The sequence below is a fragment of the Salarias fasciatus genome, chromosome 19, assembly GCF_902148845.1.
Source record: "Salarias fasciatus chromosome 19, fSalaFa1.1, whole genome shotgun sequence".
In the NCBI taxonomy this organism is placed as follows: Eukaryota; Metazoa; Chordata; class Actinopteri; order Blenniiformes; family Blenniidae; genus Salarias; species Salarias fasciatus.
In genome coordinates, this window is record NC_043763.1 from 14,428,096 (window position 1) to 14,569,067 (window position 140,972).

Here is a 140,972-nt window from a genome sequence, read left to right on the forward strand (position 1 = left end):
GTCCAAAAGCATCTAAAAAAGCACCTGTCAGGTGAAAATCTAAAGCAGTCCATTAAATGAGCTTATAGTCCATCCATCCATCCATCCATTTTCTACCGCTTATCCGGGGCCGGGTCGCGGGGGCAGCAGTCTCAGCAGGGATGCCCAGACTTCCCTGTCCCCAGACACTTCCTCCAGCTCCTCTGGGAGGATCCCAAGGCGTTCCCAGGCCAGCCGAGAGACATAGTCTCTCCAGCGTGTCCTGGGTCTTCCCCGGGGTCTCCTCCCAGTGGGACATGCCCGGAACACCTCCCTAGGGAGGCGTCCAGGAGGCATCCTAAACAGATGTCCGAGCCACCTCAGCTGGTTCCTCTCGATGTGGAGGAGTAGCGGCTCTACTCCGAGCTCCTCCCTGGTGACTGAGCTCCTCACCCTATCTCTAAGGGAGCGCCCAGCCACCCTACGGAGGAAGCTCATTTCGGCCGCTTGTATCCGGGATCTTGTCCTTTCGGTCATGACCCAAAGCTCATGACCATAGGTGAGGGTGGGAACGTAGATTGACCGGTAAATCGAGAGCTTCGCCTTTCGGCTCAGCTCCTTCTTCACCACGACGGACCGATACAACGACTGCATCACTGCAGCCGCTGCACCGATCCGCCTGTCAATCTCACGCTCCATCCGTCCCCCACTCGTGAACAAGACCCCAAGATACTTGAACTCCTCCACTTGGGCTAGGGTCTCTCCACCAACCTGGAGGGGGCAAGCCACCTTCCTCCGGTCGAGGACCATGGCCTCGGATTTGGAGGTGCTGATCCTCATCCCTGCCGCTTCACACTCGGCTGCGAACCACCCCAGTGCATGCTGTAGGTCCGGGTTCGATGAAGCCAACAGGACAACATCATCTGCAAAAAGCAGAGATGAAATCCTGTGGTTCCCGAACCGGACCCCCTCCGGCCCCTGGCTGCACCTAGAAATTCTGTCCATGAAGATTATGAACAGAACCGGTGACAAAGGGCAGCCCTGCCGGAGTCCAACATGCACCGGGAACAGGTCCGACTTACTGCCGGCAATGCGGACCAGACTCCTACTCCGGTCATACAAAGACCGGACGGCCCTTAACAAGGGGCCCCGGACTCCGTATTCCCGGAGCACCCCCCACAAGACACTACGAGGGACACGGTCGAATGCCTTCTCCAAATCCACAAAACACATGTGGACTGGTTGGGCAAACTCCCACGAACCCTCGAGCACCCTATGGAGGGTATAGAGCTGGTCCACTGTTACACGACCAGGATGAAAACCGCATTGTTCCTCCTGGATCCGAGGTTCGACTATCGGTCGGATCCTCCTCTCCAGTACCCTGGAATAGACTTTCCCGGGGAGGCTGAGGAGTGTAATCCCCCTATAGTTGGAGCACACCCTCCGGTCCCCCTTTTTAAACAGGGGGACCTCCGACCTAGGGTGTCCTGGTGCCAAGTGCACTTATGGACACTCCTGTGCTCGAACATGGTGTTCGTTATGGACAAACTGTGACTAGCACAGAAGTCCAATAACAGAACACCACTCGGGTTCAGATCGGGGAGGCCGTGCGATCCAATCACCCCCTTCCAGGTCTCACTGTGCCCACGTGGGCGTTGAAGTCCCCCAGTAGAACAATGGAGTCCCCAGTCGGAGCACTGTCCAGCACCCCTCCCAGGGACTCCAAGAAGGCCGGGTACTCTGCACTGCTGTTCGGCCCATAAGCCGAGACAACAGTGAGGCACCTATCCCCGACCCGAAGGCGCAGGGATGCAACCCTCTCGTTCACTGGGGTGGACTCCAACACATGGCGGCTGAGCTGTGGGGCTATAAGCAAACCCACACCAGCCCGCCGCCTCTCACCGCGGGCAACGCCAGAAAAGTGGAGAGTCCAGCCCTTCTCGAGAGGTTGGGTTCCAGAGCCCAGGCTATGTGTGGAGGTGAGCCCGACTATATCTAGCCGGTACCTCTCAACCTCCCTCACAAGCTCAGGCTCCTTCCCCGCCAACGAGGTGACATTCCATGTCCCTAGAGCCAGTCTCTGTGTCCGGGGAGCTTATAGTTTATCAGAAAATCCAAATATTGTAGTTTTTGTAATAAATTGTCTTGTTTGTCAGGTTTCAAATGACTCCCCTAAAGGCCAGAATGATTCCCACGTTCTGAAGGACCTGCTGTGTGATGATGGAGGAGACCGGTCCACTGTGACGGGAAAAACCTATCAGCTTTATACACTGTACCGGGACCGGGAGGGAAAAGTCAAACAGGTTTCTCACTACTTTGTTCAACTATAAACATTAGTTCTTTAGAAGTATCTTGGGTCTCAAAGCAAGGATAGCTGACTGTGCTGTTGAAATAAAGACTCATCCACTGTAAAAACTACATGACAACAGTAATTTGTGACCTTTTTTAAGGCGCCAGCCAGCGGGTGCCACTGTAAGTCCGTGCTGAAGAAGCTGGAGGAGCAGGTCAAAGCCACGCAGGGAGAGATGAGGCTCCACATCCTCAATGTCCAGGAGGAGGTCAACAGTCGGCTGGGAAAAATAGACCGCCGGAACCGGCACCAGGTCTGCCTCTGCTTTTCTCTGTTAAAAAGATAAACTTATTGGCTTCAAAAATACACACTGAATGATGTGAATACTGATTCTTTTTCTCCTAACACTGGTGGGACAGATTAAAGTGCTGGACATGCTGAACCAGGAAAGAGTGGCAGAAGAGAGGAGGAACATGCTCTACAGGATGGAGCAGAAAGCTGCTCAGGTCGGGCAGGAGGCCCTGTTGAAGCAGGTATCAGTCCACTCTGACCTGACAGGAGATTGTAAGAGAGTTTATTTTAGACTGGACTCAAGGCTCAGTCCTCTGTGGGCGGAACGTCCATGAAACCGGTCCTTATATGAAGCACCTCAGATGAGAGGAATCACTATCTGAACTGCTCTTGTGCATTATTTAGCAGTAATGAGTCCCTGTAGTACCCAGATTGTCCTTTACAAAGCAAAGACTAAACTTATATCAGAGACTTTGTACCTTTAACCTGGATTCGTTCACTCTGAGGACTCCATAAGAACCAGGAAACTACCCGTTCTGAAGACCCGATCTGACTGAACTGTGTTCTCTGTCTCCAGCAGGCAGCAGTGAGACATGAACTGAAGAAGTGGTGTGTGTCTCAGGTCAACGACTTGGACGTCCACATCTCGGCCGAAGCCCAGTACTACAAGCTCCTTCCCTCGCCGTCAATGGAGCGCTCTGTGGCCGAGGCCGAGCTCGAATCCCTCCCCCTGCTGTCTGTGTTCTCTGGCGACAGCAGCGCTTCGCTGGCGACCTACGTTAACATCCTGCCGTCCAAATCCAGCCACAGTCTGAGGGGCCCGGAGCAGGAGCAGACACCCAGCGGGACGTATTTTGAAATGAAAGTGGACAGGTCTCCAGGTATGTGAAGAACAGCATGTGCGTTTGTTTTACCTGCAGTAATATGCGAGTGCTGGAACTCAAACAGCTTTACTCAGCGTGACTTGTTGTTGAAACAAACAGCAACAAGTCAAGGGAGCCAGCAAACGTCTCATAGGGACATCATTATGCTGTGAACATTTTGTGCTTTTGCATGACGTGACTTGACAGAGATCCTCTTCAGCTGTGGACAAAAGGATTATAGTCTATTTGCATAGATCAGTGCACGGTTAGGAAAGGTTAGAAAATACACAGAGAGGAGTGGCTGATGAGAGAAGACAGAGGTGTGGGCATTCAGCTGATGATCAGCACAGTCAACACAGAGAGAGGAAATCAAATGAAACCTGATGAAATCAGTGAAGTTTATAAATAAAGTACAATAATACCACTGCACGAAACAACAAATCCTTAACATGAACTGGATACATGAATGATTATAGAAGAAAAACAGAGCTGAAAGCCTCTCAGGTCGATGACCGTAAACAATGAAACAAGAAACAAATCAGTTCTTTATGGAGAGACAAATGTTACAAATCTAAAATCAGACTAGAGTCCTGACATTTGATCAATAACTATGGACATTTTTATAAGCAAACTGATGCTACAAACTTGGTCAATTTGCTTGATTTGTTAGATAATTGTGCGATTTACCAATAGAAAGGAAAGGTGTCTTTCCCGCTGGCGCTGCACAAATTGTTGACAGAGTAGTTTCTGTCCTGTTATTGTCAATAATAAGAGAAACTGTGGGCTGTTTACTGCAAAATGTGAATGAAATCACCTCAGCTTTAAAAACATTGATCAAGTTCACTGCTAATAAAACTTAAAGGTGCATTAAAGGTGCATTAAGGAGTTTGCACGTTTTATGCGAAACAGCGCCCCCTGCAGTCCTTGGGCGTAATGCAGCTTAGTGAAAAACTCGTGCCTGTGGCTCGCGTGCACGGAAGAGAGGAACTGCTTCCTCGCTCATTTAGTAGCGCTTGAGTAAAATGTAAGTTTCTTTTACCTGGTGGAGTCTGTGCTGGAGCTGTGGCAGTGCTAGAAGCCAGTCTTTTCTTACTTTCTGGAAGATCCTGCTCAGTTGTTGCTCACTAAGCATCATGCGGTGTAATGGCGGACAAAACGAAACCTAACTAAATCAGGCCAGCCAGAGCGTGCATTATGTCATTCCTTTCAAATTCTCCCCCAAAAAAATTCTGGTGCCGGACCGGCATTGCAACTTTCAAGTGACAATTTAGCGCTGTTAGCGGTACTTGTAATGAATATGTCAGGGCACATTGTACACATCATTAAAAATGTGTAACATATTTATGGTGGAAAATAAGTATTTTTAAAGTTTTAAAGTAAACCTTTAAATATCAGCAAGTCATACCAACACTAATATTCAAAATGTAGAATTTGAACATACTGGTGCAGTTCTACTGCGAAAACCAGCCATGTGGCCCCGACAGCAGTGCCGATTTACTGCAGTTGTTCAAGCACTGAAAAGCTACATGTCAGCTCCTCGCCACAAACATCAACCAAGAAGTAGATGAAGTAAAGCTCTGGAGAGCCCCCCCCCCCCCCCCCCCCCCCCCCCCCCACACACACACACACACACACACACATTTCTTATTTAGTTGTTCCTTTTTTTCTGTAGTTAACATGGAAATTGTTAAAATTGTTGCTTCACAGCTTTGCACTAGAATGAGAAGAGGGAGCGGTGTTATGTATGTCTTTGAGCAATAAGTTGAAAATAATTTTTATTATTTGTTACGACAGTCACTGCATTGTTGAATGACCTGCTTTCCAGACTTCTCCAAATTCCCCAACATAAGAATTTCCCAGTTGGACGGCTTGCAGATGCATCTTCCCAAATTTACTCATGAGTGCTCCATTAGTTTTCATGAAGTTAATTCTTGTGGCCCAGCCAGTAAAGATCACTTTCACACATATGCCTCATGAAAAGCTGATTTGTTTAAAACTGTGGATCATAATTCCCCTGTTCTCTCCCTTCTGCTCTCAGATGACTATGAGAACACAGCCTTGTTCCCAATGCCTGCCAAAGGCTCGTCAGGTCTCATGCAGGAATATACTGACCCCCCATGGCAGAGTCCAGGAGTGCAGGGCAACCCCATGGCAGCAGTGCTTCCTCTGTTCGAGGAGGGATTCTCCAGCAGCAGCAGCCAGTCCAGCATCGGGGGTCTGGGGCCCCAGATGGTCCCAGCGCAGCAGCAGAGCTGTGGCACAAAGAGCAGGAGACACTTCAGAGGGGTGAGGATGCGAAGCTGCAGGCGCTCAGGGATACGTGCTGATGATACCACGACGCTGGAGTTCTTCATCGACCGTCCCTCTGAACCCACCTTCAGCCAGGAGAGGAACAGCCTGCATGCTATGGAGGTGTGTTTGAAACCCAGCATACCAAACCTGACTTACCTTCTGATGAAAGTGCAAAACTTGAGTATAACGTGTGTTTGTCAACCCTCCCCTGTCAGGTGACGCAGTGCTTCTTTGAGACGGTGTCCACTCAGCTGGAGCGCTGGTGTCAGAGGAAGATCCTGGAAGTGGAGCAGCAGGCTGAACTCAGAGCCCAGCAGGACAGGGAGGAGCTGCTGCAGCGGATTGGCTCTCTGGAGGAGGAACTTCAACGGCTGAAGACCAGCGAGAACATGGACAGTGTTCACATCGACAACGATCAATGCAGCGAGGACTCTAAAAACTGATATCATGCAAATAATCCATGCAAATGAGAGTATTTTATTTGTGTATTGTTGTGAGATTAAGATTTAGAGTAATATGCAAGTAAATAAGTAAGTTATTGAGACTTTAAACCTCTCTGTCTCCCCATCATGACACTGTATCTCATAGTTAAACCATTATTTTTGCCAACTCCCCTTTCATTCTTCAATAAAACACCCTCTGCCCTCTGAAACAGCAGGAAAAATCAACTGCTTTGAACAAGTCTGAGATAATGCAAGAGTAAGAGTTTCAATGGTTTCAGTATATTGGTCACTACTACAGGAAGTGGAAGTCCTCTCGCCCTGTCAAGAAGGTGACAGCATGTGGGTGAGCCAAGGTCTGGCGTCAACAGACCGCCAGACCAGACAGAGTCCCACCTCTGCTGCTCGGCTTTCAGTCCGCCGGCTGGGTGGAGCTTCCCGGCGAAGCTGGTTGTGTAACCCAATGATTCTGGTGTGACATCTGGCATTTGGCCGCGGCGGCCAGAGCAGCAGCTTCTGAAGGGAAAATCAAATCAATGCTCCATTGACTCTGTCAGAGCGCGATGGAAACCTAATTAAAGGCCCTACAGGCACAGCTGGTCATTTTATGCAGCCAAGCAGCAGCGCTCTCAAATCAAGCCGGTAATATGTACTACTGCTTCGCAGTGTGTACTCTGAGGGAGGGGGTCTGTGCACACACACATGCTAAAGGAGGCATGAGGGAGAAAGCGAAGAAGAAAATATTTTCACTAAAGTAGTAAAATATGGTTTCACGGAAATTCAAAATAGTGTCATTTTCATTGAGTTTGTTTTTAAGCTGCAAAGTGATTAAGAAATATGTTTAAGCAATTATAATCGAGTCAAACAGGATGCATATTAAGCAGTGTTTGCAGCGCTTAATCAGATAAAGTACACGTGTCTATATATCAGCATTTTCACTTGGAGCAGCTTTGGAATCTAAAGGTAATTAAACTGGAAAGCACCAAACCTGCAGCGTGTAGCCCTGAGGCAAACTGCAGAGTTCACAGAGTTCCCATGTCAGACCATCATGCAATACTCAACACTCAACATGTGACCTTGCTGCTGTGGCCGTGTGTTACAGGGTGAGTTGATGGTGACTGTTTCCACCTAAATAGCCTGTGTGCTGTGTGTGTGTGTGTGTGTGTGTGTGTGTGTGTGTGTGTGTGTGTGAGCAGAAATGCTCTGTGGAGGGATATGTAACTTTAACTGTATGATCCTTAATAAACTGAAATGTCATTTAATCATTGGTCTGCCATCCTCACCACCTGCTGCAGGTCCTTCCTGTACAACTGTGAAACCACACAATACATTAATAAAACCAGTACATCATTTATATATTATGTTATTGTTTTTTCAGTTTACGGAGAGGTCAACACCGTGGCACATAGCAACACTTTTTTTTTTTTTTTTGCGATGTGCATGGAACGAGTTCACACAGCAGGGGAGGTACATCAGGCATGCATTGACAGCAGACATCACACACACACACACACACACACACACACACACACACACACACACACACACACACAAACACCTCTCAGACCAGTCGTGTGCGGTATTACAGGGTGGCGCTCTGTGTGCCGCAGTGTCCACGCTGAATAAAGTTTACAGAATTGACCTTATCTCACAGTCACATCTTAATGCTGCGGGTAGCAAATTCATGGTGTCCGTTAAACACCAACTATCAACACATATCACGGCTCTCTGTGACACTGGGTGATATTGACGGCGCTGGTTGGAGTTGGCACTGCCGGCGTTGGGGAGAAGCGAGCGGGGAGGGGGGGGTGCTTTTGTCCCGTCGGGAGGCAATCGATGATCACATCCTGTGAACCCTGCATGTAACACGGGAGAGCACTCCCAGCACACAGACAGCCACAGAGTACACAACCACCCAGGGAGACAAAGACACACGGCGAGCAGGGGGGGATGTGGACCGGAGTCCGGGATCAGGATAAAAGAACCTCCGGAGCACCTCAATGGGGTAGCCACACACACACCGTCAACCCGCGAAGGATGATCCTGTGAACATGATAGTGTACCGAGAAGCCAAGGGGGAACTCTCACCAGTGATATGTAAGTGCTGCTGAAGTGGTGGATGTATTGAGTGGAGTCCTGTTGTTATGTCATGCTCTCAGGAACGTGCGGCGTTTAGCTTCTGGAATAGGTTTCTTCCTTGTTAAAAGGGAGTTTTTCCTTTCCTCAGTCACTTATGCTTGCTCATGTGGATCTGTTGGGTTTTCTCTGTAAAAGTGTCGAGAGACGACTATGTTGTAATTGGCACTTTATAAATAAAGCTGAATTGAATTGAACTGAATTGAACTGAATAACAGCTAAAGGCCTATTTCATGCAATTACTGCCAAATTCATATTTTATTTTTTTTCATAGATCTTATGAAGTGACTAGCTGAACGTTGTGATGAATTTTCTTATGGAAAACTACACCAAGCATTTCATTTTAAGAACAATGATTCATAAAGCAAAATTTGCCTGTGCTTCATGTTTGAAACAGAACCATTGTGGCTTCACGTAGAGACAATCAACCAGTATTTTTAGACTTCAGTTACAATTCTGTCAGACCTGTCTTACAAAGCGCTCCTTTGAAAGACGTCAGTTGCCTGCTTACAGCTGTTTGTATTTATTGTGATTTATATGAAAACTGCAAGAGGCAAAACAATTTTATTGGCGTTGTGTGTTTTTTCTCTTTGGTCTGACCAGGCCTGTGCTGGAACTGAGGCTGCTTTTAGATATGTGGGACTGACAGTTCCCTCCAGCAATCAGAGAGCCAGATCAACTCTGAAACATCTGATTGGACAGCCACCGTGTTTATAGGGTTGTTGGGGGGTTTCCAGGCAAATATGCTGAACAGTTCAGAGACAAAGCTGCTTGTGGTGTTTCTATGGATGTTCCATCCATTTTTTCAACACTCAATTTCTAATCTGCTGATGTGCTCTGTGTCTCTCGATATGTGAATTGTTTCGATTGCACTGAAAATTATCTAATGCATTCATCCATCCTCTGGAACAGTTTATCCAAGTCAGGATTCCGTATTACATTTTATGCCTGCTGGCTATAGTTGAAAGGCGGTTTCACAAGGCGAGCACAGAAATGCAGACACCTGCAGATATATTGACGCCGACAGGCAGTTTTGAATCACCCATAAAGCCAACATGAATCTGTTTGGATTGTGAGATGGAGCAAGGCTACTCAGAAAATCAATCACATGCAAGCATTGGAAGAACCTCCAAACCCCATACCGTGAGGCTGGGAGCAGAGGATATGCTAACAGCAGCACCACCATGCATTCAGCTCAGCGGTCATCCTGTTAATCCAATCAGTTTGAACTGGTGCGGTTCATTTTTGACAACAATTTGAATCAATGAAAAACTAAACTGTGACTATTTTTTTACTTTGAAATGCTTTAAAACATAAAAGCACTTTAATTGATCTTTCACACATTGTTACATACATAAAAATACCTAAAAAAACACTCTGAGAAGGCACTGCTATTTCACTAATGTCAATTTTTTTTCAAACTTTAGGTGACAAAGCGATCAAACTGAATAACAACTTTATATTGAATGGGATAACTCGGTTTATTAATAATAATTCATATATTTGGAAGATTCTACCAATATTTTGCTGAACCAGGTGTTATTGTGATTTATAGTTGTCATAAGTTTGGCCCCTCATTTGCTTATTTCACTGTCACTCAGTGATTCTTTACTGATGTACTTCTAGTATATATTCTACCTTCAGGGTTGAATGGAAAAGGCATTATTTCTCCCTGATGGTTTACTGAAGTTTGGTTGAAAAGTTGAGATTTGATTAAAACCGAAAAGTGGTCCGATGAAGCACAATGTGATCACACTATACTGACAATAAACAACAATATCTAAGATCAATTTAATTTGAATTACAATGGTATGTTTAAATGCATCCAGTCTTAAATTCTGCACAGAATTGCATCAAATCCATTACAGATGACACTGAGCAATATGAGGTTTTTTTTTTTTTTTTTTTTTTTTTTAAATAATCTTCTTTCACAGGTAAGGTGGTGTCTGCTTTATGCAGATGATGTTGTCCTTTTGGTTCAGTTGCATGAGGACCTTCAGCAACGCACTACAGCAATTTGTTAGAATAGTGATTTACTAAGATCCTTTATAAAGTAAGCTAAATTGCAGGCTCACATTTGTGCATTTTTCAATTGATCAACTAAAAATAATTCTGTGATTGACATCGCCTGCAAATAAGTGTTTTCAAATGAGGATTTAATTTGGAGAACGCCATGTTCACTTTAGATCTTCTGGGAACAGCCTTGTTTCTGTGCTTGCTTGCTTGCGTTTCCAAGCAAACAAATTAGAAGTGCTTGGGCCTTAAAAGCACAAAATGAAATGACAGTAGTTGGATTTGTTGGTGAAATCAAAAATATTTGAGCATTTTAGCAAAATAAATTTGAACTTAGGGGAAAAAAGCTGAGCATAAAATGAGAGATGATCTGTCAAAGTCGAAGCTCTGGTGAAGAAAGAAGCATTGTATTTTTGTACGAATGAAAGTCTTAGGGGTACCTCTTGATGCAACAATAAACAAAGAAAATGTTCTCAGACCTTCTCAGTCACATTGTATATTCTACTTTAAACAGTTAGGATAATCTCATCCCAGTGATTTTCATGATCTGTGTCACATGTTCGATATTCCACAGTCATGGAAGCAAGCGTGTAAATGGGAGTGAGCTCTTCACCAGCTGAAGAAGTTCAACTATCTCTGAGTCTTATTCAAAATCTATTGAAGGAGGCATCTTAAGCTTGGGGACAGATTAGGATGAGACACAGTAGTAATGCTATGCAGCAGGTGCTGTACTGGCAGAGTAAAAACCTGTTAACTGATTGATCTACACCTCCAGTTTCACATTACACACACTCTTCATGATAAAGTTAGAAGATACCTTATCTGAAAGAAGTCCATCGTTGAGTTCTAGACGGCTCAGTCACGTCACATGATCACGATGCTCCACGAGGAAACTGGGATGGGACTTCACAGTTGGCGCAGGAACTGCTGGATGATCATCTTGTTGGATCTGGAAGTTGACAAAGTTCCTGCAGAGGGGGGTGAAAGAATTGTTCAGTACAGAAGTGTCTGTATATCTCTATCCTCTGTATTGGTAACTTTATGATTCACCTTTCAATGGGTAGAAGCTCTACTAACTGTGATGACTTTACCAGCAAACCTCACCTGATCTTTTGCCTTGTGGTACAAATAACGTGCGTTCTCTGGCTTTGTCTCCCCAGTCTGAGTATGTGGCAGTGAAGCTTACCATGGGTGACTGGAACCTGCTGGGCAGCATCCTAGAAGAGGTCCACATTCATTCCACCATCGTGGGCAAGATCTGGCTCACCATCCTCTTCATTTTTCGCATGCTGATCCTGGGAGCCGCCGCCGAGGATGTATGGGACGACGAGCAGTCCGAGTTCGTCTGCAACACCGACCAGCCGGGCTGCAAGGCGGTCTGCTATGACCGCGCATTCCCCATCTCCCTCATCCGCTTCTGGGTCCTGCAGGTCATCTTCGTGTCTGCGCCCTCGCTGGTCTACATGGGCCACGCGCTCTACTGCATCCGGGCGCTGGAGAAGGAGCGCCACAGACGACGCGCCCAGCTGAAGGAGGAGATGGACGACGCCGAGCTGGCGCTGGACGAACACAAGCGCATGGAGAGGGAGCTGAGGAGACTGGACGAGCAGAGGAAGGTGAAGAAGGCCCCGCTTCGAGGCTCTCTGTTGAGAACCTACATCATTCATATCCTGACACGCTCTGTGGTGGAGGTCTGCTTCATCCTGGGCCAGTATATACTCTATGGAGTCCAACTGGAGCCCCTCTTCAGGTGTGAGAGGCTGCCTTGCCCAAACAGTGTCGACTGTTACATTTCCAGACCCACGGAGAAGACCATCTTCATGGTCTTTATGATTGTCATAGCTGGAGTGTCCCTTTTCCTAAACATTCTGGAAATATCTCACTTAGGCGTCAGGAAAATCAAACAGACGCTGTTTGGAGAGAGGTACACGGAGGACGACAGTCTAATTTACAAGACCAAAAAGAAGACATCTTTACCACATCTATGTGTGACGAGCAATGCGTCGCCGCACAATGGGCCTTTGACTCAGACCTTCAAAGTGATTCCAGAGGCAGACATGAAGCCTCCGCATTACAACTGTGGGCTGAAAGCCAACCAGGAGGCAACGAGACACAACAGCTTGGCCCATCTGGGACTCAGCCAGACCAGCTATATTGTCCCTCAGCCCAGGATGCCACCGCGGTGTGGCCAGAGCGATTCAATCCAAACCCTCCACACCCCAGAGGTCCACACAGCCATACTGGACCATCATCAGGCCTGGACGTCTACGGAGGGCAAAGCGACAGGCCTCGAGAACACTGACGAGGTCAAACACCCGCCCCCTCACCAGTTGGAAGCCCTGTTGACCAGCAGCGCCTTAAGGCCCAGTGCGATCCGAGACCGCAGCGAAGACGAGAGAAGGGAGTCGATGGGGAGCGAGCACCTGATCCCGAACCCCAGGAAGACCAGCTTCATGATCAGGCCTCCATCGGAGAGCCTGTCCTCCATGAGCCGCTCCACCAGTCAGTCCTTACACTCGTCCGAGGAGTCGGATGAACTGGGCTCGTTGCAAGGAGACATGCCCATGATGCCGCCTCCCGGAGGCCGGAGGATGTCAATGGCAAGTAAAGAGCAGAGATACATCCCACAACACACCAGTCCACGATATTCACTCTTTAGAATTATTAACTTAATATAGCATGCCATGAAGCCAAGAAGTCTATGAGACTTCATGGCTTATTTATGGATAAATTGGCTTATATGATGGTGTCAGTTAAAACAACGTTTGAATCAGAGAAAAGTCAGGAGAGAATTGGATTTTTTTTTTTTTTTGAATGTTTGTTATAAATAAGATGAAAGATAAATATTGGTGAAATCAGAGATGTATAAGGATATAAATAGTGGTGAACTGGTGGAAAAGTATTGAAAAACGTGTTGTTTAAAATACTCAAGTAAAAATCAATTGGAAATGTGGCAAAACTCAGTAGTGACTTAGGTATCAGTGAAATTACATTACATACTTGGAAAAAAACAAAACAAAACACAATAAAACGGTTACCAAAATGGTACATAATTACAGTAATATAACAAGTTTTAGTCTGTTGCATCATAATTCAGAAAACGCTCTAAAAATCATTTGTGCAAAGTAAGTCATATTTTAGGATTCAAACATCCCTGTGAGCGGATTTTTAAAGAAAATTTGTTTAATTCCAGACTTTTGGTGAATTTGAAAGATAAACACACCTTTACAGCTGCAATTGTGGGTATTTTTGCATTTTAATTGCTTACTGTCAGTTGTGAGGAAGATGACATGGTCCAATAGAATTAATCTATCAAAGAGTGAATATTCTAGTCAACAGTGCAGACCTGTGGAAGCTATTTAGACCTTTTTTCTTTTATAAATTCACTTTCACGAACCTCAATCCAACTAAAACGCATAATCTGATCATTCTGCATGTTCTTCTCTCCTTCCAGAGCATGTTCCTGGATATCTCCTCTATCATGAAGAAGTGAAGCTAGCGGGCCGTCGGGAGTTGTGCTCCGCGGTCACAAACAGGGGATGAACTGTATCAGTGATCCAGCCATCAGCATTGATCCAGCACTCCGGTCACGTGGGGCTGGCGAAGCCAGAGAGTCGGCCATGATGAGGCCAAAGCCTGCCGCGTTCAGGAAGCGAAGCACCTTACGCTGTATGTGGCGGTACGACCAAGAGAAAGGTTTTAAAAACTGTGGACGTTTTTTTCAGTGTGTTTTCAGACTTTTCCAGGTTGTGAAGAAAGAGCGAATACTCCTAAGAGGAGAGGTTTCTGGACTTTTAATGCTCTGTTTTTAAAAAGAAATCAAAGGCTCGATTAGAATCTGCCTGTATGTATATAGTCATTTATATGCAGTCATTTCATTAGAAATGTGACACTTTATATTGTATTCACAATAAATGCTTCTTAAAAAAAAAAAAGGAAAAAAAAGTAAAGTTTTCCAATGGATATTTCATGAAAACAAATGCACGCATCACAAAATGTTACTTTGTGGAATTCTCATGCTTTTTACTTTTATTTCTCAAGAAAAGAAAAAAAAAATGCTTCGACAAAATGCTGTATTTTTTTTTCTTCCAAACTTTTTTTTTCATATCAAATAAGCAAGACATGACATGTTGCACAATATTTACAAAAGTCTTTACAAAACACAGGTTATTGAACATTCAAAAAGTTAAAAAAAAAAAAAAAAAAAGCAAATCAAAACTGCTGCATCTGCATTTAACAGTCATGTTGCAGGAAAAAAAAAAAGAGAGAATAAAAGATGTAAAAAAATGGCTCACCAAAAAATCTACAAATACAATGATGTAACCACCGTATAAAGTTAGAAACAATGCCACGGAAACGGTCTAAATGTCTATCATACAGTCCTTACCCTAAAGATGAGGTATGCTGAATCAGCCAGGTAGATAAGTGTGAGTCTGTGGAACTGAGGCGCACAAAACACTCCAATCTGATTGAAGTGGCCCCGAACGCTGCCTTCAGGCCCGCCGCGTTAAAAGAGATACTTCCTGTAGTCTGGAGCCATTCTGCGCCACTGTTGGAAAGTGAAAAAAATTACCCAAACAATTTTTTTTTTATATAGTGCTCAAAGTCTGCAGAATAACTGCAGAAAAACAAAAAAAAAAACAATTAAAAGTGTTGAAGTTGATGCTTTTATCTTGGAATATTTAATGTGAATCACTGCTTCTGAATCACCTGCCTCACTGACAGATATGCAGGTTGGAGTTTTCTTTTTCTTTTAATTGCTCTCTTCTAGAATTTGCATTGAAAATGGCACATGTGCAACTCAATGTTGTAGCATATAAAGGTGCATCTCAAACATTTAGAATATTATTTAAAAGATTTCAACAAATTATCTACAGGTTTATGCAGGGTTTTGGAATCGAGAAGTTAAAAAACTTTTGAAAAGTACTTTTAATTGTTTTATTTATATCTTCTGGTTCTAAAACAGATAAACATATAATCTTATAAAAAATTGTAAAAATTTGAAATGATGTAGTTATAATTATCATGGCTTTAATGCAAAAACTCAAACACAAAAGAGCCACAGCGTTTTAATTTATGTATCATAATACAACTACACGACCATTTCACAGTAAAATGAACTGTGAAAAATATACTTTTCAAGCTGAGATGCACCTCTATATGTCAGAAAATCAAGTTTATGAAGGGCAAAAATGAAGATTGTTTTAATTTTTCCCCCCTGGGAACTAAAAACTTTTTCTGCCCTTTTATCATGTTTCAGACATGGATTAAAAACTTAGAATTTCTTTTACCAGCACTGTGCAGTTTTGTAACTAAAAAGAAAAAGAAGGAATAGTGAGTTTCCCTCTTTCTGTGGAACTAATGGATCGTTGTTGTTTGCAGTTCGAGCGTGAATGTCGTGGGTCAGATATACTGACGTTTTTGTGCACAATGAGCTCAACGCTAGAAAAGGATTCTGTCAGCTTTTCGAGGGGATTTTCTTGAGCTCAATTTGAGATACTCATTTCAACAGATCCAAGAGCACACTTAGATTTGGCATTATGGTAAAGTCTCCTTAAAGATTTCATAGAATTATGATCTCTGATCCTGAATCTGTTCCGTAATCAAACAAATCTTGATGCATTTCAGATGTTTTTTGCTAATATCTTTGTTTTCACATTTTCATTGTTAACTCCATATGTAATATACCCATTACAATATTTTGTCACCTTGTAGAGAGGGTGCTTTTAAGCAAAAACTTTAGGTCAAATAAAGTGATATTTTTTGCATTTCTCTCTGAGGAACAATCTCGTATAAATACAGTGGCCGTCAGAAGGATTACATGTTTCAAACCTCAGTTCTCTTACTGGATATTTTGGCCTCTGGAACCTCTAAGGCAAGAAATTGTAGCTGCTCCTGTTAGATTCCTATTCTTCCTCATAAAACCACAAACTTATATAAAGAAAGTAAACTTTATCAGTCTTATTTATCGTTACAAAAAAACCAAAGGAACAGGTAGTACAGAACATTGTAAACATACTCACACACTAAGGTAAACAATATTACAACTTAAGTACATGAGAGACTTGTACACGAAGGAATTTCCCCCCGTCGGCCTGTCAACTATAAACAAATTGCAACTATTAGGAAATGGAATAATGAAAAAAAGATAGCGATCTACACCGATCTGCAGCCCAACCCACGAGAAATAAATAAAAGAAAAACTTCATATTATCGACCGAGAATGAGCTGAGGTGAGGTGGGTTCACGTCTCATGCCGACTTCCTTCAGTGTCCTGTGGAAATACTGGAGCGTCCCGCTCTGATCTCTGTCATTTCCAGCATTTCAAACCAAGATCTGAGAAATATAAATTCAATTATTCCTGTCAAATCTAATCTGACGAGTTATCCTTTTCTGCGCTGACTCCGTCCTGACTTTTTGATCCGACCGTCACACACACACTCTCACACCGTGTGTGTGTGTGTGTGTGTGTGTGTGGCGGAGTGACAGCAGACAGCAGCAGACAGCAGCAGCAGCACTCACCCCTGCCACGTGCCTCAGCATCGACGTTTCAGCAGATGAATTTGGCATCTCTCTAAATCAATACCGGGCCACTGTGTTTGTTTTGCGCCCTGAACTTCACACCGGACGCTGTTGAGGATGCGTTTTGAAGGGAGAAACTGATCATTTGCGTACAGCGTTCCTACAGATCTCCACACTGTGTCTTGAGATTTAAGCAGTTTAACACAAATACGCGTGTATTTCTTTTAAAAGGAACAGTGCAGTTCAATACGCACATTGAGAAACAACATGAACGAGGTGGAAAGAGCACTTGTGTTCCAGGCAGGGGTCACCGGTGGGTCAGAACCAGCTCGTGTAAGAATTACTCAACACTGGGACTTTGTTCAAATCTAAAATGTTTTCTTTAAATTTTGAAATTATAGTCAATTAAATATGCTGACATTTAAATAAAACATTGAGAACTGTTGGTATTTATAGATGATGTCTTTTTCTTCTTTCCTAATTTGTTCAGTCAATTCCAGATCAAATCTGGCTTCATGCGGCTCCTGAGCTAAAATGAATTTGACACTATTGTTGAGTGGAAATGAAGTTTGAAATGTAATTTCTGATCTGATCACCCCCGATCACTGCTTCATCTCAAAGGCTCTGCTGCTGACGAGGCCGCCGGGATTCGTGTCATGTTGACTTTTTAACAAAATACCTGGAATACTTTCAACATAAAACTAATCAAATGATTTTGGAGAGAAAAAGCTGATGTTTGCTGGCGAGAACAGTGTCATGTAGTGTAAATAATTTAGGAAGTTGCGTGTTGTCATTTCACTGAAATCAGTCGGAGCTCCAGTATTCTCTGTCGTCACTGTTCTCCCAGGACACTGAAGGTAACTAACCTCACACCCGGTTCCCTCACTGAACAGATCCGACTTTTTCAGGTTCCTTTTCCTTTCAGTCGGCGTCAGATTGAGTTTAAGTGCCTCAGGTCTCGATGCGTCCAACACAACAAACACCAGGCGCGGCCTCTTGGAGGTCTCAGGCAGTGCTATACGTTTCACTGGAGCTTTGTCTTTTTGCACAAAGTGGAAAAAGGCAGAAGAGATGTGTAGAAAAAAAAACATCCATATTAGTGCACAAAAAGGAAAAAAAAAACAAAAAGTCTGACCCCCGAAGAAAGAAAACAAAATAAAAGCAAACTGCTTTGCATAATGACTGTTCATCTGACCGTTTCATCGAATGCAAACTTTTACAAATACATACCTTTGGTAACATTTTACTTTAAAGTCCTGGGTCAATCAACAATTACGGGATCGTTTGAAATATTGATCCACATCTTTAAGCTGCTTGGACGTCGAACAACAATCTTCCACGAGATCAGTTCGACATTATAAAGACAGCTGAGCGTTCAGCAGGCAGAACGATCCAGTGTGTGTGGAGGAGCTGTGTGAAGCGTCAGAGTACGTCAGCAGAGTTTAGCGTAAGCAACAGCTCAACCTTTACTTTGAAACTGAACTCTAATGTGGAAAATACCGACAGTAACAACAGTTGTGCTCATTCTTCTTAAGTGATCTGGAAATCTGCAGGACAGGAGACAAAAAGTCTGTCCAGTCGCCACAGCTGATGTTTGAGCCTTCAGCCAAAAGATACAAAGTAAGTGCAATTTAACTGAAACGGGAATAAGTGGAGTTTAAAACTTACATTTATATGCTATAATCTTCCTGCCTCAGTGCACGATACATTAATCTGACGCCTCATCGCACCTGTTGCATAAAACAAGAACACTATTTTATTAATGGATCTTAGGTAAACTGTGCAGAATTTGGACAAAACACAGCATACAGTGTGCGCTACTTGAAGGGGAATGTTTTGACGGTTATACTTTCTGAATTATATCATAATGATATAGAGTAGCAGTGAAAGTTTGGACACAGAATCTTGATTAATTGACTCTTTTTTTCATCATATAATTTGACAACGTGAAGCAGCTCCTTCACCGAACGGACTGAATCAACAACGAGCGGCGACTCGCTCTTCTGTAATTGTCGAGATTGGGCAGGACTGAAAAGTAAAGTGCATGTACGTGTTCACAAGAATATTACTGTACATTCTGTAGATTTCCTGAGTTTAGCCTCCCATGATGCACGAGAGAGGGAGCGGAGCAGGCAGGAAGAGAAAGTCCAATGAGACAAAAAGAACAAGAGCGAGAGAGAAAGAGAGAGAGAGGGAGAGAGGGAGAGAGAGAGAAAAGCTGCCAGTGCTTCAGTTTCATACCAGTCCAGAAAATTCCTGTTGAACAGTATTGCTGATAAGACAACATTAGTGTCATCCATTAAAAAAAAAAAAAAAAAAGAAAGACAAAAACATCTTCAAATATGAAAGTGAACCCCAGCGGGAGGGGGTCGTGTGTTTGCCGGCAGTTCCTCTCTAAGCGCAGTCCGGCCCGTCCTGCTCCCCCGTTGTGCATTTCGCAGTCATTTCCTGACAGAAATCCACCGTGACAGTGGGGCTACATACTTCCTCAGCGGATCTGAGCACGGGGGAACACTTCTGGTTCTTCTGGCCCGAACCCGACTGCCCGTCCTGCGGCGGCCCCTGACCGGCACCCACCTCGCCCTGCTGCGCCGCGGGCGGCGTGCGCCGGAAGGATCCGTCCTCGGACGAGGGCGACGGCGGGCTGGAGGTCAGGTCGATGCTGGTGGAGACTGGCGGCGGCGGCTGCTGGCCGCCCTGCACCTCCCGGCACACTTGCTGGGAGAGGAAGGAGAGGTTCTGCCACAGCTCGGACATGCAGAGCTTCAGCTGGTTGCGCTCGCTCAGCAGCTTGTCCTTCTCACACACCTGGATAAAAAAAAAAAAGATGCATTTCACAAACTCTGCTGCTATAAAAGAGAGTGTGTGTCAATTGTCGCTGTGTGTGTGTGTGTGTGTGAGTCCTACCAGTTTGCGGATCTCGCTCTCCAGGTTCTGGATGCAGTCCAGTTTTCGCTTGCGGCAGCGCTGGGCGGCGATGCGATTCTTGCTGCGGCGCCGGATGTCATGGATGAACTCCAGCTGCTCCGACGTCAGTTTGTGCATCTTGATGAGGATCTGGAAGTCGTTGCGCGGCAGATTGGTGATTTGGTCCACATGGAAGGGCAGTTTGACCTGAAAGATACACGAGCGTTTGATGTAAAAATCACATTTTTGACCAGAATCCATTGCTTCCTTCAACTTAATTGAGTTTAGAGTGATAATGAAAGCACATTTAGTATTCTCTTGCACTTTTACTCATGTTATTGTGTTTTTATGTAGTATTTCAATGAAGAACTTCCCTTTTTTACTGAAAATTTACAGACAAGTAGTAGATAAAGAACACACATTTTTAAAATTAAGAGTACATAAAATTACTACTGCTAAAGAAATGGAATTTTACTTTACAAGTACTGTTTTAAAAATACTGAAGTAAATATAAATATGACTCTTCTATAAAACTACGAGAGTATTAAAACTAGTACTGCATTGTTAAAAACTCGAATTTCATTCTGTGAACCTATGCAAAGTGTCTTTCGAAGCACATAGACACAAAGTACGTAGAGTGACACGAAAGGGAGAATTTTTAAGTTTTAAGTTTACATTTTAATTAAAAGTGTATGTACTCAGTCAAACTTTTTGACTTCAATGGTGCATTAGAAATTATACTTAAGGATGAGTAAAGTTATATACTTGGGATTTTTTTAATTGGCAGTAATATTGGCAGTATTCCATATATTCCAGTTTATTATTAATTTTCTTCTTATTATTTAGAAGTAGTAGTAGTATAAAAATAAGTGCAATTTCAAATAAAGCCCACTAGGTGTCAGCATTAGACAACACGACAAGACATGCAGCTCAAACAAAGAAAACAGTGTGAGCTCTCAGTGCTAACAAAACATCTCCATTTAACCTGACCTCTCCATAAAATCAGTTTCAGTCCCCACATACATGATTTGATTAATTATACATACTTTTGGTGAAGTAAATTTTTAAGAAAGGACCACTTCAGATTTTTTTTTAATTATTTCTGTCAAATACTCCATAAATAACCATAAAACTATCTGATTTCTATAACAATAAATAAATAAAAACTAAAAATAATGGTATACCTACTCACTGAAATGCTGTGATAAATGATATTTTCAGCACTAAATGCTTCTACTGTGTTTCTTCTGGGTTAAATTGCATCAGAGGAGTCTGAGCAGCTCCGCTCTGCACCGCCAGCAAACAAGCATGACATCATTCACTGCTCTGACAAAGGAGGAGAGGGAAAAGGCAAGTGTGTGTGTGTGTGTGTGCGTGTGTGTTGCCTGTCCTCTACTCTATAGACGGCTATATATAGCTCCGTGTCTCTCTGCAGTCACATAATAAGGTTGGAATGACAAAGTGAGCCTTGGATGGTCATAAATCCCCTCACCTTTCTTCCTTTCTCTGCGTCTCTAGTTTCCATTGTAACACTGTTTCCATCCCCTCAGAGCCTCACCCCTTCACTTGTGGATGCTGTTAGAAACGAGGCCTGTTCCCATTGTTGGCATTTGCATTGTCATCAAATCAAAAGTGTACCAGATAGACAGATACATAGGAAGGGAATCCACTTGCCAAGTTTCAGATGCACCTCTATATATACATAAAGTTGAGCCGACTAGTTCTTTATAGTCTTTATGACTCCATCATCAGGTATAAGGGATAATTTAAATGTCGCTAATGGTGTGAGCGACCTGCAGTTTGTCTTCTTTCAGCCACAATTATTAATTACATCGCAGCCCAAGGCTATTTCAGACAAACATTTAGCGGCTCGAGGTTCTACAAGCACAAGTGACAAAGCCCATAATAGACCGCTTTCGTACGTCATTAAAAACCTGCGCGTGCCTGCACTTTTTTATTTTAAGTCAGTTAATGATGGAGTGGTATTAGAGCATTGCAAACCAGGAGAGCATCTTAATTTCTCACTGCCTCTGAAGATTATCTCAAGGGTGAAGTCAGATCGAGCTAACTGCAGCAGATCTCGGGTCAGGAGTGGCAGATGGTGGAGGGAACGGGGACAGGACACCTTCCACCTGCGTACAGGGCACCCCGGGGTGTCCGTCAGCCCGCTCCACGGGCAGGACAACTGGGTCAGGACAAAGAAGTGGGATAGACCTCTCCTACTCACACACATCTACTCACACAAAACAACCAGCATCACTTCAAGGCGTCCACCTGCAAACACACATTTATTTCTAACTACGTGTCAAACACTAACCCTGAGCTTTTGCATAACTGTAACCTGAGGTCCCCACAAGAAAAAGTGGGAGTTGAATTTCTGCTTTCAGACTTGTCAAACAGAGTAAAACAAGGATGTGGACAAACACACACACACAGTCACAAATACTATTGTTGTGGATGAAGTAAGTGGTTTCTATTTTGCTCAAATATGCTTATTCTTCACTGAAAGAAACGTCTAGAAGGGCAAACACTTTGTAAAACCTCGAGATACATTTCAGAATGGAGAGAAAGTTTCTGGCTGGTAAATGGAGTTTACTTACAGAGTGTTTTTCCTCTGATTTAAAAGCTTCCAAAGCATCGTTAGTCACATTCACCTATTGACACACACCAATGGAAGTGTGTATGCCTCCCACACAATGGTTTCAGTGGTTTAAGGAAGGACAAGTGATCATTAAATGATAAATTTAGCTTGATAAAACTTCTTGAGTATTGCATTGGTAGCTATAGTAACGTAAAAGAGTAACTGCGTGGTAAAAAAAAGAAGAAGATATTTTTGGAAGACAGGTCATGAGATATTCTCTGAGACTACAGTGACAATATGTTCGGATACAGAAATGTTCTGCCAGCATGCAGCGTCTACTTACAGGGAGTTTATTGGGAGTTGTGTGAACAGGAAGTCAACAGTTGCTGAGTTGTGAGTTACTATGTATTAAAAATACCTTCAACTCAAATGGTTTATACACGCATACACACACACAACAACAACAAAAAAATCAAAGACTATGTCATTGGCTACAGTGTTATAACTGAAGCTGTTCAGAGTTACCGTCATGCTTCAACCTCACTCAAACAATTTGAAGTGACGGCAACACAGAGAGCACACTGGACTGCACTGACCTCCGAGCCAGACACTCTGGAGAAACCGCTCTCGCTGTCTCCCTCCGAGAAAGAGCCGGATTCGTCACTGGAGTTGCCGCCACTGGCACCGAATCCTTGTTCACTTTTGATGTTGGCGCAGTCCTGAGAGAAGACGGTCTCTCTGCTCTGGAGGCTGCCCTGCTCCACCGCCCCAGCCAGGCAGTGAGGCAGACCAGAGATCGAGCCTGAGTGTGGGGATGAAGAGAAGTCAAACTGGGGAAGGCTGGTGGGCGAGCTGCTACTGGCTTTGTCCTCTGGGAAAGAGAACGACGAACCATAGCTGGAGACCTGTGTGTGGGGTTCGAATGGAGGAGGAGAGTCCGGGGATGGCTTAATGGAAACTGGGCAACTGGTTGTGAGGCATAATGGGTCAGAGGAAGGAGAGTCTTCCGGCATCAGAGCTGAGACTTTATCTTTGAGTTTCTCGTCCACGTACGTCTGGACCGACGTGTGCCGCTCGCCCGTCGCAGAGGAAAAAATGACGCTGCGCCTGTCGAGCTCCACGTCGTGCTTCGACGAGGACGCTTTGGACACCGACCTGTCCATGCTTTTGCTAATGCCCGTCAGTGCTGCTGGTATGACGTCGGCAACGTCGGCCTTTGGGTCGAGCTGACCCAGAGACTCCCTCTTCCGCTGCCTGTCCTTCACCAGCTCCCTGTAGTGGTTGAGAGACAGTCGGTTGGTGAGCAGCTGCTGGATGGTGGTGCTCGGCATCCCGCTGAGATCAAGACCACCCCTCTGGAGGTAGGAACGCAGACAGGAGGAGTTCGATTCCTGGCTTAAGGAGTGCTCAGCGGCAACTGGGACCCCTTCCACTTCCAGCTCCATCTCCAGCACCTCCTCGGTGCACAACTCCGAGTTGCTGCCATTCCTTTCATCAACTTCTTCCTCGAACGCTAAGCATTCTTCCTTGATTCTGGGGGCTGTTAGTAAAGTTTGTGGAGAAGCTCTGCTGTCTGTAAATTGTGAGTTCACAGGGCTGATTGAGGTATGATTGGCAAAAACTAAGTCATCACTTCCATGATGGTTTTCTCCGTTGTGCTTGCCGTCGCTGATCTCGTACTGATACCTTGTGTATTTCGGACACTGAGGAAGTTCAGCATGAAGTGGAGGCGTGCTGGCCACATGATCGGTCAGCTGCTGCCTGGTTTCTTCACTTTCCTCCAAAGGTGTTTCCACAGAAAAGATCGGATCATCAGCTGCGATTTCATCGTCGTAATCCACTTTGACTTTGCTGGCATGTGGGCTGTCCTTCTGGAGCTGGGCTTGAAGAAAACGAAAGCAAGAGTCCTCCAGATTGTGGACGCCCAGGAAGTTGGCACACAGAATAACTTCATGGATGTTTTCGCGACTCAAAACCAGCTTGGCAGTGTAGGCAAACTGGAGCAGTGGAGCGAAACCCTTGGCTGTGACCTGCGAGGTAATAAAAAACAAGACGCCAACATGTCAGCACTTGCCCTTTACCTACTTATACATCTTAGTAATGAAACACTGACACGCTTTCAGAGAGATAAGATGGAAATCAGTAACACAGACTGGTGGTTTCAACCCGAAGGTCTGGGACCGCCTCAGTGGGGTGCCAGAAGTCACGAGGGGAGCCAGAAGCTTAACCCACTCTGGGGTTTTCAAAATTAGATTTGCAGATGTAAAAGAAAACAATATTAAAGGCTCTTTTTTGGATTTATTTGCAGACTCAGTTAATTGCCCATTGCTTTTATTTGAAGGCCAATGCTTTTGATTGCCGGTCTGAGTGTGCTTGCCTTGAAGTGTTTGGCTTCAATGACACATTTTGGCATATTGGAGAGGGCTCCAAGGAGAGGAGGGAACCAGATCAAGAAAAATGTTATGTAGGAAAAAAATCACAAAACTCTACTAAGTGCCAGCGTATTAAAGCCACATGGTCTTCTTTGACCTGCTAACACCAATTTGCTTAGCAGGGAGCCACAATGACTTCTTGTAATTTATGAGTTGGTGGCAGAGCAAGCGGCACAAAGGGTGTAAAATAAAACCACGCCGAGGGTGATTAAGGGAGGGAGTTTGATTTGTAAAGTGCTGGAAGCCTGTGAGACTGATTACTGTATAAGGGTAGACTCACAGAGACATATTAATCAATATGACAGATCTGGGGCATTATATGGTAATACCAGCCACTGGGTTCAGGAGTGCTTCCCTGATCAGTCCCAGCGGATGAATGGAAGTGGCAGCAACTAACAGGAAATCACCATTAATATTCATGACCAACATGTGTTCATAAATTTATCAATTTGTGTCAACTCTGCTCTATCCGTGCGCTCCCTTCTCCTGTGCCCCAATTTCTTTAAACTGAAGGTCAGGTGAAGGACTCTTCTCAACACGCTGGTGAACTCATTCCCTCTGGTTGACGCAGGAAAATAAATCCTGTAAAGGCTGGAGAAGACTTATGTCCCCACAGACTGTGACCAGATTCTCAAGACTTGTACTGTATATATTACTGTAAAACATTTTTTTTTTGTCATTTTTGTCTCATAAGTAGTCTTGTTCTTTCTCTCATTGGGCGTTTTCCTCCCTTTACCTTGTCTGGCAGGGTTATGATGGGCTCCGCATCTTCCGGCGACTTGGTGTGTCCGAGCAGGGCTTGCAGAAAGTAGCGGCTGCTCGCCGCCAGGACGGCCCTGTGCGCTCGCACCTCCCTCCCCTCCACCAGTATCGTCACATCGCACAGGATGCCCTGTCGCCGCTGCTCCTCCAGGCTCAGCAGCACATTGGAGCAGTGGACCTTGGATTCGTACACGTACACAGGCGCTGCCGCCACCTCGCCGTCCCGCTCCTCGTCCGCCGACATCACTCCCTCTCACGCCCTGCGCAGAAGAAAGAAGGATGCATTGAGCTACATGGCCTCGCTTTGCTCTGGAGAAGTGCAAAGTCAAACTTTCCAGATTGTTTTGGAGCAATTTCACCGAGCAGGCTGGAGAAGAGTTGGACTGCTGGATTTATTTTGCATGACAGAATGCTCTATGAGGTTTAAATTGAAGACAGAGTAATTTTTTTTCATTGGACTTTGAAAGGTGCATTGTGTTCAATTAAGCTTTTAAGTTCACTGAACTTTGATTTGCACCATCTTGTGGTACTACCTGGTATTGCAAGACAGATCAGGCTGATGCCAGTTGGTTAGCTATTACATCTTGATTACTTTACAACAACAAAAAAAAAATCATACTGCACCTTCACTGTATCCTCATTACAGTAAAAAAAAAATCACTCTGATGTCTAAATAAGAAAAGCCTTTTGAAAAGCTATAGGATACTTTACTCCCTCCCAACCCAACAGTACTATTTTATTACAGAGGACAAAGACAGGAGGGCATTTGAATTCAGGTTAATCTCACTAACCGTGCATCTTCTGCAGGAATTGTGTACATCTAAATGTACAGACGTATATTAAGCAGTGGGATACAGTTTCAAATAAAGCAGCGCAATTTCACATTGATTGCACGGAGCTCGATCCAGAGGCTTTTCATTGTGTTTCACTTCCATGCCGTAGTACATAAAGCCCCGACACAGACAGCTGAGCATGCAGTCTGTCTGTCTCATCAGCCAGCCCTGGGCTGTGTGTGTGTGTGTGTGTGTGTGTGTGTGTGTGTGTGTGTGTGTGTGTGTGTGTGTGTGTGTGTGTGTGTGTGTGTGTGTCAGCAGGCACACACAGTGGTTGCTTTCTGCTGATTCATGGCTTTTGAATAGGCTCAGCCGTGCACTGGGGGCTTGCTGGAGTGGTAGCAGCACTCCCTGGTTCTCCTCCCCGTGGCCCACGGGCCAATCATTCCAGCGTTGTAGATCATCTCCTGCATCCCTTCAGGCTCAGACCATTCTCTACTGCTCTTTGTGATGCTTGCAAACTTTCCATGGTCAGTGTATACACCTTTTTTTTTTCCACCGTCAAGCTGTGAACGAACACAAAACAAAGGACAACTGAAAGCAACATGACGACTGCTACATTTCTGTTTTTGCTGTTTTGCAATTGAGCAGCTCTTTATGCAACATTTTTTTTCTTTTTCTAAACTAAGGTTTGAGGCTTTAACGTGCACCCTTACAAAGAAAAACAGAAGATTTTCATGACATTTATACTAATTTGTAGAACATAAATAGATTTATCCATGTGTGCTATGCAGCTGCTGAAATTGCGCCTCCTCTGTGCAATCAGAACTGTTGCGGTCGTAAATATTTGTCCACAATGTGTCCAATGCAATCATAATCTACCGTTCTGCTTCAGTGAATTGAAGTGTGGCGAAAAGCTCAACATACTCTGGAGTGGAAAAAAGACTAAAAACTGCAGGATCAGCTCCGCAGCAGATCCAGCTGCAGTCAGCAGCAAAGCCTGGTCCACATCTTTAGCAACAGACTCGGATACCCTGCCACGGCCAAGTCAGAGTACCGACCGGCCGACCCATCCACCAGCAGGCCGAAGCACCACCAACAACTCGCCTGACCCAGAACAACGCTCCGCCGTAAAATAAATCAGATTAGGAATACAAGACTTTAGAATATCTGATTCGCAAACACACTGCGTTTCTGAACCAGAAACACAAAAACTTTAAAATGTTTGTAGCAATTAAGGAATCTGCGAACACCAGAAGTGATGAACAAAACACAGGACATAAAAACAAGGACACGAATTACACAAATTGCAGCAGATTAATTAAAACTGGACAACACTGATTCTACAGCATAAGCTGAGCAGTCTGAACCTCTTCACAGTGTCTGCTGGCTGCTTCTAATAAAATGGACAGTTTGTGAGTTGCCTCTGTGCTCTGTCAAACTCCAGGGTGTAACCAAGACTCCTCCAGCAACTGAATTGAAGAAAAAGTTAGAAAAACAAACAAACAAAAAAAAAAACCTGTGGGAACTTCAAAGCAATAGCCTGAAGAACTCAAACCCCTAACTCTTTCTCCCTCCTCGTCCTGCATCCTCATGTTTCACCGTTCTGCTTCCCATTCACACACAACACCTTTCTGAAACCGCATTTCTTTTGTTCAAGCTCCACAAATTCCTGTTAAGTATTTCTGCATGTTATTTATCACATTTACAGTTGAACTGAAGCAACATGATTAACATGACGAGGGGAGAAAGCTGAGCACGCAGCGCTGACTGCACCATTTCAACAAAACTACTGCAATTATGTAGAAAAATTGCATAAACACTTTCCACATTTTATATTCTCCCGTTTCCGCTTTTGAGTCTTTGACAGCGAAAGCTTTGACTTCTTTATGTTCTGCTTTGTTCTCGCTCAACCTCACTGGATAAATTGTTCAGAGACAGTTGAAGGGCTTTGGTAAACAAGCTATTGCAAGTGGTTTCATCATTTGGTCTGGGCTGAGCTTTAATGTGTGTGAGGAGAGGATGGCACGTTTAAGCAGCAACCCCTCCTGACGGGCGGCTGACTGGGATCCATGATCCTCCAACCACTTGATGGCGATGGAATGAAAAGGGCAGGAGGATAACCTCAAACTTTTTAGAGTGAGTCGCAATCAAAAATAAACAGACAAACAAATAAATAAAAATGAAATTAGTAGGAGGGAAAATAATTACTGTGGCCATCCTTCAAACCCAAAACAGGTCCAAACTGATGGACGAGTAGCTTTTCAAGATAAAGTCTCCCATCATGAGAGTCAGCTGGGATCAGATCCAGCGCCTGGAGATATTAAATGAGATAAAATGATAAAGAAGCTGAATTGATTCTTACGCTAAAGTGGTTAAAATCCTCCAGTTTCCATGTCATCTCCAGCAGAATCCATGATTAGATCAGTGGGGGCCACACCATTACACCCAGGAATCCTAATTAGTCTTTATATCCTATAATGATACATAATAACACGGGCTGCACGAACTGGATTATTATACACTGCTGCGAAGTGAATCTGGAACTAATCAGCTGTTTTCTTGTTCGGCCTGTATACCAGGACCGAATGTATACTATCCTTGTATTAATATACATCTGAGACACACACAAACACGGCTCCCTGCAGGCAGAGAAGTGGCCCTCAGGAGTGAATAATTCATCACAGGGACAAGCACAGGCCAGGGCCAGGCAGGGGTCTCCCCGAAAAGCTGTTATATTAATTAACACACGCAAATATTTCACTGGTTGCACTGTATGTGTCGGTGCATGTGTGCAGTTCAGTTTACCGCCATGCCCTACTTTCCTCCTGTTTCCTCTCCTGCCCTGATTATGTCTCATCTCCGTCTGATGGTATCTGTGGGGTATACTGTGTAGCGCTTCTATATCATCTGCCTGCGCGTTGAGGTACTTCACTCATGGGTCCTTGACATTTCTGGGACCAGCAGTCCTCACTGGAATAATGCACACAATGCACAAAGGTGTGTGTGCATCTGAGAGTGTGTCCACTGTTCCATTTTTTTTTTTTTTTTCCAAAAAGGTGAATTCTGATTAAACTTTTTACAGTCACTTAAATTTTTATGGAAACTAATTTAAGGAAAAGGTTTCACAGTCATTCACAGTCCACTGAGAATGTAATGGAGCACTGTATTAAAATGTACATGACAGAAATATGAAAACAGCTGCTTTATATTAATTCACACTAAAATACTCTTTGATGGGTACACTTTAACTATTTAGGACGTTTTACTGTGTGCGTGTTAAACAGAGTAGCAGAGTCACAGATCACAAAACTGACGGCTCAGATTCAATCACTGCTTTCATGAAGAGAGTCAAAACAGGAAAAAGTCCCAAAACGAACTATTAAGACTTTTTTTCTGCTTCTTTTACTGGTGCAAAAATTAATATTGCAGTAATAACCGCTGCCCAGCCATCCGTTCGCCTTCTGTGCCTGCTTTATATTAAGCGCGTAAATGTACTTAATATGTTTCTGAATTGTGGGTAAAGTTCAGGTGAAAATGCATGCCTGCATATGGAGAACATGCAAAAAAGAGAAAAAAAACATATAAAAATTCCCCTAAAGATTATACAACAAGAAGAGGCACTGCGTTCTTGCTACATCAGCAAAACTTTCCCTGAGGAGAAACATCCTGAGCCTGGAAGCATAAAACTGCAATGACATCAATCCCATTCAATAACGAGTCTTTGTGAGGAGGCAACTCGGCGGAAGCTCTCACTTTCACTTTGCTCATTGTGTTCCTAATAAATGACCTCTGAGGTCACTGCCAAAGTGTTGGCTCCAGCCTGTGCCTCCGCCGTCACCGACGGAGTCGCATGCCCATTGTTCAGCGTGCCGTCATTTGGAGCAGACGAAACCCCCGACATCTCTCGGCCGTGAAGAGAGCTCTCCTGAGAGAGGAATCGTCCGTCAAAGGAGAAGTGTGTGTGGAGGGCGGATGACCTGCTGGAGGAGCCAAGGAGCAGCTGTAGTAAATGGGCTGCTTGGAAGAAGAGGCATGAAACATTCATGGAGCCCGGATGTACGATTTGTGTTGATATGAGCAGAAAAGAGCGAAAAAGCTTGTGTGTGTGTGTGTGTGTGTGTGTGTGTGAGAGCGTGTTTGAACTTGAGGATAAAAGGTGAAGATATTGATGAGGATTGAAGCGGCACAAGAACTAAAGTGCGTAGGTCAGCTATTCAGCATCTATAGATTGTAACTTAATCTCTGCTCTAACACACACACACACACACACACACACACACACACACACACACACACACACACACACACACACACACACACACACACACACACACACACACACACACACACACACACACACACACACACACACACACACACACACACACACAGAGTCCAAGAAGCACTAATGCGGCACTTTCCAGTCTAATCTGCTTCCATCAGGAAGCCATTTGTAACTGAGAGGAGCCCTTTAACTGTTGGAATAAAACAAATAACATTTGTCTGCACTCTTAACCAATCACACAAGACTCAAAAACACAACATGAGCGACACCGGTGAGAGAACTGCAGTAATTATGTCTTTAACACGGTGCCTGTTCAAATCATGTTATTCATTGAAAACACGAACAATACACTGAATATATTGTGTACATCTGTCTGCATGTTCTCCAAATGATTAGAGCTATATTGGTTTAACTAACAATGGCTTTTAGAAATGATCACTGACACTTTGGCACGAAGAGATTAACCAGTGTAGGAGTCTGTGCAGACTCCTCTGAGATTCATCACTCTGACTGTTTTCCTTCTGGACCCTTCAGACCCGAGACACTGGAGAGGCGCAACCAGTGAGCACTGTCACAGAAAAAAAAAACACTCACTCTTTAATCAGAAGTCGACAGCACATGTTGCAGAATGACGGAAATAACAGGTGACTATCACTCTTTTAGGGTGTCAAGGAATACTGTTCTTATGCAATTACTACCTCCTTGTTTACTTCACTGACTATTAAAAAAGAAATGTTTGCTGTCATATTCCAGTTTTGCTGTGACACATAAGCTGAAGTTGCACTAGTTAATTGGAGGAAGATGCTCTATAACCTGAACGTTATCGACTACATTTTTAAATTCATAAGAATGAGAACACTATGTCGACCTGACTTCAGTAAACAGGAGTTTAGAGAAACTGTGACCATTAGGCAGGTAAGAGTTACACGATCTGCAGCTCTACAAATGTTTATATCACCAAATTATTCCATTCTGGACTGACCGACACTGGTGCTGCTGTAACAAGTTACTTTATAAAGCACCAAACACAATATACCGTAATGTACTGTATCAGTTACGACTGTGTTGCTTTTACAGGGACAAATGTGTTGCATCCGAAGTGTGCAATAATTCACTACTTTGTGCTCTCAGTTGCCGAAATGAGTCATAAAGGCAGAGCTGTTGAGCAAAGGATTATTTGATCTCCTTCACGAGGCAACACGGTGTGGGCGAGGAAAGAAATCTGAGCGCTCGTGTAGGCCGATTGACTCTCATAACGTCCCGTGGAGAAAACCTCACATTTATAAAATACAGAGAGTATTTCAGATATTTGGCGGCACACGGGGGAAACCAGAAGCAGTTGCACGTCACTGTGATTTGGACACACAAGCGCCAGCTTCAGTGACTCAGATGTTGATCTCATCCTCAGACCCAGGGCTGTCCTGGATACTTCTTTCCCATGGTCCTCTGCAGCATGTTGTTTTGGCGTAATGTCACCCTCCCCTCACGTCTCCTCTTATTATCACCCTGAATATTGCGGTGACGCCACCGCCCTAATTAACACAAAAAACCAGCGAGAAGTCAGTCCCATTCTAACAGATTTGATTTCACCATCGGACAGTTACGGATGTCAGTGGAAGAGGACTTTCCTTCCCCAGGGAGATCGTCAATGGTCATCAGCGCTTCCTGACATGTCATTCTCTCCTTTGAGCTCCGAGGCTGGGCTGACATCAGCGTGCCTCGGGCTGCCAGGGAAGCGTAAATTGGATCAGGCTTGTCAGGTTTCACGGAAAGTGAAGCTGGGTTTTTGCTGTGAGTCATGTTCAGTATGGGGATTCTGTTAAAATTCTAATTCACTACCCTGGGAAGGCGGCCAAGCCGAACGGGAGCGAGCGGGAGAGACGGGATCAAAACAGAAACGCTGCAGACGCAGTTGTTCCTCCCGTGGTTGCACCTGATACAGCCTGCAGTCAAATGACAATCGGGAGCCTGATGTGTCATCCCCGCACAACCGAGAGACACATTTCTTCAATCAAGACTTGGCAGTTGAGCTTGCAGCAACTTTGATGATCAATTCTGCAAACCAAGGAAACCAATACAGTTCGGAAAATTCTATACAGCGTCTGCATAAAATGCAGCTTGAAAGTGTCGAACATCACATTTTTACAGGAGTGGGGGCTTTTCTCATAAATGAAATATGACCAAAGTCATGGAAATAGAATTGGAAGCCCTGCTTTTATGCAACCTGTGTTCATGGTTAAGTTACAGTATGAGACGAGGAGAGGAGCTTGACATCGATGTCCTCCGGCTCCTGTTGGGGGACCCCCCAAGGCACTCAGAGACCCCAGCAGCTCCCGGCCTGATCTGCTCAACCTCTAATTTGGGGAGACAGGCCAGATGCCTGAACCACCTCAAGTGGCTCCTCTCACTGTGACCGAGTAGTAGATTTACGTCGAGTATCTTCCGGATGATTGAGCTCCTCGCTGTCGTGAGAAGTAAGGCCCGCCGCCGCTGCCGCGATGTGATGAGAAATACAACAGCAGTTCAGCCATGTCGAGTGTGACCAAGGTCGCCGTCGCGTCCTTTTGTGCTCCGACCCTGCTGCAAACCAGGTGTCTGTGTCAAAGCCAGGCGTCAATCATTTCAAATCGAAAAGCTTCTTTCTAGTTGAGCAAATATCAAAATTAAAGATCTTCAAAGAGTCTCTTAAAATGACGAATGAGAAATGTTAATTTTGATTAATAGTATTTTACTCTCTTCTCACACCTCTGTGACTTCTGAACAAAAAAAAACCCGACACATTATCATGTGAATTATCATCTGCATTAAAACAACGGTTCAATGTATTCCATTAACAGGTAATGGGGGAAAAAATACAGAAATTCAAGTCGTTCATCAATCTGACCACACATCAAGCAAAAAGGTGCAAAAGTTGAAACAAGTTGCACACACCAGACTGGAGTTTAAGTCAATATCTTGTAATAAACCTCTGATTTATACACAAAGTCAGCGCCTTGTAGTTTGACGCAGCATGAGCACTACCTCAGATCAGGTACATTCAATAACAGTAAAATGCTTTTTGGCAGAGTTAAGACTTGTAAATAGAGCCCTTTAATCCATTATCAAAGCAGTATAATAAGCTCTATAGTGTACTGAACTACAAAACCATAAAAGTGGACTTCCCTTTATATATTCCAGCGCCTAATATCCTGTAACTACAAACCCACACAGCTCCATGCATTTCCATGTGGCGTCTGAGCGCCGCATCAAAGCTGGCCACATGGTCACAAAGCATGACAGAGAGCTTGTTTATCACTTCTGGCGCTGTAAATCCTTCATAGCGCACAAACGCTAACTGCATCACATCAAAGCCAGAGCCATGTCCTCCATTTGCAGACATGGAGATGAATGTGAGAGGCCGGTAATCTGTCTCGACAGGTGGAACCTCCGCAGCATCCAGGAGCCTTTGCAGCTTCGCTGGCGGAGTTACATCAGCCCACGGTCGGCTCCAGAAGCGCCGCGCAGGACAACACGCAGGGCTTTGTGACAAAATACTTAAGCGGGTAAGTGTTTACTGTCAGTCTAGGAAAGGTTTTATGACTTCATGAGAGAGGCTCGTAACTCTCCACATCACTGCTGGGCTGGCAGTGGCGGCGCCGCTGATGAACCTGGCAGGTCTCCAAGAAAACAGAGCCGTCAGTCCGAGCTTATGATTGAATGCTTAAGTTTTCAAGGTCCTTATGATTCTTGGTTGTAGCCTTGCAAACGGTGTGGATTCAATTTTTTTTTTAACAGTTTTTTTCTCCCTACATAGTCATTTGTTTCTCGTATCAATTTACTCTAATTTAACTAACTAGACAAGAACAAAGTTTGTTTTGCTCACTTCGTAGTTTCAACCATCGGACGCCACACAGGACAAAAGTTCTACAAGGATGATTTGCCCAGAACAAACTGCGAGACTTCCCAAACTAGAGATGCAAAAACTGTAATGTCATCTTTTCTCGCTGTCCTGAGAGAGAGAGAATAAATTCCTCTGTTATTGTAGATCATGAATAGACCTTTACCCTTTATGAAACTCATTTAAATATTTGGAAATGGAGAGTATGTTCCCCAGATGTCTCAAGTGTTAATAAAGAAAATTTCATCACACTCTCACTCTCACAGAGCAAACACAGAAAGACCTGAACGCATATTCATATTTACAGTCGATATAGAGAAACCAGTTCACCCGATGTGTCTATGCACAAGCAAAGATGGATTACCTGGAGAAAACCCAGGAAGAACATGCAAATTTGAACCCCGAGACAAATATTTGAGCCGCCACACCAATAACAATCAGTGACAGTTAATTGGTCTGTTCCTCCTATAATGTTGCTCCATTATATTCACTCAAATTTTAACCATTTGTCACCTTTAATTTGGCTTCACGTGAGACGCTCCCACATGGAGTTTGTGGATCCAGGCAGTTCCCCAAAAAAACAGCTGACCGTAATCTCACCATCTGCACCAATCACCATCAGCCCGGGCCAGATGGTTTGACAGATTCCGCGCCGAGTTCATGCAGCAGACAAATGAGAGATGAATGCAGCGCTCTGGGCAGTGAGACCTGCGAGCGGCGCAGGAGGCGTGTGTGTGGCCTCTGCAGTCGCTAATCTGGCTCGAATCTCGTGAAAATTGCGAAACGTGCCGCGCGTCTAGTCCGACGTCGGATTATCCTGTTGGCACAGTAGCATCCTTCACGCCGCGAGGGCACGAACGCACTGCCGCTGACGGGCCGTCCCCTCATCGGCTCTCCTCACAGTGTCTCGGGTCCCAACAATAGCTGCTGAAAGCTGGCGGAGCGCAGCAGCAGCGGCAGCAGCAGCTCGCAGCGCTCCGTCAAGACTTCCATGTCAGAAATGCTGCCGCTCAGTGGAATTAGAAGATGGTCTTCTGCCATGACACATTTACTGAGAGTGACACATTTTATTGTTGCGAGGTGCGAACAGATGGAAGCATGAAATATTGAAGCAGCAAACAGTCAAAAAGGAAGCGTGTGTCCTTTTTAAAGAATCGCTGAAAATCTGTTGCTGCAAGAAATATGTTGCTGAGGCAAAATTAACAACCTATTCACACGACTGGAGCTGTGCTTTTCTTTTGTCTGCATATATTGTACTGGATTATTTTGGGCCGCTGTGGACATTGTTCGACTGGAAAACCATTTGACAGCTTGTTTTTCACAAAACTAACTAAATATCTTAGATTAGGAAGATTTCCATGAAGGATGCGGAAAAAAGAAAAGAAATGTGTAAATATGTAAAAGAAAAATGTAGTCTTTTCACTTCCAGGTTCGCTTTCAGTCTCGCCTGCATCTGGATGTGAAGAATCAACTGGTGCAGAGAGTGAGAGCTCGCAGTGACAGGCTCCATCTGTTCTGCCAGTGGAAACGTCTGTTAGAATGAAGATGGATTATATGGTACCATGGAGAAGGGCCGGTGTGTCTGAAGTGAGTTTCCTCTAGAATTCTAACTCCACATAAGGAGACTATATATTGATTATCTTATCACTAATCACAAAAAAAAAAAGTTTTAGGTGATGCTCTATGTCTGGTATGTGTGAAATGGACAGACCAAACACAGTAGAACAGGGTGCCGCTGCATCCCTATATGAACTGAATTACTGAAATAAATCTACTTTTCAATGATATTCTAATTCAATGAGACGTATCGGTGCATCAGGGGCAAGACGGTGCTTGTGTGAACGGGCAAATCGCCAGAGCGGGGCGACACACATGCAGTGTGTGTGAGTCACTCGAACCCAGCTAGGAGATGGTGACTGACTACACCCATGTTTTGGAGGTGTTGTTGATTTTCTATTTGAGAGGGCCGTTTTTTTGCGCTGTATGACGCGTTGGAGCTGAAATCCACAGACAGCATTCTCCGATGGGTGTTTCCCTGGTTTTAATGGAAGGCAGGACGAGCTTCTCGAAACATTTTGAAATGAAGATGTTCAAGATGTTATCAACATCAAGATATGAGCTACATCTGTGCCACTGTTACAATAATAGCAGCAGCAGTCTATCTTCCAGAGAGGCTTTCAAAAGATGCCACACTTCTCCGAGCGCACAGGACTGTGAGTCTGTAGAGGGTACCGAAGGCCCACTGACGATCCCTCAAACTCCTCCGAATGAAGACTGTGCCCTTTGGGGGAACTCCCTTATTGGAGGAGCTGCTCAGTGCGTTTGATGAAGTGATCTCACAATGCTCTCAACCTCAGAAACACAGCTACAACTGGACAATCTCATATTTCAGATTCAGAATAGAGCGTGCTTAACGTATCCAAAAAAGCTTAAATGGGAAAATTAGATGTACAGAAGAGGCAAGATGACCATGGAACGAATAAACTGTAAATAATCAAGTCATCACTGCTGCACGCATGCATGCAGACAGAGTGAGTCTAACCCTTTGATCTGTTCTCGTAATAAAATGATCACACATTCAATCTGAAAAATTCAGACGTAATCATTTTAAAAGCTGGTTAATAATCTGAGCGTCGCCTAGTTGTGGAAACAGATGATCACAAAGAGGCTATTTTAAAGACTGAATGCCTGCGCGCAGATGAAAAAATACATTTCACACTCTTCGCATGAAGCCAACCACCAACTGTGCTCCCATTCAGCAATACCAGGCTATAGATAGATTGTACACAGACCGACACAAATGGCACTTGATGATCTGTTTACACCAAATCAATGCATGAACTGTCAGTCGCCGCTTTGATTCAATGAACAATGCCCCGCCAACAAAATGTTAGGAGGTACACAGAGCCTATTTCTTGAGTTAATTGATGCATTATAGCAATGTTTGCTTCGTCTTTCACTGGATGCCACGGACTCCCCCTCCCCTCCCCCCCCCCCTCGCCACCTCACAGCAGGATCTCTCAGTTCGCTCACGTGATATTTCACTATGCATAATCCAGCCGAAACCTTCTGGGTTTACATGCGCGATGCGCACATTTAGCAGGTCATACAGCCCAAAGAGAAAGGGCCTGTATGCATTTCCTGCCTTATGACACTTAAAAAAACAAGGAAATGACACCGTCTAATATAATTACATCAGGTTTGTCAAATTGATATTTTAACTTCCATCGTATTTATTCCTTGCTGACGTGTGAAGGAGTCCAGGGTTAATCATTATATTCTATTCTAAAGCCAAATGATAAAAAAAAACAAAACAAAACAGCACCTCAGACAGAACATTATCTGCTCCTGAAATTCAATGCTAGCGCAGTGAATTTTTAATTTTGCACTTGTAACTTTTTCTGTCAGCTTAAGAACTGAGGCCATTTTCTGATACCACAAAGAGGAGACGCTTGAATAATTCATCAATCCTACAAACGTACAGGACTGCAACTTTGATCCTTCAACTAAACAGAATCGAGCCGTCGAAGGCGCTGGTGCCGTCTACACAGTTATAACCAAACATTTGCAATATAGCAGCACAGCTTTAACTTATGTGGACAGAGGATCACACACACAAAGCTGTGTGCGAGCGGTGGAGGGTGGAGGAAAACGCCAGGAGAAGCAACGACTTAAAACTGAGTCATTGTCCAACGCTTTGCTTCCGTTTTAACAATAACACTTCGCCGAGCTGAACATGCAGACATAACTGTATCACCTTTTAAACAACCGGTCCACTTAAATCACATTCAGAACAACAACACAAAATCAGGGTCTGACGTGAAGAGGTGGAAACAAAGACAGTCGCCTGCTCTGTGATTGGTTGCTTGATTTCAGAAATAAGAAGGGAGCAATGATGAGTAAGAAACATAGCGAAGGCTGTTATTCTTGTCATCCTTTATCCGCAGCTGAATGATTCACTGGTCAGAGCTTAAGTTGTTTGTGTTCCTTCGCACAATAGGGCCGTGTCACTGGGGTGTGACCAATCATGTAAAGCTGCGAACCAATCAGAGACTATCAGCATTCTCTTAAGTGTCTAACCCGAATTCCTCAGAGGATTTATGATCTCAATATTAATTTAATAGAAAAAAGAGAATTGTATCTCACGCAGTCATTACTTTTTTGCTCTACCTACCTACCATTTAATGTTCTAAGCATTTGGATTTACTGTTTTTTCCTCAATTATTTCTACATTCATGACATAAAAAACTAAGAGGCTTCAAATATTCTCTAGAAATTTGGAGTTAGATATAATTCACCACATATTAGTCTTTTTTTTTTTTAAATAAAATCAAAGGTTTCAATATTTGAATTGATCTATGAGAAATAAACGTGAGATGATTCTCATGACACCACACAATCAACAAAGCTCCACAGAAAACATGACTGGGGTGTTTTCACCAGACAAGCAGCAGCTCATGTAAAGGAATGGAGTCTGTACAATATACCTGCACATTTCTGCTGATGAATTTCCTTATATAACCAGTTGAGAAATGAGACATCAGACATTATTTGCGGGAAAACCATGGGAGCATCTCAGCAGTCTTTGCTCTAGAAAGCGCTGTCTGCAGCAGAGGTGCTGCTGGTAAATATTTCATTGGCTTCAGTCACCTCTCATCTGCTCTGTTCAGCTCAACTGTATGCAAACCATAAAAGAGGGAGAGAGAGAGAGAGAAAGAGAGAGTGGGACAGGAGTGCTGCTCATCCATTAGGACTAAGAAGGAGGATGCAGAGGAGGGGAGAGTGGCTGTTTTGCAGGGCCCCGAGGATGAAAGGATAACAAAGAGCTAATCTGGTCACAACAATCCAGGTTCAACAATGGCCTTAACAAGTGCTGCAAACAGTGATTATGTGCACAGTGCAAAAAAAAAGAAAAAAAAAGACTGGAGTTACTTGGATGCTGCACAATTTCTACACGCATGGTTACATTGTGAAGTGAGAAGCTTGATAATTGATGCTCTGCATAAGCTGAGGTTGCAGAAAAACACACACACGCGCACGGGTGAAGCTCGGAGTGATCTAACCTTTGTATTTGCAGGAGAGTTTTAAACAATGTGGGCTGCATCGGCGTGCAGGCATTCCTGCCTTATTCCAAGATGTTTACTGAGGCGGCTACGGAGCGGCGCAGGGCGGGAATCGGGGGGTGGGAGGCAGGGTCCTTTGTCCCTCTCGGCCCCCTCTCCTCCTCCAGCATGACAGCAGCCCGATCCCCGGCGACGGCAGCGACCAGTCCTCCGCACGGCCTCACACGGTGTCACACGGCTCAGACAACAAATGACAACTTCCTCGTAGAATCAACGACCGCGTGCGGTCTGTCAGGAAAACATCACACACACATTCACACACTCACACACACACACACACACACAGTCCGCTCAGCAGCATGCAAACACAATGCCACCGCCTCCACTGTCAGTGTTTCCAACTTATATCTTCAGGAAAACAAAGATCTGAGTGCGACAAATCACCGTCCGCAGCCTGCACGGGGCACACGTTGCTTCGGGACGCACATTTTCTCAAAACACCCAGAAAAAAAAGAAAGAAAGAAAGAAAAAAAACAAGCACGCCGCCGCCGCGTCAGGTGGGCGCACCTCTCGGAGAAACCGCGGTCAGAGCAACTCGGAATAAACACAACAAGAAGCGAGCAGACAGATTAGCACGAGCAAATCCGGCGCTGACACGGGTGGGGGGGCTCCCTCCCGTACAGCCCGCTTTATCCCGGCGTAGTAAAAAGCCAGCGGCGGGGACTCACCCCCTTCTCTTCCCTGCTCGTCTCTCAGATCCTCACAAACAACAGCGGCTCCACATCGCGCTCGCGCTCCGCTGCTCCTCCGACGGCCGGACCCCCCCCTCCTGCTCTGGCTCACTGGACCCCGGGCATCGGTCGGTCGGTCGGGTGTGCGTGCGCTCACGCGGGTCTCCTGTGTACGTTATGTGTGTGTGTGCGTGTGCGCGCGTGTGTCAGGATGAAACGCCTTTTCTCCTCCAGGAGCTGCATTGTTGACATTGGCTTCCTGACGTCATGCTGCTGCTCATTCACAACAGCTGCCAGCCCCCCTCCTCCTCCTCCTCCTCCTCCTCGTGCTCTCCGCGCGGCCCCTCCCCCCTCCTCCTCCTCCTCCCTGCTCTACAACACCCCCCACCCCCATTCCATCCTGTCACTACACCCCCTCCTCCTCCTCCTCCCCCCGCCACACTGCTCATTTCACCCCTCCTCCTCCTCCTCGCGCTGCTCACAGCTCCCCCTCTGGTCTCGCTTAAGTAACACGTGTTCCGGAGCATTTTATCTCTGGAGCAGCCACACACCTTATTAGACACCCCGGTCTAATTAAAATACAGCAGGGCTTTTTTTTTTCTTTCAGAGTGTGTTAGAATGAGCCCCTCCTCGAAGGACTTGGATCACTATTCCAACCAGAAAAAGCCAAATGGAACTTAAAAAAAAAAATTAAGGAAAAGGAAAATTGGCCTATGAATGGGATCCATCCTCAGTTCAATTTTATGCAGTTTAAGTTCCACAAGGATTTTAGAGCTACACATTATCATCAGGGTGGCGTGGTGACACAGTGGTTTGCACTACGGCCTCACAGAGAGAAGGTCATAAGTTCAAATTCCAGATGTGGCCTTTCTGTGTAGAGTTTGCATGTTCTCCTGTGTGTGTGTGTGGGCATTCTCCCGGTACTCTGGTTTCCTCCCATGGTCCAAAAACATCGTTGGTGACCCTAAATTGTGACCTGTCCACAGGATGTCCATAGTAATCTGGGATTGGCTCCAGCGCCTCATGACTGTGAAAAGAATAAAGCAATATCCATTGTGGGGAATAAAGGAAAACTCTTCCAGTGATGGTTATACAAATGTAATTTTTCAAAATGATTCTCACATCTAAAAAGAAAATTGAAAAACGTTGGCAAAAAAACCTGAACCTATAACCCACATTTCTCTGTAAATCTATAAAAATCTTTATTATTTTTCCTCACCTAATCAAAATGTAAAATATATACTTATGTAGAATATTTAATAGGATTGGAAATTACAAGAGGAGGCTCTGTAAGCATGTGGCAGCTTAAGACAGTCAGTCATATTACATTAATTCACAAAGACGTGTAAATGGGATAAAGACAGAGAGGAATTCCAGCGTCACATCACAGCGATGTGATACCGTGCCGGCGATGAGCCGAGACCATTCTGAAGAGGACAGTAGGTATGATATGGTTTCAAATACAAAGTATAATCCTGCCGGAGCTGGCACAGCTTCCACGCTTTATCAGTTTGCCACAGACAGGCACCTCTTGGGCCTCATTTTGAGCAGCTGAATTCAGATCAGCCCACATTCTCAATGTCAAGATGTTATAAATAGCCAGAACTGATTTGTACCGCTCCTCTGGCAGCTAAGATCAGTGCAGTGGGGGGACGTGATGTACTCAGGGATGGATCCACGGGCAGCCTAATAGGGCTGGGATGACACAAAAAAACAACCTTGCTGGTACCAGCATCTAAAAATACGCAAGTACATTGAAAAATATATGTATTCACTCTTACTGCATACAGTACAATTACTGTATTTTACTGGGAATTTGTGTAAAATGTCCAGAGGGAGAAAACAATACTAAATATTTATCTGATGCGCACTTGAAGTCCAAGAAAGGAGACTGGAAAAAGCCTGTTGACTGTTTAATTTTTTAGCGAATTTAGTTTTCCTGAAATATAATATAAAAACTATAACATCAATCTGGTTCCTTTACTTTTGGTTGACTGGTTAAACTGCCAGATTAAAGGTGAATCTATATTAAATCATACATTCCCCAACTGTCTTTTCTTTATTGCTGCGGCTGCTTATTGAGGAAATGTATTCAGACTCGACATTAAACATACTCTAAAGCTTGCTCTTTCCCGCAGGATATATAGGGATGGCATTTTCTCCCCCCAGTTGCCATGGTGAATCGTAGTATCTGAGCTCCATTGATGATGGCTTTGTTACAGTCATCCCACATGTGCTGAACTCGGAGTGAACGGAGGAGCCGAACGATAAAGCCACTCTGATGAGCTTTTCTGGAGGGAGATTTCCATTTCAAAGTTTGAGGCTGCTGTCAGAGTTTCTCAGACTGACATTCATTAGAAGCCAGAATTCCACACTGAGAACAAGCTGAATATTTCAATGAGCAAAAAAAAAAAAACAAAAAAAAAAAAACAAGTAATATATTCAAATAAATTTATTATACATTCATACATCTTGTATACTTCTTCATCCAATTCAGGGTCACAGCAGACACAAAGAGACAGATAATCACCCTAATGTGGCTGCAGGCAATTATTCACCAATTAACCTCAAAAGCAGTTTTTCTTTTTTTTTTTTGTTTTTGGGATTGTGGGAGGAAACTCACACTGTATGAAAGGCGAAAGGCCCGGCCCGCAGCCTCCTCACAGTGACACAAGAGTGCCAACCATTACATCATCTTGTAGCTGTACACACACACACACACACACACACACACACACACACACACACACACACACACACACACACACACACACACACACACACACACACACACACACACACACACACACACACACTACATCCGTACATGCATACACTCAACACACAGACATACTGTTGCATACACTGGTTGAGAGTGAGATCTATTTTAGTGCTTGTTCCTACAGAAAGCTGTGTGACAATAAATCAAGTTTAATTTGTAGCTATATCTCCATAGGTGAGGAGTGTCGAAGTTCTGCAGACGAGCAGAAGATGATAAATCCCGTACATTCAGCACAACGTTGCTGCACTCTGCCTCTTTTGAAAGACAGATACCAGCCACAGCTAGGTGCTGATCGTGACGGAGCATGGCAGGTTCAAAGCCAGCTCAACATATCATTCTGTGTGTGTGTGTGTGTGTGTGTGTGTGTGTGTGTGTGTGTGTGTGTGTGTGTGTGTGTGTGTGTGTGTGTGTGTAGCCAAATTACCACAGAGCATGTTGCAGTGTTGTTAAAGGGAGTACTGGGATCTATAAAAACCACTGCATTGCTATGGAAACTGCAGCTTCGCAGTCAAGTGATTTCAGTTTTTCGCTCACATCTTCAGTGGAAATGACTTCTAACATCAATAACCTGCTGTACTCCTGCTTCCGCAGCTACCCGCCGCTGCTGATAACTGCTCTCAGGACGTGTTGTTTCACCTAATTTGTTTCACAATTTCCCCACAAATCAAGACAATGCTCTCAATTCATTCAGGAGGAAAAGCATCTCCTCACAGCGAAACGATCTGTTTGAAGATGTGGATGAAGCTGAGCATGAAATGGAAGATTACAATGTCCTTGTGAGAACACACCAGCTTAGTCTTCAAATAACTGGAATTAAACTCTAAATGCGTTTGTCTTTTTTGTATTATCTTTTTATTTGAAAGCATGATTTTCATAGAGACTCATGTTATTTCCCGTATTTACAGTTCATCATGCTTGCTTACATTAAATGCATTAATGCGGAATCTTCTCCCGCTGGCTGTAGTGTGTGGACAAGCGCGGCCTTTGAGCGGCCGTGCACGGAGGCTGCAGGAATGTGAGCTCAGCACACTGAGCCTGGGCCGAGTGGGAGGTTTCAGCCGCGGACCTGCAGACAAAGCTGTTTCTCTGTGGCTCACAGTGAGCTCTGCTGGCCTGTCACTACCCATGAGCCTCCTGGACTCGGCCAGACTCCCTGCCCCTCCGCACACGCCTGGAGTTCTGGTGAGCGCGAGACTTGTGATGGCTGCGCAACTTCTTCCCCTGTTTCATCAAATATATTCGATCCAGAAAAAAGTATGCAAAACATGGGGATAACACAGCTAAAAAATATTATATGATATATTTAAGTAGATTTGAAATGCACTTTCCTTTGTAAAACTGTCTTTGATGCAAGAAATATATATAAAAAAGCGTTAACTATGTGCAGATAGTTAATGCTTGATGAGTTAATGATCCTCCAGGGGGGATAAATGAAGCACGTGCAGCTCCAGAGGCGAGGGGGCTTCAGACCCCCGGACTTGGCCTTTTATCATCTTTTTATGTTACTTTAAAATATTAATTCATAGTGGCACTTTTGAAATGCAGAAATTACTCTTTTGTAAAAAATCCACTTATTTGTCTCTTTGATTCTCGATTTTAGACGTTCTAGTTTTTTTTTTTTTTTACAACATATAGTTTTCTTTAGTCAGTACTGTACATTTAGTTAAATAACTTCTATTTACCAGAGATTATTTTCAAACCGAGCAAAGTAAACATGGAATTAGAAGAAAAAAAAGCTGAACTACCAGTGTCAGATCTATTTAATTACATTTTGAAAAGCATCTTCAAGTTGGAAAAGTTCTCTATAGAAATGTATTAATAATTATGTGACCACGTGGCCATCCATCTGAACCCGATATAACAGCCAAACTGCACAAAACCTTCCAAAAGTTGCAGTTCTATGTATTATTTCATTATTTCTTGAAGTTCTGACATTGTGAAGTGATTTTTTTAACGTTACTTTAATCATGTAATAACTTATTAGATTACGTTATCATGACGATGGCTCAAATATCCTATTACACTACTGGAAAATTATTACATTAGGTGCTTTACACTGAGAAAAATCCACAATTATTACATTACTGGCTGTTACAATGGTGGAAATAATTACCTCTTTAAACTGAAATATTCAAAGAACAGCATGTTAGAATATCAGAGAGAACACGTTAGCATGCTGGATATGTCAAATTGCTTGTGTAATTCCATATACCTATATTGAATATAAGGATACTTTTGGCAGCATATCCAAAAATCAAATGTTGATCATTTTGTAGCAGCTTCTCTTTTAACAAGTTGTGTTTTTACACGGCGGAGCGGTGTTGCGGTGGTGGATGCAGTCAGTGGTCTTAACGTCCTCCTGAAATATGCAAACCCTTTCCTGAGAGTAGGTGGTTTAAACTCCTTACATAAACCCTGCAATTCCAAAAAGGTTGAGATGATCAGTAGTATGTAGACAAACAGGAACAAGCACTGAATGGGAAATCTTATAAACACACGAGACACAAGACAACGTATGTCAAATGAAAACCTTAATTTTCAAGAGAAAATAGAAAATTGAGGAGACATTCAGACAAAAGTTTTTTAAAAAAAGAAGAGTTTTGAAAAGGTTGGGACAGGAGGGGAAATAAAAACAGGATGCAATAATAAGCAAATCCCTTAAACCCAGATTTTATTCACAATAAACAGCATGTCAGGTGATAGAAGGGAGGCAGTTTATCATATCAAAAAAAAACAAAAAACAATCAGATCCTAGAAACACATCTCCAATAGCTGAGGCGGGGAAAAGCTGATTGAGCCGGTTGTTTAAAGACGGTCAGGAGTGAAAAAGCTCTTGGGTGTTGTGGTGGTGTGGGGCTGCAGGTTGCACACGGAAAGGCACCATCGCTGCTAAACCGCATCAGGAGGTATTAGAACATTCTATTCTCTTCAGGGAAGGACTTGCATAGTTCAGCAAGACAAAGTTAGACCACAAATCACACCCGGAGCGACAACATTGTTTCAGCGGAGAGAAGCGTCGCCGCAATCAAACTCAAAGCAGTTTCGGTTTATATTTACACATAATCGTGTCCTTTCACTTCAGTTTAACACGCCATCCCAACTTTTGCAGTTCGGGTTGTAAAATGTAGCTCTAGCACATAATTCATACAATGCAGTCATTTTAAACACTTTTCTTTCGCTCTGAGGCAACATGTCTCCGGAGCAGAAATTCCTTTGGCAACATTTTGTATTCACAGTAAAACTGGTAGAAAACTAGGAAATTCATAAGGTTTTTTTTTCTTCCCCCCCAACATGACACAATTTAAAAAAAAAAAAAGAAGCATAAAACAAAATGAAAAAGAAAAAAAGAAAAATAACGTTACTGGCTGAATGTCTTCCAAACCCTGGGGGAAATGCAGTCGTGGGTTGGAGGGTATTTTCTCTGAATAAAGTCTGTTTGGTCCCATCAAACCGCTGTGATCCACTCACAGCGGCAAAACTCCTCTACCTGAAGAAACTAAAGGCACTCGTATTACAAGTCCGACTGACTTGAGAAACTGCTATGTTTTCTTTCTTTTCTTTTTTTTTTTGTCAGTGAGCAGATTTGTACTTGAAGAAGTCTGCAGTGGAAACACTACACACGTCCACGTCTTCAGAAGACATTTCCAACACAAACTGACAATGTTTGGACTGTAAGCAACACTTATCAGGCCCACACGGCTGCAGATCAGAGCGCCATCATTCAGAGGTGACACGCCGGGCGACTGCTGGTTGAATATTTCCCATAAAAAAAAAAAAAATATTAACACCTGTAGGAAATCGCCCCTTGGTGCTAATTAGATCTTTAGTCTGCAACCATCATAATCGTTTTTGTTTGTGTCTTCTTAATATTATTTCATCTCAACAGTTAAAAAGATAAAAATCATGCTGTGTGAAGGCGTCTCTCTGACCCTCAGATTATTTCTGCTGCTCGGCCACCCTGCAGCCTTGAGATGACTCAACTATTGTAACATCTGCTGATCTGAGCAGGACCTTAGAGGGCATCAAAGTGTCGTCGATTCATTCGCTGACAGCCAGCAGCACATTCACACAGCCCAGGCACTAGACTTGCTTCTTTTTGTGTGTTAACCTTGAGTTGACATTGATTTGCTGTGCTTCTTATCCCCTCCTGACAGACCAGAAGCTTTAAGATCTAATCAGACTCCACTTATCAGCTGCGGGTTGTTGTTTTACAACAAATAGGGAAATACTGCATTCTGTCGTTGTTCTGCAACCTGTCAAGATGACCGGGAACAAAATATCTCAACATGCAGCCGCCCTCCCGGCCCGCGGTTCAGTTTGGTCCAGTCGTACGCAGGTGTTTCTCATCTGCTTTCTTACGTGACAAAAATTATCATGACACAGAGTCGATATCAAAACAAGCTTTTCTCTCTTTCCCAGCAGCTCCCCTAACCTGTGGCTCGTCGCACGAATCCATTCAGGCTTCAGTCGCTAGAAAGCAACAAGCAGCGCTGACGCCTACTTGCCAACAATCCCAGTTAACAAAATACTGGATCCTCTTTTAGGAGTTAAAGTTCACATCCAAAACAATGAGAACTTCCACGTTAGATGGACTTTTTTTTCTTGTACGGTCATCCTGATACACTGCAGTCCAGCCAGGCGGAGGACGAGGAGTCGGAGGTGCGGTCGGCCTGCCGGTCCTAGCTGTGGTGCAGGTTCTGACTCTTGATCAGACTCAGTTTGCTCTTCAGGCCCTGGCAGCGGACCAGCAGGTTGCCGTTGTCCTCCAGCAGCTTGCTGTGCTCCTGGATGAGCCGAGATGAGGTCTGCTGCTCCCGCTGGTCCTGCTCCAGCTCGGCCATCAGCTCCTGTCTGGACAGACGCGGCGTTGCAGGGCGGGGCGGAGTGAGTCGTCTGCAGCCGCGTAAAATCAGCAACCTGTAGAGAAAGACCGACTTACTTTTTCCTTGCGAAGCGAGCGATCTCCGACTGAACTTTGAGGTACTCCTGAGCCATCCGGATGTGCTGCTCGAACACGGCCATGGACTCTTTGGAGTTGGGACACGGAGCGAGAGGCTAAGAGCAGAGACACAGCTTAGAGGCCTGATGTGACACCGAACAGGGATCCAAATAAAGATAACATTAAAATGAGAAACTAAACCGATTTATAAAAACCAAAAACCAAATAAGAAGAAAAAAAAGTTGTGGAAACTTTGAAGCAGCACCGTGAAACAATGAGCTGCATGTTTCAATTAAAGTAATGAGATGTCATTTCCAACCAAAATGACTAATGACTTCGACAGCGTGAAGGGCATTTATAAAGGGTATTAAAAAAAAAAAAGAAGTAAAAAAGTGAACTCAACCATAAATTTTGAAGTTTCTTGCAGTTTTTGCCAGGAAGAGGCATAAACACATAAAAAACGTTCCACTGAAGGGAACAGCACATATATCTCACACACAGTGGCACCACTGACTGTCAGGTAAGGTTGAAGGAACTGGAGCAGCTCACTGCTGCGTCTATTTCAAATTAGATTTTGTTATTAACTCTATTTCTTTTAATCAAGAAGCCCATATATTCTACTGCTGATCATTTTCTTCATTATCGACTGTCTGCTGAAACACACTACTGATAAAAAAAGAGTTAATAGGTCTAAAAGTGGCATTAAATTGTAAATTTGAACATTCCAGTCTGTTTGAGGTAATTGGCTCCGACATTTCTGCACTTACTTGCAGCTGGTGATCCAGTTTCAGGTAGGCCATGGGAAAGGAGCCGTCTATTCCGTTGGTAGCTAAACACACATTGACACAAACATAAGCGATGCAGCCATTGTGCAGTCCTGCAGAACAAAGCCTGAGCCTGCAGAAACCAGCTGATCGCAGCAGTGTGTTGCCCCTTGGTGGTGCGCGGTGAGCGGTGCACTTCAGCCAAAGCGCTGATGCTTTGTGTGCGCGGTAACCTTTGTATCGTCACGCTCATAACTCATCTTGCGCCACAGAATATTTGGAAAGGGATTTTATGGGATTTGTCGTGCGTTGGTATAAAGAACTATTTAAAGGACTCAGGCTTACAGGAGGATCAGAGCTCATCCATACACAAAAGCTCCTCTTACCATTACATTAGATCAGTGGTTTTTAAAGTGGAGGGTGGGTTTCCCTTTGAGGGGCACTGGAGAGATTTAGGCAGCAGGGAAAAATCAGAGGGTGATGGAGAAGCCTTTCCCATCATGATAACAGCCATCAACAACATCTTATAGAGCAAAAAATATAAGAATTCAGCCTTAACTCACAAATTACTGCCTAATATTAGAGAAAGTATGTGCAAGAGTGGCAGTTTGAGGCAGCAGGGATGCAATGTGATTCAGATCAAGAGGGACTTGTCCTCTTACAACATAACCACAGACATACGTGGAACTGGAATTTCAGGTCCACTAAAGGAACATCACAATCGTACAATCTTTAAAAAAACAAAACAGCCCTGCACCCAAGAACTCCGAGCTGCTCTTGTTATCCTACTGATCTCCTGAGGATCAATACCTGTGGGGCTTAAAGTCATCCTCAGCTCCGACTGGCTGCTGGCGGTTCCTGGGCTGGTGGAGTACGTGGGGCTCTGGGAGCGTCCTGGCTGAGAATCCACGTTAGAAACCCGGGACAGACCGGTCCGCAGCGTGGCAGTCTGACGGTGGGAGGAGGGGGTCAGAAAATAGCTGAAAATATTCAAGCAGTTGGAGTTTGCACAGTTAGCGCGGTTACATTACCTTGGAAGGTTTGAAAGGCAGTGGGAATTTGGACTCGAAGCTTTTCAGTGTTTCCTCTCTGCCCACCGAGTTCCTGCGCTCTGGGCTGTCGTCGCTCCGGTTACTGTTGAAGGTGCCGTCAGCACAGGTCCCTGCAGACATCACCTGATCAGCTACCACGTCCGCGCCGCGAAACCGGCACAAAACACACCCTGCAGAGCTGTCGACCAAAGACAATCCCCAGCTTTAGGTCACCTGTACTTGTGGCTGAGGAGGAGCCGCTTCTGCTGGCTGAAGACTGGTGAGCCAGGTTGAGTGGTTCCTCAGATCCTGGGAAGTACTGCAAGATCCACACACACACACACACACACACACACACACACACACACATACAGCTTTGAAAAGGGGTTATCACACAACTTTCACTCTGCATATAGAAGCATATATATGACTCCTGTCTGGTATCTCTCTCAAGCCTCGTCCCATAATCTCCTCCCCTTCGAGCTGCTTCGACAGGAACCCACACAGGGCTCTGGAAATGCCATGAGAGGAGAGAGGAAAACCCTACACCTGTGCTACTACCATGGGAGGATTGGTTTTTCTTGGCACAGCCACTTTAAAAACACCTGCGCTACTGTGGCTGCATTTTTCATTCAGTTGGGTTCGAGCACAGGGTGAAGCCTCTTCAAGGTGAGCCTGGGAAGCTGAGTCAGGGCGCGGGGCCGCGCGGCTCAGGGGGGCGGCTGGAGGGAACAGCAGGGGCGAGGGACTAAAGCCGATTTAGGGAAACATTGACAGACAGGGGTAATCAGCACAGCTGCTTCTGCAGGGAGAAGATAATTAATCATCTCCTCCTCTTATACTGCAGCAGATTAGAAGCTGAGACTTCAGACACAGTCGGGACAAGCAGGTCTGAACACGAGCTGGATCATGGATGCTTTACATGCAAACTGGACTCCTGCAAAACAACGCGTTTATGCACAGATGCTACCTTCATGAGACCGCTCATGGTGTTCTTGACCTCGCTCATGGACGGCCTCTGGCTGGGCTCCTTGTCCCAGCAGCGAGTCATAAGAGTCTCGATGGGCTCGGGAAGATCTCGGATCAGGGGGGGCCGTGTACCTGCAGCACAGGGGGGAACACACTGGAGTCTGGCAACGCTGCAGGTGGTTGACTGACATATTCCTCTAGACAGAAGCCTGCCAGACACTTTGGTTCTTTTTCTCCATGAGGCACATGTGCAGAAACCTCCCTCGAGATCCTGACACAGACTTAAAGTCGATTTATCTCTAAGTAGGATACCATGTTACTAGGTCCTTCCTCACCTCTGTGAACGGCCCACATAATGCAGAAGGCAGAGCCTCCGATCTCATCGAAGGGCTTCTTGCGTGTGATGACCTCCCACAGGATGATTCCCCAGCTGAACACGTCGCACTTCTCGCTGTAGTTACTGCCTGAAGGTCACACACACACACACACACACACGAAATGTCTTAGCGAAAATGATATTTACCACCGGAAAACAAGTGACATTGACACTCAATTTGTAAAGCGCTCTGGCAGGATCGACCCCTCTTCTTATTTCTTTCATTCTATCAGACACCAGACTGTAATGTTGAATCTACTAACAACAAATATACAGGAGCAGAAGGAGAAATGAGAATACCGACCTTCAAACACTTCCGGGGCCATCCAGGCTGCGCTGCCTTTATTGTTGGTCATGTAGGTCTGAATGTCACACGCTGTTCCAAAGTCACAGATCTTCAGCACCGTGCCACGAGCCACCAGGAGCAGGCTGCAAAACAACAGATGCAGATCACATTTCTGCTGTTTTACTTTAAGTAGAAAAGTTTGGTCCGCTACAAAGTGTAGGGCCAAAACTAATGTGTATATCAATGATATTTTTAATGTATCTCAATCCCTAAAACTCATTCTTTTTGCGGATGAGACAAACATATTCTATAGTAGTAATGACTACCATGAGCTTGTACAAACTGTGAACATGGAACTCAAAATAAAAAAAACTGGATGGATATAAGTAAACTATCTCTAAATATAAGTAAAAACTAAGGTAATGATGTTTGTTAATTTTACAACAAAGTCATTTCTGCAAATAGTTATTGAAGGTACTGAAATTGAAAATGTTTGCGAGAATGAATTTTCAGGTATCGTAATTGATAATAAATTGTCTTGGAAAGCACATATAAAACATATAAAAACAAAAATATCCAAAAGCCTCTATATTATAAACAAAATAAAACAATGCCTTGATGCAAATTCCCTCCGTACTGTGTACTGTACGCTGGTACTCCCATACCTCACGTATTGTGTGGAGGTGTGGGGGAACACTTACCAGTGAAAATATATCCCCTAGTCATAATGCAGAAACGAGCTGTGCGGATCATACACGAGGTTAGATTTCTAGAACATACTCACAATCTTTTTATTCTGTCTAAGTTATTAAAATTCAATGATCTTGTGAAATATAACACATCAATTACTCTGTACAAAGCATTTAATAAAACATTGCCAAATAATATACAACAGTTTTTCAAATTAAAAGAGACAGTTCATAATTTAAGAGTGTATGCAAATTTCAAAATACCAGAAACAAAATCTACCCGTAAACGTTTTTGTGTATCTGTATGTGGGGTTAAGTTGTGGAACAACCTGGACACTCAACACAAGCAATGCCAAAACGTTCATAGATTCAAACTCCAATATAAACGTACAGTTTGGTCGCAGTATATAGAATGTGGGTCTTGAATTCACATCAACATTACTGAGTGTGTTTATGTTGTTTCTTTACCATTCCTGGTATACTGTTCATTACCATTGTTGGTATACTTGTATTCAAGTATATATATATGTTATCTGTTACCAATGGTAACGCCACCTTGTTTCAAAGTTTTTGTTATGTAGATCCAAATCAATGAATTATTAATCTCTATGTGTGTACCTGCAACTATGGAAGTGAGAATTTTTTCTGATTATAATAAGGATAATCGGGGGAGGGATTAAATATGTTTTCTTCTTCCCACTCCCTTTCAGGCATAATGAAATCCTCTGTTATCTGGTTATTTGTTATATTGTTTTTTGCTTTTGTGAATATGTTTCCTTTACTTTGTGCATTATTGTACAGCAATTGTCTGAAACTAATAAATACAATACAAAGTGTCTGTCTGAATGCAACACTGTCAAACAAATGACTCATATAACATCGTGTATCTATTTTTCTTATTTAGAACTCTAAAAACTAAAAAGCAAAGTAGCCATGTACAGTAAAAGTTTACAGCCAGACATTCATCGCAGTTCAAAATGTGTCTGATTAGATGCAAAACACTTAAATATGGTAGATGTATGAATATTTGTTATACTTTCACTGTCATGCAAGAACTAACTTTTGCATTTTGGTGCCATCTCCTGGATTTTTAAATCTATGACATTAAATGTGGTAAAGATTTTCGAATCCTAAATGTCTGGAATGGTCAGGAATGATATGACCAAGCTAACATTAAGTGTTTTAACTTCAAAATCAACACCATGACCGAGGACTGCTGGTGACAAATGCACCATGGGAAAACAAGCACTCTGGGAACACACACGTGTTTCGTTTAACTTTACTTGGCCATAAAGACAGTCTTACTTGGGCGGTTTGAGGTCTCTGTGAATCAAGGCCTTTGGCTTCATGGCGTGGAGATAAGCCACTCCCTGGGCGCACTGCAGACACCAGCTCATTGCGTGGGATGCTGTGTAGTGAGGCTGAGGGTCTGCGCTGTGCAGGACTGTTAGACACACAATATATAGCAAGACAGTACATGACACATTCATATTTTGACAATAAGTGCATTTTAAAATCGTGTGTTAAATGAGGACGACTAGACTGCAGGTAAATTCCACCGTATTGTAACCCCATGTCTATATTTAGGTGCTAAGAGTCTATACAATTTCTTCTGGATGAAATAAGACTTACGGTTATATAAAGAGCCACATTCAGCATACTCCATGACCAGACAGACCTGAGAACACAGATGGTGTGAAGTTAAAGCACAACAACGTCAATATCACTGCTGAACATCCTGCAATGACCCAAAAACAAGAAAGATTCAAATACAATTGTAGAAAACTCAATCTTCTGATGAAAGGATATTGCACAGCAGGTTTGTGTCTCTTCTACCTGGAGTCCTGCTATAAAACCTCAGCTCGGCGCCAGCAGATCTGAAAGAATCGAACTTCTTTCATGTTGAGAATATCTCAAATATGAGAACTCGGTGACTATTTTTACAACCCTTTCATCGTCACATCTGTCTCTGGAGACTGCGGTAAATATACTTTCTGTGTGGTGAGAGCACTTCCTTCCCTTTAAACAAAGATGTTTTATGATGAGAGTGTTTTATTGTACACACTGTATGCTCCGCACTGGGTGTGTGCGGGCAGCTGTGCGCCCTAAATTCTCATAATGTGTCAAACCAGTTACCAATTTATGTTTGAAAGCCAGGGTTCCTGATATTTTTCACATAAGATATAATGTAATTGTAACAGGTCTTGATTTTAAATAGGAAGGAGCTTCCGTGGGAAAAATCTGGGCGTCAGGGGATTGATTGCCTTATCTAAGCAAAAATGTGTTATTCGAGTATTCCCGAAGGAAATCATGAGAAAGAATAAATAACTGGAGGCTAAACTTATTCAATATTTTGTTAAAGCACTTATTTTTGGAGCTGAATTGATTTGTAAGTGCAAATGGGACAAATAGAAGTGATGAAATGCGCTTTTGTTGACATATTTGTATGTAACTGTTCTGACAGTGGAAAAGATAAGAGCATATTTCTATATTTTCTGAGAGCCACGGGGCAAAGGAGACAGATCGTCGCTCGTGCTATTTGCGACTCTTTAATAATGCGTGCCTCATTAGCTTCTCCGCTGACACACGCCACCTTTCAACAGCTGTCGCAAGTCGATAAACAGACGTTGGCATAAACCTGATGACAAGTGAGGGAGAGAGGATTTCAAAAATAATGTCTGAATAATGGAATTTCAAAGTGCTGCTGAATCCAGCCCAAGTTTTTTTTTTTTTTTTTTTTTTTTTGGTTTTCCCAGCTCTGAAATCCACTTTAGGAGTGACGGGTTAATGGTATCAGGGGCGCCGATGTGTTTTCCAACATGTGCTGTGTTTGCTTGGCAGTGCTGCAGACTCACCGGATTGTCACAGGAGCCGTACAGCTTAACAATGTTGGGATGATTCACCCGGGAGAGCTGGCGGAGCTGTGTGTACACAAACACAGACAGGTGAGAAGAATAGAAACCGCATGTTGGAACTTAGAGAAACAGAAAGGTCACATTTTGGGCTAATGTTGTATTTACACATTTTTTTTTTGTAGCCATTAAGTTGGTTTCCATTTACTATTTGTATTCTTTTGTAACCAAGTGAACAGAAAAATCTTCCATACTAAATAAACTAATTAGAGAAGTTCAAATAGCTCCCAGAGTTGTAATAATATTTCTCTTTGCCTTTACCAAAATGGATACAAATGTCATTTCCAAGGCAGTGGATGTCCATGAATATAAATTAAATCAAATCTGGTAAGTCAAGTTGGAACAGAGGATGCTTCAAATGCTTAAACTGAAGACTTTAGAAGTTGCACCTGAGCACAGAATTTCAGCAGTTTTAGTATCAAAAACTTTGTGTACATATCTTTATAGGGGTGCACAGTTACAAAGACAGTTGTCACTGTATTATAAAAAGGTGATAGAACCAAAACTTACCGGTATTTTGATAAGAGCTTTAAATTGCAGAATATCTCAGCATGTTTTACACTACGCATGACTTGTGCTGAAATATTGCAGTTCTTTTGCAACACTGCTTAGGATTCTGGTGAAATTTGCTGAAAAATAGCCTTTATTCTCTCCACTGACATTTTTAAACTATGCCAGGTCGTCTCTCAGGGGGAACTGGGTCTTTATTTACACTCAGGAGTCTGAATATTAACCTCTTTAAGCGAGATTCAAACTACATAAATGAGAAGTTGAATCTCTAAAATGGACACAGGCTCTTGGAGGTTCCACCTGAACATTAAGCATTTGAGCTCCTTAAAACTGGGTCAGACTTTAAACTTGATTTTGATCTAAATGTGTAAGACCTGACCAGAACTCTTAAAAACACACCTGGCTCTTGATCTGTGGACTCTTGATTGTTAAAATCAGATCTGGGTTGTTTAAAAGACATTCAGATTCTTCCTACCCGAGTTTAACTCTCTGATTTTTACTTTTTTAAATCCAGAGCTGAGCTTGCTGAAAACAAGACTGAGTTCAAACAAAACCCAGAATGTTCAAAACATCAGGATTCATCAAACTACACTTGGATTTTATAGAAACAAAACTAACTGGAGCAGACACACACTTTGCTCTTCCAAACTGTTGTTAAAAAGTAAAAGACACATGGCAGTGGCTTCCAGATCCACCCTGATCTCAGTCCTCAGATCAGGAGGGGGATCCTGTGAGGCTGTGAACCATGTCAAGCACGAGGAAGGCAGAGTTTGGTGTTTTGCAGTAGAAACCGTTCTCAGTACCTCCACGAGGAAGGCGTTCCTCTCGTTGTCACTCTCGATGGTCTTGATGGCCACATCCTTCCCTTTCCACTGAGCTTTGAAGACCACCCCGAAAGTCCCTCTGCCAACAGCCTGGGGGGGAGAAAAGAGGTGAGGCAGGGAGGGGGGGCTTCACTTCTCTAACTTCCAGACTGCTGTACAGTTTACGAGTGTCTGTGGAAAAAGCTGGGAGCTTGTTGTTTGCTGCTCGTGAGCTCCAGCTGTCACGTTCAGGCCTCGCGGCTCTTCTCACTGAAACCTCGCGGCTAGACGCGCTTTTCCTGCCTTTTCCCGGACCCCCTCTTATCCCAGCAGAGCTAGCGTTACTTTCCCCTGTTCGCCCACTCTTACCGCTTCGACCTGGATGTCTTCATACTGGATGTCCTCGAACACGCAGGCAGCGGCGGCAGCAGCGGTGGCGGCCGTGGTCTCCGCCATGGCGGCTGCGGCGCGGCGGCTCTCCTCGGCGAAGCCAAAGCCGCTCCCGGGGCTGTGTTATCGGGGCCACGACGTCGCACTGGCCGCAGTCAGACGGTCCTCATCTATCTGTTGCTGCTGAGAAATCAGGAAGTGAGCAGCAGGAGGAGGAGGAGGAGGAGGAGGAGCGGAGGCTGTGGACGCCTCCGAGCTGCACACAAGCACCGCAACCGAGCCGCTACAAACCGACATCACCCCGAACCAGGGCCAGAATGCACTTTATACCGCTATCCTGTGTCTACTAACTCAGAACTACACCTGGAGAGACTTGTCTGACTTCAGTGTTGGAAGCTGGGGTTGATTCGGAGTCTTGAATGCAGCTTTGTTTGGGTCCTGCATGTGCGGCCTCCTCCACCAGGGGGCGACAAGCACGAGCTGCAGGAGTTCATACTGTCTGCTGCTTTGGCAGCGATCCACTGCTCAGATAATGAAGCCCTAATCCGCGCACATATTGGCGCCCAGCGGAAATAATCAATCTAAAATATCTTATTGATCACATCAACTGCATTCAGACACTGATTGCAAGACCTTCCTGCTGTTAGACCCCCCCTTCCTCTTTGGCAGAAGCAAAGCCCAACTCCATCATTCAGTACCTGCAGGTTGCAGCATCCAGAAGGTTGATCCACATTTCAAACACTGGACTTATATATACATATATATTGAAAATATTAAATGCATAATCACGTTATATTGTATTACTATTATTTGTTTCAATAGAATGACAGTGACTCTCAGTATCTGTCTGCCCTTCACTCTATAGCAACATTATCCACCCATCCATCCATGCCCAGGAACTGAAACACAGTGAGCATGTCCTGGACTCTGCTCAGTGCCAGTACTTTGGAGTGTTTCACGGTTTTGTCCTGGAATACTGCAAAAGCTGCCCTACATATCAGCTGAAACAACTTCAAGTCACCAGGCCCCCCCAGCAGTAAAACTCATGCATGTCAGCAAACAATGAAAAGCACTGAATTGAATCATTTTGTTAAGTTTATTCATATGTTCAGTGTTTACAGGTCACAGACATACGAATTAAGAGAATTTCAAAGAGACAGACCTTAATACTGCATTGTTCGACAGTGCCACTTCTGTTGTAGGCTCTACTGCTTGTTAAGCCATGGTATAATGTTCCCTACTACTCTTTTATTTAACATCCACCATACAATTAACTATCATCTCACCTCACTCCCAGCAGTCTGGAAAGCATATATGCAGCAGGGTACATAGGCTGATTTATCATCTCCTTGGGGAGTGTGCAAACCATTGATACATTTGTGCAGTAACAACAATTCACAACACTGTTGGATGTATACACATCGAAACAAAACACTGAAAGATAACTTCCTCAAAAAATGACCAGTTCCTTGTATGAAAGACAGAGGTCATCTCTCAGATCTGTGTGGATTTCTGACTGAGAGCTTTTCTAAAACTTCTGACGCAAGTTTGTTCGAGCATTTCCAAGCCTGTGTATGTTTTTTCATGGCACACAATCAATGGTTAAAAAAAAAAAAAAAAATCTGTTAAATTTACTGAATTTCAAGAATATGCTTGATTTCACCTTCAAGGCAAATGGAAAACACTGATCTGTACCAGTGGACAAAATGAACACAAAATTTGTGATGATACTGAGGACGGATGGTGCAATAGTGCAGAAAGTAATCTGGCTGACAAATCTTTACACGTCGATGTTTGTGAGGAGATTTTTTTTTGATGGAAAACGTTCCTGCTATTTTTCACCTTAAGGAAGTCCCGACGAGAACAGGATCTCATTTCTGGGGAGAGGTAGCGGCTACAAGAGGAATTAAAGAAAAGACAGCTTACATTTAAATGTACACTATTTTCCCTTTTTAGAGGGACGCATGAAGGTCCTGCTGTTGTGTAATGCAGCTGGTAAAGTTAAATAAACAATCCCATCTTTGACAAACATGTCTACACAGACTTCGCTACTGGTAACAATCTGGCAGAACCCGTGTAAGTAACAGGAAGTCTCATAAAGCTAAACAATACTCTGTAACCTCTAAACACAGTTTTTGGTCAGTAGCACAGTCACTCTCTCCGGCTTCAAGCCAAACCTTATTTTATGACAAATACATTCATGGAAATACACACACACGTCACACAAGCACATTTCAAACAGAAACTGTTGTTGATGTTCTGAAACTAGTAGAGAATTTACACTGTGAAAAGTGTGTGTGTTTTATTGGAATGTTTCATTCCTTCAGCATTTTCATAGTTGATCCTTTCTGCTGAATGAATGTTCAAAGTTCTAATATGGACAAAAAAAACCCAAAACAAAACAACATCACATAACGTGCAGGATGCAGTCCATTCTCTCCATGCTCAGTATTCCTGAGATATTCTCGTATTTCAGTCTCGCTCGGGTCCCGCTATTCGTTTAACTTTGTCACGGGTCTCTCCCGGCTGGTCTCGAAGGAGTTGTGCGTCCGCTGTTTCCTCCGAGTCATCTTGGACAGATCCTTGTCGAACACCTCTCCAGAGCGGAGAGCAGACACCAGGTCATCAAACTCGCCGCCCTCCTCCTCCCCATTCGCCTTGGCTTTCTTGGCTTTCAGCTCTCTGTCTCTCTTGAGCTGAAACCACACAGAGAGACGATGACGAGTGAGAAGTGGTGTGCAGGTTTGGATCGGACGTCGCCTCAGAATCATCAGACTTGTGTAGAAATATCTCAACCGACAATGACCAGATATACAAAAGAACTCGAATGGCTGACGAATGGCTGACCTGTGCTTCCAGCAGTGCCCGTCTCTCCTCTTCCTCCTTACGCCTGGCCATGTTCTCGTTGTCGTGCTTGGCCTCCGCAAAGGCCGAGAGGAATGTGTCGAAGATCCCGAAAAACTCGTCGGGCTGCAGATTGGATGAGGTTTCTCCAAAGTGCCTGAGTGCCTTTTGAAACTGCAGCGAGAAACATGATAATCAGTGTTTGATCTCTTTCTCTGTTCCAAGGCCACACATTCACTTCCTGTAATCTGCTTGAGTTTCATAAAACCAAATGCTACTTATTGCACAACAAAAAGTCAAGATAGTGCATTGATTAAAAAAAAAAAAAAAAAAGAAAAAAAAAGAAATGCATTGTTTGGTCCTATCTTTTTTTTAACTTTTCAAAGGTCAACATATTGCCTGTATTCTAACAGCAAATGAGAAAATTAAAAAGAGAAAAGAAGAAGAAACTTGGGTTGGACACTCACCAGTTCTCTGGCCTCTGTGAGAGACTCTTCCACCTCGGAGAAGCTGAAGGAGGCCATCGTGACAAACTGACTGACTACGGAAACAAATTTATCAGCAGGACGCTGAGCCGTCTGAGTCTGCTGGTACTTCAGCTCCTGCAGACGGACAGACAGAAATCAGACTTATGTTTTCAGGCAGACTCTAATTATGCACGCCATTTCACACAAACATTTGGGTATTTCTCTAACTATGAATAAGAACTGGGTGCACTCACCGCCTCGACACTCTTCAGGCCAGATCTCAGATTGTTAATCTCTTTCTCCAACTCTGTCATACTGCACACATACAGAACACAGAAACAAGAGAGGAGAAGACAGGTATTGCCCAATTAGAGCTTGAGATCAATGTTTTGGGGGATTATGCCCCCGAGCAAATGCAAGTGTTACTACATCCACCATGTATGCAAATAAGTTGCTTCTTACTTGACTTTTGCAGCTTCTGGCACGCTCTGTAACTCTTCGCTGAAAGCTACCACTTTTGGGTACTTTTTCTCCAACACAGTGATCAGGTAGTGGAGCAGAGTGACGTTTCTACAAAACACACACCGTCACAATAACAACACTGATGTTTCTGTGATCAAAGCACTAGAATATTATTTCCACATGTACACCATCAACTGTCATGTGAGGCTATGCCCTGAAGCGGGGTGTTTTTGAGTGAATCGTACTTGTCGATGCTGGACTTGGTGTCAGCTATCTTGTTGAGACTGGCCACTTTAAATCCGTAGGCGTTTCCTCGCTGCCCTTTGTTCATGTAATTTCCAAAGGCCAGAACCACCTCCAGGAGCTGACGGAGAGTCCTACTCCGTACCACCTCTCTGGAGGCCAGAGACAGAGCTGAAAACACAGAGACGTGTATAAGTAGAACTTAGACATGTATAGGTAGAGCCTTACAGCTCATGAGTCGAAAAAAGTTTTATCAACAAGGCCACCAGCAGCAAGCGATCTTGTTTGTGTTAACTATTGTTCTTGGTAAGTTTACCAAATTCGCGATTACCTGTGAGTCACTACTGGGATGATATAATTGTACCTTTGAGTTTAGGTTTGACGTCGTCCAGTCTTTCCGCAAACTTCTTTTTGAAGTGGAGGGACTGCAGCCTCTGCTGATAGTGGTTGATTCTGGATGAAAACATAAAATCGACAGAAAACTCTAAGCATCCATCAAGATGTAGCTTTGTGATAAATTTGTCCTGAGATAAGAATAGTACAGAATTTAGCATTTTGCTTGAATGAAATCAGTGTTTCTTATTTATGTATTTGATGTTCACCTGCTCATGTCATACAGGAAGCGGTCCGGTTTGGCCATACGGTCCAGCTCATGCTTGTGTTCGTCCAACAATTCGACATCACTCTTCTCTGGAACAAATTTTAGAAGCTACACACACAAAAGAGTCATTAAATGATGGTGTATCTTTAAACTGTGCTGCGTGTGTTTTAGTGTGTATTGTGGCACCTGCTCCAGCATGTCTTTTGGCAGGTCTTCCTGTTCGTCCATCGTCATAATGGCCTGACGGATCTCGTCATTTGTCAGCTTCAGTCTGGAAGAGGAAGGTTGAGTATTTTTATTCAACAACACCTTTGATACACCGAGTTAAGACACTTCAAGACTGTGACCCTGCGAGTTCGAGTCCATATAGAGAGAGTTTGACCTCATGTTCAAAATCATGACTTAAATACGTGAATGCCATATAGAGTACAAAGGACAAAATAAATAAAATATTGTGTCTTACGCTAATTGAAGACATTGCACAATGTTCATATTGTTGATTTATGGCACATACACACGCACTGACCTTGAGAGCAGGATATTGCAGTTCTGAGCTCTGCGGCCATCGATGACTGACAGCTCCCTCACTTTCTTGGCCATAGCATGGTCGTCTTCATTGTCCTTCTGTTATAATAGAGCAACAGGGACTACATTAGAATAACGACATCCTGTCAATAACAGAATCCCACCAATTAACAACAGCTATTGATATGAAAACTACATTTTTGAGAATTTTCTCATGATCTATCTTATCGTAAGTGGCCTCAGTAGCATGTTAGCATAACATCACATGATGTGAATCAGCAGATAAAGATTTGTATTTGAATGGTAAATACTATGAGATGATTTTGTAGAATCTGGCACTATACTGTAAATGGAATTCAGCCATCATCTCAGGTTTTGTTCTGTGGGAAGTCAGCAAGTCGAAGATGATTGTTACATGTGGCTTCTGGTAGGCTGAGAAAGTCTTCTGGAACTCCTCAAGGTCTAAAACTTTGAAGGCATTGAGATCATCGATCTCTTTCCAGATGGTTCCTTCTATCTTGTTCTGAAACAGACAGTAATATAGTTAGTCAACACAATGTATATTTACTTTTTATTGCTTGTCTTTCACACTACTGCTAAACACCAAAAGACATTTTAACTTGTGGTTCTTCTTTGCTGTTGGTGCTAAAATAATTTTCTGCGGCAGAAGTAACGTGACTGTACCTCTGGCAGTTTGCTCCAGTTGTAGGACTTCATTGGATTGGCCGGTCGGGGAATATTCTTCTGCTTGACAGCTCCCAGGGGAGCTCCTGGAGGAGGCGGCGGAGGTGGAATTGGACCATTGCCAAAAGCGGGAGGGCCCCCTGGGGGAGGAGGCGGCGGTGGTGGGGGAGGCGGGGGCGGAGGACCGGGGATAGATGAGCCAGCAGGACCTGGAGGAGGCAGACCAGCGGAGGTGACCGGAGGCCCTCCTGGAACACTGGAGGACTGACACAAGAAGAAGAGTCTGAGTAATGATTCTGTTCAGTTCATGCATCATTTCTGTCACCAGATTAAAAAAAAATACAGCGAAGTGAAGCAGGACGGACTCACAGAGGAGAGATGCTGCAACCGAGCCTGCAGTTCTGCCACTTGGAGTTTGGCTTGCTTGAGTTCGTTGCTCTCTCGTTCCAGCTTGTCTTTGATCTTGTTCAGCATCACCATCATGTCTTCTTTCTCTTTATTCTTCACTTCGCACTCCCTTTCTTTCTTCTCAAAGCGCTGCTGTAGGTTCTGGTGCTCTGAGAGGAAAAGACCAAGAGGCAGTTAAAATATTGTTCCAACACTGAATCAGAAATGCAATGATAATTTTGATATATTTAACTTTTGTGTGCATGTTTCCTTGAATATGTTGGACCATACATATATTTCCATGTATTTTTACCTTTTCTGATTTTTTCAGCTTCGTCTTTCCAGTGTTTTGTCTCATTCTCCTTCACCAGCCTGTAAATAAAAACACAACTTAAAGAAACTTACTTCAGATATTAGATTTGCTATCAAACCTTATGTGATAAAATAATTCATGCAGTTGTCAAGTGAAGAGCTTTGTTGAGTCAAACCAGCTCATCTTCCCAGGAGTTTGGCGTCTATAGAGAAACCCTTACTTGGAGACTATTTTCTTAACATTGAAGTCCTCCAGCGGGGCGACGTCGGGGTTTTCACCTTTGTCCGTCTGCAGAACCAGCTGCTGAATGATGCGGTCCAGCAGCACCCAGTGCTGGAGAGTTACGTTGTTCTGCTTGTCTGTCCACAGGGGAAAAAACAGTCAGGACACTGAAAAGCCTCAACTGGCGAGGCTCGGAGTTCAACGTCAACCAAGACGAAAGGGAAGAGCGCTGCCTCTTACAGGGCATCATGAGGATGTGCTGCAGCGCAGACAGGAGGTGAGGATAAGCTTCAGTGTGGTTCAGCTTCTTCTTGATCAGCTCAAACATCTGGCTGGCACTTTTCGTTTCTATGTGGGTCTGAATCAAATAATATACAGTCAGATCACAGAACGAGAAAACACAATATACAACAAAAACATAGATGTAATATTCAAATTCAAATTCTGATGAAGTATTAAAGTTGTTATTAAAGTGAGTGTTAAATTAAACACACTTTGGTAAAAATATTTTTAAAGCATTGTAAAGCTACAAAATCTTGAAAAAATACATAAAAACTCACAGAATCAAAGCGTTTGGACATCTGAAGTTCATCTTCATTCCTCAGCAGTTCAAAATAGTCCAGATGCCTGAAGGAAAACACAAAAGGGATTAAAACCCATGGTACAATTGAAGAAAAACCACCTATTTGTTGTTTGATCAGGATTGATAGTTATGAAGGCGAGCACAGCTCAGTGCAGTTCTGTACCTGTCCAGTGTGGCATTTTCATGAGATCGCAGTTTGTCAATGACAGGCTGAATCCCCAACATCAGAAACTCATAGCGCAGATGGGTACGGAACTCCAGACTGGTCTGAAAACAGAGACCAGAAGACAGAGCAAAACAGTTTAGAATATTCCACATACCACTGCAAACCCTTGACCAGTTCTGACTGATTTCCAGCAAATGCCTGTGATCATGATGTTGAATATAGAATCTGAGTTAAATTCCAGATGATTTCTGAGTGAAGCAGCAGTTTGCACCGCTGAGCTGTGATAGTCGCTCACCTCTCCTGCTCCCTGGCTGAGCACGGCGTTTACAAAGGACATAATGGCCGTCTTCAGGCTGACTTCATCTCGATAGCGACCTGTGGATCTGTCCAGGTCTGTCAGAAGGCTCTACACAAAAACCAAAAGACACACACAAGTCAGTTGCTCATGCTGCATAATTGTTGCTTACATAAATAAACCTTTTAATTCAGCTGAAGGAATCGCACAAACGACCAAGACAAGAACAGACCTGAAAGCGGGTTCTCTCCGAGGCAAATTTCTGATAGTGCAGCATGGCTTCCAGGACTTTTTTATGGGCTCCTGGCACCAAACACACAGCGCCAAGGATCTCCAGAACTGCAATCTGAGGAGCAGAAACACAATATGCATTTACACATGATAAACAATTCTAACAATGTAAAATAGACACATAAAACAATGGATGTACACACCTTAGTTTTGATGTTTTCGGCGGCGAGGCTTTGCGCGATGATGTTGATGCTCTCGCTGTGTCCGAGGACGTGAGCGCGGCCCTGAGAGTTGTTCATCAGAGCTTTGATGCAGCCGATCAGCGAGGTGTGGATCGGAGACTCGGCGGTCTCGTAGTCCATCGACTTGAGGAAGTTCAGGATACACGACAGGCCGTCCAAGTCGATGAACCGTGTGACGAACCTGAAGACCAAAGTGGACGGTTAGGGTTCCGAGTCTTTTGGTGAGAAATCTGAACAGTAGGAATCATGGTGCACCTCATTGGCTGCGTCCTCAGGGCTGTTTTCAGGCCTTCTACTACTTGACGTCTTCCCTGATCATCTTCATTTTCCACCATTAGAAACGTCTTTCTCTGGAAAGACAGAAAAACAACATTAACCTCTTAACATCACTTTTGCTTTGTGTGTATGCATTTACTGGAAACAATAAAGAAAAAAAAAGTTTAGACGCGTTACTCACAGCAGCCATGGTCCTGAGCTGGTCAATATAAAACTCCGGCCACTTGTTTGCCCCCATTTGTTGCTCTGTCTCCTGAAATGCACAAAGTACAGTTCTTTTAACTGGGATTCCTCCTCAGAAAGGAATAAACTAATTGATCCTGGGTAAAGGGACTCCCTGATCCCCAGTTTGCATGTGAGTAGACATGCATGTTGTATCCTGTGTGAAATGGAGAGGCAGTAATGACGCCTGAGGACACTTCGAGATAGGTTTCAGTCTGTAGACGTGATGGTTTGTGCTGGTATGTGTCAGTCATGTGGAGGAGTTTAGACAGCGCTGAGTAATTCAGTGGCTGTTCACAAGAACAATGAAAGAATGTTGAAGTAAACTTGCTCTCAAATTTGCTCTTTTTTTCCATTGATGAAACTGCTTGCGTCTCTTCAGATTTAATGAGATACGTGAATCTATGTGAGCTAACAGCACTCTGCTTACCATTTTCTTACTACAGTAGATGTGCCATTTTTTCTCTGCTGGCAAAGCAAACATGGCAGCCCTGTGCTCCTCGGACAGGTCCAGCTCATCCTGTCACAGGTGATATAGAGGGGATGTTAGGAAGATGAAACACAAGTGGAGGAGACAGACAGACGAACATGGACAGAGTCTCACGCACCACCAGCTCAGTGAACATGGCGTTGAGCTCTTGAGCAGGGGGCATGGGCAGGGTGGGCTCCATCATCGCCACGGTGTTGGCGTTCTCCTGGAAGTGTCTGATTTCCGGTTGATCACTTTCCTTGAAGCAGCAGGAGAATATGGAGGACAGGCCTCGGCCCTCAGGCTGCTTCAGGCGGGAGGCCATGGCCGCAGCGCGGGGAGCACCTCAACTACTGGACGGACAGAAGGACACACAGACGGACTCATATTAGCATGAAGCATGCTGCTTTTCTTCCTGTGGTGTAGATCTGTGCCGAGCAGGACTGACGTTGGGGGCAAAGCTTTGTCAACTTTGCGTTTAACACAATTACATTTGAAATCCATAATAAGAAAAGCGCAATTCAAAGCCTTGAATAAATATTATGCAAACTTGACAAACTGCAGTTCGCTTAAACAGGCATTACTAACAGTATTTTATATCAATACTGCAATATTTCGTATACACACACACACACACACACACACACACACACACACACAGGGTGTGAGTAACTCGACCAACAACTGGAACAGTTCTCGTTCTCCCAGTTGAATCACAAGGCGTGGCTCGGTGCATTTCCATCACTGTCTGTGTTTGATGTGTTTTTTAAGGTTTTGACTTGTGACTCAAGTGAATGAATCTCTGGTGGGTTTTTTTTCTTTCTTTCAGAAACTTGTGAAACCCCCCCCCCCCCCCCCCCCCCCCCCGCCCTGCCAAATGTCCTCGAAAAGAAAACACTTCTCTCTTTCCAAATTATTTTTGAATAGTTGATGTACAGCCTCCTGTGGGTCGTAAATTTATTTTTCCACCCTATTTGCTGCTACTTTTTAAACTTCCAAGCTGATATTGTTCAATTTTTGGTTTAGGTTAAATTAAATTAAATGCCACAGAGTGCCAGAGAGTCATGTATAACTTGTAAGCACATCAAAGTCAATTTGCAAAGTCAACTGCAAATCAAGATAAGAACAACTGATTCATGAGCAACCATTAACTACTGGCAGCCAGAATCAGAGGTGGAAGAATAAACAGCTCTGAGCACAGAGTGTAAAGATGCACTGTTAGAGGAACCAATTTGTATTTAAAAAGCAAACAAAGCTTTTTGAATAATAAACCTTTATTTCATTTTCAAGTTATAATGTTCCATTTGTGCAACCACCCCCGGGTTTTGATTGATTACTCAATTTGATAACATTGTTGTATTTTGAGGAGTCTGTTTGAATCATTGATTGAATTATTCAGTTATAATTAAAAGATATTTAGTCACAAAGCTGCAGTCTGTTTATTTGATGCACATGTTCAGGATTTTTGCTTTGAGGCCCTGCACCCATCCTGTACTTCCATTTTTCAAATGTTTTTTTTTTTCAAGAGATAATTAAAAAAATAGTGAATTTCTCTCTTCAAAATTAGTTTACAGTCAGAGGAGCTTTAAGTAGTTGCTCACATGTTTCCCAGATAACATCAGTCCCCCTGATGGAGCCTTGACGCTGTTTATTTGATCATCAAATAGATTACAGCAGGTATTGATTAATGACAAATGACTTTTGTTGGTAGGCTGAAAGCTGGCACCGGTGCCAGCTGCAGACAACAAGGTAGTGTTTAGTGCGGAATGGGCTGACGGGCCCTTCAGGAATGGCAGAGCTGGCATGAGAGGCATGTGACCTGACGCACAGGATGCATCTGACACACCCTCATGAGAGGGAAAAAAAAGTAGCACGAATCAAGAAAAACCAAAACTCAGTAGAAGTGCTGCTGACCCAGAATCAGATCTGAAGCTTTGCCAGCAGGAGGAGAATCCATTTTTAGACTGCACTGTGGGAAAGTTTGAAATATTTTTAAATCTGCGCGTAGATAGTTTTATCTGTAGAAAAGATGAAGATGGATATAAGTGCTGCGGCTCAGATATTGAGGACGGTGAGCAAAGTTTACTGAAGGGAGCTTGAAGTGCCATCGTCCAGTTCATCTCCTGGGAGTAAAAGAGTTAAAGAATTCATGACATTTAAAGAGAAACCTCGCAGTTTGAAGATACAGCAAAATACCATCACCTAAAGTCAGTTCTACATCAGAAAAAAAGTGAATGTTCTCCTGCAATATTTAGATTTATTTAAATGTTTTATTCAGTTTATTGGCACCAAGAACAGGTGCTCGATGTAATTGAAGCGCGTGTATTTTCAACCGTCAGCTTGAGAATTATCGCCGAATCTTGTTGAAAAGGTCTTTTTAAAAACGCCGTCTTGCCTGAACGGAAGAAATGAGAATATCTATAAACCAGAGAAAGGCGTAATGATTCTAACTGAGCTAAGATCAATTCCTGCTGCTCCAAAATGAGCCATTTTTACAGGATTTGTGGGAAGTTAAATGGATTTGCAATCGTGCAACCTGTGAGTCTGTTTATAAGTGAGATCTCAGGAGACCTTTAAGTCCAGACTCCAAAGCACACAGTAAACAGCGAGAGGCCCAGTTGCTTTGCCACTGATGGCAGATTCAGAGTTTTCTGTGCACATGTGATAAACTGTACGCCGGTGATCATAGTCAGCAGCGAAGGTTTTAAGATTTGCTGCAGAGCCGTCACACTTCTTGAGAACAACATGGAAGTTGTTCTTGAACTGTCACATTTTGCCACGTTGGCTGTATTGACCTGTACTGAGCTCGGTAAACGGTTATCATGCATACGAATGTCATGACGAATCCCCTGGAGAAGTGTTGACAGCCACAGTTTCGACGCTCATACAACCGGCGTAGGGAGAATTTGGGTATGTGTGACGTGACTTATGGGATATTCCTACTTTTCACATAACCGTCTATCACCAGCTCAGGTTGAAAGCAATCCGGAAACACTTTTAAGGGAGGGTTTGATGGGACTAAACTAGTTAGAATGCTGTAAAACCCTTCACAAAAATCTGGCAACAAGTTCCAACACTTCACAGAAGCTTTCTTGAAAATGAAATTTTATATTCATTTACTGATTTCTAACCTGTCGGGTCAGAGAGGCACCGTGAAACATGGAACCTCCACCAAGAGCTGGTTAACCAGTAGAGATGGTTTGTGATGGATTGAAGAATTTCCCGGCTGAGAGGGAGTAACAGCCAGGTTACATAACAGACCTTCACACAGCTGACACACACACCAGAATTCAAAACTGGAGCTAATTCGGAGCCTCCTGATCGTGGTTCTGCTCTGGAGTTCTGCTTGTGAGCCGATAGTATCTGTCACTGTACGACTTCACCGTCCTGAACCCAGAGACTCCCAGACACGCTGTATCCAAACAGAAACAGTAATGGACTACTTTCAACATGCGTCCCTGGCTGTGTGTTGGTGTTTGATCATGCTCATGTGGCGTCCTTGCCTCTCAGTCACAGCAGGGTGTTTTTTTTTTTTTTTTACATAACAGTGCATCAATGCTTCCTGCAGGCCTCTGATTGAGATCAGAGCTGTGAGAGAGCCTGTTCACACCGAGTATTGACGGACACAGTTCACAGGGGTTGATCAATAGTATATAGATCTTTGCAGAGAACGAGGGTTATGACTTGGCTCTCTACCACCTGAGGTCAAAGGTCGGTGTCAGCCTTTAGGGGGGTGGGGGGGGGGGGGTGAGGGGGGGCACAGTTTCACTGAATCATTTGGTAAATGTTTGAAAGAGTTTTTTTTTTTTTTCTCTTCTGTTGTTTCAGATATTTCGACCTGTGGAGCAGGATATTTGGGATCTTTGTGTGTGTGAGTCAGTTTGCTGACTGATTCCAACTTGTTTGTTGTCTTTGTTTGTTTGTCCTTCCTCTCTCATTCTTCCCTTGCTCCTGTGGTACCATTGCTTTTTTCTTTGTCCTAATGTCATGAAATAGTTATTTTGTTATTTTTCTATTTAATTTAAACAGTATTGAAGTGTTAAGCTGTCTGTCTTGGAGCTTTCTGACTTTCCAGCTCAACACTTACAGCTTCTCAACAGTCAGTGTCACACAGAAGTAATCTTCAGGATTGAAGCTGAGGGACCGGGTTTCTTGAAAACAAAAACTGCAATCTCGCAAGAAAGTTCTGTTTATGAAATCACATGGTGAGTTTAACTCATCAGCAAAAACCCCAAACTGTTCAGCAACCTGTTCTGAATCTTGACAGTGTGAGTGAGGTTTCTCACCTTTCTGGTTGTGTGTAACTCAGTGGCAGGTTGTTCTCCAGCAGGATACGAAGCATCAGTCTCTCTGTTTTCACTGCTCATCAGACTCCAGTCCAACATCTTGTCAGCTGCTCCTCAGTGAAGATACTTCTGGATCCTTTTAGATTTCAGCTTCACATATTGTCTGTTTGCTGTTCTGATTAAAAAAAAAAAAAAAAAAAGTGGAGGATGACCCCCCCCCAAAAAAAAAGCTACTGAATTTTGATTTAGTTGTTCAAACCGAGTCGGAGTCAAAATCCACTCGCAGGCCGTCTGGGTAGAAACTGCGTAAACATATTCCACAAGTCAAATAAAAGTGACTGATTCGGACCTGCGGCAGTTCAGCAGGTTTGACAGAAAACTTCAGACTCCAAAAAAAAAAATTCTCTCTCACTTCCTTCAGATATTACAGTGCAGTTTTTTCTTGTAGTCTCTTATTTCCCCGCCGTCCTCCTGAGAGTCGGTGTCTCAGCGCACCCGGCTGGAAGGTACAGTGAAACTAAGAGATCAGCCTGACTGAGAGTGGACAGTGTGTCAGTGTGTGTGCAGGGCTGGAACCACACACTACTGCATTCCTAATGGGGACGGTCACACCCACAGCTCAACTGCATGTGTGTGTGCGTGTGTGTGTGTGCGTGCATTTCAGCAGAGAGAGACTGCACCCTGACACAGTTGTGGCTGATAATCAAGAGATTTTTGCACATGAGCAGGAACAGATTTGACTGTTTTGAACTAGTTGTGCAAAAATATCTTTAACTTTGATGTCTTAAAAAGATCCTCTTCTGTAACTACATACAGCATTTTAATTTTTTCCAGAAAAAGGAAACAAAGAAAGTAGCACAGAACAAACTTCTTCCAGCTGGTGATATGTCTCTTTATGCGTTCATGTTCCCACTGAAATAGCTTAATAATCATCAGATTTCATTGTTCCGTTTGAGACCTGTAACTCTTCCAGTGTCGGTGAAAAGAAAGCAGCCCCTCAGCATGATGCTACCTCCACCATGCACATCTGCGACGCTGTTATTTAGCTCCATTGTCTTTAATCGCAAATAAAAGGGATTGGAAACAGCTATGTGCTGCATTGTTATTTATTCATATATTCAGATAAAAACACTTTATCCCTTGACAGTCTGAAAGGTTTTTGTCGTTAGATGTTTTTCGTTCCAAAGTAAAAGTGCTTGTAAGTTTGCAGCCGACGTCCCTGTGACATTATTTATGTTCTTTCGATTATTATCTGCATTATCTCTCATACATCAGAGGTGTAAGAGTGCTATAAATACAGCCAGATGATCACTTGGCCCTGTGCGTGCGTGCGTGCAGGTCTGTGTGTGATATGAAGCCAGGTGACATTCCTGCGCACTTTTGCTCTCGGCTGTTGCACAGACGTAGACGCCGCTCTCTGGTTTCCAGTCTTAAACTCCAGACTGATGGGTCATGTCAGAGGAGCAGTGATAAAGCCATTATCTCAGATCCTACCACGCCAACAACAGGCCAACGCCCAGATGCTGCGGCGTCTTGTGGAGAACTCAACATGAGGCAGCAGCTTAATGAGCACATAAAACATGTAAAGCTCATTCAGTATGCAACAGTGAGGCCAACACAGTGCATGATTGCACAACAAGATTATTATAACCTTGTTAACAAAATGTGTATGGTGAAAATAAGCAGCATACACTGTGAGTTTTTCCTCTTACAAATTCTGGAGAGGTCTGTAATATTTGTTGTAGATACACTTCAAATGTAAGAGAAAGGATCTTAATTTAAAAAAAAAGGAAGAAAAAGCCCTGATTGCATGAAATAAGTATTTGATATCATTGAAACTACATGTTTCTTCTCAGAGAGCTGGAGGATGATGGACTGTGACCTAAACCTCAGAGGGATCCTGCAAGTTTTCTGGTCTGAGCTCCGCCTTCAGACCGCTTCTTAAACAACGTAACCAAAAGAGTGAAGACCATCATTACTAAAGGTGGTTGTGATGTATTGGACATGTCAGAGCAGGGCAGTTTAGTCCCTGGCGTCGTGAGCACAGCTCTTGGGTCTTCTTTTGCTCATGGTGAAGAGGTTGGAGCTGATTGATTGAGGACAGGTGTGACCAGTTCAAACAGCTGCAGTGAGTACAGGTAACGAGTTTCCTCATCAGGTCTGTGAAAGCCACAATTCTGGCTTGTTGGTTCATTTCATGCAATAAAATAAAAATTAATTAATCAAAATGAAACAATGGGATTTTCTGGATTTTTTGTTTAGATTCTGTTTCTCACAATTGAAAAGTGCTTATGATAAACATTAAAGATACGTTAATCTGATGATATAAAACTCATTTTGATCATTTACTTTGATTCATTTAAACTCACAATAAATCCAGTTATCAAAAAAGTGTTTTAAATTCAATAAATAAACATTGAAAATAATCCCAAATATTAGAAACTACTACTGAAACTCACTGTGGGACCATCAGGAAGGTCTGGTCATGGTCAGGGTCACAGGTCACAGATTCAGGAAGACGCCAAATGAAGTGAAGCCACTTCAAAGTGAATGTGTTCTTCGTCCCCTAAAGGCCACGGTCCATTCTGTGCTCCGGCACGGAGGGAGGAAAAGGCTCTGGACTGAACCTCAGCTTGCTGGAGGAAGGCAGGCTGACCTGTTTCATTCAGCTCTGCTCCATGAGAGCCGAACTGCACCGAAGCAGCAGAGCCTCCTGGTGTGAGCGGAGAGAAAAACAGCCATGCGCTCATCTGACTCAGGGGTGGCCACTCCTGGTTCAGAAAAGCCTCTCTTTACACATCAATGGCATGGAACACAGATTTTTTTTTTTTTTTTTTTTTTTTGCTTTTTTTAAGAAAAGATTTTGAAAATACAACGTTACGTCACCAAAAATATGGATCAATTCGATTTACAGTTATTAAGTTAATTTCATAATGTTGAGTGATGGATTAACTACATAAGCATGTCGGTAAATCAACACTCAGTCAGACATGAGAAGAATATGCAAAATTCACACAGAAAGGCATATCTGATACATCGCAGAGGAAAGCAGTACTGAACCAGGCAACAGTTATTAAAATCAATTTCTCACAAAGCTTTCATAAATGCTTTTTTCAGTCCAATTGTGCCATTCAAAATAGTGTTGGTTAAATCTTTAGAAAATGCAAAAAAACAGGGCAATCTTCAGGAAAAGCATCAGCTATATTTTGACAGAGGTGGAATGACTGAATTCTAATTAAGATTTCTTCTCAGAATTTACTGATAAAAATCTCTTGTCAGCCAAAGGTCAAAAAGGCACTGGATGTAAAACTGATTGCTATTTTCAGGATCACGTTTTTTTTTTTTTAAATTATCTTTATGAACAGAAACAAAAAAGGAATATCGTACAATCCATAGGCCTACTTTTTTCATTCAGTTTTTATTAGAATTTTTTTAAAAAAATGAATCATTTACTTCAAAAGTAGGGTTTATTAAATTAAATAAAACTATTTTCAAGTAATCTGCATGAACTATAATGGAGACCAAATGATGATGAGAAAACTAAACAAAGGAACAGTAGAAAGTCCATGCAGGCATAGGGACCAACATGTAAAGCCCACACAGGAAGAGAAATAGTAAGAATTCTGCAAAGCAATATTAAATTTAATCTGATCTGATTTTGTCAGAGCTTTTTCAATGTTGAGCCTTAACCTAACTTTTTTGATGAGAAGAACCACAAAAGTTGATTCAAATGAATGAAAAGTAAGGTTTACAATTACAAAATGTAACAAGCTTTTTATTGTGACAAAGAATGATATAAAAACACGTTTACACAGAAGGGCAAGCTCAAGTCTCCACATTTGCGTCTTGGCACATAAATCCCATTCGGTGCGGCACCGGTGGCTCCATCTGTACGTTCACGGCTTCACTCGACCGCCAATACAAGACCTTCAGAGGTTCAACATTGGTGTCTGATTTTATAGAAAACCCTGTCTGTGTATGTTCCTCCTTCACTGATATGTCTTCTTGTTTCACACCAATGGTTACTTGTTTGTATATGTGAAACCGTAGCCTCCAATGTAAACATTATGTACATTTATTTCTGCTGCCAAAGGTGGCGAAACACACAAAACAATACTCAGATTATGAATTTAGTGAAACTTTGGCTTCATACAAGTGAGGAAAGTGAAGCCATAAAGAGTTATAAAACACCGAGGTTTACTCATTAGCTATGGGGAGTCGGAATTTATGTTTCAACAAATATACATAAAACATGTTAAATATTCTCAAAGATCACCTTCCTTAGACAACTTTGTTTATTGAACTTGTTGCAAAAAACTTTTTTTTACTCACAGTCACAAATCGCCATTGAATTGACTGTGACATGCCCAAAACACACAAAGCAATTGCCTAAAGTTCATGTTGTAGACTGTATTTAACAGAGTATTTCAACCGTTTAGAGACAATTAAAAAACAACAATCAATGGCATGTGTGCCTTGAAAAATGTCTACAGCATTGGTCAACAACCTTTTGCAATATGAGAGCTACTTCAAGGGTAGTGAGAAACATGAAGGGCTCCTTGAAATGTAATTCGTTTGGAACGGTGTTGTTTTTACAGACCAGTATCTTCAGAACATGATCATGCTGCTATGCAGGCCTCCTGGATGATATGGCAGTTTTGCAGAGCTTTGTAACTGGATTGCGCTGCTAAGCTAGACAGATACTTCAGTTCACATCTAGATATACTCTTCAAGCTGCAAGCATCAAGTTCTCTGAAGCATGTAAGGATGACTGACGCTGTGTGACTTTCTATTTGGATCTGCCACCAGTCCAGAAATGTTTACGTCACCAGACACGAACCAAGGTGGAGCTCATTAAACAAGTACAGAGGATGCATTTTATTGCACTTTCTATTGAACAGGAACTTAAATGGAAAAGGGTTTGAGAAATCTAAGAAAGAACTAACAGACTACACTGCAAAAATAAAGGTTTAGCATGTTTAGAATTTGAGCCAGTAGTTTTTGCTATGCTAAGTAACATGGAAATCCCTGCAATTATCTGCAGATATTTTAGGAAATACTTTGCAAAATCTGTTTGCTATTTGTTGTCACAGCTCAGAGAAGAAAGATGCTTAAAACCTGTGATATGCTCACATTTGATCATTTGGGGGATTTCAGAGGTTGTGAAAATGATCCTTCAACCTTGTTAACCTTGCTGGTTTGCATCAACCACATTGGCACATCAACAGTACACGCAAATAATTCCTTAAATTCTAAGAGATATATAGTCAAACCTCATAAACACCCAGAATATGACGTGACAGGACACAAACACTACCAGCTATTAAAAAACATATTTCCACCAACAAACAGAAATACGATTAAAAACAGTCGTGAGATGGTGAAAACACTCAGGAGTCACAGACTGGTGTCGGCCGTCTTCATCTTCGGAGAGCCCACAGTGTTGGGTAGTGCTGCAGTGTCGTGCTGGGCGTCCCTGCAGAAGAACACAGCAGGGTTTTTACAGGCCCACATGGCCACCTCTCCTCCGGCTGCTGCTTTGCCGGGACTTGAACTGGACAGCCGGCTGTTGTTGGTCATCCCCACTCGGCTCACGTAGCGGTCCCTGATCCGCTCGGGTTGGTTGAGCCGAATCTCGCGGTTCTGACTGTGGCTGGAGAGGTAGGCAGCAATGTTTCTGGTCCGGTAGCCTTCCTCTCTGCTTCGACCAAGCAGCATGGATATGTTAGGGTTCCTCAGAGCATAGATGAGGGGGTTGATGGCCCCATTGGCCCAAGCAAGCCAGATGGCCACGGTATCCATGGCGGGGTTGAATGTGTAGTCCCCTATTGCTGTGACCAGCCCCATCAGACAATACGGCCCCCAGCAAAAGATGATGAAAACAATCATGATCAGAACTGTGGTGGCTGTCCGCATTTCACTGTAGAAACGCAGCAGGTACGCGTACGTTGTCACTGGTCTGACTCGTATTTCAGAAAGTCGGACAGTCTTACAGATGTTGTAATGGCAGAAGCACATCAAGGCAAAGGGGAGTAAGTAACAGACAACAATCAGACTAATGCTGTAGGCCGTGCCCATGCGTGACGTACCAGAGTGGAACACGTACATGCAGTGGTAGAAGCCTTGCTTGTGGATCTGTGTTGGCGTTGGAACCAACAGGTACCATGGCAAAGAGAAAATCACTGCAGTCAACCACACAGCTACCAACAACTGGGTCGCCTTTTGGCGCCCGATTTTAGCCTGTGGCTGTCTCACTATGGCATAATACCTGTCAAAAGAGATCAGAGTCATAGTCAGGGTGGAGATAATCCCAAAACAGGTGTTGAAGAATCCATTGGCAACGCAGAAACGATCGCCAAACATCCAGATGCCGTCCTTACTGAAGAGCATGACGAAAGAGAAAGGCAGGCATAAAACGGCGGTGAGGAAATCCGACAGCGACAATGACATGATGAAGGCGTTGGTCACTGTTCGGAGCTGTCTGTGCTTGATGATGACAATGACGACCGCCGAGTTCCCCAGACTGGACAGCAGAAAGATGGCGAGCAGTACCAGGGCCTGAGCCGCCACCGTGATTCCCTGCAGGACAGAGTTATTGTTGGCGGCGCTCAGCACCGAAGGGGTCGATGCCGGATCCTGCCTCCCTCTTTGGCCGATAAATGCTGTGAGGTTTGCTGTGGGGAGCGCTGTGGCCTCTGCGGTGGCAGTCACCAGGCCGGTCACTATGGAAACAATCCTAAAGATAACCAAAGACAGGGCAGGAGAAGTGTATGTACAAGAGGCTCTGAGAAATTTGAAAGTTGAGAAATAACATGCATTTGGACTGAAGTTTCAGAGTTCTGGGACACAACACAACACTGACGCCTGACCCCTGAGTGAATTACCTCGGCACAGCAGGTGAGGCGGTGCCCAGCTGGTTGATGAGGCTCTGGCCTGAGGAGTCCGCGGTGTAGTTGCTGCCACCGCCGCCCCGCAGGGCGGTGCTAACAGGCGAATCCATCGACGGGGCACAGAGACCGGATAGCAAACGACATACCTCGTCTCACACATCAACACTCAGAGTAGCTTTCCTGGATCCAGATGTAAGCTGCTGAGAACGCTTAAATCCGTAGCGCTCAGATCCATGAGCAGAAGAGTAGAGAACACGAGGAAAAGCGGTATCTGCTTCCACATGCCGACTGTCTGGAGATATCTGAGAGCTGAGAACAGCTAGCACCTGGCCAATACTCCCAAAAATGTATTTTGCACCATGTTGTAAATGATGCTTATAAACTTTTGTTTAAATTCCATAAAAGTCACAGTGACATTCCTGTCCTGAAGTCATCTTCTCAGGATAAACCATCGACTGACTCCATCGTACCTGAGTCAGTCAAGTTGTCTTATTTCAATGCTGTTGGTTAAAATATACCTCAACACTGTAGTTCATTTGTCCAAAATGTTTTTTTAATCATTCTCATTCTCTGTTAAACTTTAAATGTCTAACGTGTTCCCATTTCATAGCATTGAAACAGGACAGCATGGATTCTTATTGAGACAGACTAGAATTACAACCTCTCACACTACAGTAATCAAGTTGTCTATTTGATTATTTTTGGAGAGAATTTGTCCAGATATATGATTATATTCATGCAAACGTACAATATGTACCAACTTTAAATCTTTAAAAGCATAAGTAACGACTGAATATCTAAGAATCTGTTGCTTTTTGCTCATGTCTGGATCAGGGTTTCAATCCCAATGAATATTCCATACTTTAAATGTGAATTTATTGTTGAAAAAGACAAATCTGTAGAATTACTGTAAGCTTACTTCATAATGAGTCACTGTTGGTAAAATATGTATTATAAAGATAGAAGTCTTTTCACCTGTATTTTATGAATTATTTGTTACATTGTAACAAAAAAAAAAACAATGATCCTCGCAGTTTGATGCTATGTGGAGGGTTGTAAAAGCTCCTGTGTGGGACCAGACCTCCCTCAGCTGGTATTTGTTTACATCCTGTTCACATCTGGAGGAGGGGAGCAGTCAGGTTAGCCGCGTTAGCTGCAGAGCTCAGCGTCGCTGTGTGAGAAGGCTCCAGTCTCCAGCATCAGCTCACGGTGTCTCCTCCACACGGACCAGTCCAGTCACCAGCTCCCGTCCGGGGTCTGTCGCTCTGTTCCCCTCCCGGCACATCCTCCCTCTCCTCCCCGGTTCAGGCCTCAGGAACCCTCCCGGAGCCCAGAGGAGGGAGAACCGGTCCAGCCCGGCGGCTCCCGCTGCTCCGCCGGAGGAGAAAACACACAGCGCCGTCAGTCTGCCGCGGAGGAGTCACAAAAGAACAACAGCTGCCGTTCGCTATTTGGCATCTCCCTGTTCCCATCTGCAGCCGGAATACAGCTGCCCCACACACACACACACACACACACTACAAATATGTGTATGTTTGTGCGTGAGGCCACGCCCCCTCCCCTTTAACGTGCTCTCAGCTTTTGTGTGACGTTCCTTGGGGTTGCCATGGTAACTGCAGATGGATTTCGCATCTGCTGTACGTCACTGCAAAAAAAAATAAAAAAAGTAAAAATTTAAAAACAATTTAAAAACAAACAAACATTATAACCAGTTCCAAAACATCCTGTCTAGCTGAGAGGATGCTGCAATGAGCACCAGGTGGGGACAAAAACCCTGAGATGGACTGGAGTTCATTAAAGACTTATTAACTCTGAAGCATCTGAAATCTGGTGAAAAAAAAAATACATCTTTCGGCAGGAGTTTGTATTTTCTGTTTGGAGTTTGGAAATTAATTCGTCCAATCATTCTGAAGAATCCAACAAGTCATTATGTCAAGAAAATGTGTGCAACAATATCATTCTAAAATAGTTGAAATTTTTTTAAGAATGGAGTCACTTCAGATAGATTGTCATAAAGTCAATCTCAACTCACTGTAAGATTTATAGCCATGTGGACAGAAACAGTTTTGAAAACATATTTTCTGAATCATTTGAAAATAAAGGCCCTTTGGTGTTGAAGACGATGGGATCATAACTTTCTGGTAAAGGTCACCAGATACTGCTCTCCCTGGTTTTTTCACTTTGCATTTTGTCATATAATACAAATAGATTTAAAAAAAATAATCTGTATTTGAAAGAACTCTTGCTTTGCATAATTTGTTTCCATCTAACCCTGTGACTTCCCGTACATGCAAATCCATAAACCCCACTTATGAAAAGGATGACCATAAATAAACAGCAGGGGGCGACGCTACGTCAAAGATCGACTAAACCGGAAGAAGAAGAAGAAGAAGGTTCGCTGGTGCTCGAGATTTTCCGTCCGGTTCCGGTTTCAGGAAAAGAAACGGCACAACGGAGAGGAGATAACTGATTAATACTCTCGTGAAGCCCAATATGGGTACGTCCCTTATTTTTATTTTCCTATATTCGTCTAATGATAGAAAATCTTAAAAGTTTATTTGACTTTAATGACATAGTTACGAACGATATTTCTGCCAGAGAGAGCTGGCCTGCTAGGTGGCTAAGCTAACAACATTCAAGTAGGTGGATGATAGCATTCTTCCACCACTGCGCTTCCATATAAATGATTAAAGTTCTGTCATGTTAGTTTAAACAGTCTACTGACAGTAATGTGTGTGTCAAAGGATAATGTCGATGTGTTGGGACAGGACGCAGAGATCCTGGTGCTTGATGTCTGCCATACATAGATCGTTACAGGACGTTTCGTCTTCACATGAGTTATTTTGGGATTTGTGTGTTTCTGTCTGTCGCTCCAGCTGTGGCCATGAGCTCAACATGCCCCGGTCTGTACTGTGGGAGGCTGATGGTGAACGGATCAGTGGAGGGAGACTGTGGGGTGAGTCCAAACATCGATCTGTGCCCTACATTACAGATTGTAATAAAACATTATAATATTTTGTACGTATGTGTCTGAGAAAACTGAGTGCATGGCACCTATATAGCCTGTATAGTAAGGATGTTTCATTGTGATCATTAGAGCAAAAAATGAGATATAAATACAACAGCAAATCTGCAGCACTGAGCTGTTTTCTGCATATTGGTTCTTTGTCTTGTGTTGGAGTTGCTTCTTCTCTTGCTCTGATCATCGCTGTGTGTTTGCCTGTAGGTTTGTCCTCGAGGAGAGCGAGCCAACATCCAGAAGGTGTGTGAACGTTGCATTGAGTCCCCCGAGCTCTACGACTGGCTCTATCTGGGCTTCATGGCCATGTTGCCTCTGGTGCTCCACTGGTTCTTTATTGAGTGGTACTCTGGGAAGAAGAGGTGAGGAATGAGACGATGCATATACACACATACGTCATGATGGCTTCAGTTTTCTTGGCGTTGACTATTGTGCTTCTCTGCCCAGTTCCAGCGCCCTGCTGCAGCACGTGACGGCCATGCTGGAGTGCAGCCTGTCCGCTGTGGTCACCCTGCTGGTCACTGAGCCGGTGGGAAAGCTCAGCATCCGTTCCTGTCGAGTCCAGATGCTGTCAGACTGGTACACCATGCTGTACAACCCCAGTCCGGACTACGTCAAGACGCTGCACTGCACACAGGAGGCTGTGTATCCTCTGTAAGTTTTTAGACGAAAGTCAGATACATGCATGATGATTAAGTAAACTTGAAGATAGATATTTTTCCTTCTTGTAGTCTTTTGATAGAATTGTTCATCAACAACTTTAAGAATATGATCAGTCATAAGCTGCCCATCTCTTCTGTAGTGATTTGATAAATTAAATGAACTCTTTAATCAAACCAATTACACTTTAAACAAAGCAATCTAAATCCAGACTTCTTCTTTTCAAGCTACACCATCGTGTTAATCTACTACGCCTTCTGCCTGGTGCTGATGATGCTGCTGCGCCCTCTACTGGTGAAGAAAATAGCGTGCGGTTTGGGCAAATCCGACCGCTTTAAGAGCATCTATGCTGCGTTGTACTTCTTCCCCATCCTCACCGTGCTGCAGGCCGTCGGAGGAGGACTGCTCTGTGAGTACGACCTTGAAATTCATCCAGAATCCAAACACAGACCTGTCGGTGGGAACAGCAGCTTCAGTGTGTTGTTTAATCTGTTCAGGGGTTATTTTTATCCCTGTTTAGTTAAGCCAGATCAGAATCCAGATGGCAATGTTCACACGACTCTACAGGAATCCCAACCAAACCCGCCTAGTGTGAAAGCACCACTCTGGAAGTTTCAAACCAGGAAGTTCTAGAAGTTAACTGAACCAATAATTTGTGTGTTTCAGACTATGCATTCCCCTACATCATCCTGGTCCTGTCTCTGGTCACTCTGGCTGTTTACATGTCTGCCTCTGAGATCCAGGTAGCTACACTCATAACACACAGTGTGTCAGCAGTTTCTTACTCAGGAGTTTGTTGTTGAAGATACTTTATGGTGGGAATAGTGGTGAAACAGACTTAATTCTCTCTATGATTTCTCGCACCAGTCTTTTAAGAACCTGGTGGCCAAGAAGAAGCGGCTGGTGGTCCTGTTCAGCCACTGGCTGCTGCACGCCTACGGCATCATCTCCATCTCCCGGCTGGACAAGCTGGAGCAGGACCTGCCGCTGCTGGCCCTGGTGCCGGGGCCCGCCCTGTTTTACATCGCCACGGCCAAGTTCACCGAGCCCAGCCGCATCCTGTCCGAGGGGGGCAACGGCCACTGAGCCGTGGTCGTTATCGGACCAACGGCAATCAAATTGTTCATAAAGAAAATACCGAGAAACACTCGAAGGAACATGTCTGATATTCACCTGTTGTAAATATGAGTTGATCTCTTTTCAGAGAATCTGATTCTGTTTGATTCTGTTTCATCCCAGTACTGGTGTGAGTACAGTAATCTGAGTGTGACTGTTACTTTATGTCTGTCCTCATGACCAGACGGCCAATTAGTCCACTTTGGGATACACAGGAGTTAACTCTAATTGATATTTATGAAATACTGTAATGACAGAGCATGTTGGGTATAAACATGTTTAGAAGGACTTCCCTCCTTTTATAACCCGTGAAACCAACCATTTCTGCTCCGGGACGCTGTGGATGTGTTGTAAATATGTACATACTGTAAATACTCATTTATTTATGATGAGCAGGGCAGCGAGCTCCTCCTCCGACTGCATGGATTTAATGGTTGCTGTCAGCGAAGCTCTGAGCTCCTCCAGACTCCTGTCGCCGGCAGACAGACGCACTGCAGTAATTCACATTTACATCACGACACCTTCACGCCTGATTCAGCAGTGAACACGACGTAAAACATGCTTGTCATGGAATGTTTGAGTTTTTTTTTTTTGGGGGGCGCTGAAAGTTGTGACTGCAGATTTATTGTTGCTGGAAACTTCACACTGAACAATAAATTCTTTAAGTGAGTATTTGTGTTTTGGCTGTTGACAATAAATATATGATCATGGATTATTTAACTCAATTAAAATGCGGAATGACGACTTCAGCACAAGACGTGTCAGCATCTGACAAAGGACCATCACCTTTATTCTTACACACACACACGTCATACACTCGGGTTCAATATTTCTCTTTCAGGAATGAATCAAAACTGTCAGTGCAAATCTCATAAACAATCAGTGTTTCCAAGAGGGAGTTCCAGTTCCGCCTGGGACAGACGCAGCAGACAGTACTGTAACTCAGCGGTGACGATTCCCTCTCAAGTCAGCAGCACACCGACAGTGTTTGATATGGACACTTGCACGTTTGAATTAATCCCAGCACAATGTGATAAAATCAGTTTGAAAATAACCTGAGACCAAAACCAAACAAGGACTGAGTTACAGTAAGAATCTTATATATTGTTTAAAAAAAAACCCAACTTGTTCTGGTTACTCAGTAGCATTCATGCCGCTGTGCTTTAAATCATTTTTTCTCTCCCTGAAGCCCGTCCAGACTCGACTCTGCCGCTCGCATTACAGCACGGCTCGAGTCGGCAGACAGTCTGCTGCTGTTGTAAAGCTTGTTTCCTCATTTGGATTCACCCAAATCACACTTAAAAGCAGCTCCGTTAATGTGTTTACATACTATTATACACTAACTTGCACTTATTTTGATTCATAATGAAAACGTGATGCCGGGACAAAGCATCCCTCCTGACCTTTTAGATGCGTCCAGAAGCTGCACCTGGACCACAATGTAAAACCACTGAAAGTACAATTTTAGGAATTCCATGAGTATTTTTCTAATATTCTATTTTCCAATACAAAGAAGAGGCGCAAAAAAACAATGTTTGCATAACTGAAGAAATAAGTTCCAAATTTTGAAATATAAAATCCAAACTATATAAAACGATGTAAGCACGTGATTGTTTTGATAAAAACGGATTGTAATGTATTCATCTATAGGATAAAAAAAAATAGTAGCTCATTAATCCCGGTTAACACAAGAAAACCTTCAAGTAAACATTTCTGAAGCTGTGCAATCACCAGACTGAGGCACTGGGAAATGTCACAGCAGCATCAACACTTTCCAAAACCCCTTCAGTAAAGTCAACCTTAACCTTGCTTCTGTGGGAGCTCTGTGTTTTACCAGCTTAGTATCTTTGCAGTGCAGTGTTTGAGAAACGGAGCACTGTGTTGACTTTATGGTTTCGGTCATTTTCTTCCTTGATCTGTGAGCTTTTGAGCTTCTGCCTTCTTCTCTGAGTCCACCAGGGATGATCTACAACCCGGAGTGCCAACAGATTAAAACTTTTAATTTAATGAATCAAATTTTGTGAAATTATTACGATTAATTGTAAAATTCTTTCATATTGAAAAGTTTGACTTATGGCCCCAGACTTTCATCCACATTCTTGCTAATTCTGTTGATTTGATTTGTCCACTTCAGTGAATCTGTTTTCGGACACTCTGGGAGTAAAAGTGCTTGTGTTGGTTTGATGAGACTACGGTATTTCACGTCTTGAACCAGCGATATAACTCACTTATCCTGAGGATTACTCGACATTCATATTCAACGACCCCAATGAAGAGTGACAAATAATGCTGACGGGGGAGAAACTACCCCGTCATGATGATTTCTGGTCAGTAGGATGCATTGCATGCTTTCAAAGTAGTGGTGTGAAACTTAAAGCTTTGAAATCAGACGTTCATCAGCTGTGTTCGCTTCTCGTCTGATAGGTTACAATCAAGCTGCAGCTGAAAAGGTAAACACCAGCTGGTCAAGTTTCCACTCTGATACAGCTCTCCCAGGAAGACATTACATTAATAGTTAACAGGAGAGGTTGATTCCAAGAGTAAATCAAACTCTAATATACATGGCTAGACATCAAAATGTCTATCCCACAAAGTAAACTCTCACAGCTAAAAGATTTCACAGTACAAGTCCAACAAGTCAGCTTTCACTTCAGACTGAGAACCGCTGCACTTGAACACAACATAAAAAAACTGTTAGTGTAGAAATCTGTCATTTCTCCGGGAGTCAGATCACACCCTGATGTGTGTGGATGTGTTTCCCTGTCTTTCATTCTCTGTAACTTATACCTCAAACCAAAACAAACTAGCCACCACTAAGTCCTTTAAACCGCCTGGTAAACAACATTACGATATGATTAGACCAGCAGGGGCAGCAGGACGCTGGTGCTGAGGCAATACAAGCTCTAAATCAAACAAAATTAGCCCCATCTTTCCTCTATGTGAACACACCTTTAAGTAAAACTCCAGAAATAGTCAGATCCTCAAATTCGTTACATGACTACAGAAGTAGAGCTCTCTCCCAAATCACCAGAGTCAATCAATCTGATCCCTCATCAGCATGGAACGAGTCCCACATGTGTAAGCAGTAAGCAAAGAAAGCAGCAGGCTCCTTTTTTTTTTTTTCTTCTTTTTCTTCTTCATTATTACTTTTGGATATAGATGATGATGATGCACAGAGTTCCCACCAGCCCCAGGGCCTGGATACCCAGGAACCAGAGCAGCATCCAGAAGAACACAATCACGACTGGTTCCACGATCTTGTCCCCAAAATACATCTGGCTGAAGCCCATTCCCCGCAGGCACTTGTTGAGCATCCCAAACAGAGTCCCCATCCGCTCACAGTCGTCCAGCTGCGGCTCTCTGGTGGTGGGGTCGTCCACATCAGGCCACCTGGCTGCGGGGTCACCGGCGGGTCGAGTTCGAGGCTGGGCGGCATCGGCCTGTGAAATGTAACATTACATACTTACATACAAAACAGTTTAGTTCAGTGGCCACATACAGCCTAATTTAATCTTGAATGGCCCGGAGAAATAAAACAGTCCCATGACAAACCTTAAATTTAAAATCTGAAGTTTTTTTTGTTGTTGTGGCAAAGAGTATATGTGACTAAAATTAATATATTTTTGTGAAATCAAGCCATTACAACTGAAAATTATTACAATCTTAACAAAAAGCCAATTTTCATGATGCCTTTTGGTGTAAAATACAGAGAAATGTTGTATTAAGCATATTTTGAAGACATTATATAGGGTTAGTTATATTGTAATTGCTTTAAATACCATATCAAAACAAATCACAGCTTAGTCCTCAACAACTGCTGTTAGAATATGGAGCCTTTTTATGTATATTTGGTCTCACATTTACAAACGAAGTTGTTATTTTTCTCTCAAACTGCTCTGACTTCCTGGGTGTTGTTCAGCTCGGCCCTGCCTGAAATATGTCCCGCCACAGCTAGCTTGTCGTCCGGTGAGTGTTTCAGCGGTTACCCGGTGTCTCTGGGGCTGTAACGCCGTTTGTCTCCCACCGAGCCCCGGCTGGCCGGCGTGCCGTCCCCCCTGCTCCTCCGACGGCAGCTCCTCCAGGTCCCGTCGGTGGAAAACATAGTGGTCGTTCACTCTCGGAGGTCCAGCAGACATATTTCTGCTAGTGCACTGACAGCAACTCTCAGGGCTCCAAACATGCGAGTGAAGTGAAGGTTCAGTCTCTCCTCCGGACTTGTTGAAGGGTCCCACCCGGCACCTCCTCACTCGCCCCCCCTTTCCCGTTACCGGCTCCCACACACTGTCAGTCCGCGGGGTTTTGGCAGCAGCGAAACTCCTCTCACCCCGACTGTCATCGGCTCGAAACTGGTGTTTTAGATTAAGTGGTTTCCCTGTTAACTGGTGACTCGCTTCCTCTCGAATCCCCTATTACTAGCAGTTAGTAACTGTAAGAGAGGAAGCAATGGGACGTCGGTCACGAGTTAACACGGAAACCAGTTAGTTCATAACACCAGGTTTAAGCGGCTCATTTCCCGCAGGTGCAGCCCCTGCTTTCTGTCCGGAGTGAAAAAAATCTCCGTTCACCTCACAACACAAGTTCCGTCTGACAAGGTATTTGTTTTTAATTGATTTAATTATGAATAAAAATGTGTTGTTGGGACCAAATAGCTAAATACACCTAAAGCAGCTGCAGAAACTACATTTACAACTCCCCCCCCCACAACCGAGGGTATTTTCATCATCTGACCTCAGCAGAGGCACATGGAAATGAGTTAGTCAAATGAACCCATGTTGCGTTCATGAAGGTCAATAAAGCAAAAGGCAAGGCAAGTTCATGTTACAACAGCATTCAGACACAAGGCACCACAGAAGCACATTGCATTCAAGGAAGAAAAGGAAATAAAATAAATACATCAAAACAAATGAAATAAGAAAGACGTGAAAAAAGAGAACAAATAAAATCTATTATCTATTTGCCAAAGAAAACAATACTGTTTTAAGACCTAACTTAAAAGAAGCGAGTGTGTCAGCAGTCCTCGGGTGTTCAAGAAGTTTGTTCCTCAGGTGAGGAGTGCATAACTAAAACCTGCCTTACCTTGTTTGCTCCTGACTCTTAATGTTTGTAAACGTCTTCCTGAGGGCCCGAGGAGCCCACATGTTTCATATTATACCAGTCACTCTGATATACGTATAACTAGGCCCAAGGGTCCACGGACCCAAGGCGCCGCTGTGTTGTGCAGAATTGCTTTTCACTTCATATGTCAGTGAAATAGGAAATACCCCCAAAAAGGAGTGTTTCCTTTGTACAGTATGAGCAACAACAACGAATTATACTTCATGCACGGACCCCCAAGACTATTCAAAGCTTTACGGCCAGAAGTAAGATTATGAATTTGATCCTGAGGCACACAAGCAGCTCAGGTAGTGGGTGAGAGGCCAGAGGAAGACTTGGGATCTGAGGTTTACAGGGTCCCTGTGCAAGGCCCTTCACCCCCCACTCCCGGTGCTGCATCGTGGCAGCCCGCCACTCCGACCAACAATAGGATGAGTCACATGTACTTAAATAATTTCGCTTAGAAGAATCAGGACTATCCAATATTTTTATTGAATGAATCAAACACATTGTAAGCATTCATTTGACAGCAGTTAAAGTAATTCATGATTTTCAGTATTTCTTTGTATTTTTTAGCAGTATTTCTGAAACCACTGACAGCGAGGGAAGTTTACTTGTCTTCGAGGTTCTTGCAGGTCAGCTTTAGCCCTGATGTTGTGACTTGTTACTCTGACAGCGAGGCATGGGATTACATGCTGCTTGTAAACTGTGTAATCCCAGCTAATCTGGGATTCGGTTTCACTCTGCAACGTGGGTCCAAACTCACTGTGGAAAGGTCTAGGAACATGGAGATATCAAGGAGCTTCACAAGTAAAGGGCTAGTTTGATAAAGGATGTATCTGCTGGTGCTTCTTCACTTCCTGCAGTCCCTTCTGATGGCGGTCCACTCCTGCCCGGCCTCATGCTCCTGCACGTACGGGAACAGTGGAATAGCTGAGCTCAGGTGCAGTGAGGCTGACTTTGATTCTATCCGAGTGTGTTTGTGTACACGTGACGTGTCGGTGTATTGAAAACACCTTTACGCTGTGGTTTATAATGTTTGGATTATATTGGACACCAGTCAGAGGAGATAATCTGTAAGAGTCTTGTGTAAATCAAACAGTGCATGTGCAAGTAAACCATAAAATGTTTTATTACATGTCTTGCATCACTGATTTGTAATTTCAGAGGGTTGTTTGTTGAAGCAATAAACTTCCATCCATGAATGTCGACGTTCCTCTTGAAGAGCCTTATGTGCCAGAGGTTAGAAGTTGCTGTCGGAAATGTTTTACTAATTAAGCTTTCAGAGTGTGATTCAAGTAAAATGCAAAAATCTGAAGTTATTGAAAGAAAGAAAGAGTAAAAACATTTAGATTTTTAAAACAGTATTTTCCTGGCAGTATCAATAATATATCTTTAATTTCATAATCAATTAAGAAAACCTGTTATGATCTAATATTAAAGGAGACACATTGTTGTATCAAAGGCTGAGAACAACTCTTAAGCTTGCTTGCTCTTCATTTATTGGTAGTTCCATTCAACCTGTCAGCAGAACCTCATCTCAAGTTTGTTTTCTTTTCATAAATAATAAATCTGAAATACTTTAAATGTAAAGTTTGATGGAAAAGCAGGACTTGCCTCAGCTGATGATGTACGCCGCTAATGCAGATCATTTCATTTTGATCTTTGTGTTTAATAATCTGAACTCCAAGTGACCAAGCAGTAATAAATTGTTAATCAGTAATCTTAGAGAGGTTTGATTTGAAATTTGGACTGAGCCAGTGTGGCTGTGCTGTCAGTCTTTACGCTGAGCCAAGAGAAAAGGGCAAACAGATAAACAAGATCTAACGAAGACTTAAACAGACATTATTATTTCCATTTCACTGTTACAACGAATCAGTTCCGAAAGGAAGTGGATCAAAAGCACAAAATAATTTGTGAAATGCAGATTGAAAAACTTCTGAACATATAATTAAATGTAAAGGACATCTCTCCAAAATATCCTGGACTTTATTCTGAACTACGACTGTTGTGTGTACAGTATATAAATCAACCGACTGAAGCAGTTTACTTGTGTTTTGTGCAGGTTGGTTCAGTGCAGTGACCCTGGAATCTCAGCTGTCCCTGTCAATGTCCCAGCTGACACCGTCAAACTGCGTCTGGAGAAGACTCTGATCTCCAAGATGCCTCGTGCAGCATTTTACAACCTGTCAGAGCTGCGATTCCTATGGCTGACCTACAACGCCATAACATCCATCCACCCCAGCAGCTTCGTCAACCTGAAGGCCCTGCGGGAGCTGCGTCTGGACGGGAACCTCCTGACGTCCTTTCCCTGGGAGGGCCTCCGGGACATGCCCCGCCTCCAGACTCTGGGCCTCCATAACAACCGCCTGTCCAGCCTTCCTGCCCACGCAGCTCTGTTTCTCCCCAACATCACCTACCTTGACCTGTCCAGCAACAGGTGGCTTTACTCATTTCAGGGCTCTTGAATTGTTCGTCCTGTTAAAACTGGGATGAATAAAGCTGAACTGAACTGAAATGACCATGAATCAACTCTTCTCTCCCCAGGCTTACTATATTACCTGCAGAACTGTTGGACCTTTGGTTCCCTCTTCCAGGACAACAGGGAGTATCAGTACAGAGAAGAATTTTGGGTATATTATGTTTTGGAACAGCACATCACCGTATGACCTATTTCAAAGGTCTAAAGCTACAGTAAAAAGTAGGTGGTGTATGACAAAACATGCTATTTTAACCCCAGATAAAGTCTCACAGGTAAGTTAAAGATTGTCACTGATATACTTAGTCAAATCTGCATGAGCCTCATTATCAACAAATCAGTTTGCAATCACCGAATCAATCACAGAATCGATCAGTTTCACACCAGCCATATGTTGTGTGGTCACATATTTCAAGCAGTAATGAAAGTGACAGTTGAATTACTGGAGAGTAACTGTAACAAATATGCAGTTTTTAAAATGTCTTGTTTGCATTAAGCACAGGATAAGTGTGGTGCTTAAGCAAACAGTTAAAAATATCATTAAAACTGAATGAATAATCTCCACATACGGCTTTTTATTCTGTCAGGATCACCTAAACAATTCATGTTATGCTCGTCCCCAGGTCTCCATGACAACCCCTGGCTGTGTGACTGTCAAATCTCCATGCTGATGTCCTTGTCCTCGTCCCTGGGGAGTCCGGTGGTCCTGATGGACCAGATGCTGATGTGCAGCAGGTCTTTGGGCCAGGCGGGGATGCTGCTGACCCAGGCCGAGCTGTCCCGCTGCATGAGGCCCTCAGTTCAGCCTGCAGCCACCAGGGTCATGTCTCCACTGGGCAGCAATGTGATCCTCCGCTGCGACGCCACCGGCTACCCGACACCAACACTGACCTGGATCAAAACCTCAACGTACACCGGTAAGCAATCCAGAGCTTCTCCGAGATAATGGCATGTTTCTAACGTCTGATATTTCTCGACAGGTTGCTGCCAACAAGGCCTTTTAGAGAACTCTGAAGAGCTGCCCAAGATTTTGGAGAGCTGTAAGTGGTGTTAACATTCACTTTTTCTCACTAACTACTGTAAGTGGACCAGATTCTGCCAACATGTCTGAGAAAAATGAAAAGCGTGGCGTCGGATGCTGAGAGCTCATACTCTTCACCTCTTTACTTCCCAGTCATGCAGGAATCTCCTCGAGTTGGGGTCCGCTGGTCGATAATCAGCCTAAATGGATTATCATACAAGGATGCTGGAGAATATCGCTGCCAGGCCCGGAACATGGCGGGAATATCCGAAGCACCAATCAAACTGAAAGTCACTGGTGTCACAAGGCTGTCTCGTCCTCTAAAGAAGAAGATCCAAAAAACTCCGCCCAAATCGTTGTCAAAATACAAGAAGCCGAACCAGACCCCGGTTATTCCCAAGACGATATCTGTGCTGGACAATAACATACTCACAAATATCCCACCATCTTTTAACAATAAGGCCCAGAGAGGGGGTAACCTCCTGTCCAAAGTCGTTCACGTGCATCAAGTGGACAAGTATGTCAACAGGCGGAAAATGAACTCATCCAATGCGAAGAAAAAGACTCGGACGTTGATCAAGTCTGTATCCAACGCCTCTGATAATTCTACTGCTGCTCTCTTGTCAGCAGCTCTTGTATGATACGCTGAGGTTGGTCAGTGTCCTTTGAAGCACATTGAAATTTAAATCTCCAGTCTGTAAAACCTTTAGTTTTAGCACAATAATATTGTGACACTCTCTGGCCTCTCGAATATTTGAGAAATGCTAGAATGGCCGTTGTCCACTTATAGTTTTCTGAAATAATAATAGATCTTTTCTCAAATTCCAGTCTGATGAAATGAATGTTTTAAGCACAGTCCTCTGCACTTCTTTTATTTTTCTGACAGGATAAATAGAAAGAGGAACTTTTGTTTCAGTTCTGTTGATGCAAAGGATTCTCGTAAACCTTTAAAATCCCCTGGACATCCTGGAATAGACATGAAAACTAGACTTCTCGGGCATCGGGTGAAGTTTGATCACCCTTTGACAGTACATTCGTTGTTTTGATCTCGTCAACATTATTCATTTGTTTTGACTTTAATGCTGCTTCTTTTTCACTCAACAGCTGAGCTAACTGACCATTAGCCATTCATTTACTGCAAATGTTTAATGTATTGTTTTTCATTTAAAATTTTTTAACCAGATCAGTCACATTACATTCTGACTAAAGGGGCTGATGAACGTTTTTCTGACAGTGTCAGTCGGTTCTTCAACAGGACGTGTTCGTTCACTCATTCAGTCAGTCCGTAGCAGAGACTTTATGGTCTTTTAAAATGTTGTTTTTGTTGGTGTGTGATCATATGAGACAACACACCAGTCAAATACATCTACTGACTTGTCTGTACATCCATTTAAAAGCTGCCTTTGAATGATCAGGGCTCTCTAGGGCTGTATCTCTGTCATGTCGCGTGACGCACTTGGCACTAATACGGTTCCTAGCAGGTTGAAATGTTTGTGTGAAGTTGGGTGAACCATGTGACTCTTTATTTCTTTCATGCAATACGCAAGCACGAGCACGTCTTTAAAGCCACACCATACGTCTTCCCCCATAAAGTGTAGTAAACATACTGAGTGAGCACCACCGGAAACCCTCTGTGGGTTTGTAAAGCAGGAGTGCCAATCTGGAACCTTCTTAACAGAAATTGTTTCGCAGATTAATGTGTTTCACTGGCGCCGAGCAGACAGAGTCATGTGACGTGTCGCGCTGGTGTGACCTTGCTGAAAAGATATGTCTGCAAAGTACGAGGAGCTGCACTGTGATCTGTCCTGCTGTAGATTCTTTATTCTTGTCGTCTCTTAAAGAAGAAACTGACAAATAATGCTACATTGATTTTTGTATGTGGTCTTTTATTTGGCTCGTGTCGGTATTGTGTTTGTAGCATGTAATTTTTGTGTAGCCAAGACTCTCCTGTGTACTTTGATTTGTTTCACATTATTAGTGCATTGCTTCATTCTGTTTGCGGCAGAGCGCTCTGTCTGCTCCACGGTTGGCGTTGATGCTCATTTTCAAAGGTTTTAAAGAGCTTAAACCCACTGAAAGTGTCAGCGCTTCAGTTTTTTGTCAAAACAGGAAGAGGAATCCCTCCATTGTGCACGGACTATTTTGCGATGTGCCGCGAGGATCAGGCGTCCCCGAAGCCTGTTACGTCCTGTGTTCAGTGTGTTTGCGGCTCTTTGATCTGCGGTGTGTTCACACCTGAAAACCAAACTCTGAATGAACTGCACCGGAGCAGAGACCTCGTTTTAAAACCCCAGTGAGTGTGCATCAGGGCGTGGACAACGGCTTTCGAGCTTCCTAATTTAGACCCTATAAACACAGCAGCCCAACCAAATGGCATCAAATGAAGAGTGTGTGTCCTGCATGCCAGAATCTAAGGAACGCTTCAGAGTGAAATTTTCTTAATCTTGTACGAGCTCCAGTCCTCTGTCTAATAGGAGGGCTAATATATTTGCGTCTTATTGCTTTGTTTTTTTTAAATTCAAATAAAAATGTGGCGGTAGGTAATATCTTTCTTTTCTTATCTTATCTTTTCTTCGTTCTTTCTTTTTTTTGGGCAGAGCGAACAAGATGTCTTTCATCCTATTGTTAAGGGCAGGTCAAGGATGGCTGAGCCGTAACATTTATGAGTGTCTTATCTGTATGAAACTGCAAAAGCCAATAAAGACGCAAAATGCTCAGTCAGCTGCATTGTTTGCCAAACTGCTTTGACTTTTGATCTTCCCTTTAGTGATCAGTCTAGAAGAATCCCATCTTCATGCAGAAGTTAAGAGCTTATTTAAGCTGAAATGTTGAAGAACATCATGCTCTCTCCATTACTGCCTGATAAAAAAAGTTTCAATACCATCACCATGAGGTAATTTGTCCAGTTTAGTGAAATTAAGGAACAAATTTAGAGTCGTATGATTTATTACAGTGGTGTAAAGTGATCCTGTTCAAACCTCTCACAGAAAAAAAGTCATCCATTCATCACACAGTCTGGAGTCTAAGGCTCTTTCACCTAATAGTCCTGATCTGGTGGTGCAGAAACAAATCAAAAGTACAAACCCCTCCGCCCAAAGAAACACATATTTTCAAGTATTTTGAGGACAAGGTTTTGATTTACGTTCATTCAGAGTTAACCAGAGCCGCTGTTGCCAAACCCTACAACCACAAGCCTTCACTTAAAAACTGAAAAGTCCAACAAAATGTGACAGATTCACACACTGAAAACAGTATTAAACACACGTGCACACACACACGCGAATCAAAGAACTGAACTTCACGCTCAGTTTCCGGTGCTGGTCACACTGGGAACAACGTGCAGCATTTTGTTAAACTCCCCACTAAAAAGTTTGAGCTGTTGATTTACAGATCGTAGATGTTTAACAGGAGGAGGCGTGTTAACAGCGCGAGGGACAGAATAAATCTCTCACTCAACGTGTGAGATTGTCTTTGCTGTCTGACAGATTTCCTCTCCTCGCTTTTCTTCCTCTTTCTGCTCTCCTCCCCTCGGCACCGCAGAGGCAAACTCTGGAGTGGCTCACACAGCTAATTTAAAGCCTGGAGCTCTGACTCACAGTCAGCTTCAGAGCGGTTTACTTTTGGAAAAATCCCAGATTTGCCTTTTATAAGCGACCATGGTTCACAACATGGAGATGGAAAAGCAGGAGAAGCGCTACTGCATTCGGGGTAAGCACGCAGCCATCATCTGCGCGGCCATAGTGGTCTGCGCTCTGGCGGTGGGCCTTGGGGTGGGCCTCTCCTCCACTTGTACAACCACCACCTCCACCTCCACCACCACCCCAGCTCCCCCGCCGGAGCCCACCCAGCCCCCTGCCGACAGAGGGCCCTGCGTGCCGTCCACCGACTCCAGCGGAGACTGGAAGAATTTCCGCCTGCCGGACTACGTGAAGCCGGTCCATTACGACCTGCACCTGGAGCCCGACCTGGTGACGGACATTTACACGGGAACCGTGGACATCCAGGTGGAGGTCAGCAGAAGCACCCGCTACCTGTGGCTCCACATCAGGGAGACGTTCGTCAGCGCCACTCCCAGGCTGAAGAAGGTCAACAGTAACGGGGAGCCGGTGGATCTGGCGGTGAAACGCTGTTTTGAGTACAAAGCCCAGGAGTACGTGGTGGTGGAGGCCGTGGAGGAGATGCCAGCTACCGCTTCAGGAGAGTCATACGTACTCAGTCTGGACTTCCAAGGTTCGCTCACTGGGTCTGTGGTGGGATTCTACAGAGTTGTCTACACCGAGGAGGGAGTCACCAAGTAAGTTCTCCTTTTTTTGATTCAGTGAACATCGGAACACACGAGTGTATGCACGGAGACGTGACTCATATGTTAATTCATAGCCGCTCTGTTGGGTGAATGACTCGATCTAATGTGTAGTTTGACACAGCAATAGCAGCAATATGGCTGAAATTATGATTTTGATCAATAGCATCAAAAGCTATTAGATGAATAGTCTATATGTTATTATATATATAATCCACCTGTCAGTTTTTACATTTTGTTTTGGCAAAAGTGTTTTTGGTATGACAGTCTCTGGAAATTAATTTTAACAGTGTTAACTGAATATTTTAAAAGCAAGCTGTGAGAAATGATTGAACCAAGCACAGCATTTAAGCTCCTTTAAGGAAGCTTTTCCTTAGTTTAACAGAAATAATTTTAGGTTCTGTTTTGGCTTCTATCCTGAACACCATCTTGTCAAACAAACTCACAGTAGATTCTGATAAAGATATCTGCTTAGATTGCAGAAAAAAAGAAAATCTAAAGATCCTCTCTTGTTTCACTCAAACCAGTCCTCGAACACCGTTCGCCATGTGTTCAGGCATCATATCACTGGACGAATCACTTCAGCATGAAGCTCGAATAAGATCAAGAAACTCGGCTAATAACAATAACCTGTCAATTCATTTGGTCACCAGAAAGGTTGCTGCAACCGATCACGAGCCAACGGACGCCCGCAAGTCCTTCCCCTGCTTCGACGAACCCAACAAGAAAGCGACGTACACCATCTCCATCACTCATGACGGGCACTACGAAGCTCTGTCCAACATGCCGCTGGAGGTACGGTCCGACTTCAGCTGCAAACAGACAACATAGCGGGGAACACTCTGTCCTTTGTTCTGGAAAAGTGAAACCTTCAGTGTGTTAGCTCACCAGTAGAAACAGTTCAAATTAGAGAAATCATTACAACTAAAGGAAAGAATGGGAGCAGTCCTGGCAGGAGAGGGGTGGAGGTTTTAGCGGTTTACGGTGGTCGTAAAATGTTCAAACTGCAGTGGTGTTTCAGTGGGCGTCTGGATTCCAGGGGCCTCGCGGGGCTCTCACCTCACACAGAGGATATCCCTGAGTTGACTGTGGGCTGCTGGGAACTTTCTGTGTGTGGTTCGATTGTTCTCCCTGTGAGGCTCTGGGTTTTCTCCGGGTGCTCCGATTTCTGCCCGCAGACCCAAAACATGTGTTTGAGGTTAATTGGCGAATCTAAATTGCCTGTAGGTATGTAAGTGAGTGTGTGTGAACGGACTGGCGATCCTACCAGGAACGTTCTAGAGCACCGCGGCTTCAGGATCCCATTCAGACATTTTAAAATATATATGTCAAAAAAAAAAAAAGATTCATAATTAATTATTCCTGACTCTCTCCACTGTCTTTCAATTGACAATCATTTGACTTCCTCTTTACCACAGAGTCCGACTACACAGTGACCTTTAATATCCATAAAAATTATATTATAACACAAAGTCACTCTGAGTCTACAAACAATAATAATAAAAAGTAGTTAAAAAACAGTTATTTACCTGCTAGAAAGCAATAATCCAGGAATGTGACTAATCAGATCAGCTTCTTACACGATCCGAGTCATTTAAGCAGGATTGTTTCACATTTTTGTTCTGATTTCACACAGTGACCCAACTTCCCCACTCATTGCTTTCAGACAGTTTCAGTTTATTTCGAGCAAATTCCAAACATTTCTCATTGTCAGAGCAAGCAAGCAAACAAATGAAAACCAAATGGAAAAGAAACAGGAAGTCAGGCCCAGAGCGCACGTTCTGAATACTGAAGACTGAAGAATTCAAACCTGCGCTGTGGCTGTTGTTCTGGACTGCAGTCCAACCGCCTCAGCAGAGACGTCCACATCAATCACGCTTCTGTTCTTCCTTTCCAGGGCGAACCTGAAAAACTGTCTGACAATAAGCTGAAAACCTCCTTCCAAAAGTCAGTTCCCATGAGTACTTACCTGGTATGTTTTGCGGTGCACCAGTTTGGGTTTGTGGAAAGGATATCGAAGAGAGGAATTCCGGTGAGTTCGCTGTCATGTGTCCGAAACTGAAAAAATATGCAGGCACAATCTCACAGTGTTGGATTGATACTATCTATACAGTCCATACAGAGGTGTGTGTGTGTGTGTGTGTGTGTGTGTGTGTGTGTGTGTGTGTGTGTGTGTGTGTGTGTGTGTGTGTTATTTGCAGTTGAGAATCTACGGCCAGCCAAGTCAGCTACACACAGCAGAATATGCGGCCAACACAACCCTCGTTATATTTGACTACTTTGAGGAATATTTCGCCATGAATTATTCCCTCACTAAACTGGGTACGTAAAACGGTTCATATGTTCTCACACAAACACACTTGCACACATGCATGTACTCACTGTAACAAGAACAGCAAAATAATAAAAGTGCAACAAGCACGAAATGCTTGTTATGCATGAACTGTGTGTTTCAGCAACATTCATCTAATTGTAATGACAGTTTTCTTCTGTGTGTAGACAAAGTCACATGTCGTCATCTGCTGATGAATGCAGAGACAGAAACCCTCTATTGCAGATTTGAGGGGAGCCGGTTTACCGCTGCCTGGGTTAATCAGTGTTATTGTCTATCTTTGGTCAGATAACAACATGAAACATTCTGTTCATGTGACATTCGGTCATACAAACACAGAAACAAACCAGTCATGCCGGCACTTCTTCAGGATTTGTGCCAGGTTAAACCGTTTGTGTGTGTGTGTGTGTACAACTTTTCAGCAGTGCAGTGAAACCTTGATCAGGCAATGGTGCCAGTAGACTCACTGCTCTGTCCTGTTTCAGATAAAATAGCCATCCCTGACTTTGGCACCGGAGCCATGGAGAACTGGGGCCTCATCACCTACCGGGAGACCAACCTTCTCTATGACGAGTCCCAGTCGTCCTCCAGCAACAAGCAGAGAGTGGCCAGCGTCATCGCCCACGAGCTCGTCCACCAGGTAAAGCCAGCTGACCTCAGGAAAATCATGACATGAACTGAGAACCAAACACGCCAGGGAGAAACATGAGGAGAAACAGGAAGTGTGACGACCGTACAGCGTACAGCGTATCTTGCACATGTGATCATCACGGGTGATAAATTCACAATAACAATAACTATGGTTATGATTCCAGAGTTCAGATCCAGATTTCAGGAACATTTCATGCAAACATAACAGCTGTTTCATAACGACAGCCGTCAGTCCTCTTGGACCCCAAACAGTCCATAAAGATTTATGAACTGATCAAAGCCAGAGGAATGAGAACCGCTCGGAGTTCACTTTCAATTGCTGGAGAAGATTTACAAGGCCTGTTGCCCTGCGTAATAAACTTTACACCACTGCAGCAAGTTGTTAAGATATATGTGATTATATGTGAAGGTAAATGACTCGGCAAAGTCATGCCTTTCATGTTTCTGAATGTATATTTTAGAAGAAACTGTATTCCTCCGTCCGGTCTCTTGACAATAGCAGAACGATTTGTTGTTGACATTGTTCCATGATGAGAAACCTCGACGTCTCCTTTCAGTGGTTTGGGAACATCGTCACCATGGATTGGTGGGATGACCTTTGGCTCAACGAGGGCTTTGCCAGTTTCTTTGAGTACGTCGGTGTGGAGAAAGCCGAACCAACGTGGGGCATGGTGAGTAATGCAAAGCCGCAACACACACACACACACACACACACACACACACACACACACACACACACACACACACTCACACTGCTCTCCTTTACACTCACTCTGTTTCGCTGGGTCGATACAGCGAGACATCATGATCGCGGACGACGTCCTCCCCGTCATGGTGGACGACGCCCTGGTTTCCTCTCATCCCATCATCGTGGACGTATCGACGCCGGCGGAAATCACCTCCGTGTTTGATTCCATCTCGTACAGTAAGGTAAAAACATCACCTCACAACATCAAGGGCTTTATTCGGTAGAAACAATTAAATGGAAACAAGAAATCTACTAGTGGTGTTTGATCATTCCAGGGAGCGTCCATCCTCAGGATGCTGGAGGACTGGATGGGGAAAGACAACTTCAGAGACGGCTGCAGAGTGAGTCGGATGCGCTGAACTGCTTTTGTTTATTATGAAAGTGTCCTACTGACATTTGTTTTTCCTCTTTTCTACAGAAATATTTGGTGGAGTACCACTTTAAGAACGCCAAAACTGCGAACTTCTGGGAGTCCCTCGCCAGCGTATGTACATAAGGGAAAAACGACAGTTCACTTTATCACAGAAACAACAATGACATAAGTTTTATGAAGGCAAAAGGGTAAAAATCAAATGTTATGTGTCTCGTTAAAGTTGAAATAACACAGTTATCCAGTTCATAGCTTGATGAGCTCCATTTGGAGCAATAAAACAGCTGCATCAAAGTTAAAAATTGACAGTATTCCCCTCTAGCTGGCAGACAGTTGATGAGTCAACTTAGTTTACCAGCTACTAAAATTGGTTTTAAATGTCTTATAATAAAAAAAAAAACGTGTGCAGGAAAGTGTGAGGAGAAATTCCACAGCAACTCCTCAAAAACTAAAGCCAGCATTCAATTTTGGAAACAATAATGTCTGAAAAACATAGCTGGAGTGATTAAAACAAAGGTCAAATGTCACATGATTTTATTGAGCGAAGCTCCAAGTAGGATCAAAAGTTCCCAACCTAACAACCATTATAGGTCTTGCATTTTCATAACAATTTGCTCAACTCCAGGCTCACTTTTATCCCTCACTGCAACTTGACCTCTGTTGATTTAAGTATTATTAAGCAACAAGAATATTTTCCTATGTACTGACGTTTTTTAATAAAATGTTTCTTCTCTCAGGTGAGTGGGCTGCCAGTGGCAGACGTGATGGACACCTGGACGAAACAGATGGGCTACCCGGTGCTGAGCCTGACCGTCTCAGACACTGATGCCAAACTGCAGCAGAAACGTTTCCTTTTGGACCCTAACGCTAATATCACTCTGCCGACTGTAGATCTTGGGTATGTGATGTTAAGGACGTCACTCTCTGAACTGGATGTATTATAATTTTGCTTTGCATTTTTCATAATTAACGAACAATCAGTACACCATTCCTTAATTGTTTTTTCTTTTTTTTGTGAAAAGGATGAGGTTAGAAATTGCCAAATTGCCACCCAATTATAAAATTGTACATGTATGAGCATATTTTTCACAGCAGCGTTTTGCTCTGGTGTTACAGTTACAAGTGGACCATTCCAGTTAAATGGCAGTCAGTGCCCGATAACAAGACGGGATTTGTTATGTTCGACAAGAGTGCAGCAGGTAACGGCCGAACAACAACAGCTCTGCAGTGTTTGATGCTTCTTTTGTTCTGAGACAAGAGAAAGAAGAGAGGTGAAACAATTGTAATTTGCATCTTCATTTTCAGAGATTACCGTGAGTAACTACGCACCAGCGACAGACGGCCTCCTGAAGATCAACAACGATCATATTGGATTCTACAGAGTGAACCATGAGGGCCACATGTGGAGCCTTATTAGTGAACAGCTGCAGAAGAATCACTTGGTAAACCCTGTCGAGAACATTTATTTTACTTAATTTTCTCTCATTTTCATATTTCTGATGTGTACCAGATTTATTTTGTTTATATTTGAGAATGGTTGCTAAAAGTAGGCAGGAAATATGAAAGTAATGTTACACTGTTACTGCTGCTAGAAGCAGTTCCAAATCCCAGAAAAGCCCTCATTTGAATATACGAATGTTTACATGTGACGTCCTCTTTTGTTATTCTTAGTTGACCGCTCACTTAATGCATATAAACTGAAAATAATGTATTTGTATGAGCAGGCAGGGATAGATCGGCTTGAACAGAAAAAGATTAATCGGAGCTATGTTTTTTATTCATACTGAATTTATAAGGATTAGAACACTGTAGGTAAAACAAAATCCAGTACAGCAATTTGGTCCAAAAATCCTGATTAGGATTCCTGTGGGTGTGTGACTGATAGTTTCTTGGTATGAAGGAGAGAAAGTAGGAGGTTTTCAACTAGAACTAAAAAAATACACATTCCTCTTCATGTTTTTAAATCTTGCTCTATGATTAATAACAGTGCTGACATGTTGGTTTGACTGTGATCTATTGCCTCTTTTCGATCAACAGGTGTTTGATGCGGCTGACCGCGCCAGTTTCATTGATGATGTCTTCGCTCTTTCGAGGTAAAAAAAAATCAGGCAAAGTTACGAGCATGTCAGCAGTCGCTCCATAAATCTAACCAACTATTGTCCGATTTCACTGCTCAGGGCTAATATTATCGATTATGGCAACGCTTTTAATCTGACAAAGTACCTGGCGAATGAGACCGAATACATCGTGTGGGACCGCGTGGCGTCCTCTATCAGCTATGTCCGGAACATGCTGTCCAGTAATCCTACTCTCTACCAGAAGTTCCAGGTAAGCATTTAGCTATGACACACAGCGACGGGGTGGTTAACACTCTTGACTTCCTGTTTTGAGTTTGATTCATCTCCTCATGTGTGTTTTTTTGGGGTTTCTCCCAATAAAGATGCATTTGAGGCGCATGTTCCTGTTGATCATAATGTTTTGTTACCAATACCTTTTACTAGTTACCTGTTTCCTCACCTATTTTATGTTTTATGCTTTTTTTCACCCAATTTTAGTTTCTTTTCACTCCAGTTTTTGACTGTTGCTCTTTCATTGGACGATATCTTTAACAAACGTTTGTCTTGTTAACATACAACTTGTGAAAAAAAGATATACTTGATGTTTTTCTCCAGAAACTGTTTAGAACCCATGTGGAAAAGATTTCAAAAGATCTTGGATGGGCTGATGAAGGAACACAGATACAGAGGTACAACAGCAACACTTACTAATGAGCAAATCAGATTTTTTATTGTTGAAAAAGCACTTTAGATGTTTTGCTTTGTTTTCTTGCTAATGTTCAGATAGTTAGAGTGATTATTAATGGTGAGCAGCAGCTGATGCTCCAAATTTCATTCTGTGAAAGCTTGGTCATCAAGTTTAAAAAAAAAAAATAAAAAAAGTAAGGGTCTGAGGAGGGTTTGTTCCCTGTCTCATTTGCTCTGGTCTCTGATGATGATGATGATGATGATGATGATGCAGAATGCGTTTGGCAGGTTACTCAGGGAGACTGTCCTCAGCATTGCCTGTCAGATGGATGATCAGAACGCCCTGAATGAAGCCTCCCGCCTATTCGACGACTGGATTGAAGGCAGACTGAGGTATCCTCCCTGATTTTACTTAACAGACAAGCCGTCCAGGCTACTCATGTTAACAATATTCGCTATTAGCAACTGCTACTGATTGGTGGTTAACTCTTTGGTAACGTGGCATTTATTTATCCTGTTGACCTGCAGCGATGTACCAGTGAACCTCAGACTGCTGGTTTACCGGTACGGCATGAAGAACGCAGGAACTCCAGAGAAGTGGGAAAAAATGTTCCAGAAGTACCAAGAGACTCCTTTGGCTCAGGAGAAGGACAAACTGCTCTATGGACTGGCCTCCACAGAGGACATTGAACTGCTTGATCAGTAAGCAAATGTTAAAGCCAAATCTGAGAACAGATGATGAGTGTCCATCATCTGCATTCATAACATGCTCGGCTCTGCTGCCACATTTAAAGATGTCATGAAGTGTAATTTTACCCAATACCGTAACATGAAGGCTCGTCTGTGCAACAGGCTCCTGGAGGCAACTAAAAATGAGAGCGTGGTGAGGAGTCAGGATTTGTTCACCGTGGTGCGATACGTGTCCTACAACCCAGCCGGCAAAAGCATGGCCTGGGACTGGACCACACTCAACTGGGACTTCCTGGTAGACAGGTGAGTGCGATGACGGGTTTCCGCAGAGGACACAAAGACACAAACAGGGTTTTATGAAGTTATGAACGCATCTTGCGCACGACTGTCAGTGCATAAGCACAACCTGTTTCCATTTTCAATGGTTTTCGCTTTCTTAGCTCAGGAAAGATTTGACATTATGAATGTGGGAGTTGCAGTCCATTTCCTGAACACGTCTCAGATTCTCTGGCCTCAGCTTCAGTCCCTTTGAAGCTCCTCCGACTGTCCTGAATTTCTTCTCCAGGCTGCAGCTCATTCTTACTGCTTTGATCTCTGAGAATTTGACTCTCTGGCTTTCCTTCCTCAATACGGAGATGGTCAGTGAGAGTCAAGTCAGCCGTCTGGCCTGAACCTGAAGACATTTTTTGTGGTTTATAAACTGCAGAAATAGCGATTGCTTCAAACCTGACACATTATAATGTTGTGCTGTGATTATAAATATTTCAATCAAACATCAATCAATATAAGCAGGTTTTACACAGACAGTGTGAAGACCAAGATGAGAAAAATCTACCAATGAATGCCAAAGAAAATGTTTGATTACATTTATCATTTGAGTCATTGAGATTCCTTTTTTTTTTTTTTTTTTACAGCTGTTCAACTCAGGAAGTTAAACATTCACTTTCCTCTGTACTGAGATAACATGCAATATGCTATCACCAGATAACACAAACTCAAATAAGGAAGTTGTTTCTCATGTGACAGCTCTCCAATAACATTTACTTTTTCACGCCATAAAAATCTCACGCTTGCAACACGTTCATTTGCAAGAACTTCAGTTGCAGAACTTCAGTTTTTCATCACTCAGGTGTGCACTGACGCTGTATTTTGTTTTTCATAGTGATGATTTTTCTGTTTTAACAGGTACACCATCAATGACAGGTACTTCGGCCGCCTGCTGACTCAAATCAGCACCATCTACAACACAGATGCCGAACTATGGAAGGCAAGCATTAAATTTCATTAGTCCAAAATGCTACAGCTCTGTTTCTATAGAAGTCAGATTTGCATACTGTGCTGCATCAGCTTTTTAAATAACCTCCTCAGGTTTTGGATAGTGTTTTTCCTCGAGGACGCACTGCCAATACGTTGACACTTTGTCTTTTGGCTTCTCATGCCATAATTTTCCATCCTCATTTCAGATGGAGAACTTCTTCCGGTTGACGCCTAATGCTGGTGCCGGGGAGATGCCAAGGCAGCAAGGACTGGAAACGACGAAGAACAACATCGCGTGGATCAAGAGCAACGAGGACGAGATCAAGAGTTGGCTGGAGAGCAATGTCGCTTGAGACAACGCCGAGGAAAAACACTGCAGCAGTGCGTGCATGCTGTTCCTGCAGAGAACCACAGCATCTACTGCCCCCTGAAGGAATATGGAGCAGTGTCATATTCAGAGCATACAGGGATGATTTATTTATATACTTTCTGAATACTTGATGTGAAGACGCTGCTGTTCTTGACAAATCAGCAGCCAACTTAACATCACTACTATTAGCCTTTACACTGTTCCACTGATTTCACATGAATTTTTAAAAATCTATTTTTGTAAAATGCAATAAAATTCGAGTTTGTGATTCACATGAAAAAAAAACAAAATGTATCATTGAATAATTTGTACTGAGGACCTCTTCCTGTTCGGTGCTCAGCTCATGCGCATTGTGCTTACCATAAATACACGTCTCCTTTTGTTTGTAAGAAATTGTGCACATTCAACCCAAATAAGAGTTATCTTCCCCAACATTCCCAGTTGAAAAAATATATTTTTACTGACATTATTTTTTACTCTTTCATTATTTATTTTGCCCAGCTGTAATGAAACTGTAACAAAGTTCTGCCACTTAAAAACTGCTGTTTTGAACTTTTATGTTTAATCTGGGAAAAAAATAGAAAAACTGCAATTAGTAATTTTAATGAATGACAAATATCCTGCTTTAAGTTTTTGTAAAGGTAAAGCAATGGTGCTGGGCAGAACACATGGAATGAGAAACAATGCTAAACTTGACTTTGCTTTCAGAATGAAGACCTCTAAGTAGCAGATATTCAAAACAATATATTTACCTTAAAAATACAGGAAATTGAACATTTGATCAATGTTCACTACGCAGTAAATTTAGAGTTCATAATGTCAGAGAAGTCCCCTCTGCTCCTCTCTTTATGTCTTAAAGACATTTGACACTTTTTTCGCTGGTCTACTGTTGAAGTATTAATGGTGAAATTATATAGAATTATGATAGCAGGATATAGTAGACCGGATCGGGTGGGGAGTGATTGTTGGGGTTGAACATTTTGACAATTTTTGCCATTTTCTAGTGCTATGTATTAAAAAAGTATATATATTTATTTACAATATTAAGCTTAACATTAGTGTGCAGATCCAAAAGCCGTCAAAGAAATGAACATCCATTTACACAAACTCGGTTTCTTTTTGGAAATGAGGTTGTGTAAGTAGTGAGTATTATCTGTTTTACAGAATTTGAATTGAACCAAGACTCATAGTGGATGTGAATGAATCTCATTCGTCGTGTCAGAGGAGAATTGTATCATTGCTGAAAATGACATTTTATTCTGCTTTCTATTTCTGAATACATCTTTGATTCTGAAATTGTGGTTCTAACTAATGGAATGAATTTATACATATATAATTATTCAAATATAACAAATAATACATAATATAATTGTCTTTGCTGAATTTTTGTCCCAGCATTCCTTTTTTTTTTTTGTCCAATTCCAGTGACAATAGTTATAGGAGCTGAACTGTGACCTCTGCAGTATGGCTGGAAAAACTGATGCTCTAATTTAAAGTAAATAGATAGTAAACGGTGTTACAGCTTCTCTCTCTCTCTCTCTCTCTCTCTCTCTCTCTCTCTCTCTCTCTCTCTCTCTCTCTCTCTCTCTCTCTCTCTCTCTCTCTCTCTCTCTCTCTCTCACACACACACACAAATTGGCTGAGCCTCTACTAATGTAATTTCTGGCTGATGATGTTGGTTTCACTTCAATAGCTCAACATTTTCTCAGGTGGTACGGAGTGTAAAAAAGAGAACCACTCCTTTAAATAACAGCTACGTTATGACAAACCTCATTTGAAATGGATTAAGCTTCTTATTTAAGGCTTCCCTCTGGATTTTGTCCCAGAAAAACGTTCTCTGTTGTCACCCTGCCTCAGCGATGAGGTTAGTGAAAAGAATAATTAAGAACACTTTTTAATGTGTGGAATTAGGGTGAATCAGACATACCTGCATTAACATTTTTAGTGATGAGAATGTTAGTTTTTAGGTCTAGTCTGGAATAACTTCAACATATTTTTAATAATCATTCAATCATCTCTTTTTTAAGTACAAGCTGTAATTACTCACCTGTATGGAAGATTAAATATTAATTATATAACATGATCTATATTTGTTGATACAGATGTGATACTAAAGATTTTTTTTAGAAAAATAAAATGGAGAGCTAAAGCACATTAGAACATTTATTTTTGAATATGTAGAATTGAATTCTAAATCCTGCTACAAAACACTTAATTATATATTTATATACTCGTTTGTGCCATTATTCATATTATATTTATTACACCATGGTATGAAGGATAACTCAACCCATAAGAGGATTATGGTGTAACTCATCAGTGACGAGGCTGTTTGATGCTGGAGTTTTACTGTTGTTTGAACAAATGAAACAAGTTACTAATATTCAGACTTATTAATACTTCAAAGCTGAACGTAAATGTCTTTAAAAATCCTCAGCAAAACCCAACATAAATGCAAAATTTACAGCTGTGATTTCATGACAGTTTTTGCATAACAAAGACCAAGACTTGATCCCAGACTTCAGAGGGTCATGTGTGGAGGAATTAAAGGGGCTGACACACCTCAGCTGATCTCACCTGGACAATAAAGCTCCCCATCAGGTGCAGAAATCAACTCTGCTCTCAATCTCACCTCCCGCTGATTGATTTCCAGCTACAGGCAGATTTTCTACCGACCGGTGAGGCACAGCAGAACACTAGTCGACATTTCAGCACCCGCCATAAATACCACTTCTTTCTTCTAAAATAGCAACTAATTCAAATGAGCTTTATTTATACCACACCAATTACAACAGTCTTGTCTAAGTATTTTACAGAGAAAAACCCAAAATACAAAAGACTTTAAAAAGTAATTAAAAACAAATAAAGACCGCCGTTTTTAACTGAATTAGTTTTCATATTAATCTATAAATGTAATGGTGAATTTATTTACTTAAAAACCTGTTGAAGTGACATTTCGTGCAATCACAAACAGTTGGTGCAATTAACAATATGGCCACCAGGTGTCACTGCTGCCAGTCTAAAGAGGCAAGAGTTGAAGATTCAGTTCAATTTAATGTAGCTAGATTCTGTTAAATCCATTGAAACAGCAAAAAGACAATGTTAAAAACACATTTCTTAGTTCACTTTTTTAAAAATAGATTAAAAAAAGTAATGGGTCAATACTATTCAAACTAAACACATGGCAACCAGATATTGTTTCTGTGATCTGTTAGGAGGAAATAGGGTTCAAACTATGTTGTGGGTGTAAAATATCACACAACTCTCCAGTGTCGTCCAGAGTAGCCCTTCTTTACTGAGATCCTGCACCAAAGCTGAAAGAATATGAAAGCAATGCAAATGTAAAGTGACTTGCAATGGCTGGATGATATCTCTTTACCAAGTTCACTGTCCAAATGCCTCAACTGTCTACTGCAAAACACATTTGTCGGGTTTCTCAGTTAAATCCATTTCGCTCTTTACTTTGGCCTTCAGGCTGCTCCTCCTTTGCTGCTCTGCAGCCTTCAGCTCCTTCGAGAGCCTTCGCTTCTCCTTCTTTGAGGCCCGCTTGGCCTTTCTGAACATCTTCGCTGAGTAGTGTCCTCCGCCGTTCTCCAGCACGATCCTGTCGATCTTCTCCATGAGCTGAGCCACTTGCTCCCGGTCTTTGGCCTCGTTGTTGAAGACGTGGTATCTGCAGTGGTACGTCTGGATGAGCGCTTTCAGCCTCTCGCTCTTTGAAATGAAGGTTTCGATGGTTTGCTTCTTCAGTTTGTCTCCGTGAGTGAACAGCAACAGAGAGTACTGGGCCGCCTCGTCACCAAAGGTGGTCTGGATGGTGTTGAGAGTGTTTTCTTCTTCGGTGGTAAACCTGCCGAGCCGGAGGACCACCAGGAAGATGTGAGGACCCGGTGCCGACAGAGACACGCACGTTTTGAGCTTCTTCAACACTTCCCCTTCCTCGTTGACGTTCGTGTCAAACAGGCCCGGCGTGTCGACGATGGCCACGTTCCGACCTTCGACCTCTCCCTCGGCTTTCTTGCACCTCGCGGTCCAGGACGACGGAGACAGCTCAGACTCGAAGGCTTTTCGTCCCAAGATGGTGTTTCCTGTAGCGCTTTTCCCTCCTCCTGTCTTCCCCACCATTATTATCCGGAGTTCATCCGTCACCTTCTTCTTCTTCTTCTTCTGTTTTCGAGATTCTTCTGGAAGAAAAACAACAGCAGCATATTTGGTCTTTGCTTTGATTTTATCAGTAAAGATAGTCTAGATCACTCCAAAAATGTCAACCAACCTATATTACAAGATGCACAAGCCTGCCTAATGAGGCCACTTCCTTCAAGGAATCTCCGCCGTGAAAGCGTCACGAGGTTAAAATACCAGGAACTCATCAAAATACCGTTCACATGAATAAAAGTTTCCCCGAGTAGAGTTTACCAGATGTTATCAGATGCATCCGTCGCGTGTTGCATTCACCTGAAATGTATTTAGTATGAACACAAAGTGATCCAAAGATGGATAAGCACATTGTCGCTCAGTCACCACTGCTGTACGGAAAACATGACTTATCATGTGAAGTACTTTAAGATCACGAGATCCTCTAATCACAGTGATATGTGTATTTTTTTTTAAAACCTTTTAGCTCTTTTTCTGTCATATATCCTCATTAAAATATCCTGTCCTTGCTTACAGTTTTTCATTTTGCTTGTTCTTAGACATTATACATCATTGTTAGAAGTGTAGTGAGTGTGCAAACTGATGCCAACTTTCAAGATTTTTACTGGGCATAACACAACAAAAAATCTTGAAAACATGATTTTTTTTGCATTTATTTTTTACCCGTAAACTTTAATTCCTTTGAGCAAAAACAATAAGCTGTACAAAAAGCAAAGCTTTCAGCACCAATTGAGCTTTAATGGAAATACTGCAGTATTTCTCTCATTTTATGAAATGTTTTACAGGAGAAAGTGTGCCTGGTTATTTATCACTCTGAGAATGAAATCACAGTTTGAACCAGTTACAGCTTTCACAGCTGTCAGATCACAGCTCGAACACAGAACCCGTCAGATGGTGACAGTGGTCGGTGAATTATAGCTGATTAAAAAATATCTTTAAAAAAATTCTATAAACATCCTTTGAAGCATTATTGTGTTTTTTTTTCATCATGAATTCTGGGCAGTGAGCAGAGTCAGTGTCTACTTGTGTGTTCATCATCTGTGGATAAAATAGTACATTTTTCTATCTTCCATTCAGAGAAATAAAGAACTACCCATGATTTCTATGATGTCCATTTGAATTTATTGGAAATCAACACATGCATACACACAGTTTATCAGTGCAATGCTTTTGATAAGTTGAACATTGATTAAATTCATTTATAAATGAGAAGACCGAATGAATTAAATATACATACATGCACACATAGAGTATTGTACATGAGACTCAGTTCCTTCTTACTGGTACTTGACTATGAACTGAAGAATCATTAAAAACAGCTCAAGATGAAGAAATGTCTTCTGGGAATTAAAATCATGTGCACATGCAGGTGGATAATATGCTGATATAAATAGTATGTTTGGTAATATTAACATATAAACAGTAGTTTCTAACTGGATGGCGTGTCGCCCTCACTGCACGTGGCATTTATTTGAAAGGCCCACTGTCACAGCGCCGATCGCCGCTCCGGCAGCGGCTCCCGCCGCCACTCCGATCGCCATGCCGATCGGACCTCCTGCGACGCCGATCAAGCCCCCCACGGCCGCCCCGCAGGCCGCCGCTATCGCCACCGCCGGCGCCGCGGTGAAGTCGTTTGATCTCTCGGCCCGGGTCCTGGCGGCTTGCTCGTATCTGACGTGCAGCTGGGTCTCCTCCCTGCGGTAGGTTCCCCCGGCGTACCGGGCTCTCAGCTCGTCCAGCTCCTTCTTCTTCTCTGCCTCCATCTCCTTCAGGAGTCGGTCCTTCTCCTTCAGAATGGCCGCCTCCGCTCTCATGAACATGGCGTTGGTGTAGTAGCCGCCGCCGTTGACCATCACCATGCTCTCGATCTTGTCCATGAGCTGACTGACTTGTTTGGGGTCCTTGATTTCGTTGTTGAAGACGTGGTATCTGCTGTGGCACTGCTGGATGAGAATCCTCAGCTCGGGGCTCTCTGAGATGAAGCCCTCGATGGTCTGCTGCTTCAGCTGGTCTCCGTGCGTGAACAGGACCATGGAGTAATTCGCCGCGTCCTCGCCGAAAGTGGTCTGGATCATTTTGACGGTGTCCTTCTCCTCCTGCGTGAACCTGCCCAGCTGGAGCACCACCAGGAAGGCGTGCGGCCCGGGAGCCGACAGCGAGATGCACATCTTGATCTTGTTCAGCACCTCTTCCTGCGTGAAGTTGGTGTCGAAGAGCCCCGGGGTGTCGATGACGGCCACGCTGACGCCGTCCACCTCCCCTTTGGCCTTCTGGCAGTTGGACGTGAGGGAGGACGGAGACAGCTCCGATTCGAAGGCCTCCCTCCCCAGGATGGTGTTTCCCGCTGCGCTCTTCCCCACGCCGGTCTTCCCCACCAGAACAATCCTCCTTTCGGTTTGAAGCGTGGCACCGTTGTACCCTGTCGGACAGAAATACACTGTTTCACCACTTCTTCGTTACGGGGGTGGCTGCATGTCTTCATCCGGATGAAGATAAAATCTGTTTGGTACAGGTTTCAGAGGACTGTAGAATCCATGACACGACTCGAGACTGGTTCTTTCTCTGCTGATTGAATCGTACGAGACTGTGCTTGAAAGAAAACAGGTGAAGCAGATCAACAGGTTATCCTTTTAGTCTGCGTTATCTTGTATTGTCTAACTCACTCCATTGCTCTATCACACAAGGATCGTCCTCTAATGTTATTAATGTCTGCAGAAAAGGCCCCATAAACTCCAAAATTCATCACACTATTTGAAATAGTGAAAAGCTGAAACTCTTGAAGGAAGTTGCAAACAGCAAATAAACAATCAGGAAAACAGACCCGAAGATTTACTATAAGACCGGGTGTGGTTGAATTCAGGGTTTGACGCTGTAGAGTTTCTGGGAAAGCAGCAGGTCATTATGTTTGGCTCTGGAATGTTTCACTCGTCTGTCCAGGTTTTAATGCTGCAAAACCACGTGGTGATTTTTTAATGACATTTTGTAAGACATAGAAAAGAGGAGGCAAATTACTCACTGTAATATCCCTTTGTTTTGTTTTTTTTTACGCATTTTGTTACATGATTACACTTTATGATGTAATATTTTTCAATGGAGGTAAAAACTTGACCAAAAAACTGAAATCCTTTTTTGCTCATACGTATTTGAATTAGGCTAAAAAAACAAGAACAAACAAACAAACAAAAAAAAACAAACAAAAAAAAGTTTGACTCTGAAAAAAGATTTAAATTCAATGTAAATGACTCAACATTTTTTGATCCATTATTTCCAGGACTGAGTTCTTCTGAAGAAATTGACCAAGGACAATGTTTAATCCACTCAGAATGTCATGACCAGCCTGCAGGCACCTCTATGGTTTTATGTCAGAATAAAAGTGATCTGTCCAGTTTCATTTGCTCTATATTTATCCCCATGCACATCTGAACATCCACCTTCTCATCTGATCTTCAGATTTTACTTCACTGCTTTGGTGGAAACTCAGTTAGGGTTCAGGCATGATTTCTTTCCTCTCCTTTTTTTTTTAGTTTTTTCTTTTCAATGAAACTGACTTCCAGATATGCTGGATGCCAACAACTAATCAGAAGACTCTCAATACAAATGCAGATCAAGAAGGTGGAAATGTTGTGATTTGGTATTTAACCAAGAACAGGTTAAGCAGACGTTCAGGAGGACAGGGATTCTAAAACCAAAGCAGGACACAAAAAACAAAGGCTCGACAGCAGGGGTGGGGAATCCTGGTCCTGGAGGGCTGCATTCCTTCAATGTGTCCTCATTTCAACACACCTGATAGTAAATACTGGCTCATTTTCAGGCTTTCTGCAGAGCTTCATCATGATTCATTCATTAAATTCAGGTGTTTGGTGGAGGAAGACGTTGAAAACATGCAGGACTGCAGCCCTCCAGGGATTACATCCTGCTGTAAAAGCAAAAGCCTGAAATGATAAGTTCATATATTTAACTCAGTTCAATGAATTGGTTAATAGTTAATTCAATTAACGGATGTTTATTTTGATATGTTATGTACTGGATTGTGACGCCATTTAAAATAAGAAACAAAAAACATCCTGCAAAGTTAGGAACAGTCCAATTATGAATAGATGTTTTCCCTGACATAAACCTTTTTCAAAGAATTTTCTATTAACTTTTACTTGATCAACAATCAGAACTGCTTCTTAAAGTGCATCAAAGCCAGTAGAATGCAGCAGTTATTCATAATCAAACACAGATTGAATTCACTAAGCAACACCAGATCATATTTTCCTGTAAGAAATGTCTCATTGTTGTTAACTGTTGACCAAACCAGCCAAAAACCATGCTGATATTATGACCAGTGCATTTCATGACTGAAGGAGAAGGATTGCTTCAGAACAGTTGCACCTGACAGGTAATAGGAATAAATGATGTGACAGCCTCCAGAGGAATTCACTCTATGAGCGATCACTGCTGCTTTACTGACTTCACATATTCACTGAAAATTAAAAAAGAAGAAGCAACTGTCCCTTACCTTGATACATGTATGCACTCATCCTGAAACGTAAAATCTCCACGGATCCTGTTGTGGCAGCTGCTGTTGTGCTTTGTCCAGTACTGGTTTTTCTACCTGGCGCTTTACTGTCACCGCCACATGGGCGTTCCTCTTCCTTCTGTGAAAACTAGTAGGAAGAAGAAGGGAGTTTCTTGCACTTTAAAGCCAAGAACACTTCCTCACATGGCGGATTGCATGTTCATGTTTCATGAATGGAAGTGAAGGAAACGCTACTGATGCATCGAGTCACACAGATCCAAACGTCCGTCTTTTAATAAACTATAAGGAATGTCTGATCTTCACATAGTCTGATGTTCAATTGCTTTTACCGCACTAGCAAACTGATGAGTCATGTTGTGGGGAAATCACAGCTCATCACGCAAACATGCAAGCTATGCAGAACTTGCCGGTCAGAAGTAAATCAACACCTCCGTAAACAAATGGTAATTTGGGAGGTGTAAGCTGTGTCGACATGCAAGCTCTTCATGTCAGTGTAATAACAACATATCGGTTACACAACATGTTGTGATGTTTGAAAAAGCTCATTGTGAAGTGAAATGAGCGCAACAGAAGAACAAACATTCTCAAAGTGTGAGCAAAAATTATAAAATGCTATGAATGGAACTTTAAAATGTATAATCTATGCATTATTAGTGTGTGTATGTGTGCTAGTGGCTGTGGGTCGCCCTGGTGACGTCATGTCATTTTGCAATTCATTATACGTACATTTTACATATATTTTATTTCCCATGTCCCAACTTTTTTGGACGGGTTGTAACCCTGATTTCCAGAGTGAGTTAATATTTCATTTACTAAAGTGGTTCAATGTCATAATTTAAATTTTACATATAAACATGCACTACTGTGAATAAGATTCACAAATCAATGCATGTGAGGTTTTTCTTTCATACATTTTACACATTTATCCAAAACCTTTTGGAATCTGCCTCATGAACACATCTCAATATATTCCTACTGAAATATGAATGACTTTGCATGTCCACCCTTGGTATAGAAAGTGGTTAATGTCAATTACTTTCCCTGCACAAGCATCTCTATACAGAAATGATGGATTATAATCCAGTCCAACCCAGATTTTTGTGTGTAACTAACTTCTTTGTTTGTAGGTTTTGTGTCACAGCAAACACTACTGACTGACTTAATTCTCTGTCATGTTACGTGTAACATGATTCAGCGCGGTTACTACCGGTCAGGACGGCCCAGGAAAACATGCTGCTGAACTCGTTCTACTCGTCTGTCTTCGCGTCTTTCTGGCTCCGTGAGCGTTTGTGAAGTGGATCTCCTTCAGTTTCTAAACAACCGTCCCTTTAATTTTAGGAACTCGTGGTTCCTCTGTAGATATCAAATGATTAACAGCAGTTCAACTCAAATTAGGACATGGAAAGTGTGACCTGCAGTGGAGGCCTCTTCCCTCTCAGTTAACCTCTTTGCCGTCGTGAGCTGTATAAGAAGCTGACATCAACAGTTCACCACCAGTCTACTTTCTCTAATTGATAACAGGCTGAACATAATGGCTGCTATAAAGGCCTCTTAATGGCTGCTAACGAGCCATTTGTCTGACTGCAAGCTGCAGTTAAGCTCCACAGAGCTGAAGTACCGGCAAGCCGCCACAGGATGTCAGGATTGTCTGGTTCATAAACACTCAGAGAAAAAGGGGGGAAAAATACAAACTCTGCCTTTAACGCATCAATGTGCCTCATTTAACATCAGTTAAAGAGTTGGACCATTTTCTCATACTTCATAAACTCTTCCTCTCATCTCAGCATGAGCTCAATCTAAGCTCCTGAGATGATCTTTTGTTTCAGCTGCCTCGCTCGTTTCTATTTGTGTGAAGTAATCAGCTGAAGACAGCAGAAGGATTCACGAGATTGGTTCATAAATAAGCAACAACGCATCAGGAATTCGTCTCAGTGATTCACCTCAACGCTGCAATTTGTCTTCTCAGAATCGTCTCACTTCTAAAATAGAAAATAAGGGTGTTTCTGGGACTACCCTGAAATACAAGTTTAACCCATCACGGTCATCAATACATTAATCATCCACACAAATCTGTTTACTGCCTGCCATCAGTTTAAACTGGGGGTTTGTATTAGTTGTCACTGTGGCTGGTGTTTGAGCAGATGGCTCCTGCACGAATAATCACATGGATTTGTTATATTTTCAGAGACATTGCATGAACCAGGTGTTTCAAACTGTGAAAGAATCAACTTGAACCACATGCCTATCACTTTTACTCTTAGTATCAAACTAGTTCTGAAAATGTGTACATCTGCTGTTTCCTCTCACTATTTTTTCTGAAAAAAAAAAAAAGTGAAAAATCGTGCTTTAAAAAACAAAACAAAAAATAAAAAAGCAAATCCAAATTTTATTTATTTATTTATTTATAGTAAAACACAAAAGAGTAAAGACACACACATGAAAAAACACATTAGGATCAAAGTAAAGTATTGGGTCCTAAAAGTAGAGGACACAACTTTATGAAACAACAGAATAAGTTCAATATACAGCATGTAATTGTAACAGGTGTAAACAGATAAGAATCCTGTAAAACAGGAAAAAAAGATGAGACGGACGGCCGATGCTTCTGGTGCAGTCTGGCTTCCTCAGCAGAATTTATTCACAATTCCCACAATATTCTTTCTTTTCCAAATTCCCATATCTTTTTAAACATAATATCAGAAACAAAATTACGATTGATCTTAAACAGTCACAAGTCAATCTTGTTTTCTCAATGAAACACTATCATTTTACCACAAAGTATGATCTTACATCCAGTATAGTACTGCAATAATACGTCCCTTCTCAGTCAAATTAACTGTTTATCACTCAGATCAAATCTAAATCAATGAAATGTAACTTATTTAACCTTACTTTTAGTTGAAATTACAGACACGAGTGTATTCTTAAATTCTGGGATAAATGCATGAGCTGAAGACAAAGCTGATCCATTTTTAACCATTTTCAAACAATCACACGAAGACACTGTAACTCATAACTTATTTACACATCAATATACAAATCCATAAGAATGATATTTAACTTCAAACAAAATGTGCTGGAGCCATAAATGAATACAGAGTTTGGTCACAAAGAAAAAAACTACACCAATGCGCCATCTTATGCCACGTGTGAGGCACGGAGGAAACACGTTTCTCATTCATTCTAAAAACACGGTCAAATCCACTCAAAACATGAACAAGCTCAAATGATCTTCTTCTTCAAACATGTAACCACAAGTTTCAGTAAGTTTTATGAATATATTCACACTCTGCTAACCTGTAAAACAGGACAAAAGATGACAATGGCGACCCATGCTTCTGGTGCAGTCTGGCTTTGCTCTTGCCTCGTAAATCAGCCCCGCGCCCACTCCTCATCCACGTTTGGATTTTGGAGTTGGGTTCAGTCTGGGTAGGAGCCCACAGAAGGGGATTTCACTCGGTCGTGAAACGGCCGAGCCAATCAGCGTTGCTACTTTTTGTTTTCAAATTTTTTTGGCAAATTCCGGTGGCTAAACCGGAAGTGACACTATCGCTGCGCGTAGCGAAGGTTACGGACTTTAAAGCTAGGGTCGGCGATCTTGGAAAACTAGCATGTAGCACAAATGTAGCATCTCCAAGGCTCCGCCTAGCTCCGCCCAGCTCCCACCCCATTGGAGGAACTCTCGTTGGGAGCGAACGCACTGGACACGAAAGCGCCATGCGCACTGAGTTTGAGATCACCTCCAGTGTTATTAACCTTTCTGACTGTACGCACACAACGCGCATAGGAGCGCAGCGCGCCCGCTCCATTTCGTTCTATTTTTCACACGAGCCGCGAGCACCCAGAGCACCTTGGCAATGTGCGTGCGCACTGAACCAAGGCCAGTGCACACCATAGAAATGTACGCGCAGGGGGCTGGTAGAATGGCGAAGGGATTTGATTGGTTTCTTAAGAGCGGTCCGCGCCTTACGATTGGTCGGAGTTTTTACTGTCCTTTGGCCGCTACAGTTGTCAGATTTTTTACGCACCTTTTTCCGTACACATAATGTATTGACTTCTCCCAGGGGGCAAGGAGCATCTCACTCAGTATGACAAAAAGTGCTTCTGGACAACATCGTCTACCCTAGCTTTAACTTTAACCATCGTCTGAAAGCTGCAATAAGTAAAGTTATAGCCAAAATACCAAGAATTACAACAATCAAGCAAGAGCAAGAGTCTGCACTTAGTGAGTTTCTTTCAGGAAAAGATGTTTTCGTGTGTCTTTGCATGTAGGGAAGCTAGAGCTAATGAGCTAATGCTAAACCCTTAGAGAAGCAAACGCATTTTGATGACGTATTAGTTTTGAAGCGCTTATTGGCTGAAGTACGCTGTCAGTCAGAGTAGTAACCGACACCCCCTGCAAGAAGTTTCTATGGACTCCTATCCAGACTAAGCCCAACTCCAAATCCAAATGTGGACGAGGAGTGGGCGGGTCTGGATTACGAGGCTAGCTTCGCTCAGCAGAATGAGGAAGTTGACACATCCGTTTGGAGAAACAATAGGTGCGTTCACGATGGCAAAGCCAGAGGTAGATGGAGCTAGACGAAGTAGACGGTGCAGCCGTGGGGTGGAGTTATAAGTCTGCCTCCAACTTGGACAACCCTATGGTTCTCCATGTTTGTGTTTGTCATGACTCCCACCTTGAGGAGTGTTTATTTATGCAAATGAAGCGTGTTATTATTGATGACGAGTGGGCTCGGGTCCAATCCCCTGCCTGTATGAAACAGAGAGGTGGGCCAGGTAGCCGCGGTGAGTTGCTCTCGAGCAGCTCACAGCAGCTACCTCTGTGACCGATCTCGTTTGGGTCTCGCGAGTTTTTGATGCCCTACGTAGGTCCTACGTATCAGTGACGTTGGGCCACATCTGGGCGGGGCGGCTCAAAAGTCTTAAAAGTCTGCCTCTGGCTTTCTCACGTCGAACGCACCTATTAGCCTCGTAAACCAGCCCCGCCCACTCCTCATCCACAATTGGATTTCGGAGCTGGGGTGGGTGTGGGGACAAGCCAATAGAAAGAGAATGCAACTCAACGGTCGAGCCAATCAGCGTTGCTGCTTTTTGTTTTCAAATTTTTTTGGCGAATTCCGGCAGCTAAACCGGAAGTGATGTCATCATGAGTGTAAAGGAGATTACGGACTTTAAATTTAAGTCTTTCGTTTCGTCTGAAAGCTGCAATAAGTAAAGTTATAGCCAAAATACCAAGTATTACAACAATCAAGCAAGAGCAAGAGTCTGAGCCTGGTGAGTTTCTAACAGAAAAAGACGTTTTTGCGTGTCTTTGCGTGTAGAGAAGCTAGAGCTAAAGAGCTAAAGCTAACTCTTAGAGACGCTAACACATTTTGATGACGCATTTCTTTTGAAGCGCTGATTGGCTGAAGTGCGTTGTCAGTCAAAGGAGTAACCAACGCCCCCTGACCCACCCCAGCTCCAAAATCCAAATGTGGATGAGGAGTGGGCGGGGCTGGTTTACGAGGCTAGAGAAACAAGGCACCACTGCCTCCTATTGGTGGGACTGAATAAGTCTCTCATAAGTGACAGTTGTCTCATATGAAAATAATGTTCTTTGCTCTTAGAGGAAGTAATGGTTAATCATTTTGGATTTTATTCACAAATCAAATTTACAGAAATAATACATTCAAAATAAACAAAACTACTTAAAATGTGACCGACATTTCATGAGCGTCACATAATGTGTAAAATAAAGCACTGCCACAGTAACATATCAAGTATTTCTATGTGTCAGAAGAACTTTTCTATCGGTCTGCACTTTGGTTTCTATAAATATTTTAAACATGATTTGTTTTTCTGATTCTCTTTCTTAAAAGTCACTTGGAAAACCCTTTTTATTGATTCTTCTCTTTTTCTGTTATTTAAATAACAGAATGTAACTTGTTGAAATGTTACATTAATGGAACAGCTTCATAATGCAACAGTTTTTCTGCGTCAGAATTAGAATCAGATTTACTTCATTAATTCCCGGAGGGGAATTTCTTCACAGACTGAACTGTTTGACTCTTGATGATCCTGAAAACAAATACGATAAATGTTCTGATTCACACACTTTCTAATTATACCAGTAATGTTACTGAATACAAAGAACAAACTGATCATTATCTTTATTTTTCAAGTTTTTACACGAGGTTATGAGAGAGTTAATGAGGTGTGATGTGGTTTCAACTCTGTGGGAGGTGGCTTTAGTTCTCACTGTGGTTCCTGGCTCCGACTTTAGGTTTCACCCTAAATCAACGAAAAACACATTTCAAACCTCAGAATTTAATTACTTTAATCCAACTTTGTACAGCAAGAAGTTCTCATAATGAAGGTTGAAGGACATTGGTAACTAAAAACATGTACTTTTTGCAGATTATCTGTATTATCAGTGACATTAATATAGATACACACTCACAACTACAAAACTACACAACAGGTGCCATGCACACCATCAGTTGTAATCAAATGGACAATGTTAGGTTAGTAGAGTGCTGCATTTAAAAGAAGGCAGACGATAACCTCCTATGTCACATGTTCCTGTTTCTGACCCCATACAGAGACTAAAACAGAGACACACACACACACGCCCAATCAAGTGTCCACTATTCTCATTTTGCAATAGTGTTTTTGTGACATTGAGCGGCTCTCCAGCCAGTCTGCGGTTCAACAGGTCACACACACTTGATCCCAAATTAATTGTTACTGTCAGTGATTGCTGATGTTTTTTTTGTTTTTTTCCAGCTGGGAAAACTGTCCACCAAGAAGGAAAGACAACATTTAAAATGAAACTCTTCCCTTAATTTTCAGTCACTCATTTAAAACAGCGAGGTTGTGAACACGACACCCGACTACATATAGAAAGCATTGTGCTGCTGTTGTTACAGCGGGGAACTCTTTGGATGTTGAAAAGCGTAAGAGTAGTTATTTCAAATTATGAAGCATTTGCATACTGTGACATTTTGGAGCTGGCACATTTTGCGTCGGGGGCTGCAGCCTGTCAGGAGACTGACTGCTGGCACCGCTTCCCTGTGATTTGGCTTTGCCATTTGTGATATTTTTAGACATTCACCCAGGTTGTTCCTTTGTCTCATTTTTTTTTTCTCTCTCTCACTGTTTTACTTCAGGGCTGCTACTTTCAGCAGGTTATTGACTGCAGCCCACTTAAGTTTTAATTCACAGTCTGTCTTGTAAAAATTTGACAAGGTAAGTGGCTGATTCACACAGCGGGCAGGAGCCAACACACCTGGATCCGGCTTCTGTCTTTTGTTGCTTCTGTCAGTTTCCACTCTGAGCTATGACACCTATTGCTGGGATGAAGGCATAAAGAAAGTCCTGATGATACTCATTAAACACACAAATAGACCACAGAGAGATGGACAGGAGGACAGATCATGGTGCTGATCAATTTAAATTGTAAGAGGCGCTGCCAGCAAAACAAACTTTTCTTGCCCTCCAATTATAAGATGCTTTGTAAATTTTAACTGCTTTTTAAGAATGATGTGTTTACTGTCCTCCACTAAAGGTCACTTTTTTACTCTCAACTGATATTTAAATTAATCTGTCTGCTGAATTCATTTTAACTCTACAGTATTACTAGTCAATTTTAAAGGTATACTGGAGGATCCTTAGAACCAATCAGAATTGTATGGTTCCAAATCGTGATTGGGCAGTCATAATGCCAATCAATGTGGGAAGGCGTTTGCGTGATGACATATCATGTCGAGTCGCCTCCTCTGTGCGCGTTCTGGTTTCGAGCCTCGCATGCGCAGAGCATCGTTTAGGAAGTGACGTGCAGCGGGAGCCTGCAGAAGCGGCTTGCTCCTCCAGCGAAAACCTCCGAAGATGCTTAGCCACAAAAAAAAGAACATTGTTTCAGATGGCAGAGGATAGAAGAAAGGCCATAGAAAAGAAGGGCAAAACGCGTGTTTTACTCGGAGAATCCTTTGTGAGGTGGCGGACATTCAAAGCACAAAAGGGATTTAGGACTGATCACGACGTGGGGAAGTTTCTGCTGGACAGGTAACATGCTTATTATCCCATTCAAATGTGTTTCTGTTGCATAAACACGTAAGGCACTACTTTACGGATCGTATGATTGAAGGAAGAGTCCCACATGATTACAAATGTGTTTTAATCCTATGCGGAAAGACGATGCTCCAGCTGCGCGGATGTAAACAAACTGACATGCGGCTGACGTGCGCGCTCCCCACAGTCCTGGAGGGAGCCGCGCATGCGCAGTGCTCCAAAAGTGGCAAATGCCTTTAAGTTCTTTAAAGATTCCAGTGAACATCCATGTTTGAGTTTTGAACTCGTGGTTCAGTTCCTTTCAGTACAATTCATCTCTGAATTTTTGTTTTTCTTTCCCTTATGGGAAAGTCCGTGTAGTATCAAATTTACACTGACTTGCTAAAGTATTCATACCTTTTAATTCATAACTTTTTCACATCGTGTCACATTATAACCACGAATAGAAATGTATATTAATGAGATTCACAGTGTGCTGTATAATTGTGAAGTGGAAGGAAATGTTTTTTTTCTTCCAAAAATAAAATTACCATAAAGTGTGGCATGCAGAAGTATTCATCCCCCCTGACTCAATACTTTATAGAGCCACGTTCAGCTGCACTCAGTGCTGCAAGTCTTTTGGGGAAAGCCTCCATCAGCCCTGCACATCTAGAGACAGAAATTTGCCCGTTCTTCTTTGCAAAACAACTCAAGCTCAGTGAGAATGGATAGGAAGCGTCTGCGAACGGCAATTTTCAAGTCATGCAAGAGACTTTCATTTGGATGAAAGTCGGGATTTTGACTTGGCCATAACAAACGACGAATACTCTTTGATCTGAACTGCAAGCAGGACTTCCTCTGACTTCTTTTCAATCATGGTTTTCTTCTTGCCACTCTTCCAAAAAGGCCCAATCTGTTTTGTGCACAATTGATAATTGTCCTGTGGACATATTGTCCCACCTGAGCTGTGGATCTCTGCAGCTCCTCCTGATCGAGTGACCATGGGCCTCTAGCAGCTTCTCTGATCAGTCTTTTCCTTCCCCACCTGTCACTTTAGGCAGACGACCATGTCTTGGTAGGTTTGCTGTTGTTCAAAACTTAGGATATTTATATATACCTTAACCCTGCTTTCAACTTCTTCACGACTTCATCCCTGACCTGTCTGGTGTTTTTTCTTAATCCATGTGATGCCATTTGTTCACAATTATTCTCTATTGAACATTTGAGGCCTTCACAAAATGGCTGGATTTGAACTGAGATTAGATTGCACTCAGCTGGACTCTGTTTAATAGTTAGATGACTTCTCACTGGGTTTTATTTCACTGAATCAGAGTAAAGGATATGAGTACTTTTGCACACCACACTTTTCAGTTATTCATTAGCAAAAATGTGAATTTCACAAATAATTGATCATCTTTCGGTTAGAATGTGACAAATTGTGGAATATTCCACAACTGTGATTCAAATGTTGAAATGATAAATGTAGTGAAAAACTGAAAGCATAGACAAGTTATAATAAATTTTCTGAGATTTTGTTCAACCCACTCCCGTTCTCCAGACATCTAGAACAGCACTTACAGTAACACCGTTCACCTTAAACAGCTAACATTAAATCCATCCACGCCCTTCTCTTTCATTGTGTTGTCACCAATGTCAGCTGTGTTTAGTCAGCTGTTTGTTCTTTGAATCAGCCAATATAATTAACTTTAATTTTTTTTCTGTGTTGAGCATTCTGACATTATACAATTGTAACCTTCTAATTTCAAGCAGCATTTGTTGTACCTGTGTTATGTGTCAGTTTTGAGATCATGAGCTGTGCTGCACTGTAGAACTCCTTATGCCTCGGCTGCACATTATTACCGCCTGACAGGAAGCTGTCCGGCATAACAGTCCTGATATCAGTGATAAATGAGGGGCCAGTGTGTGAATGGCACCACTCTGTGGGGATGCGTCACTTCACCTGCAAGGTGAGCCCCCATATATGATGACTATACTGCTGGAATGGTCTAACCTATAATAAGAGAGAAGCCCTGCAGAGGGGAGCGACAGTCTGGCTGCGCTGCTTTTTCCTGTGGGAGCCGAGGAAGGCCCTGCCTCCGTGGGGGAGAACGGGCGCAAATAAAGTGAATCAGTCCTTTGGAGCTGAGTTTTCCCACCGCGCAGAATTGCATCGTGCACACGGTGACATTCACTTCAGACTGTTCTCCACTGCTGTGAGAGGGATGACGAAGTGGCCCCTATGGGATGCAGTCAAATGCAGTGCTGGATACTGCAGACCATCAACACCTCAAGTGTAAACTCTAGTGGCAAAACAAACGGTGATGACAGTCATTTAGGGTCATTCAGGAAGTACACTGACTTCCTTTGTTGAATTGCTGCGACAGTTTTCATAAAATGCAATCTGTAAGTCGTGAGTATGTGTTAAATGTGACCATGAAAACAACTCAAATGTCTCTTTAGAAATCAGAGAACAGGTGAAATCTATTAATTCAGTTCAGTCAAATACATTTAAAGAAAATATCTAAGTAATAATGATGTTTAGAACAACCTGAGGTTAGTGCTGATGCAAGAAAGCAAGATTTCAACCTTCATTGTTTAATGTATATTGAAAAGGAAAAGTATCGCTGCTGCCTGTCATGATGGACATTTTGTTCCTGTGCTATTTTGAGATTCTAACTTTCTTTCTTGTCTCAGGCTCCCTGACTTCCTCTTTTTGTGTGTGATTGCCGTTCCCTGACCTGATGTGTTTCACTCTTGTCTGAGTGGGTGATTGTCTTCACCTGGTAGCCATGGTTTATGTGGGTTGTCTTCTGTGTGTTCTGGTAGTTGGTTCTTCTTTGTTTCTCTGTTGGCTCTCCAGTGCCTCGGTCTGTGTTCTGTGTATTTGGACTTTCCAGCATCTCATTTTAGTTTTCCTGTGATCTTTTGGACTTTGTTATTTTAGTCATTACTGCTGCACTCATACAGAGTTAACCGTGAGGTGAATAAAATACTGTGTGGTTACAATATTATATAATATTATATAATATATATATATATATATATATATATATATATATATATATATATATATATATATATATACTGTATATATATGTATGTATATGTATATATATATATATATATATATATATATATATATATATATATATATATATATATATATATATTATAATAGTTAATTTTTTTTTCATTGGTGGGGTTGTTGTAAAGTATTATATCAATCACAGTTTACAATATCTCTTTCATTTCAAACAAACTTTTGCAGTTTTTTAATTTGTCATTGAAGCTCTGGTTCACTAACCATGTGTGCTGGTGAGGTGCAGGAATGGACCAAACCATTGAGTGGCTGATGAGGGGGAGGATCCAGTCTTTGCACAGCTATAAATGCATTGTGTTGGCACAGTTATCAATTTCACATTATGCAAGGTTGCTTAGTTTTGTCAAATGATATACTGAGGAGGAGAGTTACTCATTTCTCTGCAGAGGACTTTTTTTTTTTTTAGCTGTAGAAAGAAATTGTATTTTATGCTATGAGGGCATACATCTATTGTGGTGCAGTGATGTAAGTACTAACCACAGTAATAATTACATAGATTGGTCAAATAGCTGTTAGGTTGTGTATTTGTACTTCATGATTCTTCGCGTTGATCTATTTACATTGTAAGGTGGAATTGTTTCTAATTCATTGTGTGTATGAAGGACCACACAGTGGTGTAGTGGTTTACACTCTCAGGTTTGGGGACCTTTCTGTGAAGAGTTTGCATTGAATCAACTTCCATACTCCACCATCTTAAGTTTGAATAAGTTATGTAGACGGTGGATGGATGTGCATCATCCTGCTTCACCGGAATCCGTCTACATGTAGTTTATTATTTTGAGTCGTATTGTAATTCAAGGTGTTTGGATCCCCATGCAAAACTTGTGTGTGGACACTTGTGGCTTGAGTTAGAGGCAGTCATCTTCCAGTTGCAAGGTTTCATTCTCATGTTTCCATGTGCTGAAGCGTCCTTGGACTATTATTAGTGAAAGGCAGATGAAGCTTCATGAACCGCTGTCTTTATTTTCTGACACCACTAGATGGTGCTATATGTTCAGGAATTGTTTAAGAGCACACTTTTTTCCAGTCCTTCAGATCTATCTTAAAACCAGCAGTTCCATCGAATTCCTTCAGAAAATAAAGCAGTGGTTCATAAAGGTTCATCTGCACATCACTAGCTATTGTCATTAGTTTGTCAGTCTGCGCAAATGGATGAATGTGGCTGATGGAGACTTTTAAAGCATGATAACGCAATAAAATCCTTTTATATTAGAAATGGACTCATACACATTGATTCAAACTGTATTGAAACAAATGGCATTACTCTGGATCTTAAACACAGCAAAGTACAGCAGTTAGTAACAAACGGAGCTACAGAGCTTTCTGACAGATTTACAATGCCTGTCCTTTTTCTTGAACCTCAACCCTTTCCTTGTCAGAACGCTGGAAAGAGTCCCACTGTGCGCTCAAACTTTGCGATATTCTCTAAAAATGCCACCAATTTCGCACCTGGAGGATGTATGAGGCATATATCGATCCTGCTTTTCTGTTGGATCTGCAGCTGGTAGTTCAACCATTTCAGACGTCAGTTCATTTAGAATTTCTCATATTATGACTTTTTTATATGTTTTTAGTGACAGTGGGTCCTACGGGATGGAAATTCATGCTTTTATACATCCGATAAAAATGTAAGCTCCAGGTTTTCAACCTCAACTGTTCGATCAGTCTCTGGCAACTTTATATTACTTCATACACAGTTTCTTTAACGCTTTTCCAACTGAAGGTCATTGGGAGCAGGAGCAGATCCCAGCGGACTATGAGGGAAGGCAGGGCAAAACTTATAGAGGTCACCAGTCCATCACAGGGCAAACACCGAGACAGACAAACACATTCACACCAATTAACCTCAGATGTATGTTTTTAGACTGTTGGAGGAACATCATGCCAACAGAGAGGACTGAAGCGTGGACTCGAATCAGTATGAGAGCATTATCCGCTGCAGTGACTTAAAAATGATTTCTTTAACAAAATACATCCAATACTGAAGGGTCAAAGCCCTTGCTCTCAGCTTTTATCAATTTGTTGCTGAATATAAATCACTGTAAACTCTGCAAATACTTTATTTTAAGTTTATGTGATGCCGTTTTATTATATGTATTTATATTATTGTTTCTGTGTTGTTGTTTTTTTTTCATGCCTCATTGCTGCCTGAGAATTGGTTCTCATTTGACCTACCTGTTAAAAAATAAAAAGAAAATCCGAAATAAAGACAAATCAATAAAAAATGAGTTTTGCAAAGTACTGCATCCTGTATTTACAATTATCACAATGCTTCAAACTTTATATAACCGAATTACTGTCCAGACACATAAACACAGTCTTGTTGGAAACATAAATATACTAATGAAAGAAATGCATAAATAAATACATACATACAAATACAACATGTCTGAAAAACACAGATTGTTTATCTTTAGTTATTGTGATCTTAGAGTGAACTAAATCATCATAACAGCTACTAATACTGACGTAACCAGAAAAATTAACAATGTATTTGATTTAAATAGGAGATGCAACGAGATAAAATAATGAATAGTACAAATGCTGATAGTTCTTTAGTTCTTTTCATGATGGGAATAGCTGTGTATTTGAGTTTTAAGACCACTCAGCTTTCTCTAGATGTTCCCACTGCATCTTAAAGACCGCAACAGGCGGCACACTGAGCTTGGTTGTCATGGAGACGGCCAAATCTTCTTCAGCAGCGTCTCCCGACGGAAACTCTGGAAACTGAACCAGTAAATGCACCTTGAGTTGAGCATTATGTCAGGCAAGACAGCAGCGAAAAGGCCCGTCCAGCGGACGCCGGGAAGAGGCTCTCAAAGATTTAAAAAGCATGTCTGTGTGCAAAAAGCAGGACAGAATGAGTTACCTTGCTCCAGTTTGGTACATGTTGGGACTTTAGAGGTCAGACACTTTCAAGATAAAAGTACCGAGTGTGGTTAATAAAAATGAGCACTGGGAAATTTTTGACCTCGGGTGCACGCTCATCCTGAGGCGCTCACTGATAGCAGTGAGAATCCAACCTCAGCAGTGAAACAGCACAGTACAAGTCTGCCTTAAACTGACAATTTCTACTTTATGATGTGAACCCACTGCAGAGCAGCATTCCTGAAATGGGAAAAAAACATGATCACTCATATTTTAAGACATTTTCCTACCAAGTTTTGTTGTTCTTTTGTCTTTTTCTGCACAACTGGGTTTAAACAAAACAGTTTATTTAATTAAAATTAATCGAGATACAATCAGTACTTTAATGCTGCGTTCCAATCCGTTCCTTGGCAATATTCGGACTTTGCCATGCATAGATACATGAATGCAGATTTGTGTATACGCCACAAACATTACTGATGTGCATTCAGTAAAATGTTGCACATTTGAGCTGATTACCAACATGTCCAGTCAAAATTACATCCTGTGTGCGTCACTTACTCCACGACGTTCCGATGAGGTTGTCAGTCGCAGGGCCGTATCAATTACAAATTTTGGAATATATCAGAATAACGCTCTCCAAAATAAAATGGAAAATATAGAAAATAGATTACTGACTTTGAAGAAGTTTTTTTTTTATAGTGCTGTCAGTTTTAATCGCATTGATCGCAATCTAATCGCATTGATCGCAATTAATCGTGATTAATTCATAGAGAACTGTCAACAATTAACTTTTTTAAAGTTGAGATTAATTGCAATGAAGAATCTAATCCTCATAAATCAGTCCCAATGTCAGGAAAAAACACTATTATCCTCTAGTTCTTTTCTTTGACCCAATTGGCAGACCTCAATGGATTAATCGCGATTAAAATTGACAGCACTATTTTTTTAATATTATAACAAAAGTAAAGTGTAAGGCACTCACCTTAAACAGGGACTTGAGAAGACAGTCATTTCAGAAAAGGGGAAAGAAGATAAAACATGCATTTAAGTAAATTTCACCTCTCTCTTTGAGGTTAAGATTTCACTAATAAGCTAATATTTGGTGGAACACGTGCACTTAGTAGAAGTGTCATGCATTGAGGAGCATACTGCACAGACCTCCAAACGGTGTGACTGAGTGTTGGTGAATTAAATATTTCACGGATGCTTTTTCACAATAAGAGCTGGAGGATTTGGAGGTTACTTAAACACCTTGGATTGACTGTCTTGAACTACTGTACTTTTACAGAGTAACAGAGCTCAAAAGGTTCATCCTACTGCTTTCAAAGAACAGTGTTTAAGCAGCACTTCACAGAATGCAGACAAATCGAAAGAAAAAAAAAAAACCAAATCCATTTATTAGTACTCGAAAGGGAGTGGGAAGGAAAAACTTTTTTGGATTTTGTATAAAAAGAATCTCATCATCTCCACTGGCTTTTTGTCTCCTTGTTGAGTACCCTGCTGCCAATTTTTGGATAATAAGAGACACAAACACTTAATTATCCACACAAGGTTATTGAAAGTCTGATTAATCAGATCAGGGTGCCCTCTTTGAGTATTCCATGAATTCTGATGCACACACACTCAGCGTAGGACCTTTCAGTGGAAACGAGGGCTCAGCTGGGTCACGATGAAAAGACAACAATTAACCCACAAGCTTCATCTTGTCTCGGAAAAACAACACAGCCTTGATATATTTTGCTATGTAGTTTTGGGAAAGACAAACATCAGCGTGTAAGTGAAACCGTATCAGCAGCCCCCTTTTACTTTGAGGTGCTGCATTAACAAAACGATTAACACCATTGACCAGCGCTGAATGTTTTTGCTTCCATGATCTGTAAAAGTTTTCACAGAATGTTTGCTATTGAGCGAACAGCAGAACAGGAATAACACAGAAGCTGTTTTGAAGGTGAAGAGAAATAAGAAATCGGTCTGGTTTCACTCAGACATACAAGTGCTTTCAGTGTCCTTCCTCGGACCAAAACATCCCCAATTAAAAACCACAAATAGGCCGATAACGACAACAACCGTTATGACCGTGGTCACAGTAATGAGACTGCACGAAAACATGTTGGAAGTAAGCCAGTTGCATAAGTTTGTGTTGTGATTTGAAGAAAGAGGCGAGGTTTTACTTATGGTGTACAGTTTTTTTTTTAATAATATCAATCAAAATAAACATGAAAATCACATCTGACTGCTACCACAAATGCATACAGAGACTTCTTTGGCCACATCAGTTAAAATTAAGTTTCTCAAAGCAAATTTCCCAAGCAGAAAAAAAAAAATGCATACTTAAAAAGCCTATTAAATATGCCCTTATTTTAATATAGCATACTCACTCACATAGAAGCCCCCCCCGGCAGTGTAAATAAAGGAAAGCCCCTGTGTGGCCGCTCAATCTTTAATAAGAGTGTGATAGATCATTAGATTTGTATTAGAGGAAGGTAGCGGTTTGTTTCGCCTTGCTAATTAACCGAGGGCTTCGTTTTGATGTAGCATGAAATTGGCTGTATGAGACCCTTAATGTTCATTATTTATTATGTCAGAAGCACAACTTGGGAAAATTGCTTGGACCTTTGTCATTAAAGGCGGCATTCATTTCATTTTGCCCCTAATCATTTGAACTAATCTGGCAAACAAAATAGCCGAGCATCACTGACGTTTGCACGGTATGCTGTTAGAAATAACATGATAAAACGACCGTTCAGATGCGAACATTTGAATTCTGCTCTTCAAGAACCAAAAAAAAAATAAAATAAAAACAAGGAGGAGGTCGAATGGGAGAATCATTCTGTCATGCTTAAGGTTGTCATTTCCAATAACTGGTGGGATATAAAGCAGCGGAGCAGTGGCAGCACGGCGGGGATGAGTCTGTTGATAAAGGGGACGAGAGAGGTCCACACACAGGGAGAGGCTTCAGAAATCTCAGTAGCTTTGGAGGTCAAAAGCGGAATTCACCGGTGCCTGAGAAAAAGGCCAGCATACATCAGTGCAAGGCGCTCGCTCATTACATTTGCTGTCTCGCCTGTGTGGCCCGCTGTGGAAATAAATATGACAATATGAGCATTGTGCTGCAGATACAACATCCCAGCCCTTGTAGGAAGTCGGGACTGAAGGAGTCTGGCGGATATGAAGCCAGACGAGGCTTCAGCAGTCTGAGAAGATGCTAATGAGATGTGAAGGCATTCATGATTAAAGATAGTTTAACCTGCTGCTGTTGGGACCAGCATAAGTGAATCTGTGCAGCATTTTAAAACTGAAGCTTTTTATTGTAGAAATGCTCATCAAGATTTTATCCACTCTTTAATCCAGGCATACATATACAACACAGTGTGTTTGACCAAATACCGAACAAGAAAAGTCTCATTTCTTCAGTGGATTCAGCCAATAAGGAGCTCCCCACATTATCCCATAGGATGCCTCGGCGGACCTGGGAATTGATCTACCTTATTGGTATGGCAAGTGTTTCAAACCCTGAGGCAGCAAAGCAGCTCCAAATCATTACGCTCTCACCATCCAGCTTCACCGGCGGGGCAGTGTGTTCCCATCATAAGTCCTGTTTACACCAGATGAAGAACCAACTGCATAATCCTCCCAAACACTGGAGCTTCTTCTGCTCAGTTCACATGATGTTTTTAAGACCCCATACGGTAAAGACCAAGCCTGATCAGTGATTTGGAAACGGGAAACACATGAAGTTCTTGTTTCTTTCTCTTTGCAGAGCTTCTCTACATCCTCTGCAATAAACACATTATGATGGGAACCAGAACTACCAACCTTCCAACTGGAAGCTCACTCGCGGTACTCGCTGAAAGACGGCTAACTCTCAGTTGTAATCTGGCCTGTCATGGTAGTTATTTTCAAAAACACGTTTTTCAGCTAATGCTGACAGTTTGACTCAGAAGAGAACAGCTCTCTCCTGTACTGACAGGTGTTTTTTTTTTTTTTTTTTTTTTTTTTTTTTGTCAGGAGCTTCTTTTATTTTTGTGTGTGATCATTGAGACATCCCCACAGACAGACCGACCACAGGCTACACAGGCGAGTGCAGTACCGGAGGAATGTTTTAGTGGAGTATAGACTGTAATGCTGTAGGACTCACTGACAGACGGCGTTTAATAACTTGCATATGGATGATTTTGTCAATTTTTGCTTGAACTTGTGTAACAAGTACATTCTTTTGACTATGATGAGAAAACCGAGAGTGACTTTTATTAAAACATAAACTGCTTCAAATGGAATTATATGGAAAAGGCTTTGGGATTGGCTGCCATGGGCTCCCTGCTGTTGATTTTTGTCTTTTGCCTGAACTTGACAACACAGAAAAAGACCTCATTTCTGACCAGTTACCAGAGCTGCTGGATAGAGTGGTGGTGAAGAGGACTGGATATGATTCTGAAAGCATACTGGGAGAGCCTGAAGTTTCTAAATCCCCCTCCCAGCTTTGCTGTGGCTTTTTCCAGATACTCTATATGTACATTAAACAATCCCACATATAGGTCACTGTTTGGCAGGAGCTCAAAATCAAAATCCAAGCCTTCACAGGATTGATGGCGCTGGATGTGTGGGAGGACTGGAAGGATCTGTCCCCCGAAGTCACAGAAAGCAGCCAGGCTGCTGTCTGATCGGCTGCAGGGAGAAGAGCTCGGCACAGCAGGTACCTCAGGCGGGGAACTATCTTTAGCTCATTGTCCTGCTGGAGTATGAGCATAAGAAGCCCATGATAGGGTTTGGGAGATAAAACTCACTGCCCAGAGTCCAAACTGTGCCGCCCACAGTCCTCCAACTCAACAGCACACCGCGCTCCTACCGCATCGCTGCACCGCTTTATGTTTTACCGCTAAACATGAGGAAAGCCTTTGGATCTGTTTCTTGCTGTTTGAGAGGAGGAGGAAGAGGCTGGAGAAAGTAAGAGATGATAGACAAATGGAAACGGTTTGGAGTCTGACTGGCATCAGAGTGTTATTGATCGTATCGCTGATGGTGTCTTTAAAGCCTGTAGAGCCTTTGCCTGCAGTACCAGCTCCTGAAAAGAAAATGATGCTGACACAGGTAAGCCATAACAGGTTCTGCTTCAGTAAATTGGTCTGCAGATTGATCAGGATTTCAAACACCGTCATGTTCTTCAGATTGCAGAAGGGAAACTCCGCAAAGTTTATTTTTTTTTCAGCATTAGGAGGGCAATCTGCTCAAACAGTATGTGGTGATCCTCCGGATCACACCGGTTATCTTTTCACTGGAGTCGTCTAAGCAGCTTTGTGGAGTCTGTGGTGAAGAGGTTCTGTTCATTACTGGCTGTGTGAGAGTGTGTGCTCGCAGGGACACAGCTGAGCAACCAACAGGGTCGCCCAAGGATTCTTTGTGTTTGTACTTGTGAGCCACACAGGGCCGGCAATCAATTGGAGGCAGCTGTGTGTAACCGAGCTCTCCTGCGAGGGGGGCTGTGGTGAAACGGTATTTTCACCGAGCAAACAGAGATCTGGACGGCTGCTCGCATTCTCAAACTAAACAATACTTCATGTATGGTCTAATGTATGCTTTTCAAAATGTGTCCAGTTTGGGTTTTCTGGACAGTGAACTTGAACGACGTGAACTGAGGAATAAAGAAAGAAGGAATACTGCGTTAATCTCCTCGGGGAAATTATTTCACTGCATTGAACCAAATACTTTTCATACCTTAACCTTAACTCCACATAGAGGCAGGGATTCACAGTGGAAAAGTTGTGTGAAGCCCTCTTTTAAACCTTTCATAATCACAATATTTCCTTAGATACCGCCAGCAATTTCAATTGTCTTGTTCCTGTATCTTTTTTCTCTTTTGTACATCAAACAATACATGTTAAATACCGTGACTCTTGTTACTTAAGACACCAATAACCTTTACTGTTTGCCACTACAATTGTTCTATCTTATCTTAGTTTATTATTTGAGTAATTAAATGTAATAAATCAGTGACTGATCACCACTAATAAATAACAAAGTTTCAAAAGCGTGTATGCCAATGATTATAATGAAATTGTATTTTCGTGCCAAATAGGAAAATCTCGTAGTCTTAAGAGCAAAACTTCCAGTCTAAGTTTGTGTGGATATGAAGTGTTTGACCTGAGAACCACATCAGGTGACAACGAGTAGAAAAGTTATTTTGGTCTTGTCTTTAGTTTATCATCAAAATGTGAAATATGATTACCAGCAAGCGGCTCCAGTGGCTCCACTTTAACACAGCACTTGAGCCCGAACAGCAGGCTCCTTGGTCTGACTTGGTCTGATGAAAAATTACAACCGCCGGCACCCTGGGAAGTATCAGCGCTAATAAGCATTTTCATTTAAAGTAAAGCCTCCCATTAATCTCGGTGGCGAGGCCCCTGGCTGCGCCAATGAACGCAGCACATGTGTAAATGAGACCCAGAACATGGAAAACGAATAAATAAATGAAAAAACACTACATGAGCATACAGTACAGGATTTCACTGCATATTCTTTTCAGGACCTTTTGGCTGATGAATAATAAAACTCTCATTTGACTGTAAATGTCAAACTAAAAATAATACTTTCATCAGTATTATACAACTTGAATGTCTTGGAAAGTAAAAGCCTTAATAACAAATTACCATCAGGTCGAAACTCATCCTGCTCATGAAATTTCATGTCATTAGGACAACATTTTCATATGCAGATATTATTCTAAGAACAGGATAACAGAGCAATTTGTAAAAGTTAAAAAAGTTTAATGAAGAAAAGTTCAAGCCAATTTGGACGCAAGCCTGGAAAACTGCAAGCTGCCCTTCCTCAATATCTTGTTCAGTAGGATCTCACTGGATGCAGATGGACGTATTATAGATAAAATAAACAAAATTATGTGATAAAACATAAATTGTTCTGTCAAACTATGGCAGTTTGGATGTTAAATTAAATGGATGAAAAAAGAAAGACACAGTACTGACATGCCATTTTATTTTGAACAATTAAGAAAGTAAACTGCTTTTTATATCATGATGGAAAGTGTGTCCAACTTTTAGAGAAGAAACAAAAAGGCTTCCTCTGAGTCTCAGGGTGTCTGATGGTCTCAGCAGAATTCGAATTCAGCTCTAATTTAGGTCAGTGATGCCATATTCTATGCAACTGTTCTCATGGTACACTCTTTTTTTGACACATTTATCATCTCTTTGGCCTGACGGGCCACAATTTATTCTCCTGCTGCTGACTATATAGGCTTACCTTTCTCAATTACATAAATTCTTTCATTTCTTGTGTTCATCTTTTGATTCTGACTCTCATTCGGGCTCCTGGACTTCCCTCCTCGTGTCTGATTGTCATGACCTGCTCTGATGTGTTTCACCTGTGCCTGAGTGTGTGACTGTCGTCACCTGGCGGCTGAGCTTTATATTGGGCTTTCCTTCGTGTGTTCTGGTTGTTGACTCGTCTGTGTGTCTCGTTCTGTCGCGTCTCAGTCTGTGTCCCTGTGTCCTGTTGTCCAGGGCCTCAGCAATTATCTCCTGTGATCTCCAGGATTTTTGCTTGTTTGGATTTTTTGGTGGTGACGGCCAGATGAAGCTTCTGGAAGCCCTGAAGCCTTCCGGCCAAATAGTTCACAAAGAGGTTCATTTCTCGAGGCTTCATGTGCACAAAACCCCCCTACTGATCAAAGACTGCTAAGCAATGACAAAAAAATCTGCTATTGAAAATATACTTACCTTATTGGGAGTGATGAGATCAAAATGTTCCCACACTGTTTAAAATTTTCTATTTGCATCTTTTGCATCTCTGTCCTCAGTTTTTCCCTCCTGCAGGTTTCCAGCCTTCCTCGTTTCATCTCTATCGTTCCTTTCTTATTTCCACAGGAAAAAAAAAAGCTATGGTAAATACAGAAGTGTTGAAAAATACATTCAAAACAATTCTATCCACAACACCCAGATCAATGATCTGAGAAAGTATAGGAACACGAAGCTTAAAAATCTGCAAAGCTGTATTATGTATGCGCATAAGATGACAACTAGAAAACATGTCTGAAATGGTTTTAGTATATAGCTTAAGGCATTAGCTTGCTTCAAAGTGCATTTTGGAATATTTTATTTATATTTTAGTAACTAGTCTGCTGACAACCTAACATCTACTTCTGCTTTTGGAATGTTCCACACGGCGAACACGTGCTTCGTTTCATCTTTTCTCAGTCGATGCAAATGTTCTTCTGCTACTTTTGTGATTTGAGTGTGGCTTTACGGGAGAGCAGGAAACCCCGATTGAACGTGGTGCGATCTCTTCTCACCCAGTCGGGTGTTTGATCTCCTGAGGCTCCTGGTGTCCGGGACACCGCTTCATGATCCCAGCCTCATTTGCTCCCAGAACATTTGGCGTCACTGTCAGCCTCTCGAATGCATCCAGAAGCTTCTGCCATTTGTTCCCGACCCTCTGCCACTCAGATGTGTTGAATCTCTGATAAATTTGCAGGGGTTCCGTCTGCAGCGAAAGATTTCATTCCTTAAAAGGTTTGAACTTGGTATCAGGTCACGATTCTTTGCTGACCACTTCATATCAGTCCGTCTTTTCCTTTGTGCTGCGAGATGTGAGCTTTGGCTCGTCTTCCTGCTCGAAGACACGAGAGACTTTCCCCTTGAAGTCAGATCTCTGACATCTTTTTGCTTCTTCAACATGGTGAAAAAGAACCCGAAGCACAACCAGAAAGTACTTACAAAGTCAAACCACCACTTATCTTTTAAGTTCATGCAAACAGTGATTTCGTCTGTGCAGTTTAATACATGGGGGGATTTCTAATTGTTGCCGTTCTATTTACTAACTATTGTGATGTTACAAAATAGGTTGATTTGCATTTATATCTGAAGATGAAACAATTTGCTTTAAGCTGAGCCCACTCCTCATTTGGATTTTGTCTGGAGAAACTCACAGAATATTCCCAGAGACTTTATGAAAGCATTTATTAATAGAAATGCAGCACATTTCTTTGTGAAGCTTCTGCCTGCAGTGATTCTCCTTCAGTAGTTAAGTAGTTCATTCCTCGCGCACAACTTTCACAGAAATATACATGCCTCTTATCTTTAATTGCCCTCTTAGCTAATTTGATTCTAAATGTGCCCACAGAATCAATCTCTGTGCATCTTCGTTATTTATTTATTTTTTTTCACTTCCTGTGCAAATTTAAGTCTGTCTCGGTCCCACAGGATAGCAGGGCTCCAAGCCATGACAGCAAGCTATATGTTTAATGAGGCACAAATGGGGCACACATTATTCATCAGCCAGGATTGTGGCTGGACTGGAGTCCCTGCCCTTCCGCTACAATAAATATGTGCTTTATCAGGGTCATAAAGTGCTCGGATGATGGTTTTAATTTTATGGACATGTCCAGCAAGCTGAGGGCGGACTGATTAAAGCCAAGTCAGAAAACAGAAAAGGAAAAAGAAAAAAAAAAAAAAAAAGACAAGTTTTGTGCATCGCAGCGGTATCAAAGCTACTAAAACCCTGTTGTGTTTTTGTTGGAATACCTGCCAGCATTTTTCATTTTACAGCAAAGGGAAAATGTTCTTTAATCACCCTCCTTTCTCTGAACGCTCCTCATTGTGCTCCCAATCCTATTCTTTCAATTGCCGGATGTGCTGCAGCAGCAGATCACATCTGAAGGTGAACTTCTTTGAGGAAAAAGAGCCGGAGGGAGTAAATCGGCTTTTTTGGCCTGCAGTGACACTTTTGAGGATCTGTATCCCTCCATTGATCTCATTAATGTTAAAACATGCAAAAACTCTGTCTCAAGACAGACTCGGGGAACAATACTGTCACGTCAGCTCTTCGGGGTTAATGCCCTGACAGATACAGAAAGTCTGAAGATTCCTCTCTGCTCCAAACTGTTAAGGAAGTTAGACTTTGCCGCCTTTCAACGCAAGAACAAAGAGAGAGAAAAGTTGAATTCAAGGAAGATTTAAATCGTCGAGGCCATGTGCGCTACCTGTACCTCTTGTAAGAAGAATTCCTTTTGACCTTCCTCTTGCTCACACTCGTTCACACGAGACGATGATGAGCTTTCACAAATTTTCACAAAAAAGAAGGTTCAGCCCTCCTTGCTATTATTTTCAAAGCGGCTGGTAGCGTCACAAATATCAAGTAAAGTGAACAAAAAGTTCCACAGACCAAAACACCAGACACGTTAGATTGATCACAGTAGTCACTCATCGTTGCACAGCTGAGCAGTTTCATCTAGGAGTTTTTCTTTTTCTTTTTTATCTAGTTTGAAAGATTTTAGTCATGATTGGAACAAAAAAAAAAGTTCCTACTCCCTGCAACAGTGATTATTGAAACAACAAGACATGTTTGTCACTGCATCTAGGTTGTAAAAGCAAAAACATCTTGCTTACAGCATGAATTATTAAAACTTCTCCCAGTTCTGTAATTGCTGTCAGTCTGTGCAGGAGCATTCAGTCTGGGAATATTCATTATATGTAATATCAGGATCTCCAGGTAACTGATACACCCAATCATGAAATATGCATCTAACACAGAGGAGAATGGATGAATCTGATCAAATCCAGCTGTCAATACTGGACTCTCCCTCAGTATTAACATTGATTGTGGGGATTCTAAAGATGTAGCAGATACTGTTCCAACATATTAAAATTGACGTGGACCGATGTCAGCGCTCTCTGGGGGCTTCCTGCCAGCATGGCGCCCGAGGCAGTTTCCTACCTCGCTAACCTTGTTGCTGCTCCCCTGTAAGGACTTGAGTGAGAGCCACGTAATGGCTTAACTAAAAAGAAAAGGTATCCAGGGGCAAGATAAAAGCCAAACTGGAGCACAGAGAAGGTGAGGAACCAGCAGAGGCAGACAGGAGGAAACCCTGTATGTACACGTACAGAGCAGGAGCAACGCCACACTTGAGACAAGAGGATTAATGACATTCCAGCAAGATAAAAAATAGAAAAATGCACACAGGCAGAAATTTGACTATGACGTGGACAGAGGAGGTGCTGTGATAGGGCGATTTATGCAAAACTTTAACTCATAAAATAAAATCAAAAGATGATTTATGCGAAAATCAGAGTCTAGCAAAGCCGACACGGTTGTAGAAACTAGTGATAGAGACCAAAACATGTTCTGAAACCTGGCGCTTTATATGTTTATTTGCACTCTGAAAGTCAACATTTTTTTTAATGGGTTCCAAAGAGACCTGGGCTCTTTTTGAAACCATACCCTCTGCTGGAATTTCCCCTGCATTACAGCTTTTCTGCACTTCCGCATGATCTTCCCTTTTTACCAGCGGAGGTTGACGCTTGCTACAGACAAGACCACGATGAAGCCAAAACTTTTTAACCTGGGTTTTAAAATTGAAAGTAATTTATCTCGAAACACCAAATCAGCTTTTTTTAATACAGAAAACTTATACAAAAACTGATCAAATGGCCACTAAGCTTGGATTTGAACCAAAGATCATCCCTGTGTGAGGCTAGCGTGCTAACCACTATACCCCACATAAAAAAATATTAGGTGCAAGTAAACGTTTTTCTTTTCCACTTTGTCTAATAACAGTTGAAAACCTGTGACTCAGACTGTGACCACATACAGGCTCCCTGACACCCACATACTCATACACACCTATATTAAGATCAAAGCTCGATGCTTCTATGAAACAAAAAGAGGCAGCAGGTTTAAAGCTGGTATTGTCATCATGTGAAATACAGTGTTAGTTGCTCTGAAAATGCAGATCTTAGCCGACGCCATGACTCATTTCCACATTTTATAGAAATATGACTCATTTCCTTATCATCTTGGTGTGGATGGTGCAGCTGGCTCTGTGGCGTCTCCCAGATGGCAGCAGAAAAAGCAGAGATGGCGATCAGGATGAGTTTTATCTTTGGACTTGCTGCTGGTCCCTCAGATGCTTGGTGAGCTGAAGGTGCCCTCCAGTGAGGGAAGTCCAGTTATTTTGGGGCCGAGTTTACGACTCCCTGGAGAGCCTTCCTGTCTGGCCGCTGAGCAGTTGACATACCCTACTTTAGAGGAGTGTGTCAGTACACTTTTATATACTTACCGAGGTCATTGAAACCCAAATAAAGCATTGTAGTAAACAACCTGCTGACGCAATAACGTTAAAACTTGACAGGAAAGGATTTTTCAAGAACAGTGGTGAAGATTTTCCAAGTATAACTGCAACCTTTGACTGGTACCTCGTCCGTCACAGAGCGAACACAGGCAAGCAGTCTCAGATATTCTCACCTATGGAATAAACAGTCACGAGTGAACACCAGTTAAGTAAACAAAATCGATTTTGCTGTGAGGAGACAGCTCTTACCAGTTCTTACTAGTTCTCTTTCAATCTTTCACAGTCCACTCTCTCGATTGGTTATATGATCTCTGTCCATGGTCTCCCCTGCCCGATGTCCAGTTCTGCTGGGACTGTCTTCATAAAGTAGCGTCATAAAAATGGATGCTTGAGTGAAAAATAAATATTTTCAGTTTTTCCAAAATGGATATATATTTGATTTATAGTGTGGCTAACAAAAAGCTTAATGAAGTGCAGATGAAAATCTGAGCTGCAGCAGGCCTGAGCTCACCGATATAACGTTGTGAAAAGACATACTAGAGCCGTGTGAACACATTCTGTTGTTTAATACAACAGTTCCCCTAAAGACAACAGAAGATAACATTGCAGGCTTTCTGTTTTCATTTCTTGTCTTCCCTGTAATACTGGGTTAAATAGAAAAACTCCTACACCGTGACACCGTGAACTCCCACGCGCTTCCTTTTTCCCTACTGCCTACACATTCTCAAAGCCAGCGGAGCAAGGGTGGCGGGAGGTTAAGTAGAATGAAATGCAAGAGCACAAAGAATTTGCGAGAAAGGGGGACTCGACCGGCAGAAAGATGAACCTTGACCGCCCACCGCTCCAAGACATTTATTAACATCCAGCACGCTGAAGGTCTGCATTTATTGATTCGACTTCATTCACAAGTCAATCAATGGCCCTCGATCCGTCCTGCTGTAAATCAGAAGTTTGTACGCTGAGTGGCCGACGCGTCTTTCAGGCATGTCTGCCGCCGCCTCTGGTGTGACGCTGCTGTTTATCTCCTCTGTGAGGACAAAAGCGAGGGAAATGCAATTCAGCAAACCACTTTCCAACTTGTTCTTTCTCTATAGCCTCGGGCGCTTTGTTACATTGGGGACGTGTCGCGATGGAATATTATTAGACTCAAAAAAAAAAAACCAAATATTTTCTCGTATCTGCTAGCGATCGCACGTAGGGCAAAAGGAGCTTTGGGAAAATGTCCTCTCCTCGTTTTAACCTCAGGCTAGATGTGCGCATTTTGGGATGCGGTGTGATAGTTGTCGTCCGGCGCAGAGACTAGATAGCTGTACGACCAAGAAATTCCACAAGCTCACAGAATCATGACAGCAACACAAACACGGGTCTGGATATCTGCAGGTTTTCACTCGTGCACGAGGGTCGAAAAATGAGGTCAGTAGTGCGTTACGATGTGAGCGACCGAGCAGCTGACCAACTCAAACAAGGTCTGAAGGCAACGCTGCAGGGCTGTGGCAAAACACTACAAGTTTTAGAGTGTGTGTTCAGTCTGGACTTTCAAGCGGGATTACCTCTGAGGTGACTGAAATCTGGCAAAGTGCCAGATCTGAATGAGAAGGAGATAAACTCGACATTTAGTCAGAAATATGTAAATTCAGGTTGCGGTAATGTTAGGGGTTTAGTAGAAACAAGGGAAGCTGATGTCTTTGTAGACAGCTGCAGAGGCGGAAGATGAAAACTCTCAACTCGTTTCCTCGACGTGGAACAGAAGGTTAATGAGAGGAAGGTTTTCATCAAAGCTCTATTTCATGTGTCCTTCTTCAGGAATGACTCTTAAGCTTTCACTGAAATGACTTGTCATTGCATTAATTCGATGAAATGGAACTCAACAAAATTTTTAACCAAAATGATTGCAATAACAGACAAAAATGAGACTTTTGGGGTGAGTTTCGTTACATAATGGTGGGATTTATTTGCTTCCTGCTCCTGGTCTGTCTCTAATGCGTGATTAGGTTTTTCCTCGAGGGATGAAAATTAAATCTTACTGTCATCTGTCTTTTAACCAAGTAACGTACACAAATGTACATGTGTGTAATGTACACATATCTCACTGGCTTCTATTTATTTAAATTAATTCATCTTTTTGAAGGCTGCTTATATTTCATTCAAGAGAACCTCACAAACTCAAACTGTTTAGCACAGATTCGGTTAAAAAATGTTCCATTTGCGTGTTGTAAATTATGAAGTCTGACATTCTTTATCTCATTCGCTGTAAATGAAATGGTCAATATCTGTTTAAAATACGA

General features: G+C 42.7%; 11 protein-coding genes across 15 annotated transcripts in view; 5 read left to right on the forward strand and 6 right to left on the reverse strand.

The window, feature by feature from the left end:
• ankrd6a (ankyrin repeat domain 6a) overlaps positions 1–6,137 on the forward strand; it is a 9,413-nt gene extending 3,276 nt beyond the window's left edge. Inside the window, exons 9-14 of the mRNA XM_030117495.1 lie at positions 2,115–2,261; positions 2,409–2,561; positions 2,668–2,781; positions 3,117–3,420; positions 5,441–5,814; positions 5,910–6,137. Of these exons, the coding sequence (XP_029973355.1) occupies positions 2,115–2,261; positions 2,409–2,561; positions 2,668–2,781; positions 3,117–3,420; positions 5,441–5,814; positions 5,910–6,137 (1,320 nt within the window). The remainder of the gene's footprint in view (positions 1–2,114; positions 2,262–2,408; positions 2,562–2,667; positions 2,782–3,116; positions 3,421–5,440; positions 5,815–5,909) is intronic.
• A 2,055-nt stretch (positions 6,138–8,192) lies between these two features.
• gja10a (gap junction protein alpha 10 a) lies at positions 8,193–13,948 on the forward strand. The gene is made up of 3 exons (XM_030116814.1): positions 8,193–8,231; positions 11,444–12,883; positions 13,738–13,948. Exons 2-3 carry the CDS (start codon positions 11,471–11,473, stop codon positions 13,774–13,776), a joined length of 1,452 nt encoding a protein of 483 aa, XP_029972674.1. The 5' UTR covers positions 8,193–8,231; positions 11,444–11,470; the 3' UTR covers positions 13,777–13,948.
• Positions 13,949–14,380: 432 nt separating this feature from the next.
• Positions 14,381–40,510, reverse strand: LOC115406656 (transcription regulator protein BACH2-like). 2 transcript variants are annotated; one of them, XM_030116812.1, is made up of 5 exons: positions 40,217–40,510; positions 25,462–25,747; positions 22,890–24,323; positions 19,713–19,919; positions 14,381–19,613 (listed from the first exon to the last, which is right to left on the reverse strand). In XM_030116812.1, exons 2-5 carry the CDS (start codon positions 25,729–25,731, stop codon positions 19,200–19,202), a joined length of 2,325 nt encoding a protein of 774 aa, XP_029972672.1. In that variant the 5' UTR covers positions 25,732–25,747; positions 40,217–40,510; the 3' UTR covers positions 14,381–19,199. The 2 variants fall into 2 exon arrangements, with proteins under 2 accessions (XP_029972672.1, XP_029972673.1); XM_030116813.1 differs by lacking the exon at positions 40,217–40,510 and adding an exon at positions 39,489–39,508.
• A 5,139-nt stretch (positions 40,511–45,649) lies between these two features.
• On the reverse strand, positions 45,650–56,893 carry LOC115406915 (mitogen-activated protein kinase kinase kinase 7-like). Of its 2 annotated transcripts, none has more exons than XM_030117189.1 (14): positions 56,650–56,891; positions 56,281–56,391; positions 54,911–54,976; positions 53,688–53,733; positions 53,361–53,499; positions 51,385–51,509; positions 51,040–51,168; positions 50,706–50,836; positions 49,970–50,054; positions 49,736–49,866; positions 49,515–49,653; positions 48,708–48,769; positions 47,941–48,056; positions 45,650–47,852 (listed from the first exon to the last, which is right to left on the reverse strand). In XM_030117189.1, exons 1-14 carry the CDS (start codon positions 56,734–56,736, stop codon positions 47,681–47,683), a joined length of 1,539 nt encoding a protein of 512 aa, XP_029973049.1. In that variant the 5' UTR covers positions 56,737–56,891; the 3' UTR covers positions 45,650–47,680. The 2 variants fall into 2 exon arrangements, with proteins under 2 accessions (XP_029973049.1, XP_029973050.1); XM_030117190.1 differs by having other exon boundaries at positions 47,754–47,852; positions 47,937–48,056; positions 56,650–56,893.
• A 1,507-nt stretch (positions 56,894–58,400) lies between these two features.
• Positions 58,401–70,745, reverse strand: LOC115406491 (disheveled-associated activator of morphogenesis 1-like). Of its 2 annotated transcripts, none has more exons than XM_030116568.1 (26): positions 70,189–70,745; positions 66,042–66,252; positions 65,864–65,953; positions 65,393–65,464; positions 65,191–65,285; positions 64,897–65,116; positions 64,695–64,808; positions 64,463–64,573; positions 64,165–64,268; positions 63,979–64,045; positions 63,659–63,776; positions 63,417–63,555; positions 63,197–63,255; positions 62,866–63,053; positions 62,497–62,760; positions 62,228–62,335; positions 61,814–61,911; positions 61,474–61,558; positions 61,289–61,395; positions 61,051–61,139; positions 60,689–60,857; positions 60,444–60,551; positions 60,236–60,296; positions 59,982–60,116; positions 59,518–59,688; positions 58,401–59,366 (listed from the first exon to the last, which is right to left on the reverse strand). In XM_030116568.1, the coding sequence occupies exons 2-26, from the start codon at positions 66,225–66,227 to the stop codon at positions 59,163–59,165; spliced, it is 3,162 nt and encodes a 1,053-aa protein (XP_029972428.1). In that variant the 5' UTR covers positions 66,228–66,252; positions 70,189–70,745; the 3' UTR covers positions 58,401–59,162. The 2 variants fall into 2 exon arrangements, with proteins under 2 accessions (XP_029972428.1, XP_029972427.1); XM_030116567.1 differs by having other exon boundaries at positions 66,042–66,255.
• Positions 70,746–73,967: 3,222 nt separating this feature from the next.
• gpr135 (G protein-coupled receptor 135) lies at positions 73,968–77,261 on the reverse strand. Its single transcript, XM_030116569.1, has 2 exons — positions 77,073–77,261; positions 73,968–76,924 (listed from the first exon to the last, which is right to left on the reverse strand). Exons 1-2 carry the CDS (start codon positions 77,186–77,188, stop codon positions 75,586–75,588), a joined length of 1,455 nt encoding a protein of 484 aa, XP_029972429.1. The 5' UTR covers positions 77,189–77,261; the 3' UTR covers positions 73,968–75,585.
• A 2,203-nt stretch (positions 77,262–79,464) lies between these two features.
• jkamp (jnk1/mapk8 associated membrane protein) lies at positions 79,465–82,204 on the forward strand. Its single transcript, XM_030116570.1, has 7 exons — positions 79,465–79,575; positions 79,955–80,034; positions 80,305–80,459; positions 80,545–80,751; positions 80,985–81,166; positions 81,424–81,500; positions 81,625–82,204. The coding sequence occupies exons 1-7, from the start codon at positions 79,572–79,574 to the stop codon at positions 81,841–81,843; spliced, it is 924 nt and encodes a 307-aa protein (XP_029972430.1). The 5' UTR covers positions 79,465–79,571; the 3' UTR covers positions 81,844–82,204.
• A 430-nt stretch (positions 82,205–82,634) lies between these two features.
• fam241a (family with sequence similarity 241 member A) lies at positions 82,635–86,207 on the reverse strand. The gene is made up of 2 exons (XM_030116571.1): positions 85,860–86,207; positions 82,635–85,313 (listed from the first exon to the last, which is right to left on the reverse strand). Exons 1-2 carry the CDS (start codon positions 86,007–86,009, stop codon positions 85,017–85,019), a joined length of 447 nt encoding a protein of 148 aa, XP_029972431.1. The 5' UTR covers positions 86,010–86,207; the 3' UTR covers positions 82,635–85,016.
• A 1,593-nt stretch (positions 86,208–87,800) lies between these two features.
• lrit3b (leucine-rich repeat, immunoglobulin-like and transmembrane domains 3b) lies at positions 87,801–91,108 on the forward strand. Its single transcript, XM_030117496.1, has 6 exons — positions 87,801–87,910; positions 89,033–89,407; positions 89,515–89,600; positions 90,070–90,363; positions 90,427–90,486; positions 90,621–91,108. The coding sequence occupies exons 1-6, from the start codon at positions 87,801–87,803 to the stop codon at positions 91,106–91,108; spliced, it is 1,413 nt and encodes a 470-aa protein (XP_029973356.1).
• A 2,949-nt stretch (positions 91,109–94,057) lies between these two features.
• Positions 94,058–105,217, forward strand: enpep (glutamyl aminopeptidase). Its single transcript, XM_030116935.1, has 20 exons — positions 94,058–94,761; positions 95,421–95,562; positions 96,665–96,799; positions 96,969–97,089; positions 97,585–97,739; positions 98,308–98,421; positions 98,546–98,680; positions 98,774–98,839; positions 98,917–98,982; positions 99,606–99,766; positions 99,985–100,067; positions 100,174–100,310; positions 100,906–100,961; positions 101,046–101,196; positions 101,541–101,614; positions 101,901–102,005; positions 102,141–102,314; positions 102,465–102,605; positions 103,488–103,569; positions 103,766–105,217. Exons 1-20 carry the CDS (start codon positions 94,124–94,126, stop codon positions 103,910–103,912), a joined length of 2,883 nt encoding a protein of 960 aa, XP_029972795.1. The 5' UTR covers positions 94,058–94,123; the 3' UTR covers positions 103,913–105,217.
• Positions 105,218–106,258: 1,041 nt separating this feature from the next.
• On the reverse strand, positions 106,259–112,713 carry LOC115407280 (GTPase IMAP family member 9-like). Of its 2 annotated transcripts, none has more exons than XM_030117652.1 (2): positions 112,589–112,656; positions 106,259–108,113 (listed from the first exon to the last, which is right to left on the reverse strand). In XM_030117652.1, the coding sequence occupies exons 1-2, from the start codon at positions 112,608–112,610 to the stop codon at positions 107,338–107,340; spliced, it is 798 nt and encodes a 265-aa protein (XP_029973512.1). In that variant the 5' UTR covers positions 112,611–112,656; the 3' UTR covers positions 106,259–107,337. The 2 variants fall into 2 exon arrangements, with proteins under 2 accessions (XP_029973512.1, XP_029973511.1); XM_030117651.1 differs by lacking the exon at positions 106,259–108,113 and adding an exon at positions 109,163–110,503 and having other exon boundaries at positions 112,589–112,713.
• Positions 112,714–140,972: the final 28,259 nt, after the last annotated feature.

What these genes read in the sequence shown, in the direction of transcription:
- gja10a (XM_030116814.1), top strand. Translation starts at nt 11,471, where the DNA reads ATGGGTGACTGGAACCTGCTGGGCAGCATCCTAGAAGAGGTCCACATT. An exon ending in GAGGCCGGAGGATGTCAATG is followed by an intron (nt 12,884 to 13,737) that starts GCAAGTAAAGAG and finishes CTCTCCTTCCAG; the next exon opens with AGCATGTTCCTGGATATCTC.
- LOC115406656 (XM_030116812.1), bottom strand. Translation starts at nt 25,731, where the DNA reads ATGTCGGCGGACGAGGAGCGGGACGGCGAGGTGGCGGCAGCGCCTGTG. An exon ending in TCATAACCCTGCCAGACAAG is followed by an intron (nt 24,324 to 25,461) that starts GTAAAGGGAGGA and finishes ATTACCTCGCAG; the next exon opens with GTCACAGCCAAGGGTTTCGC. An exon ending in AGAGCGAGATCCGCAAACTG is followed by an intron (nt 19,614 to 19,712) that starts GTAGGACTCACA and finishes TTTTTTATCCAG; the next exon opens with GTGTGTGAGAAGGACAAGCT.
- LOC115406915 (XM_030117189.1), bottom strand. Translation starts at nt 56,736, where the DNA reads ATGGCGGAGACCACGGCCGCCACCGCTGCTGCCGCCGCTGCCTGCGTG. An exon ending in GGAACGCCTTCCTCGTGGAG is followed by an intron (nt 54,977 to 56,280) that starts GTACTGAGAACG and finishes GTGTACACACAG; the next exon opens with CTCCGCCAGCTCTCCCGGGT. An exon ending in AGAGACCTCAAACCGCCCAA is followed by an intron (nt 51,510 to 53,360) that starts GTAAGACTGTCT and finishes GTTGTTTTGCAG; the next exon opens with CCTGCTCCTGGTGGCTCGTG.
- LOC115406491 (XM_030116568.1), bottom strand. Translation starts at nt 66,227, where the DNA reads ATGGCCTCCCGCCTGAAGCAGCCTGAGGGCCGAGGCCTGTCCTCCATA. An exon ending in CCATGTTCACTGAGCTGGTG is followed by an intron (nt 65,954 to 66,041) that starts GTGCGTGAGACT and finishes CACCTGTGACAG; the next exon opens with GATGAGCTGGACCTGTCCGA. An exon ending in CCGAAAACATCAAAACTAAG is followed by an intron (nt 64,809 to 64,896) that starts GTGTGTACATCC and finishes TCTGCTCCTCAG; the next exon opens with ATTGCAGTTCTGGAGATCCT.
- gpr135 (XM_030116569.1), bottom strand. Translation starts at nt 77,188, where the DNA reads ATGGATTCGCCTGTTAGCACCGCCCTGCGGGGCGGCGGTGGCAGCAAC. An exon ending in GCCTCACCTGCTGTGCCGAG is followed by an intron (nt 76,925 to 77,072) that starts GTAATTCACTCA and finishes GGTTATCTTTAG; the next exon opens with GATTGTTTCCATAGTGACCG.
- jkamp (XM_030116570.1), top strand. An exon ending in CAGTGGAGGGAGACTGTGGG is followed by an intron (nt 80,035 to 80,304) that starts GTGAGTCCAAAC and finishes GTTTGCCTGTAG; the next exon opens with GTTTGTCCTCGAGGAGAGCG. An exon ending in TGTCTGCCTCTGAGATCCAG is followed by an intron (nt 81,501 to 81,624) that starts GTAGCTACACTC and finishes TTCTCGCACCAG; the next exon opens with TCTTTTAAGAACCTGGTGGC.
- fam241a (XM_030116571.1), bottom strand. Translation starts at nt 86,009, where the DNA reads ATGTCTGCTGGACCTCCGAGAGTGAACGACCACTATGTTTTCCACCGA. An exon ending in TACAGCCCCAGAGACACCGG is followed by an intron (nt 85,314 to 85,859) that starts GTAACCGCTGAA and finishes TACATTTCACAG; the next exon opens with GCCGATGCCGCCCAGCCTCG.
- lrit3b (XM_030117496.1), top strand. Translation starts at nt 87,801, where the DNA reads ATGTATCTGCTGGTGCTTCTTCACTTCCTGCAGTCCCTTCTGATGGCG. An exon ending in AGTACAGAGAAGAATTTTGG is followed by an intron (nt 89,601 to 90,069) that starts GTATATTATGTT and finishes GCTCGTCCCCAG; the next exon opens with GTCTCCATGACAACCCCTGG. An exon ending in CAAAACCTCAACGTACACCG is followed by an intron (nt 90,364 to 90,426) that starts GTAAGCAATCCA and finishes ATTTCTCGACAG; the next exon opens with GTTGCTGCCAACAAGGCCTT.
- enpep (XM_030116935.1), top strand. Translation starts at nt 94,124, where the DNA reads ATGGTTCACAACATGGAGATGGAAAAGCAGGAGAAGCGCTACTGCATT. An exon ending in CTCTCTACCAGAAGTTCCAG is followed by an intron (nt 101,197 to 101,540) that starts GTAAGCATTTAG and finishes GTTTTTCTCCAG; the next exon opens with AAACTGTTTAGAACCCATGT. An exon ending in GAAGGAACACAGATACAGAG is followed by an intron (nt 101,615 to 101,900) that starts GTACAACAGCAA and finishes TGCGTTTGGCAG; the next exon opens with GTTACTCAGGGAGACTGTCC.
- LOC115407280 (XM_030117651.1), bottom strand. Translation starts at nt 112,610, where the DNA reads ATGAGTGCATACATGTATCAAG. An exon ending in GAGTGCATACATGTATCAAG is followed by an intron (nt 110,504 to 112,588) that starts GTAAGGGACAGT and finishes TCTGTCCGACAG; the next exon opens with GGTACAACGGTGCCACGCTT.